The sequence below is a fragment of the Giraffa tippelskirchi genome, chromosome 12, assembly GCF_054371585.1.
Source record: "Giraffa tippelskirchi isolate mGirTip1 chromosome 12, T2T-mGirTip1v1.2.pri, whole genome shotgun sequence".
Taxonomy (NCBI): Eukaryota; Metazoa; Chordata; class Mammalia; order Artiodactyla; family Giraffidae; genus Giraffa; species Giraffa tippelskirchi.
Genome location: NC_137286.1, coordinates 97,932,384 through 98,076,562, shown reverse-complemented (window position 1 = coordinate 98,076,562; position 144,179 = coordinate 97,932,384). Strand labels below are relative to the sequence as shown.

At 41.4% G+C, this 144,179-nt stretch overlaps 2 long non-coding RNA genes across 2 annotated transcripts; both read right to left on the bottom strand.

Annotated features, from left to right (window-relative positions):
- Positions 1-7,228: 7,228 nt before the first annotated feature.
- LOC145530442 (uncharacterized) lies at positions 7,229-20,717 on the bottom strand. Its single transcript, XR_014071773.1, has 4 exons — positions 20,613-20,717; positions 14,169-14,328; positions 11,606-11,658; positions 7,229-7,745 (listed from the first exon to the last, which is right to left on the bottom strand). It is a non-coding gene; the product is annotated as an uncharacterized LOC145530442 (long non-coding RNA).
- A 52,739-nt stretch (positions 20,718-73,456) lies between these two features.
- Positions 73,457-142,022, bottom strand: LOC145530435 (uncharacterized). Its single transcript, XR_014071765.1, has 8 exons — positions 141,693-142,022; positions 141,146-141,280; positions 139,308-139,548; positions 92,682-92,783; positions 75,389-75,594; positions 75,079-75,200; positions 73,760-73,836; positions 73,457-73,610 (listed from the first exon to the last, which is right to left on the bottom strand). It is a non-coding gene; the product is annotated as an uncharacterized LOC145530435 (long non-coding RNA).
- Between the last annotated feature and the right edge of the window lie 2,157 nt (positions 142,023-144,179).

Genomic DNA, 144,179 nt, shown 5'->3' with positions numbered 1-144,179 from the left:
CCAGCCCACATGCAGTCATTAAACGTTTGACAAAGTTCCACCTGGCTTCCCCACATCTCCTTCTATGAGGAATCCTTCCTTTTCTCATCTCGCTGCCAACAAGGAAAGCAACTACAGATCTCTGCTTCTTTAGGAAGAGTTTGTCACCTCCTGGAATGTAGTTCATTTAGGTTTTTTTCTTTATTCTTTTTCACATTCAGCCATCTGGTGATTTTTAAAAAGCTCTGATTTTGTAAGTTAACTGGCTTGTTCTAGCTGTTAGCCTAATATTTTTTTATACTCACAATCTCCTGGTAGATATATGAGACTATTTCTCATATAAAACACAAAGGCTTGCAATACGTTTTTAAATGAATAATGAGTGAATGAATGGATGAATACACAAATTGAATGAATGAACAGATAAATTAAGAAAAGACCACATTATTTCCCCAAACCAGGGGTTTTAGAATAGAAAGAATATTTCCACTGTAAGTTTTTCCCCTAAAATACAACAGAGTGTCATGAAGAGTGCAAAGGTCAACTGCCACCTTCTTACCATGCATGGCCACCCTTGCAATCAGACTTGTCAGGCCTATTCCAGAGTCGTTGCCTGAGAATTTGGTCTCCCCACAGGGCAAGCACTGAGCAGGTGATTATGTGTTGGAAGGAATACCTCAAACACAACAGAAAAAGAGTGTGTGGTCAATCTTAGAATATTTATACACTTTTTGGGCAGATGTGTGCTTGTAAACTAGGATTGTCTCTATATTTCTAATATTCAACAATAGTTCATGTGTCAGTTATAAAATTCTCACTCTATGACGAGGAAGGCAAGATTCAGAGGGGCCACACAGCCAGTAAGATGCATAGCTAGGACTTAAATCTTTGCTTTTCTTGCTAAGTCATGAATGCAAGTTATCCTGTTTAATTCCTGATGTGTAGCTAACACCACAAGCATCTAAAAAAACACTGTCCAACGGATTTGCAGAGACAATCCATTGAGACAATGGGACAAGCGTTATTATTTTCTTTTAGAGAAAAAGAGGCCACATTGATACTAAATAACTTGTTTAGTCCAGAACCCAGGGAGCTCTGATCCAAAGTCGTGTTTCTTCTTACGCATCTCACTGCTTCTCATAGTATCTAGCTTAAAGGCTCAAATAATAGGACTTCCCTGGAGATCCAGTGGTTAAGCCTTCTCCCTCCAACGCAGGGACTAGGGGTTCAATCCCTGGTTGGGGGGCTTAGATCCCATAAGTTTTGTGGTCAAAAAACAAAACAGAAACAGAAACAATATTGTAACAAGTTCAATAAAGACTTTAAAAGTGATCCATATCAGAGAAAAAAGATCTAAAAAAAAAAGATTTGAATGATGACAAAGAGCTGATAAATTAACTTACCACAAGTTAATTGATCTGATCTCCTCAACAAAGCAATAGCAATGAATGCCCTTTTAATAAACCATTTTTCATAGTGTGGAACCATTCACCAATTAACTATCTACACCACGGTAAAAGTCAAGTAGCCAAAACACAGTCTTTGTTGTTATATTAATACTATTCAGCTAGAGTGAATCTGGTTTTGTTGGGGAGAAGCTTGTTAACCTCAACATTTTTTCTTAAAATTTGTTATTTTATCATGTGCAAGGTTAAAAAACTTCAAATGTCATATTCAGATAGCTGCAAGCAATTAGAATGCAAAGGTCACCATCTTACTCAGATTTAGAGCGTCGTTTCAGGATCTTCCTCTTCTGTTTCACTGGGACTTTTATCCAGCACTGAAAAAGCCATTCATTTTGTAAAGGTTAATTTGCAACTCTGGACTTGATGAAGAGCTTCGCCAGTATCATCCGCATTTTAACACCACACTGGTGTCCATCAAACCCTCTTCCTTGCTCAGAGCTGGCCGCCCTCTGTCAGAGTGAAAACGTACCTTTGCTCTCCTGGATCTGTCCTCCCACAAAGTTCCACCTGCAGTTATAGCCCATAGATTACATTCCCTCCTTTCCTAGTCAGTGGTAGACACAATTGTTGCTTTTCATTTTAAGAATTCATTTTCTTTGGGGCAGTTAACTTTCATATTCTCACAAGCAGTTCAATTTTTTTTCTTTTCTTTTCTCTCTTTTACTATTTATTTGGCTGCTCCAGGTCTTAGTTCTTGTCACAGGAGAGCTTCAGTCTTCACTGCAGCATGTGGGATCTAGTTCCCTGACCAGGGATGGAACCTGGGGCCCCCTGCATTGGGAACATGGGATTTTAGCCACTGGGCCACCAGGGAAGTCCCTCATTGCTCCTTCTCTTTTTTTAACTAAACCAGTTTTGTTGTGTATTTTGGTGCCCTAGTCCAATACGGAGCAGAAACGTATCACTCATTCTAGGGTCTCTCTCTTTTACCTAGTGTTGCTTCTAGGTACCCAGGAAGGGACTGGTCTATGGTCCATATCATTACTGGCTTGTCAAGTGTTGTCTGCATTCTTATCCATTCCTTACAGGCCATCTGTGCAGACACTGGCTCCAGATGACCACCGGCTCCCTGGCATATCCACGCTGTTCTTGGTTATACTGATTGTGATGCTGCTCACATCACATAAGGGTTTGTATAGGGTCTTCAAGGCCATCTCGGGATTATGACCCAAGCTCAGCAGACAGATATTTCTTCTGCTGTCCTTACGTCAAGACTGAGAACCCAGAGCTCAGGGTTTAACACCTGAGTGGCATCATTTGAGCCCCTGAACTTTTCCACCCCTAACATGGTCTATTGAATGGATATTCGTTATTTATTGAATTTACCATATCTTACTTGACCAGCATCTAAACCCTCTTCTGACACTAGGGAACTCCTCCACTGTGTGTGCATTCATTTACGGAAGATGAAAGTGAGTACTACAGCCAATAAAAGGACACATGACCCAGCCTTGGCCAGTCAGGCCCTTCCGCAGGGGAGTATCCATCACTGTGGTCCTTGCTGCCTTGCCTTGGCTGGTTTTGGCTGATTTTCCTGCGTGTAATTCTCTGTTTCCTGTGAATCGTGTGGGCCACCTGTTAAACTTCTGATACTTTCCTTTTTCTGTTTAAATTGCCGGAATTGGTTTATATTATTTTATCCATAACACAAACTCTTTTGGGAAGGCTGAAAGATGCCTGCAGTATGAGATGTCGAGACAGATGGTCCTGAAATAGCCTCAGAGATTCCTTGCATGGGTGTGCGGGGAGCAGTAGAATGTTTATGAAGCCAGACATTCACAGCACAGATCATCGGCACACCTGAGGGGCCTCACCACTAACAAGGACCCACATGGGGAGATACCCGAAGACTAGACAAGAATGAAGACCCCTCAGAAGTTGGTGGGGTGGAGTGGTGACCACACCCGACAGACAGACACTTCCTCCCCGTGTCTCACTTTTACAGGCACTGTATCCTCTAGATGCCAATTGAGAGGAAAAGGTTAGTGAGGGATCTTGAAAGAATGTGGGCTCGAAATACAAATTAAGTTCAGTTATAAGTAGATTAGGTTAGTTTCCTGTACACTTGAACTAGGTATTAAATCACATATACCAGAAAGAGCAAAGCCAAGACAATCCAGAGAAAGGAGACGTGTTCCTTTACATACGCTAAATTTTGGCTGTTGTGTTTATTTATAATTTCAACCTGCCTCCTTGGCACAAGGGATCTGAGGCGGCTGAACCTTGCTTGACATTCTAATGAGGCAGGAGCCCGATGAGTCACTGCCTGCCTGCAGCACTGTTCATTAGAGACCCAGGGAGAGTCGGGGAACGCTCCAGGCAGGCCCAGCCTGACGTGGCCATTAAGCTACTCCACAGCTGTTCTCCCATCATTAGGGCCAGGCTGCCGCCACAGCCGCAGAAACTGCTCAGAACCTGTCCAGGTTCCAGAGAGTTTCATCTCCCAGGACCTTCTCTTCGAGGCTTTCTGTAAGTGGAGTGCAGTCATTACATTTCAAAAACACCAGCTTGGTATGTTAGTGATAACAGGGCTTTCAATCATCTAAGGAGGGTGTGGAGGTCCCTCAGATGGGCTTTACATAAACAGATGGGTTTTACATAGGACTCCTTCCTGTTAAGGTGACTTCAGAGCTCCCTGGGAAATGGGGTCTCATGGATGTGATGCTGAGGAGAGGACTGGAAATAGTGTCTGGTCAGTTCAGTTCAGTTCAGTCGCTCAGTCATGTCAAACTCTTTGCGACCCCATGGACTGCAACACGCCAGGCTTCCCTGTCCATCATCAACTCTGGGAGCTTGCTCAAACTCATGTCCACTGCGTCGGCGATAGTGTCTGGTACAGAGATACATATGCAAACAGACTGCATTGTAACAGTGAGCCACTAACCGCGAGCATTTGCGGCTTACACTGTACTAAGAACTTGACGAGCTTCACTCAGATGTTGGCTGGGCCCTTAGCCTTCTCCCTGGTCTAGGTGAAATTTCTCTGGCACCCCATCATGCACTGTAAGCCAGTGACCTCAGCCTAGTCAATGTTCTCCCAAGATTTGGGGGAACTCCTGTGGCCCTGCAGTCTCATGATGCCCACAGCCCCACACCCCTGCAGATGTGTCTGCTATCTTTGGTTCATTAACAACCCCCACCCCCACCCCCCACTCCCCCACCCCTTCCAAATCAACCAAGACACACACAGATATCCACCCATTTATAACTTTCCATGAGACAGGTGAGTAAGGGATGGGGGTATTATTCTACCTATCTTTTATCCCAAATTTCTTAGCACTATTAGGTTAAAAATGTAAAAGTATTTTGGGGAGCCAGTAAGAAGCATAAATCTTAGGAATTTCTTATAAATATCTCATAGGAGATGTCAGAGAAGTGAAAGCCAATAGGAAGCGATCCATGAGCTCTAACTGAAATTCTGTTGTCAGTGTTTCTCAAAGGTAGTTCACTGTGCAGTATTCCTCATGCCTCGTTTGTGGTGGAGCAAGTCTAGAGGGAGGAGATTCCCAAGATAAGTTTGGGAAACAGGAAATGATTTCTTTCCCTCAGAGACTCACAGATCACATTAGCAAATCCAGGCTTTACGAGGCTCCCCTTCAAGCAACTGTTTAGCCCAAAAGATTTATTTCCCAAGTCTGTTTGAGTGTTGTTTTTTAAATGAAATACCTATAAACATCCCAGTTCCCTACATTAAGTAGGAGAATAAAAAGTTTAAAACAGAGAACACCACATCCTTGAAACAATGGAAAGATGTCTCCAGTGAAAGAGGGGCATGAGATAAGCCATGTCTAAAATAATTTTTTTTCTAGTATGTTAAGAAATTTATTAACCAGAAATTAAAAAATTGCTGTAGTAATCCATGGCACCATTGACTAGAGAATCAAAGCCACGTCTTGATACTTGCTGTTAAGGAAGTAAACTCCATTTAGGCACCTTCTCTTGGTAGATTAAAATTATATAGGCAAAACTCATAGTTTCTTGTCTGACTGTGGCCTGATTATCTTGGAGCTTTTCTGTACCAACCCGGTAATTATGAAAGGTTCTAGTATTTTCCTTATATAAGTTAAGTTAGCCAGTTCTTTAAAATAAAAAAATAAGTTTGAAACATCAAACAAAGAATTAAACTCCATGGGGAAAAGTGAGGAAGGAGGTTAATGTATTATTTACTCTTTACTCAGGAAGTTTGGAGAGATTCCTGCTACAAAGCTGTCTTTTAAAACAGAGAAGTTAGATGTAATCAGATCAAAAAATCAAAACCGGGGTACTCTAGACCTTGTTGACACACTAGGTATAAATACATCACCAGGGCAACTAGCTGCCTCTCATGAACTGGAAGGCACCCAGAGCAAAGTGTGTGTACACCTCTGTCTGCATTGCAGGGCGGGGGATTAGCTAGTATGAGTTCCATTATAAGATATGTTCAACAGGACCTTCTGGCTGTGTACCGGTGAGACAATAACCCATCTAAACACAGGAAAAAAGACAAAATGATTTAAGTAGAAATGATGACTGGTCAACCCCTTAAAGTGTTATGGAGGTAGTTCAGTTCAGTTCAGTCTCTCAGTCGTGTCCAGCTCTTTGCGACCCCATGAACCGCAGCACGCCAGGCCTCCCTGTCCATCACCAACTCCCGGAGTCTAACCAAACCAATGCCCATCGAGTCGGTGATGCCATCCAACCATCTCATCCTCTCTCGTCCCCTTCTTCTCCTGCCCCCAATCCTTCCCAGCATTAGGGTCTTTTCCAATGAGTCAACTCTTCACATGAGGTGGCCAAAATGTTGGAGTTTCAGCTGCAACATCAGTCCTTCCGATGGACACCCAGGACTGATCTCCTTTAGGATGGACTGGTTGGATCTCCTTGCAGTCGAAGGGACTCTCAAGAGTCTTCTCCAACACCACAGTTCAAAAGCATCAATTCTTCGGCACTCAGCTTTCTTCACCGTCCAACTCTCATATCCATACATGACTACTGGAAAAACCATAGCCTTGACTAGATGGACCTTTGTTGGCAAAGTAATGTCTCTGCTTTTAAATATGGAAGTAGAGGGGTTGATTAATATGTGAACAAAAGGATATGACAGAAGTTTTAAAATTTTCATTATGATTCTTTTACAAGGTTGTATTAAAGAAGCTCCTTAAATTCCCTCTTTAAAAATTTTAGGAAGAGCTGGTTTAGAAATGAGACAAACATGAGAGATAAACATATATTTTAGGAGGCAAATTCATTGATTGAGGGGCACCCCAGGGATTCATACAAGACAGATGACATTTTCTACGGTTCTCAATGATATGAAAAAAAGCTCACAACTAAATACTCAAACTTGCATTTGATACTAATAATTCAGGCTGACATGCTGAGTTCAAGGTAATGTACAGCAAAATCTCTCAAGGCACTGAGTAGGCAAAGAGGAAACTTAAATTTAAGTTTTTTAGCAAAAATTTATTTTTAAGCATGTATTGTGTGCAAAGTATTGTGATTGATGATTTGGGGGGCTTTGGAGCTGAATGAGATATGGTCTCTGACCTCACAAGAGGTTCACAGTTTAGAAGTGGAGAAAAATCTATGCACAGGAAATTCTGGGAGTGAAGGAAGGGGTGGGTGATGCTGGAAGTTTGGTTTGAGGGTAGGTTGCATTTAGAAATGAAATTTTAGTGATGGAACCTGGAGGGGCTGATTTAAAATCACATCCTAGGTGATAATTTCCTGAAAGGGAAGACCCAGTGATAATCCATTTCTTTGGCCAACTTTCTAAGAAGTCCCTCTAGATATTAGGAACCACAGAACTTTAAAAATTTTATTATGGTAATTCACAACCTTGATCCATATTAGACATACCTTGGAGCTTAGAAAGAAAAGTGGAATTCAGATACTGGGAGTCTTCAGGAATTTTTGTTTAAGTAGCCTGAGGTGGAGCTTGGCCATTAGTGTGTTTTAAAATCTTTGGGTGAGTCTATTGAACAGTCGGCATAGTGGATTAAAGAGTCAGAAAAGCTAGATGCCTGACCTTGGGTGAGTTATGCAATTGCTCTGGATCTTAATCTCCTTTTTTTTTTGTAAATACAGTGGATAATACCTTTCCTGTGAAGTTGTCTTCAGGTTAGATAATGCACCCAATGTGAAAGCCACTAAAAGAGCTTCTGGCACATAATTACACAATGAAATCCGATGTCTTTCCCAAGTGAGATGCTATGGAGAAAGGGTCAAGACCCAGATTCTGGCACTGATACCCTGGTGTGAATCTTGGTTCTGCCTCTTACAAGCTGTGTGATCTTAAGCAAACTGCCTCAGTTTCCTCATCTGAAAAGTGAGAACAATCGTTATTATGAGGGATACATAAAATGAGGATTGAATGTATCTGGCACAAAAGCACATAGCCTGAATCTAATCATGAGAAAATATCAGACAAATCCTGCAAAATACCAGGTGTGGACTCTTCATAAAGGTCAATGGCATGGAATAAAAAAAGGAAGATTTGGAAACTATTCTAGCTTAAAGAGAACTAAAGCAACATAACAATTGAATGCAATAGATGTTCTTGGATTTTCTTTTGCTATTAAAGGCATTTTTGTGATAATTGGTGATAATCTAAATAAGATCTGTATACTGGATAACAGTATTATAATAATATTCATTTCCTGATTTTTATAATTGTACTGTGATTATGTAAATGAAGATTTTGTTTTTAGGAAATATGCATGAAAATAGTTAGGGATAAAGAAGCATTCTGTCTGCTGAGAGGGCGAGACAAAGAAAATAAACCAAATATGATCAAATAGTAATATTTGGGAAATCTAGATGTGAGATATCTAGAAACTCTTTGTTCTATTCTTGCAACTTTCGGGTAAGTCTGAAATTTTAAAAAAATTCCTGTCCCTGAAACATATTAGACATCACATGAGAGTTGGATAAAATACAGGTGTCAGTGAAAACTGGGGGAAGCAAATTCATCAGGGAGAGGCCAGCTCAGGTGACACAAGCTCGGGTGACACACAGTGTTTTCTGATTAATTGGGCATCTCCCTGCAGACCGGATTCCAGGCACTTCCCAGAGGTTCTGTATTTTCACCAGTTCACCTGTTTTTAAGGAAACAGCTAATCCTTCAGCCCTCTCCTCAGCTCACACTTATCAGGTGACTGGTACATGTCTTATTGGTTCTTGGGAAGTAAAGCTGGGGGTCTCACTGGGGTCCTAGGCCTGAGGAGGAAGCTGGGCCTGGGGGGACCAGAGATTGTCTCAGGGAACTGGGGTACCGCAACCACAAAGTTAGCAAGCTATTCATGATGTTCTGAGGAGTGGGGCTGAGGGAAGATCAGCCCGTATGGATCTGATAGCCATGAGGAGGGCAGTGGGCCAGTTCCAGTGACCAGAGCAGATATCAGCCAACCCAGTCCTTGAGGACTCACTACTGATTTCTCTTTCTCTTCCTTCCTTTCTTCCTTCCTTCTGTTCTTTCATACTTCCTGTTGTGATTTTATTCTTGAAAGCAGTATTGTAGAATACTACCTTTCATTTTAATTTTATTATATATATATATATATATATTTAATTTTAAAAGATTTTGCTCATTTTGCTTTCATTATTTGGCCTGAGTTACACATTAAATTCATGAGTGACTTTGATTTATTAGCAATCATGATGCATACCCAAGTTAAGTGAGAAAAAAATCTAACCTACAAATCGTTTTCAATACCTTTCATTTAAAAACACTCAAATGCAATAGAAAAAACTTTTAGGGTTAAACCACTCAAAATCCCATTCCTCAGAAATCTCTTTTCTTCCCCTATCAGTGGACAGCCTTATAGCTATAGTTCTTTGCATACTCTTTTTTTTTTTAAAAAAAAGAGTGGGTTTTGTTTATTTATTTATTTTGGTTGTGTCAGCTCTTAGCTGTGGCACATGTAATCTTTGTTGTGTCATTTGAGATCTTCAAGTTGAGTTGTGTGAGAAGGAGGAGGAGAAGGGGATGACAGAGGATGAGATGGTTGGATGGCATCACCGACTCAATGGACATGAGTTTGAGTAAGCTCTGGGAGTTGTGATGGGCAGGGAGGCCTGGCATGCTGCAGTCCATGGGTTCGCAAAGAGTCAGACTTGAATGAGCAACTGAACTGAACTGAGCTGTGTGGGCTCAGTGGTTGTGGCATCGGCTTTCCAGTTGTGTTGCTCTGGCTTAGCTGCTCCACGGCATGTGGGGTCTCAGTTCCCCAAGCAGGGATCAGACCTGCATCCCCTACACTGCCAGGTGAACCTGTAACCACTGGACCACCAGGGAAGTCCCTGTGCATATTCCTAATGTAGACACCTGAGTGTGTACCAAATTACATAAATTGGTTCATCATACAGACTATATGTCATGTTTCACTCTACTGTATTACTGTATGTCATGGACATGTTTCCTCAGCATAAACACAGATCAGTCTCATAATCTGTGCCAGCTGTGTGGTTCCAATTTGGGAATACGTTATCGTTTATTCAACTAATTCCAAACTGATGGATATTTAGGTTGCTTTTAGGTGTTTTATAACATCTAAAATCCCAGGCATTAATAGGCTTGAGCATATGTCTTTTGGATCTCATGTGATAATCTAATTTGGAAAGTTTCTATAATTGGGACTAAAAGGAGTGGGCGTTTTTAAAGCTCTCTTGATTCACTCTGCCCTCTATAATTCCATCTCCACCAACCATAAGAATACTTGTGTCTTCAAGCCTCTGACAAAACAGTTTTCCCAAATCTTTTGATTCCTTGCCAACATAATAAGAAAGAAAAAAAAGTCACAGCTTTAATGTGCATTTCTCTTCTTACATTGAGGATAATAATTCAGTTCAGTTCAGTTCAGTCACTCAGTCATGTCTAACTCTTTGTGACCCCATGGACTGCAGCACACCAGGCCTCCTTGTCCATCACCAACTCCTGGAGTTTTCTCAAACTCATGTCCATTGAGTTGGTGATGCCATCCAACCATCTCATTTCTCATCCCCATCTCCTCCCGCCTTCAATCATTCCCAGCATCAGGGTCTTTTCAAATGAGTCAACTCTTCGCATGAGGTGGCCAAAGTATTGGAGTTTCAGCTTCAACATCAGTCCTTCCAATGAACACTCAGGACTGATTTCCTTTAGGATGGACTGGTTGGATCTCCTTGCAGTCCAAGGGATTCTCAAGAGTCTTCTCCAACACCACAGTTCAAAAGCATCAACTCTTTGGCGCTCAGCTTTCTTTGTAGTCCAACTCTCACATCCATACGTGACCACTGGAAAAACCATAGCTTTGACTAGATGGACCTTTGTTGGCAAAGTAATGTCTCTGCTTTTTAATATGCTGTCTAGGTTGGTCATAACTTTTCTTCCAAGGAGCAAGCATCTTTTAATTTCATGGCTGCAGCCACAATCTGCAGTGATTTTTCAGCCCCCCCAAATAAAGTCTGTCACTGTTTCTACTGTTTCCCCATCTATTTGCCATGAAGTGATGGGACCAGATGCCATGATCTTAGCTTTCTGAATGTTGAGTTTTAAGCCAACTTTTTCACTCTCCTCTTTCACTTTCATCAAGAGGCTCTTTAGTTCTTCTTTGCTTTCTGCCATAAGTGTGATGTCATCTGCATATCTGAAGTTATTGATATTTCTCCTGGCAATCTTGATTCCAGCTTGTGCTTTATCCAGCCCAGTATTTCACATGATGTACTCTGCATATAAGTTAAATAAGCAGGGTGACAATAAACAGCCTTGTTGTACTCCTTGCCCAATTTGGAACCAGTCTGTTTTTCCATGTCCAGTTATAACTGTTGCTTCTTGACCTGCATGTAAATTTTTCCGGAGGCAGGTAAGGTGTTGTGGTATTCCCATCTCTTGAAGAATTTTCCGGTTTTTTGTGATCCACACAATCAAAGGCTTTGGCATAGTCAATAAAGAGAAGTAGATGTTTTTCTGGAACTCTCTTGCTTTTTCTATAATCCAATGGATGATGGCAATTTGTTCTCTGGTTCCTCCACCTTTTGGAAATCCAGCTTGAACATCTGGAAGTTCACAGTTCACGTACTGTTGAAGCCTGGCTTGGAGAATTTTGAGCATTACTTTGCTAGTGTGTGAGATGAGTGTAACTGTGCAGTAGTTTGAACATTCTTTGGCATTGCCTTTCTTTGGGATTGGAATGAAAACTGACCTTTTCCAGTCCTGTGGCCACTTCACATTTCCAAATTTGCTGGCATATTCTTTCTAATAAGAAAGAACAAAAAGTCACAGCTTTAATTTGCATTTCTCTTCTTACATTGAGGATAAAAATTACCTTATAGCATTTAATAGCTGCAGTTCTTTGAGTAGTTACTGCTTTTGAAGGCAGAAGACTCAGTCAAAACAATGTCCCTTTTAAGCTTAAAAAATTGAATCAAACTTTTCATGCTTCAGAATTCCTCCTTCTTTTTTATGTATAAGTGTGAATATATGTGTGCGTGTGTGTGTTTGTGTTTGGGGAAATTTTGTAAACCACTATTTGAAAACACAGATTTTGGAGCTGCTGCTGCTTCTAAGTCGCTTCAGTCGTGTCCAACTCTGTGCGACCCCATAGACGGCAGCCCACCAGGCTCCCCCGTCCCTGGGATTCTCCAGGCAAGAATACTGGAGTGGGTTGCCATTTCCTTCTCCAATCTACCCAAGTTTTGAATCCTGGCTCTGGAACTCAACTAGCTGTGTAATTTTGCCTCCATTTCCTCTTTGATAACGTAGGCATAATAATACTTACCTTATGAGACTACTGTGAGGATTAGAGGTAATTTATGTAAAGTACTCGGAACAATGTTTCACACCCACTAAGTTCCTTAGAAATGTTATTCTAATACTTTCCACAGTGGTTTAAGAGGTAAGAGCGTTCTTGATTCTCAGGATAGTAGAGAATATGCTAATACAATATTGAGTTTTGTTTCTTTATAAATTTTCATCCCAGCATAATAAAACATAATGACCCCCCTTTTTTTTTAAGTCAGAGAAATTAGTGACAAAGTCTAAGAGAACTCTGTGCAAAGAAACACCATCCTAGTAAGTCTGGGAGGGGTGGGAGCACACAAAGCTACTAGAAACAGAAGAGAAGACTTATGAGATCAAGATTCTGTGCTTAGAAATATGTAACCCACTTTGGTCTCATGAAAGACCTCTCTGTCCCTGGTGAAATCATAGGGCTTACTCTTGTAAATAGACTTCTTTTTAAACTTAAGTAAAATGTTTAAAGTGAGCTTTTTACTTTCCAAACTAACATAAAAAACACCTATTGAAATAAAATGCAAATTTTATATGATAAAAATACCTTTGATGGAATATTTTAATTAAGGAGCCTTGGAAATTAGCTCTTTGTATGTATCAGTTGTGCATCTAAGTCTAAAATGTATTTGCCAGGAAATGAGTTTAGTGAGCAGTTGTCAGATATTAAATTTCTTTCAGGATCAATAGTTCTTTCTATAGATTTTTTCCAAGTTTTATTCACCTTAAGGTAATTTAGACATCAAAAATTTAAACAATGCACACAGATTAAGCTTTAAGGAAAAACCTACAATATTTTCTTACAGAGGTTATAGGAAATATTTTATAATTTCAAAGTCAAGACTTTGAAACATGATGAAATCTCTCTTATCACTGTGGTTTATTTTTATCCTTATCTAGCCTTGTCCACGAAAATTTAGAAGACAGAATTTTATTTTTATTTAGCCAAGTACTGAGCTAAGTACTATAACTTTGTGTTAAGGACTAATCTGTGTTTCCCTGTCCCATTATCACCCCCATCATCCCACATCAATTCATATATTGAAGCCCTAACCCCACTGTGACTGTATTTGGAAATAGGGCCTTTAGAGAGGCTATTAAGGTTAATTGAGACCATATCATAGGGCCCTGATCCAATAGGACTGGTGTCTTTGTAAGAAAGAGATGCCAGGAGTGTGCTTACACAGAGAAAAGACCATATGAGGACACAGCAAGAAGATAGCTGTCTACACAACAAGGAGAGAGGTCTTATAGAAACCAACCCTACCATCACCTTGACCTTGGATTTCCCAATCTTCAAAATTGTGGAAAAATAAATTCCTATTGCATGTTACCCAGTTGACGGCATCTTGTTATGGCAACCTGAGCTGACTAGTACACTTTGGTCTGGTATAAGCAAGTCAGAACCTTATTTCTGTTTCATGGAATAGTTGGATTTAGGCTACTCAGAGTTGAAATGACAGTTCTATCCCATGAACCATCTAGGGAACCAGGATCCCTCTATGTTGACATTCCAGCATCACTTGGAAATTAAATTATGTCTGCATTTTAAGCAGCAGGATGAAGGAAGACAGAGAGGACACAGTTTTTCCATTTAAGTCCTTGTGCTCACATCTTGCTGATCATAATTTAATCCTGTGGACATATTCAAACTGCAAGTGAGGCTGAAAAATATAGACACCATGCTCCCAACTAAAGAGCAAGGCTTCTACTGTTGAACAAAAGAGGAGCAAGCAGCAGTCTCTACAACAAGGAGTTGATGGTGGTGTGAATCTGGCCTCGACTCTTCCCACCCCTTCCCTTACATATCTCCACAACCCACCAGCACACCGTGTTCTGCTAGACTTCCCTGAAGTTTTAGAAAAAAATATAGTGTAGGATAGAGGGTAGATAAAGCCGCCTGCTAAATCTGACTTTCCCTAAAGCCCAACATAAAAAAAAACACAAACACCCTTTCCAGTCCTCTAGCTGCTCACCTCATTCTGCTGTCCCTGGGGTCCTCCTCACTCCATGGCAGCATCTCCCTTACTAGCCTTTACCAAGCAAATCTCCTCCGGACTTTCAGGGAAGCTTCACTTTTTCTCCATAGGAGTTGATCTGGTCATCTCGTTGTCCTCTGGGCTCGTCATTCTCGCCCTGCAGAAAATGCAAAAGATTAACTCAGGAATCATATTGTCCCATGTGTGAGCAATGGAGGGTGTACATAAGGCTTTCAAGAGTAGGAACTATAGTGGCCTTTAACACATCTCGGGAGTGTCCATGACACACTGAATCCCATGAGGTTCATCAGTTCATTCTCTGCTTCCCCACCCCACCTCACACCCAGAGATCTCTTCCAAGAGAAAAACTGAATTCTCACAAACTAAACAGCCTAAAACAGAGCTCAGAACTCAAGTGCTTCTTGCAAGAAGCACACAGATGAGTGAAGCAGGTTAGATGGGGAGTGGGAAAGCATGCTGTCCTAACAGGACAGCCAACACTCACTCCAGTGGATTTTGGTCACATGGGACCAATGTTCCTTCTCCTGATTTTGTATATATAAAGGAAGCTGGAAATTAGTCATTTTTTAGAGGACAAGTCAAGATTTTCAAAATGTTGGCACAGAATTTAAAAATGTAAACATTGTACAACAGACCTACTGGGTTGGATCCAACTTATATGCAACCCAGGAGCCTCCACTCTGAAACTCTTTAGTGAGCACTGAAGGAAGGAAACCTTCCCTAGCTGGCCTTGACAGCTCCACATAAAGTCACAGAGCATTAGTGATGCATCAGACTTCTGTCACTGAACTCGGGAGAGCTAGTAGCAGTCTCTTCAACAGGGAGCTGCTGGTGGTGTGAACCTGGCTTCCAGCATTATCTTCCAGAGCCATATGCTTCTTCCTTTAATTCTTTTTTTTTTTAAGTATACCCACTTGGGTGCACAGTAATAGGGCAGGGACTCATTTCTAGCTGTACACCTCTTGTAGGTGCCCCTTGAGCTTCCAAGACCCTAGCAGAAGCAGTGGGCTTAGCACCTGCTGGTGCCTAATTCAATTATTAGGCAGGATGCTGCTGTCCTCCTGTCTCTGTCTAGGGAGGGGCTGGTCTCTCCTCAGAAGCTCAGATCGTCGCAGGAAGTGGAAAGTCACCCTGGGCAGCACGGAGCCCACAGCGTGCTGTCTGTCCCAGGAGCAACTTCTGCCTCTTGCTATGGTTTTCACCTTCCCCTAGGCTTTGCATTGGTACTCCTATTTCTGGATGTGCCCCAGAAGGCACGAGAAGTTCTGTGTTCGGCTTTATTCTAAAGCAATGGGAAGCAATGGATGGTGTTTAAGCAGGAGAGTGACATAAACAAAAATGAGTCTGGAAACTGTTGATCTGGGAAGGCCAGACACTGGAGTCAGGGAGACCAGTTAAGGATGCTGGCAGCAGAATAGGCGTGGAGACACTGCAGTGGGCAAGTGGCAGTGATAAAGGAGAGAAAAAAGCAGAGGCAAAGACAATGTGGAGACAGAATCTAAAATTTTTGCAATTGTTATTAAAAATGAGACTCAGATTTCAAGCCCAGGTGACTGGAAGGATGGTTGTCACAGAAACAAACCAAATTATTAGCACTATGTATTTGTTTGCTTATTAAATTTATATATATATATTTTTCTTTCTTTAAAAATAACTTTCGGGGCTGTCAATTGATACTAACAACATGTATGATTTTTTGTCCTGCTGGAATCCAAGGACTTTTTGTAAGCACTATCTCATTAATCTTCCTGAAAGCTTTGTGAGGTGAGTGGCAGTGGTTTGAAAAGCCAAATATACAGACGTTTGTTTTTTTTTAAAAATATTCTTGACTGTCTGTCATATTCTCACTAAGATTTTTAGACTCTCAAAGCAATTAGTAGAGATCAGGCTTGGCGTGTACTGTGTTCCCAATTATTATCAATAGATTCTAATTGAGAACATGTGTTTGTTTCAGCTGGGGTTATTGTCTGGCTGATCACAATGGAGAGTCTGAAAGACAGCATCTGGCAGAGTTATTTTCTGACATCACCTCTCAGTCCCGACTTCCTTCATAGCTGCTTTCCTTTAGTATGTGACCCACCAAGACAGAGGGAGGTCTGCCCCAGAAACTGCATCAGCTCCAATGTCCCCATGAGCTCATCTATGCAATCTTCACAGTGTGCACCAGGCATCAGGAATCATTCCTTAAAGTAGGCGCCAGTTTCAGTTATCTATTACTGTGTCACAAATCATCCCAAACCTAGTGGCTTAAATCATTCATCTGCAATTTGGGAAGGGCTTGGAAGGCATGCTTGTATCCACTCCATGCAGTGTTAGCTGGGTTGGTTGGCTGGCGATGGATGATCCACTTCCAGAATGACTCTCTCACATGACTGGCGGTTCTGGCTGTCAGATGGGAGCTCAGCTGGGGCTCCTGGCTGCGGGCCTCAGTTTGTCCTCCTGTTGATCTCTTTATGGGTGTTTGGCTTGGGCTTCCTCACAGTAAGAACACTTGATTTCAAAAGTAAGAGTTTAAGAGATAGAAAGTGGAAGCTACCAGTCTCTCAAGACTGACACCTGGAAGTTGTCATAGAGTCACTACCCATTGTATTTTATTGGCCAAAAATGTCACAGAGCCTGCTCAGACTCAGGAGGGGATATACACTACACTTTCGCGTGGAAGAATGACAGAGACTGCGTGGCCAAATTTAGTCTCTCACAGTGCAGATTATATTTAAAATTTTGGAGGAAGAATGGTTTAGTTTGGCACCTCCAATTCAAGAATGATATGTTAAATTGCACCAATGGCCAATAATTATGGATTCCAAATATATATTTTTCTTAGTCTCCATAAAACTTTTCCACATACTGACTCTAACATTTGTCTCTGACCCTTATTTCTCCTCAAGTTCCAGGCTCTTTTAAGGGCTTCCCTCATAGCTCAGTTGGTAAAGAATCTGCCTGCAATGCAGGAGACCCTGGTTCAATTTCTGGGTCAGGAAGATCCCCTGGAGAAGGGACAGGCTACCCACTCCAGTATTCTTGGGCTTCCCTGGTAGCTCAGACAGTAAAGAATCCACCTGCAAAGGGGAAGACCTGGGTTCGATCCCTGGGTTGGGAAGATACACTGGAGAAGGGAAAGGCTACCCACTGCAATATTCTGGCCTGAAGAATTCCATGGACTGTACAGTCCATGGGGTTGCAAAGAATCCAATGTGACTTTCACTTTCTTTTCCAGACTCTTTTACTTCTGGTTTACTATATACACTGTGCCAACTCCTGCAACCTATCTACTAACTCTTCTGGAAAATTCTCTTGAGCTTCCAAATGGAAGTGCCTCTCCTGTGTGCCTTCACAGGTTTTGGTTGCATCTTAGGATAAGAGTTATCATAGCACATTGGATCTTGGCTGCTGATCTGACTTCCCCTCTATGGCAGGCAATCTGTCTTGTTCATTTTAATCTCCCCAGCACAGAAGATTGTTTCTGGACAGTTGATACTCAATACATATTTGTTGAATGGTTGACCCACCTTTTGCCCTAAATGTTTACATCCTAGGAAAGCTCTGACATTATCAATGACTTTCACACGCCATTTGGCACTGTTAGAACTTACCCTAAGCTTCTTCATCTCTTAACTGAAGGGACTGGATTTTCTGTGATGTCAAACATGAGAAAATGAAAGGAAATGTCATTCGAGTCCTAGGAGAGGGGGCGATGAAAGAAGCTAGACGAACGAAAGCCTGATCGTTTGTGCTAAAGATGATTCTTTCCATGATGGGAGACCTGGGTTTGATCCCTGGGTTGGGAAGATCCCCTGAAGAAGGGATATGCTACCTACTCCAGTATTCTGACCTGGAGAATTCCATGGATGGTATAGTCCATGGGGTCGCAAAGAGTTGGACACAACTGAGCAACTTTCACTTTCCATGACAATGATGTTGACTATATTGAGTAGGATATTTCTCCATGGTTTTCTATGTAGAGAGAAGCTGGGCAAAGCAGCGGGGACATTAATCTCCATTGGTCCCCTGGACATTTCGAAGCGGGATGTATAAGCCACTCTCCAAATTGATAACAAGTGTCTGATTCCAAACGCGTGTCACCAATCTTGCCCTTGATGCACTGGAGCAGAACATGATGGGACGTTAGCAGAGCAGCGGGGCATACCAGAAAGAGGCATGGACGTGGGGTTTGCTAACACCGTCTTATCAATTGAATTTAAAGTGTGTATTAATCTTGCTTATTGAACACAGGGACAGATGAACCAGTGAAATCTTGTATTAGAAGCTGTGGGTAAGGCATATTGTCTTCTCTGTCAGGCAGTTAGGAGACATTGATCACTCTGCGAGAGGCCCTTACTCAGCATGACAAGAGGCTGACTGGGAGACTTCACTCTTTAGCACTGATGTCAGGAGGGCTTTCACTTCTATTTCATTTAATCTCAAAAATGTATTGAGCTTTAAAGATGCTACTCACGGTGCTGAGTGGTATAGGAGCTAGAGAGAAAAATACAACACCATCCCTCCCCTCAAGGAGCAGTGGCTGATGCATGAGCATGAGGGTGAGGGGTTAGAAACAAATGGAGTAGTTGGCCCCGGGGCTGGACCAGGAGGGAGGCGGAAGCAGCACTTCTTATCTCTGAGTCCTTGCTTGGGTTACTTAAGTGCTCTAAGCCTCAATTTACTCATCTTTAAAATGATGTTGACTGCAGCAATACCTACCCGCAGGCGATGATGGCAAGAATTAAAATAGAGAAGGTGTGAAGCTATAAGCTCTGTTTCATTGTACCTTCAACATGTGCTGAGCACATGGCAGATGGTCAGTGACTGTCTGGTGACTGCACGTTGAATGAGAGAGCTTAAGCACAGTGCTGGGCCCACCGTTGAGAGAAACTGTAGTCTTAACGACAGTCATGGTGACATCAGAGATAAGTAATAGCAACTGTGGTTGCTGGTGGTGTGAGTAATGCTAATAGAGGCGTTAGTCATGCTTAACTAGGAGCACAGGAAAGGAACAGATAAATTATAAGAGATAAACCTAAAATGATGTTAGCTATGTTCCAAGGGGTCTAGAATAGCACAGGGAAGAGTCCATACTTCATTGAGAAGGTGAGACTGCTTTTGAAATCCTCTGAGTAAGCAGGCACACTCTGCAGCTATCGGAAGATGGACTAGGGGGTAGAAATTTCTTAAGAACATCTTGATTTGAGTCTATGACAGAGGTTCCAGTAGGACGTGGTGCTGAGCTAGACTCGAAGCAGGGGGAAAGGAGAGGAGGGGAGAAGTGAGAGAGAGGATTCGGAATTGACAGAAGTGGGTGGTTGACACGTGATGCGGGAGAAGCAAGGGCCAGAGGACTGGAACACTGAGAGCCCAGCGTCTATCCTGACATTATCAGAAATGGAGATGTCAGGATTTACAGGGTAGATGATTGTTTTGGTTCAACACGTGTTTGTGTTGCTAGTGGAACACCCAGAAAGGAATGGGCTGTAGGCAATTGAAACTTCTAGTCTGGAGAACAAAGGAAAGGTAGAGTCCAAGATGAAGAGTTGTTTTTTAAAGATGAGAGAGTTAATGTTCGACCTGCACATGGCATTGCTAAGGAAGGGGGATGGAGAGAAGAAGATCAGGGCAAGGGCCTCTGAGAGGAGCCATCCTGTGAGTCAGGGAGGAAAGCAGTGTTTGTGATGTAGTAGAAGGGGAAGTCAGAAAGGCAGAAGAAAATCTTGAAGCGAGACCCTGAAACCCATCATAAGACAAAGCCCTGCCATTTTGAAAAACAGACCCGAAAATTGTATCCTGCACTTGCAAAAACAAATGCCATCCAAACTTTGCTACAACTTTGGTGGCCTTTATTTTAAACTCCCTTATCAGTTCACAGCTTTCCCCGGGTTCTCACTTGAAAGCTCAGTGGAAATATCCTTTAGAGTGCGTTGAATTACAGGTGAAAGAATGTCTAAATAAGAAGGAATTAAACCATAAAATTAAACCATTTTTCTAACTAAGCAAGAAGCCCAGAGTTTATGGCTCAATAGTGCTATATCAACTTCCCAGGTGGCTCAGTGGGCAGAGAATCTGCCTGCAAGGCAGGAGGTGCAGGAGACACAGATTCGATCCCTGGGTCAGGAAAATTCCCTGGAGAAGGGGCATGGCAACTCACTCCAGTATTGTCTGGAGAATCCCATGGACAGAGAGGAGTCTGATGCGGGCTACAGTCCATAGGGTTGCAAAGAGTTGGACATGACAAGCGACTGAGTGCGCCCAGTGCTATCAATGGCATTTTATATTTCTGCTCTTCCATCCTCAGAGTGTCAAATACGCTTCTTCTCAGGTTCAAACACACACACAAACACACAGGGAGAGGGGGCTCCTGAACCTCCAAGATTCACATCCTTAAGCAGCAAAGAATGGAGGAAAAGGTTTTTCTTATGTCACTCATACCACTTGCCAGAGAGAAGAATCTTTCCTAGATGCCCCAGCAGGTTTTCCTTGTCATTTCATTGCCCAGGTCTGAGTCAGATGACAACCCCTGGACCATGCTCTACTGAGGGGAAAAAGGATGACCATGATTGGTTAAGAGTTAGACCAATCACAATTGCTTCTGGACCTGGCACAATGCTGTCCAAACAGGAAGAGGCTTCAATTTGTGAAGGAAAAGTGGTCAGTGTTGGACAGATCCCCAACAGTATCTATCATGTACCAGAGAGAGTGTAAAGCTAGAACTCTCTCTAGTGTGTTGAGGGGAAAAAAAAAAAGACAAAGGCCAGGCATGTGGAATGTGGACAAATATCCCAATTCAAGCTGAGGATATTATGAACATAAAGCTATATATTAGGGCCTTTCCAAGGTAACAGATGTACTCGCCAAGGTTGCCAGGGCAACCTGGACATCTGAGAGGAAAATAATTTGTTTATCTTTTATTAGCGTTCTTTTTTCTGCTTAACTAATAAGAATGATTTCCATATGTTCCTGAAACCATGTCTCACTCTTCTCTGCTGCACTTAGGGTTATATTACCTTAATTTTGCCTGGGCTGACTCCATGGTGGGCATAGAGAATCCTAACACTGAGACCAAGCCAGTCCCACCCCCATTACCCTCATTAGCTCCTCCCATACAAAGGACAAGATTTCTAAGGCCATGGCACTCGTATACGGCTCTTTCCTCACAGAATCACAGAAGCATCAACCCTGTGCTCTATGTCACCTCAGATCCATCTGCCCCTCCCAGATTTCATCCCTCAATTACATTTTTCTTTTGCTAACAACATCAATTCTTGATATTGACCCACGGTTTTAAAATAATAGTAGACATCAAAGTTATCTCCTTGGTTTCACTTAAAAGATGCCAACCCACAGGTTGACTGAAGTTCACCCCTGGACATAGTCCGAGGATCTGATTCTAATCTAGATCCTGGCTTTACTCTAAGGAAGCAGCTCTGACAAGTAAGGGGCTATCTAGGCTGCCCTGCCCTAGATTACAAATAAAAGGGTGATGAGGAGGCAAAATGGAAACAGAGAAATGCATGTCCACATATTTCAGCCCAGGTTACATCTGAATAGCCATTTATACAAGGAATGGCTGTTTCACAGTAATAAGAAGTAAAGTATGTTAAAACATAAAGAAAACTGAATGCCAAATAATTGATGCTTTTGAACTGTGGTGTTAGAGAAGACTCTTGAGAGTCCCTTGGACAGCAAGTCTCCAAACAGTCCATCCTAAAGGAAATCAGTCCTGAATATTCACTGAAAGGACTGATGCTGAAGCTGAAACTCCAATACTTTGGCCACCTGATGTGAAGACCTGATTCATTGGAAAAGACCCTGATGCTGGGAGAGATTGAAGGCGGGAGGAGAAGGGGACGACAGAAGAGGAGATGGTTGGATGGCATCACTGACTCAATGGACATGAGTTTGAGTAAACTCCAGGAATTGGTGATGGACAGGGAAGCCTGGCGTGCTGCAGTCCATGGGATCGCAAAGAGTCAGACACAACTGAGTGACTGAACTGAACTGAAAAGATAAGTAGCTGGGAAAAGTAGAATTTCACCCTTATTAGCCATTAATGCTTTAGCAAGAGTTAGTTTGTCAGATCAAGTCACCCTATTTAGTTAGGAGAGAGAAAGAGAAGTTTGAAAAAAGCACACAAAGCTAATTTCATCTGTTTTACAGTAATGCCCGAGGCTGACCTTAGGTGGTACAGTGTTGAGCAGAAGCCCACTGAATTTTGTCATCTTACGTTCTTGCCTGGAGATGTCCAAAGGCCATCTGTCCCTCAGGGCCCAGAAGAAAGCCCTCTATGATCATCTCCCCCTTGCTCAGTAAAGACAGTCTTTCTCCTGAAAATTCTAGGAGGCATTATTTATGTCTCTGTCACAGCATTTATAATGGTCTACTTTGCATGATGCTTTTTAAATACTGTTTCTTTATATGCATTATTTTTTCATAGGAGAGATCATTTGTTTAAAGCAGCATCGTGTGCCCCACAAGAACAAATGCCACCAACGGAATCCGACTGTGATTCATGTTTATCATCTGCATAGTGTCTTGCAAAGCCCCTTCAAGAATATGTGCTCAAAATATAACTATTGATTGGCTATATAAATTATATTTGAGAACTCAGCCCACATGTTAATTTCAATTTCATTTGCTTTACTTGTTTTAATATTTTTTAGCAGTTAACTTTAAGTCATATATTTTCTAAAGGTGGTTTAGATTGTGAGGCATAGCAAGTAGAGCATACATTTTCTTTCCATTTATTTCAAAGCATGATGTGTCAACATAGACACACATTTATGCACAAGCACACACTGTTTGAAGTTAGAAAATTTGAAAATGATCTTGGCTTCCTTTTCTTCATTCCCAAACATCTGTGTTAATATTTATTTGTGAAATAGAGGCAGCAGGTAGAAATTCACATTGCACATCCACACAAACACACACACACACTAAACCCACAGTGTGTGGACACAAGGTATTCCAAACTCCACGTCAGTCCTGCCCTTCAGGAAAAGCATCAGTTGCTCACCCAGGTCATCAGAGAAGTTACACTTTCTGTATAAGTATATACTTATCTGTGTAAGTTATACTTTTCCTTTCTTCCCATGCTGGTGTCTGAGGCTGCTGCAGGGTGGTTATGTAAACTTCAGGAGGGGGCTCTCCTGTTGCGTGATAAGAATATTTTCCCAGATTAACTCTGAGACAGAAATCTGCCAATGCTTTATATGATCAAGGTTCTCATTTCAGTATGACTTGGAGGTTCTCAAGAATGGTTCACCCTGGGTAGCATTCATTTTGTGATCCCAGCTCACAGACAGGCCTCCGATTTTAATACAGCCTATGACTCTCAGCTCTGCACTTGGAGGTGAACTGCAAGACCATTTAGAAAGTATAAATGTTCCTCCCAGCCCTAATCCCTTCTGTGTAATGGGGTATTTGTTTCTCTTCAGTGAACAGTAAAACTGTGATTCCCTTTAATCCTGAGCCAGGTTGAGAGGGTGGGGATTTCAAATCTCCCACCTACCTTCCCCAGGCTTTTCACTGTCAGCAAAAACCTTCAGAATTTTTACAAATCCCAGAATATTGGTCTAGTTAGTCCCTAAAAAAATACTACAAATGGAGCTCAGAATCTAGGTCGATTCCATCATCTAGGAAATTCTGAACAGAGGTTGAATTTGGTCTGGAATCTGTGGCTGGCTGCTGCCTGACCCCCTTAGGCCAATTCCAAAGTATTTAGGGAGAGTACACTACAATATATAGATGAAGATATGAATGTAATAAATATATGCAGAGAAAAAGCTTTTCTGGTAAAAGGCCCTCCCCAACTCCAAGGTGACATACAGATTCTAAATGATGAAACATGAAAACCTACTAGAGATGAGAGCACATTTTTTAGAGTGTGAAGCAGCAAGGAAAGGAGAAGAAAAAGAAAATAAAAAGTCCTTAAAAAGGTCCTTTGACCTTGGCAAACTTTATAAGCAAAATGTCCTCTGTTTTGAAATAGCATTTCCAGACCAAACACATGTTTAGAAGTGTATTCGAAGCAGATTTTAACTCAGTGCTAAGGATTGTTAAACCCTGAGGTTTAGCAATTTTCCATTCCTTGGGGGCCAAGAGATTTAGATATTTGGGAACCACGTGGTTTCTATATCTAGTCAATCAAATGACCCTTTGTGTGACTTTTGATTTGATCCCTGCACGGGTTTGCCCTTCTGATTGGGATACTTGAGGGGCTGAATCTTGTGTAAAATTCCCTCCACAATGACTTCATGTCAGGGATAGCAAATAATTTTTCCACTGAGGTCTTTAGTGTAGCAAGTGCTCCATTCTACTCTGAAGGTGATTCTTTGAAAGGAATTAAAAAAAAAATAAAATTAGTCCAACAAAATTCATTAGCAATGCCAGAGAAGGATTAAGAGGAAAATACATTTTATTGATAATAAATTGCTCTCTTTTGCTTTAATAGATATGGATTAAACACATTGCTTGTAGCTACTAAAATTTAACTTTAGCAAAGCACAACCTCAGATTGAGACAAGAAGTTATTATAACTGGAGAAGATGACAGAGTTTGGTGTCAGACTGATCTTTTTAATTTCCTGCTCTAACCCTTGATTGATTTCTCTTGGCACAGAACTAGACATGTAAGAGATTTCTACTTGGGTGTTAATTAGGATCTTTACCTTGACTATGTTTCTGACAGTGTTTGCATATAACCCTGTATCTTTCCTAATAGAAAAGGTATGAAAAATTTTAAGCACCGTGAAAATGTGTTAGGGAAACCTAACTCAAGATTAGAGTTGCCACGTACATTTTTCCCCAACGAACTTTTGCTCAAAACAACCCCTCCTAACTTCCTCCTTCCCTCCATAAAACATTGTTCTCCTCTTTATTCTCTGGACTTGTCTACAGTTCACCAGAATATGACCCATTTGTCCCAAATTGCAGTTATCTTGAATAAACTCATTTATTTTTGCTTAAATAAAATTGCTCTTTGCTCTGGTTAAGGTTGACAGCACCCTTACTTGAAGGGTACATGAAGGGGAGAAAGGGGTAAAGAGGATCCACAGAGAAATGCAGAAGTGTAGGAGAAGATACTACAGATAATTAGGAAGGACAGATCAGAACAGTAGTTAGGATGTAAAAAGAGAAGAGAGGTCTTTTCTGATCCAGGATGAGATTCTGAATCTATGATTTAATAACCTTGCTCTTACAAATGCTGACTGAAGTGACCGAAATAAGAGAAGAGGGGAGAGTTGCCCGTGGAGCCTGGCAACAGTGGAGGAGTGCAGCCCACACACGGAGATGCTGAGGAGTTCATTTAAGATGTGGTGCGAGAAAGATGCACGTGGGAAAGGGAGCAACAAGCTGGGGACTGCGTGTGCACAAGGGAAATGACTGCCTGAGCAAAGTGAAGGGAATCTTAGTCAGATTGTCCTAACAATTTCTGATGGGAAAAGAATGAATATGAAGGGGCACATTTTGATCCTAAAAAAAAAAAAAGACTGAGAAGAGTGCTGGATGCTGAAACCCACCAAGAAATATAATAGCAACAATATTAACAACCACCACCACAACGAGCATCTGTGGTGTTTTCTATGTGCTGGGCACAGGGGTAAGAGCTTTATAGATATTGACTCCCTCAATCAACACAGCACAGCTGTCAGGTGGGCACTTTAATCCATCTTTAAAGATTAGGAGAAACTGAGTCATAGAGATGTTAAATTATGATAGACAGTCAGGAAGTGATATGATTATCTTCCTGAACAAGTAGATTCAACCAAACATAATCAGAAGTTAAAAGAGCTCTAATTATGCATGAATAGATTTTCTATAATAAGCAACTTGTTAGAAAACATTGTGGCAAAAAGAGACCCTTAACAATAACAATAGAGATAAAAGATGTTAAGAATAAACTTAAAGATAATATTCAAGATTTATAATGATTTTACACAGAAAAGTATACAGTTTAACTGGAAGACATAAAGAAATCCATGAATAAATGGAGAGAAATAAAACATTTCTAACAGTCTCCAAATACTATAACAATATCTGTTCTTCTTATCTGGTTAGCCTATAAAATAAATCACTATAAATCAACATCTGCTCAAGATTTTGAGAAGGAGGGCAGGATATAATGAACATATTTGTTTTAATTTTATTTTTAATTAATAATACACAAATATATAATCTCATGGATTAAATGAAACTACTAGGGGCAAATGTGGCCAAACATTGGCACGGTTTGGGGATAAAAAAGCTCTTATGTTTATCACTATATGAAGCAACTCAAAAGAAATAAAATCAACATTAAAAACTAAATAATAAACTGAGAAAATGTGGAAAGGTAAATGATATTTATTGGTTACAATTATTGTAAATCAACAGGAAACACGTGAAAACTCAATTAAAATGAGTAAAGCACGTGAACAGGCAATTTTTAGAGGGAGAAAGAGATAACTGATCATATATTCAAGTGTTCTGTCTCACTAGGACTTGAAGATATACCCATTGAGAGCACTATAAGCTATAATTTTCATCTTTGATTTTCAAAATGTTTTCAAATATTTTTCAGTGTCCAGGAAAATGAACACTGTGATATATTTCTGGTGATAGCTATAGACACAAGAAGAGGGAAATGGGCAATAACTACTATTTTCTATATTCTTGTTCATTGGATGAATGAATTAATAGAAGTACTTTTAAGGAATGTCTAAAAGGATACAAAAATTAATTTGAGTTTTATAAAAAATAATTTATAACAAGCTCATTGTATAAACTGGTATATAACACTGGGATATATTTTGTGTAATTATTATCATGAGGGTGAAAGGATTTTTTAATTTCTCTTGTTCAGTAGCAAAGTTGTGTTCGACTCCTTGTGACCCCATGAAATACAGCACACCAGGCTTCGCTGTCCTTCTCTATCTCCCGCTTGCTCAAACTCATGTCCATCAAGTCAGTGATGCCATCCAACTATCACATCCTCTGTTGTCCCCTTCTGCTCCTGCCTTCAATTCTTTCCAGCATCAGGGTCTTTTCAAATGAGTCAGTTCTTTGCATCAGGTGACCAAAGTATTGGAGCTTCAGCATGAATCCTTCCAATGAATATTCAGGGTTGATTTCCTTTAGGATTGACTGGTTTGACCTCCTTGAGACTCCAAGGGACTCTTAAGGAAATTCCTCTTAAGGAAAGCATAGTTATTTTATATTTATATTCTATTTTATCTTATTTAAATACTCACGATAACTTGTTATAAAGAATGATTACTAAACTCATCTCATGAGGCATTTTCTCATTTTTAATCCTAAAGGACCAGCAAGAATAGAGAAAGTGAGACTGAAAGGGGACTTGGAAACGTAATTGGAGTCTAAGAAAAGCTAGATATTAGCTGTACTAATATCAACCAAACTCATGAAGTCATTAATATGAGAATGTTTTTGTGTGTGTGAAACCAGCCAAAGAACTGCGTGAGATAACATCGCATGAGATGACACAACAACACAATGTGTGTGCATGGGATCTGGAGGTGGAAAGACTGGGAGGACATGAGCTCTCGGAATTCCCAAAAATGATGGGAAAGGTTTTGGACATCAGAGGTCCAGCCAGAGAATTATCCAGCCTTTCCAGTGTCATCATAACTCAGATTGAGTTTTATAATCTTCACATTTTTATTACTCTCATGTTTCAAATTGTGTGCATTTGTTCTTTGTATTAAGATAATATCATTTACCTTGAAAAGTCAGCAAGGAAAGAAAATACAGAGGAGCCATTTCCCATAGGGCATTTTAGAAGCTACTCATATCATTAGATGTATTTTCCATTTTTCTATGTAAAAATCTTATTTAGTACCCTATTCTTACTTCCATTTCTTAATATTTCTAAATGCTTCACTATATTTAATACTCAGCCTCTTGGTTCATGAGTGGTGATGGGTTATTTTTGTTCTGCTTTGTCTTAACAAATCGAAGTCTGAGTCCTATCTCTTAGTACTTGCAGTTTGATGCCAGTAAGTGGCCTCATGGTGGGGAAGGGATGGGAGCTTTATTTGCCTTTGACAGGTTATTGCTCACCCACCCATCCACCAAACTTATACACTCTAATTAGATGCTTTATGTAAACTCTGCAGTTAGACACCATTCACTTGGGAATAATTAACCATATAGGTGATCAATTATTCATAACGCTCATTCACTGATGGGATTTGAGAAGCACCATTTGGTTTCCCACAGGTTAATTTAGGTCCTTGATTTTTTTAAATACTTCATGGTGAGTTTGGAAATTAATCAAACTTCAAGGTCAGTTTCCACTCATCTTTCCTGGTAGGATAAATCATTTGATTACTCGGAGCTGCTCAAAGAACTAAAAAGACTAAGTGAATTGAAGAGAATAATGGTAGCAAAGGAACAATTCTTGCAGAAAAAAGGGCAGAGTGGTACACATTTGGTAAAAGAAAGCAAAATCCTTTTTTTAATTTTTTAATTAAAGGAAAAAAAAAAAAAACACTATCAGAGTAAAGTACTTTAAAGGAGCCCAGGCTGAACTGGCAGGGTTGTCTCTCAGGTAGCAATGTCACTTGTAAGTTCATAAACCAGCATCTGTTTACCTCCATTTGTTTCTGTCAAGCTCACTGTCAGAGCCTGTAAAATAAGGATCATAAGATTCCACCCAGAATCAGAAGGACCCAGAGACGTCTGGAGGTATGTTACCTTTCTGAGTCTGTGTGCTCATTGGAGGCAGCAGGAGGGGTCTGGGAGCCCGGGGAGAAGACTCTCGCTCCCTTTGTCTCACCTTGGCCTGTTTCAACATGAAGCCAGAGCTGCTACTCCAGCTGGCAGACAGCCAAGTTCATTGGTTGCTAACAAATATGTTTTCCCAGTCTCTAGCATTTGTTCTCCTTATTCCTTATTTGATAATACTTTAATCTCAGGCTGTACTGTCACTGAATAAAATACTTTGGTTTGGCTGTCTCAAAAGTTTAGAGACACATGTGGCACATGTGTGTGCACACATCTGAGATCTTATAGAAAGAAGACCTAGAAGCTGAGGAGCAAGTATGTGAATGAGCAGAAACGGAACCAAACCTCAGTACTTTAACTTGGTTTTCTCTGTACACTGGGTCTTACCTAGGATGCTCTCTCATCTCTGTGTGCAGATAGATCCGTGGGGAGAAGAGAATCCCCCATTCTGTTCTTCCAGACATAATCAAGCAGGCCTGAGTCCTGTGTGGCGCACAGTTATTATTGCTTTTCATCATACACTTAGTGCTTCATTCAGTTCTTCATGGGATATTTGTTGAGCATTTACTGTGTGTCAGGCACTGCAGAAAGTACAAGGATATAGCTAATATCAAGGAGGTGAAGAAATGCCTGCACTAAGAGCTGCCATTCTGCACAGGAGATAGACAATTAAACAGTGTGCAAAAAAACCCAGCCCCCAATAATTAATCTTGTAGTAAAGTGTGTGTGCTGTGCTTAGTGGCTCAGTCGTGTCTGACTCTGCAACCCCATGGACTGTAGCCCACCAGGCTCCTCTGTCCATGGGATTCTCCAGGCAAGAATACGGGAGTGGGTTGCCATGCCCTTCTCCAGGGGATCTTCCCAACACAGTGATTGAACTCAGGTCTCCCACATTGCAAGCAGATTCTTTACCATCTAAACCACCAGGGAAACCCCTGTAGTAAAGTATAGGAAAGGAATAAAGAGAATTCTAAGGTAAAGACATCTTGGGTGGTAGAGGGTCAGAAACCATCTCTCTGAACAGAGGATAATAAAGCTGAGACCTGAAAGATATTTTTAAAAGAGCCAGACACACTATTCTTATAAATATTAGTATTAGAATTTTTAAAAATGAAACTACTAATGGAATATCATTCAAAAACAAGTGAAATGGACTGCTCTGATAGAAGCTAGTTAGCACCATGGCTCTGATAACTCATCTCTCTTGAGCATCTCGGTTCCCAAGGAGACCTCAGATAGTCTTAGGGACCTACTCTGAGTCCCAGGGTGGGTTATTGACTCATGTCAATAAACAGTCCTCAGAACATGATCCAGGGCTCTGGGCAACACCGTCTGCAAAGCACGGGCCTGAGTGTGGCCTGGGGGCAGTTGCTTCATGCAGTTCTGCCGTGTCAGTCAGACATGAAGATGGGTATCTCCGATGTAACAGAGTAAACAGCTGTGTCACCTCTGACACAGATTTCAAACTTTCCCCTTCATGTCCTAAAATTTCAGATACACGAAGCACCACAAACTGCGTGTCGCCTCTGTTCTTTGTCTAAAGCTTCAGTGATCTCTATCCTCCCCGGAAGGCCGGCACACTTGAATTAACATTAGATCATTAATGAGAATAACGAATGCCTCTTAGGTGTGTTTAATGAGAGTGAGAGCTTTGATTAACTGCTGAGAGGCTAAGTGTTCCACTTGGACATCTCATCTTGAGAGGGCTTCTTTTACTTCTGCCTTTTACCCGTTCATTCCTGTTTTGTACTATGTGGGGCAAACGTAGGCAGTTTATACTGTTTGAGTAGTCAACGTGTTTTTTTTTCTTGTTATTTTAATTCCACTGAAATAATTCAAAGAATTAACTACTTCAAAAAGTAAAGTACTTAAGTTAGGCTGCTTGTTACTCTTGTTAGTTATGTTGGGGTATCCGAGCATAATTGAAAAAATAATCAAATCACTCCCACTATGGTATGGAAAGAGCATTTGCTTATAAAATATCTAGCCAGTTACTGTACAGTTCAGTTCAGTCACTGCATCGTGTCCGACTCTTTCTGACCCCACGGACTGCTGTATGCCAGGCTTCCCTGTCCATCACCAACTCCTGGAGCTTGCTCTAACTCATGTCTATAGAGTCAGAGATGTTACTGTACATGGCCATTTAAATAGTGACCTATAGGACAGACTTCCAGATTTTTCTTATATACTTGAGCTATATTTCATTTGTAATGAAAAAAAATTTAAGCCATGAATGATTCAAGTCCATCAGCTGGAGGATAACTAAGGATGCATGAATCAAATTTTCTCTTTAGGATCACTGGAATTTAAATAAGACAGAGTCCTTTGGTAAACCTATTATATAAAGATCATAAAAGCATCATCTTTCAAATGTCATAAAGAGCTAATGTTCCCCTGGTGAAATCCAAATAAATGTAAGCTATTTCCAGCTTTGATCTCTGCTTTCATTTTATTAGAACTCCATTTTAACAGCCTGTGCCCAGCATGTTAAGGACCAAGTTGCAAGTCACTATATCAAATGTGCAACATAAAAGAGAACGCGATCAACTGAACACTATCCTACTTGATAAAATACTCAAGGTCAGGTAGACTTGGGACGGGAAAGTGGTATAGAGCAGGCTGGTGGAGAGCAATGGCAGGGGGAGCAGACCTTCAAGAAGTAGGAGACACCAGGAATATAGATTCATCCCTGCTCATCTCTTGATTTATATCATGTCTATCCTAGTCAATTACATTCAGCAATTAGAGAGAAGTCAGAGTGCATGCATTCCCATCCTGACTTTTTCAGTATTTAGAAGTTCTATGACCTTGGGGAAATTTTCTTAATTTATTTGAGCCTATTTTTTTAATATCTGTAAATGGGATCTAGACAATCTATTTCACAACATTTTGTTGAGACTTAAACTACATTCTTTAACATAAAGCATGTAACTCCACATAATAAACTATCTTAATAAATGCCTGCTGTTATTATAAAACAATTGTTAAGGAATCTCCCATTGCCACCACCTAGAGAGGGTCTAGAGACAAAAATACGGGCAAAAGAGTCTGCGTTTTCAAAGGTTTAATGATTTCAAAGCATCTTGTCCAGTTTATCATGGGGTGGGCTAACAGAGGTACCAGAATCTGTGCCAAAACCCTCTTGGGGATGCATACCCTTTCTCCACCATGACATGTCTTGGTTTTGTTCAGGGAGACAAAACCCCCCTGGATTTACTGTCACTGATGGGTGCATGCCACCTTGTCCTGGGCTTCATTTGATCAGAAATGACCAAGCAGCCAGATAGCATCCTGACTGACAATATTCTCTTCCTTGTCAGGTAGACTGACTGCTGTTTCTTTCACCTAGAGTTTACTCTTCTCTAGACATTTAGAAATTTTCCTTTGACACCTGATGCAAAGAGCTGGCTCATTGGGAAAGACTCTGATGCTGGGGAAGATTGAAGGCAGGAGAAGGGGATGGTAGAGGAATAGCTGGTTGGATGGCATCACCAACTCAATGGACATGAGTTTGAGCAAACTTCTGGAGATAATGAAGGACAGGAAAACCTGGCATGCTGTAATCCATGGCGTGACAAAGAGTCAGACATGACTGAGCAAATGAACAGCAACAACTAGGGGTGGAGGCTCACAGGGAAATGAATTGAGCACTTTTTATGGCCTGGGTGGGTGAGCGGATGTAGAAGACGCATGATGTGATGGCATCTTTTCTATTCTCCTTCTCATTTTTTTTCTCTCCCATTTCCTTCTAAGGAGGGTATTTTGTACACTGAAAAAACCTTAGTCACTCTGGCCATTGTTACAAAGATGGTTTCCTGCAGCTGGGAGTCGTAGAACTTGGCTTAGAACTTGGCTCACACATCAGTGTAGTTAAAATTTCATGGAATACTCTATTACAATATTCAATAAATTTATATTACATATAACCAGTGACTTGAATAGGTCCTAAACTTAATTTAATTTTTTTAAGTTAAAGAATACAATAAAAGAAGAAAAAAAAAGACTGTGCTTTAGGTTTTATTTCAACTTTCTGAAAAAAATGAGCCCACCCATCAGAATAAAAAAATTCCTCCTTATTATATGTACAGACCTACCTCAGTTCTAAAAAATGTTTTACTAAACTTGATTAAGCAAATGGGAGGGGACTGAGTGGCACCCCAAACTCTGGCATCCTTTCCCTGTCCCGTGATGCTGCCCTGTGAACCCAGGAAGACCTGCAGCCCCTCCCGAGGGCGTCCACTCTCTGTGACCTCCTGTCCTTGGGGCCGCTGGGACTCACTCACGCCTGGCACCCTGCGGCTTTCCCCTTTCTCCTCTATGCCAGCGCAGCCGGGGAGATCAGCCCTTTCCTTGTTTCCACCAAAAAAGTACTCACCCAAGATACTTCGAGTGTAGCAGATTTTACTAGAGATTTAGGATGCAAATGTGGTTTGTGCTACAGAAATGCAAGAAATTGGAATTGATTATTAGTCTTCCCATTTAAAAAATATTTCTTGGCCCTTTACGCAAAATGAGCTCCACCTCAAAAGGCTGAGGACATATAAGTCAGGTCTCTCCTCTCCCCACTTCCTCTTCCCCTCCCTCTCCTTCTTCCTCTTTTTCTTCCTCCAATTCTCTCCCCTTATATCCTAAATCTAAAAAGATAAGAGACTACTCTGCCACATACTAATCTGACAATATGAGTTTCTCACATCCTACCAAGAAAGTAGTCTTTTGTCCTTCAGATATTTAAGCCTCACAATGTGCTCTGCTAACAATAGACCATCAACACTAAGGTGGAAGAGAGCAATATAATGATTTATTTCTCTTCTGATACAAAATATGCTATCCTTCCCTACGAAAGTGGAAACATCTCTAGTCACTGTGGGTTTTTAATAATGTTTCCAACCCTCCTTTTTAACACTAAGTGCTGGATTGTTGTTATTTTAATCTAATCTTGAGTCTCAAGAAACAGTTAATTCATTTCTGGATTTCACAACTGGTTATCTTTGGTGTGGGGTAGTTTAAAAACAACTATGGTTACTCCCAAGTAAACACAATCCCAGATCAGTTTTCTTTTTCAGTAGACGTGCTAGAGTCATATTCTAGATCCCCTATACTCTGGACATCTGATCTTGGATACAGAATTTATGCTCCAGGGTGATCATAACCCATAGGGTTGTCCTGAGGATTACAGGAAATAACACAGCTGGGTGGTATAGGTGCTCAACACATGAACAGAGGAGTTACACACAGCTCTTTAGAGCTGTGGTGTAAATTTTGCTGTGAGGTGGCCTGGCTGCTAGCCCTCAGTGTCCGTCAGCCTCCAGAGCACCAAGAGCTCAAACAGCCTCCATTCTAGCAGAAGAGCCTTAGGAATCTTCAGGAAAACTAATCCCACTCATTCAGCAGCACCACAATTTCTCTGGACTAAAAAAGAGATACAATTAAGTGGGGGCATTCAGTTCACTTAGAAGCACAGTCCTTATAGAAGTTTCCACTCTTTTGTACTTCGGTATAATTATTATTAATTAATTGCCTGAGAATCTTTCACACTGACTCATTTCCTCAGAAGCAAATAAACAAAAACAGGACTTCCAGCCCCTGTTACCACACCTACCTCATCCTCATCGCAAAGTGTAGGGACACTTTCAAAGGCACAATTCCCCATCAGACCATTGTTCCCTAACTCCCATTTGCTCAATGAGAAACTTATCAACCCCTCCCCAGCCCCAACTCACATTTAGGAGGCCAGTTATACCGAGAAGCTCCCAAAGGAAAACAGAGGCTGGTCTTCAGCATATGCCAGGTGCGGAGAGATGTCCTGTTAGGTTGGAGCTCAGAATCCTTGACCTAGCTAAACAGAATTACATAATTTTTCACTAATTTACTAGGAAAATGTATCAGCAAAGCTCATTAATTTCTAAAATTAAATTCACAGGGGAACAAATTTAAGGCATAGGTTTTCCATGAATTTCTAATGGCCTCTGTTAGTTATTTCAGCAGAGATATAAGAGGAGATTGCAAGTAAGCCACTTTGTAGAATAGGATGGGGCTATGACTCCCTAGGAAATCCAACTAGAAATTCCCAAGGGCTAATACCCTTTATTCCTCTTTGTAGGAGCCTGACAAACATTTAACTTAAAACCTGCAAACATGACCTTCCCCTTTTCGTTTAAACATTTCAGAGATTTAAAGAAGAAAATATAAATCACACTAGGTATAGGAAATCCAAATGCCCTACGAATGTCTTTTCCAATATTCTATGATTGGAAATGCAAATGATTCAGATTTGAAACAAAGTTGATGGCAAAGTTGTCACTCATAAAGAGATGAATGGTCAGTGTGCTGAATTTCATCTCCAGTAAATATGAGAAAAAAGTATATGTACTGGCATTGCTTTGCGGGAATAGGCTAAATAAATTAAATAGTTGGGACCATGAAGGTTGAAATGGGAGGCATATGGGAGTTTACAGAACTCCTAAACTTGGTTTCTTAATATAATATTAAAATCATGATCAACATCATTTATTGAACATGACTGTGTGGTACGTGATTGTGAAAACTACCTTTAATCTTCACAAGAGCCCTACAGGATAGAAATAACTTTTGAGCTCTGAATACCCCACCAGAGTTAAAAGCCCAATTTTTGGAAGCCAGGGCTGATTTCAAAGCCCGAGATTGTATTAAGTGGGGCACTTGGATTCTTAAAGCATATTTACTGCTCTGACCTGTCACCTATTTATGGTTGAGATCTCTGACTTCAGTTTTTATTTTGAATAGTTGCAAAGACAAGCATATATCAAATCTTCCCACTCCTCTATTTATTTAGACAAATTGATATTTTTGTCTTTGAAATTCTAAATTGTTTAAATGAAAACAGGACAGTCATATATGTGGCTGTTACGTTAAACTCATGTGTGAAGATGCACTCAGACCTTCAGACACATTTTTCTTTAAGCCTTGACCTATTCTGTTACTATCCCTGCATATGAACAGAAAAAAAAAACCAACACATACACATTCCTACGTTCTCTTTCTCCTCATTCCTTCTGAATTAATGCCCCTATTTTCAGTTCTGAGATGGGCTCGCCTGTTAGTCCTGGCTTCTTGGATAAATTGGTTCAAAGAACATCCCCCCAAACAACACTTTCTGCACTGTATCTCCAAGGGACACAACAGTGCAAAGAATGGGGCTCAGAATGGCTATAAAGTGCTGAGTCCTAAAGATATCAGTGATGGGTACAACTATGGCAGCCAACTCCATTTAGGGTTCTTGACCATTGCCCTGAGAAGTGAAAGCTGAGTCAGATTCACCTGTCTCTTTGATGGATGACATTTGAGGACAAGAACTACATAGGCTTCATGCGTGCATCCTCTGTGCCTAGCACAGTGCCCATGTCATGTTAGATGCTCCATATGTATGCTTGCATATAGGGCTTCCCTGGTGGCTCAGGCTGTAAAGGGTCAGCCTTCAATGCGAGAGACCCAGGTTCAACCCCGGGGTTGGGGAGATCCGCTGGAGAAGGAAATGGCAACCCACTCCAGTATTCTTGCCTGGGATAGCCATTGGACAGAGGAGCCTGGTCCATGAGGTCACAAAGAGTCGGACATGACTGAGTGACTAACACTTTCACTTCATATGCTTATAAAAAAGATGAAAAAAATCTAATCTCATGTTTGAGCTTCTAGGCCTATATTGTAACATGTTTGATCCTTTTCACTAAACTAAGAAGTCTACAAGTAATTGTGGAAAAATCTATGATTGCTTCATGCAGTGCAGACACAGGCTAAAATTATACACACACACATACTTTGTAATATCCTTTATACCTAATATGTGGGCTTCCTTGGTAGAGCAGTGGTAAAGAATCCACCTGCCAATAGAGGAGACGCAAGAGACACCAGTTAGATCCCTGGATTGGGAAGATCCCCTGGAGAAGGAAATGGCTACCCACTCCAATATTCTTGGCTGGGAAATCCCATGGACAGAGGAGCCTGGCAGATGATAGTCCATGGGATCCCAAGGAGTCAGACAAGACATAGTGACTAAACAACAACGATCAGTGTATCAGAGTTGACTTTGAAACTCTGAATTTCATTCTGCAACTCTCCATCCTATGATCTTGGACAAATTACTTAATCTTGCTCAGTTTCATTTTCCTAATTTGTGACGTGAAATAATAATTATATCTAATTAATTGAGTTTTATGATAATTAAATGAAATGCCTTGAAGTTTTCTTTGTGGGTATGATTTTGTTAGGAAAAAGTCAAATAAGTCCCTGACTTTTACATCAGGTTCAGGATGGGTTCCATGTGCAATATTGAGTGAGGCAGAGGAGAGAGGGTGGGGAGAGAGGAGAGAGGCCAGACCAAGCAGGCAGGGGAACAGGAAGGAGGCCTGTTTGCATCCTCCCTTCCTCAATCTCTACATAAATTTGTTCATCAGCTTTTATAGAAGTACTGCTGTTATGTGGGCTTCCCAGGTGGCTCAGTGGTAAAGAATCCACCCGCCAATGCAGGAGATACAGGAGACGTGGGTTGGATCCATGAGTTGGGAAGATCCCCTAGAGGAGGAAATGGCAACCCACTCCAGTATTCTTGCCTGGAAAATTCCATGGATAGAAGAACCTGGCAGGCTACAGTCCATGGGGTTGCAAAAAGTCAGACATGACTGAGCAACTGAGAACACACGCACACTGTTGTAATATATTCTAAAGCTGGTCTCACCATTCCACTTACTCCACCAAAGTCAGGAGCAACATAAGCAGTGGAAACTAAAAATAAAAGTTGCAGCATCTCCAGGTGGCTCTAGAAAAAAGCAACAAAACTCCCTTCTGAGGAAACAACTATAGGAACTGCAGTGGGGACACAGAAAGACCATTTAACCTCTTGAGTCCCAGTTATATCCTGGATGATGATAAGCAGTGTTCCCGTTCTCTGGGCTGCCTGGCTGGGCAACTTCTGAGGGTGCATCCTTTCCTCTTTTAATTCATGATGTCTCCACTCACTGAGAGGTAACCCAATGGTGCCTTGCCTACATTCTTTGCAACATTAAAGAACTACCAAGAACATGGGTACTGTGCTGCTCTCCCAGGCTCTGTTACAATATAAATTGTATTCAGATTCCCTAATAGGATTTTGACAAAACATGACATAACACAAGTCACCCTTTAGTTATTCCCATAATGTCTTGAAAGTGAAAGTCTTAATCGCTCAATCGTGTCGACACTTTGCAATCCAATGGCCTTGTAGCCTGCCAGGCTCTTTGAGCACGGGATTCTCCCAGTAAGAATACTGGAGTGGGTCGCCATTCCCTTCTCCAGGGGATCTTCCAGACCTGGGTATTGAACCTGGGTCTCCCGTGTTGCAGGCAGACTCTTTACTGTTTGAGCCAGCAGGGAAGTCCATAATGTCTTGAAACCATGCAAATACCCTCCTTTACTGAAAGGAAATCCTCAAGGATATATAGGAAGTACAGAAGGAGGGGTAAAATTATCTCGTGGGTGGTTGCTTTGTTTTATTGTTGGTCTTGGGTGGAGTCACCTGGAAGCCCACACAGTCACCCCAGGAGGCCCTGAGGGCGTCTTCTCTGCTCTTCTTTCTTCTCCATTGGCAGTGCTCTCGGTCGTTTAAGCTGTTCTCCTGCTTTCAGGGCCCTAATTATCTGCTAACCGGTTCTTCCCAGTTACCTACAGGGATCTGTTGGGTTGGCCTCCTCAGGGCCCAGGACTTGCTGGCAGGGGCAACCTTTAGTTTTTTTTCCCAAGAAAACATAGCAAGAGGATTTTTCCCCATTGACATTGACCAACTTCCTCAGTATCATCATGCTGGCAGGTTCGCTTTTGCTCTGTTTTACCAGACAGACAGGGGTGGGATTAGAAAAGAAGAGGGTGGGGAAAAAAAATCCCATTCTGTCACACACATGTGAGAAGACACTGCCACAGTTGCATTTTTCTAGGTCGCAGTTAATAAACACTGACAAATTGCCTATGAGCATTTTATTCCTGTTATGCTGAGATATGAATATTGGATTTCAGTTTCTCTGTTTTTAACGTTCACAGCAGTCTGCGTTCATCACAGGAGGCAGAGGAGATGGAGACAGCAGGTTAGAGGCACAGTGCCTGTAACAGCTTATCCCATAGGTTTAATAATATATTCTTTTCCAAGCAACCTTTGCTTCGTGCGCCTTATACTGGGTACCCACCGAGTGACTGTCTAATTTGCAAAACCTGTAATGAGGGTGAATGGCAGCTAGCAGCAGGCAGGGGAGTCTAGACTCCAGAATCACAATTAAAGTAAAAGGGCTTCACCAATATTTGTCATCACACATTGAGCCTGCACATTGGGAAAAAAGCAAAATACCCAACACATTGCAATAATCACCAGCAGCAATTAACATTCGATGAGCCTGTTATTCTCAACACCTAAGTTCTAGTTCACAACAAACTCATTTGCTGTCCTCTCAAAACCCATGAATTCCTTTTCAGGCCAGAGAATACAATTGGTACCTTTGTGCATTGCCCTAAAAAAATCAGGGAGCAGTGACCTACAGCCCCTGGGTTGGAGCCAGAGCTCTGTAAACTGCAGACAAGTCATAATGGTTAGAGAGCTGAGGAAAGAGAGGACTGAACTTTAACTGGGATTCTCCCTGTGTGTATTTGCAAAAGCTCTCAAGGGTCACCATGTGAGGGTCTTATAACAGCTGGAATTCACTGGCATAGGAAGATAAATCCTTGGAGCTTTCTGTATTACACTGATGAAGCCACACGAAATACATGCTATTTACACTGCCCCTTTCTGAGACGTTCCAGGCCCCCTGATGAAGTATCCTTACTCATGAGCCACCTTCTCATAAAAGTCCTTGTAGGTTATTGTGTTTGATGATGTGAGACTCTCCAAAGAAATGGGTTGGACTAGGTTGGGTCCTTGACTGTAAAACAAAATGTCTATACTTGCAATTAGTTTGAATTCTGGAATATCATGTCTTATCTGCCCACCTGAATCTTCCTTGGATGATCCTAGTATGGTGGCTGGCCAGCTCAGTCATATCCTGCCTCTTAAGGAGTTTGCATGCAGAACCATAAAGAAAATGACACAGAACATTGTACAAAGTAATATGCATACATAGCTTTAATTAAAAAAAAATAACTGAATCTCCCAAGCAAAAAGGGTTTATTGGAAGGATCCTGGGCCTCCAGGATTGACTGGGGACTAGTGACCATGCAAGACCCAAAAATCTCTGGCAGACAGCTGGAGCCCCAGAAGAGTCAAGCAGCAGGAAGCGAGTGTCTCTGAGATGTTGTGCTGTAGCAGCCATGAAGTGACTTCCAGTCATCTCTTACATCATTGAGTGGGTTGCTCCAAAATTCAAGAACCTCAGGCTCATGGACTGACTCTATATCAAATGCTCACTCCCTGGCTGCCCGGGTATGGAACTGCATAGGCTGGCCCCCGGAGCCTTTGCAGCAGGAGTTGGCTGCTGCCTCTCTCAATGATCACACACAAGGAAGATTACTTCAAAAGGCAGGTCAAGGTTCCATTTGGAAGAGAGGATTGGAACACCAGTTATGTCAAATGATGACTGCTGTCACTACTTTCTGCTGCTTAACAAATGTCCATGGCAGCATTGATCATAATAGCCAAAAGGTGAACACAAACTATATGCCATCAACTGATGATGGCTAACCAAATATGCTATATGCATACAGTGGAAAAGTGTTTGGACATAAAAAGGGGTGAAGTACTAGTATATGCTACAACATGACCCTTGAGGTCACAAAGTCCATGCTCAGGGGCACCCAGCCTCCAATTCAGTTTAAAGATTGAATTTGTACATTGAGAGGTTGTTAATCTCTGTTAGGGTGGCTTATTTCAAGAATGTACCTTTGTTACTTTCATTTGACAAGTCAGGGAAAGCCTTAGAGGGCTAGCCTTCTCTCTATGCCCCAGGAATCCCATGAACAAGTAACTACCACCAAAATTCTTAGGAGGTCAGAAGACTCAAATTGCCCCCTTAGCTCTGCTGCCAGTCATGGAGAAAGTAAGGGCCAATTGCATAACCTCTGCCCCTGCAAATCCTTCCACTGTCTTCCTTCTCTCCACTGCAATTAGGAGTCATATGTCACTCAGCCAACAGAGAACACTTCTCAAATTCAAGCTTTTGGAAAAAGAAGCTCGTCTTGAACTTCTTGGGGATATAGTTAGGCATTTACTACAGATTCATTCCAGCATTCCTATCCTTTTATGGCCTTACTTTTAATCAGGTCTCCTGAGATACAACTTATATAGAATAATCGTTGAGTCCTGCCCCAAGGCCACAGGTGTGAGACTTTGTACCAAGGCCACAGAAGCAGAGTCCAGAACCAAGGTCACCTCCGAAGCTGACTGAACCACTTCTCAATCATTGCCAATCCCCAATTCCCCCCTAACCCTGATCATCACTAACAGCCTTCCTGACTTCAAATTAGGCAAAGATGCCCTTATAGCACCCTAAGCAATCACCTAATGCCAGCCTTTCAGGAGGAATTTTCTTTGTCTTGAGGCTATAGAAATTGGCTACTAACCCATGAAAGCGTCGACTCTCTCTGTATCTGTCAAGAGGGTGACCCACTGCACTTGCAGTGTCCATATTATCTCTGCTCTTTGTCATTAATAAACTCACCCCCTTCTGAAATGCTGTCTGGAAATTCTTTTCCAACCTGCACTTGGACTGCCTCAACAATAATCATCCCCTATTTTAAGTGTAGTTTCTCAAGTTTTGACAAACACAGAGTCTTCTGTATTAGTTTCTTGGGCTGCCATAATAAAATACCACCATATATTATGTTCATGTATATAATTATGTTGAGTGAAAGAATTAGGCATTAAACAGTCTTGTGTTTGATTTCTTTTCCTCAACATAATAATTTTAATATTCATTTGTGTATTTTGGCATAGCTATAGACTGTTCCTTTTTTTATTGCTGAAAGGATACACCACAAATTATTTATTCATTCACTTATTGATGGACATTTAGGTGGTTTCCAATTTTTTTTTAATTAATTTTTAATTATTTATTATTGACTGCACTGGGTCTTCATTGCTGTGTGTGTGGCTTTTTTAGTTGTGAAGAGAAGGAGCCACTCTCTAGATGTGATATGCGGGCTTCTCATTGTGGTGGCTTCTCTCGCTGTGGAGCAAGGCTCTATGCACATGGGCTTCAGTAGTTGCCGCACGTGGGCTCAGTAGTTGAGGCTCTAGAGCACAGGCTCAGTAGTTGTGGCCCATGGGCCTAGTTTCCCTGCACCATGTGGGATCTTACAGGACCAGATATTGAACTGGTATCCCTTGCACTGCATTGCAAGGCAGATTCTTAACCACTGGACTGCCAGGGAAGCCCTGGTTTCCAATTTTGAATTGTTACAAATAAAGCACCTATGAACATTAGTGTACAAATCTTGTGTGGACGTAAATCTTCATTTCTCTCAGGTAAATATCTGGACTGAAATTGCGGGGTCATAGAGTAAGGATATGGTTAACTTTATAAGAAATTGTTAAACCTGATTTCCAGAGTGGTTGTGCCATTTTGAATTTCCATTAACAATGTATGGGAGTTCTAATTGTGCTTCATCAGCACTTGACATTGCCATTTAAAATAAAAATTCTACCTATTCTAATGAATATGTAGTTTTACCATGTTGTGGTTTTAATTTGCATTGCCTTAATGAGTAATGGTTTTTCCAGTAGTCATGTATGGATGTGAGAGTTGGACTATAAAGAAAGCTGAGCGCCAAAGAATTGATGGTTTTGAACTGTGGTATTGGAGAAGCCTCTTAAGAGTCCCTGGGACTGCAAGAAGATCCAACCAGTCCATCCTAAAGGAAATCAGTCCTGAATGTTCATTGGAAGGACTGATGTTGAAGCTGAAACTCCAATAGTTTGGCCACCTGATGCGAAGAACTGACTCATTTGAAAAGACCCTGATGCTGGGAAAGATTGAGGGCAGGAGGAGAAGGGGACGACAGAGGATGAGATGGTTGAATGGCATCACTGACTCGATGGACATGAGATTTAGTAAACTCTGGGAGTTGGTGATGGACAAGGGAGGCCTGGCGTGCTGCAATTCATGGGGTCTCAAAGAGTCGGACACGACTGAGCGACTGAACTGAACTGAACTCAGTGAGTAATGGTGTTGAATATCTTTTCATGTGCTCTTTTATTGGTGCTCAAATGGGTTTGCCCATTTTTGTTCAGTTGCTTTTTTAAATTATTATTGAATTTTAAGATATATTTGTGTCTTTAGGATAAAAGTCCTTTATCAGATATAAAGTTTGCAAATATTTTCTCTCACATCTGCCTTTTAACAGTTACTTTAAAAGAGCAAAGGTTTCAATTTTGATGAAGGCCAATTTATCAATTATTTGTTTTACAGTTTATACTTTTAATATTCTAAGAAAGGTAACAAAAATCTATGATTTCTTCTAGATGTTTGATATTTGTAATTGTTATATTTAGGACTATGATCCATTTTGAGTTAATATTTGTATATGGTGTGAGGTAAACATCAGAGTTTAGTTTTTATTTCTGATGCTCTTCCTTTTATCAGGTTGATTTAGATTTCTACCTAGTAACAATTTGTTTCAGCCTTAAGAACTTTGCTTAACATTTTTGCTTTACATTTCTTACAAAGCAAGACTTCTGGCAATAAATTATCTCATCTTTTGTTTGTCTAGAATGGACTTGATTTAGTACTTATATGTCAAAATCATCTTTATTAGATGTAGAACTGTCAGTTTAATAATGTATTTCAACTCAAAAGACATTACTCTATAGTCAGGATAACATAATTTCTGATGAGAAATCTGCTGTAAAACTTTTCTTTGTTTTACTGTATGTAGTATCATGTATTACTGGTTGCTTTAAATATTTTCTCTTTATCAGTGCTTTTTAAAACTTTGATAATGTGCTTTGGTGTGATTTTTCTTTATTGTGTTTAATTTATAAAGCTCTTCATAATATGGGTTTATAATTTACACTAAATTTTGCAAGTTTTTACCTGTTTCTCTTCAAGTGTTTCTCCCTCTTTCTTTCTCTCTCATCCACTTGGACATTTGTCAGATTGACAATGAAATAAGTCTATTCATTTTTTCTACTGTGCTGCTTCATTTTGGATGAGTATTGCTTCATCTTCAGATCTACTGATCATTTCTTTGCAATATCTAATCTGCTCTTAATTGCTTCTAGTGCATTTTTCAGTTTATATACTTCAGTTAAATCTTTAAAAGTTTCATGTGGGTCTTTTGAAAATCTTCATTTTTTCTTATCATCATATTCACATTTTTCTTTACATTATTGAGCATATATTTGTAATTATATGCTTGGGCTTCCCTGGTGGCTCAGCTGGTAAAGAATCCGCCTGCAATACGGGAGACCTGGGTTCGATCCCTGGGTTGGGAAGATCCCCTGGAGAAGGGGAAAGGCTACCCACTCCAGTATTCTGGCCTGGAGAATTCCATGGACTATATAGTCCATGCAGTCTCAAAGAGTCGGACACGACCAAGCGACTTTCACTTTCACTTTTCATTTGTAATTAGTATTTTCAGTATTAAAACCATATTTGCTAATTGTACCATTCCCTTATTTTATTTTTTCCTACTGTTTCTAGGTCATATTTTCCTGCTTTCTTTCATGCCTGGTAATTTTTTAATGCTAGACATTGTGAAATTTATGTTGTTTCATAGTGAATTTTGTTGTATTCATTTAAACAATGTTTAATTTCTGGCAGAAAATAAAGTTAACTAACAAGTCAATGTAATGATTTTAAGGTTTTCTTTTGTTAGGATGGACTCAGAGCAGCCTTCATGTTAGGTATAAGTGAGTCCCCTGCTAAGGCAAGAACTTTCCAAGGATTCTACCAAATTCTCCATGTAGTATGAGGTCTCTCCAGTCTGGCTGCAGGGGGAAAAATATCTGTTAACTTGGGGTATTATTCAATCTATAGCTTTGGGGGCTTCTTTTTTCTACCTTATGGAGATTCATCTCATGCATACATGGATAAGCTTGTATTCAAAGCTTCAAGGACATCCCCTACAGATCTTAGTAGTCTTCCCTGTGTACAGCTTTCTTCCCTTCAACATTATATCCCATAAATTCTAAGAACATAAGTGTCCTTGAGTTCCACAGTCTGTCTTAATTCAGAAAGACCACTGGGCTCTGCTTGAGTTCCTCGTCCCATATTGCACTGTAGAAACTTGGTTGCAAGCAACAGTAATTGATATTCCATTCTTTCATTTATTTATTTAATACATAGCCATTGAACACTAACTCTGGGTCAGACAATGCTTGATGCACTAAATACTTATACTGAACAAGCAGAAAAATATCCCAGTGCTTACATTCTAATGTTTCACAAGAAAATGAAATTTACTGCAAAGAAATCTCTAAGAAACACGAAAAATACAGACATATCTCATTTTATTGCTTTTTATTGTACTTTGCAATAAAGTTTTTTTCTTTTTAAAATTGAAGGTGTGTGGCAACCCTGTATCAGTCATTTTCCCAACAGCACTAATTTTAAAATTAAAGTGTGTACATTGTTTTTATAGACATAATGCCATTGAACACCTAACAGACTGCACTACAGTATAAATATAACTTTTACATGCACTGGGAAACAAAATAAAAATTCATGTGACTTGCTTTGTTGCAATATTAACTTCATTGTGATGATCCAGACCCAAAACTGCAGTATCTGTGAGGGTCGCTTGTATGAGAGATGTACAGAAAATGCAGAAAGTCAGCAAAATAACAGGAGCCAAGGTCATGCACAGAATCACCATGTTCTGTACATGCTACTGGTGCTGAGATGAATAATCCCACTGTCATTTTCAAATTCTTGCATCATTCACTCAAGATTTGAAATTTTAAAAGAAATGATCATATTGGCAAAATCTAAGATAATTCTTTCTGAGAACTAGAAGAGTTCTAGAAGGAAGAGAGAAATTCAGCGCCCCTTAATTTTTGCAGTGGAAGTGAGGCCTTGTCTCCACCAAGACTGATAGAGATGGAGACCTCCATCTGATGGGATGATGGAGAATTCCTTCTGAGGAGAATTTGGTGTGATTAGGAAGGAGGGCAGTGGTGAGAGGCTGAACAGTCAGAAAGTGGTAACAATCCACTACAGCTGCATGGAGAAGGCAGCAGTAAAAAGCAAAACTAAAGTAGAAACTGAATTCAAGAATTAGAAAAAAGAAAAATAAAGGTTATGTATTCATTAGCAGAGATAAGATACCCATTAGGGAGAGGAGAGCTGAGTTCTGGGCAACTGGGGTGGCCATTCAGTCACCAGCGCTCCTGCAGGCTAACTAGAACTACTGCCGTGTTCCGGATGGCAAAGACTGTGTTCCAGTTGCTCAGAGGACTGGATTTATGGCAGACATGATAATTTTCCCTCCCTTTTTATTCCCATATGCATTTACAATGAACTCATAATTAAACAAAGAAACGGAGTGTGTCTGTTTCTGATATCTGAGAGAACCTTCCTCTCCTAAGTAGTGGTGAAGTTTTGCCAGGGCAGGAAATGCTGGAAGTCCTCCAAACCGTGTAAGTTCCTTTGTCCCCAGTGACTGGGGGAATCCTATCTCTACTCTCACGGAACCTCCAGATCTTCCCCACCTACACTGGGCTTTCTGTTCTGGGACTTAGATTCAATGGTTTGACCATTGTGTCCATCTATGACTCCCTGCAGGCACGATTCACTCAAAATTAGTCTCTGAGCACAGAAGGTTTTTGCTCTGCTATTTACAGAAATCATTTGTCCTACTTTGATTTTTCAAAATGCAGACTACTTTGGCTGTCTCACAGGGCCGGACACAGTGGAAGTTCTCTCCAGAGAACAAACTCTCCTTAAGCACAATCGGCTGTGAATCAGGAGTTGTAAAGTGGAGAGAACAATTAAAATCAATGACAATATTTAGCTTCCTGCCAAGAGTGGCTTGCCCAGTTAACAGACTGTCCTCAGATGCCTGCAGTGCGCGAGAACTCCCCTGGGCGAGTTGGCTGCTCAGCTGGGGCCACACTAATTGCTTTTATTAATGAGGAGAGCTCCCTTTTCTCCACTGATGTTTCTTGAACTTCTATGTCATGCTTGGTTGGTGAAGCATCACTACTACAAGCTAAACCACGGTTACAGTATTTTCCACCTAATCGAAATCAGCAGAGCATGTTTTAAAAGGGGAAACGGGAAAAAACAGTTATATTTAATTCCTAAGTGGTTCTTTACAATCATGAGCATTTTAGAGTGTAAGATCAAGTTTTTATCAAGTGAGTGTCAACCAACTACTGTGTGACACCCTCACGTACTGCATGTTAGCACCAGGGGTGAGGTGCTAGCTTCGAAGTAGAGCACTGAATTTGGAAAAGAAAATTGGGTTCCTATACCAGTTGCTCAGGGACATGCAAAGTATCACTTAATTTTACTGGACTTTAGCCTCTTTTTTGTGTATGAAAAAGGGATGAGGCAGGACCACACTGAATCACAGTCCTGGGGCTGGGGCTCAGTGAGATACTGAATATGAATGAGGTGTTAGGCAAATACACAAATACAACAGACCGTCATCTGAAACAGAGGGGCTCATGTACTTCACTCTGTTTATCCCACCAGAAGAGGCGCAACCACCCATCAGAGAGGACATACATACCAAATCCCAACCTTGTGCTGAATGAAAGTGTTAGTTTATGTCTGTGCTCTTACCTCTGTGAACTGCTTATGCTTCAGAGAAACACCAGTAGTTTTGTTAATAGAGCCATGGACAGAAAGAAAGACACTCACTTGTTCCAATATCTAGCATGACCCAGCATTAAAGGGATTATTTGAGGGGAATTATTGTCCTTCTGACAATATTTTCCCTTCAAAAGAAAATTGATTCTCCTACCAGTAGGATAATAATACAAAAAAAGAAAGCATTGTGGCTGGAGAAATATTGCAGATATGGGAGAAGGTGACAAGGAGAGAAGAGAACAATAGCATGGACAGGAAAATAGGTAAAAGACTATAGAAGGAGAGAGAGTACTGGAGGGGGCATGGAGAACAAATAATTAACAGCAAAAAATATATATATTTGCAGAGAGAAGTGCTAATTTAGTAAGAGAGACCAAAAGACATGAAATCAACTTAGAAAACTGTATTACAAAGAGATAACTTTGAAATAAAGATCACCCAATACACAGAGCTGTGCTGAAGTCTATGTGTGGAAAGAAGGATGGTCTAATGGAAACTATTTATGTAGCTTAAACTCTAGCTCCAGTGGTTTTATACCTCTGTGATTATGGATATAATTGACACTTCTTATAATGTTTTATTTATTCTTCTGGGTCATTTTTATTACAGCTTGTCTCTCCTTAAGAGTTATTTATGTCCCTGTCTGTCTCCTTTACCAGAGAGTAGATCCTTACGGGTGAGTCTTACTCAGTTCTCTGTTATCCACAACACCTAGCACAATACCTACCATGCACTAAAGGTTTAATAAAACTTTAAATTGAGTTGACTTATTTCAAGATTTTATTGTCTCCTCTGTGTGCGTGCGCATGTACATGCATGCATGCCACATGCTAAGTTCTGGAAATCGCATTTTAGTTTTAACTTCTCTAGTTAGAGATATGACAAAAGTGTGCTGAAGTACCAGGAGAACAAGTCTGAAAATCTCTTCACTAAACAATGCCCAGGGAGTAGTCATCTGTCTATTCTTGATGAGGTCTATCTGTCCTCACGTTTAGGGAGTAAGGAGAGGAAGTGGGGATAAGAGAATTCATATCTGTGCTGGCTGGTAGAGCAGGAAAAAGGGAGTAGCGTTGTGTTTAGAAAAGAAATACAACACAAGCTACAATCCTTGCTGTTTAGAAAATATCAAATCTATCTGGAGAAGAAAAATTGAAACAAGCAACTATTGATGGGAGCAAGCCACATGTATTTACATAATGGGACTATTTCAGCAATGAGTGACAGAAGGTGCTACAATTATTCTCCACCAGGAAACTAGCTGTGCTTCACTCTCCTCTGTTTTTTCCTTTAGTTATCCTGAGGGAAAATTTCTAGCCCGGTTCTTCCCATTAGGTACTCCTACCCTGTCAGTGTTTGCAAATGTCCTCCAGCACCAGCCCCTGACACTGGGGCCGGCTGGTAGGGTTGTTAGCCTGCACCAGTTAACACTGGAAGGGCAGCATTTGAAAGTAATTACTTTCTCTTTCAATTGACAGTAATGTGCAACTTCCTGATACAAACAGTAAAGCTGCTTCTTTTCTCTTTATCCCTATGTGACAGTCCACCCAAACTGTGAGTGTCTGCAAAGACCAGTGGGTGACTGTGATGACTGTGACTTTAGCTCAATAAGCTGAACATTGAAAGATCAAGCCTGTCTCGCGCACTTGGTGTTTCCACTCATGCTGGCTTTTCTCATGCCATATCCTTAGGTTGAAGAAGGCTGCCATCTCCTATTCACTATAGAAGTTTCACTTCTCATTTTCTCTATGATAATTTTTGGGTTTTTAGACCTAAAAATAATCAGGAATTGTTTTTTATTGGAGCAGGACAGTGATAAACATAAGAAAAAATATCCCTTTGTTATATGAAGAAGGAAAGTTCTTTTCAGGAGGCACTGACGACTCAGAGGATTTTAAACGTTTTCTTCACTTTTCTAAATCCAAAAGAGGATAGTGAAACCTAAGGGCAAAAGGAGAGAGTGTCATTCTTAAAGTAAAAATTACCTTAGTGATTACTTTAATAAATTGGCTGTGTTCATACCCAAAGTTGCTGACGGATTGTGCTTATGGTTCTAGACAATGGCCGTAATTGTCGAGTTTAATATTGCAAACTTGTGGGACATATTCAAGTGGTGTGAAGACTGTAAGAAAGAAGTGAGAGATGGGGTAGAAGGGAGGAAGAAAAGGAGAAAGAGAGATGATTTTGAAACAAAAAGACTTTGGCATTTACATGGCCTCTATTTCAATCTGGAAACATGAAATTTTGAAGAAAACTAAATTCACACTGTCAGCTACATACACACAGAAGCCTTTGACATCCAGCTGTCTTTCTCTCTGTCCCAAATCTTTCCATATAATAGTAAACACGAGAGAGTATACTGATAGAAACTAAGAGCACAGACTTTGGAACTAGGTTAATGGGATCAAATTATGATCAACCTCTTATTTACCTACTGGATGAATTGGGGAAAATACCTGGTCTTTCTGTGCCCTTACTTCATTGCTCTACACCTCAGTCTCCCCATCTGTAAATTGGAATGCAGTCAGAGTATGCATGCACACATGTTCAGTCACTCAGTCATGTCAGACTCTTTGTGACCCCATGGACTATGGCACACCAGGCTTCCCTGTCTCTCACTATCTCCCGGAGTTGGTTACATTGAGTCAGTGAGGCCATCCAACCACCTCATCCTCTTCTTCTCCTGCCTTCAGTCTTTCCCAGCATCAGGGTCTTTTCCAGTGAGTCGGCTCTTTGTATCAAGTGGCCAAAGTATTGGCATCAGTCCTTCCAATGAATATTCAGGAACCAGGATTGACTGGTTTGATTTTCTTGCTGTCCAAGGGACTCTCAAGAGTCTTCTCCAGCACCACAGTTTGAAAGCGTCAATTCTTCGACACTCAGCTTTCTTTAGAGTCCAACTCTCACACCCGTACATGACTACTGGAAAAATCACAGCTTTGACTATGTGGACCTTTGCTGGCAAAGTGATGTCTCTGCTTTTTAATATGCTGTCTAGGTTGGTCATAGCTTTTCTTCCAAGGAGCAAGCGTCTTCTAATTTTGTGGCTGCAGTCACTGTCCAAAGTGATTTTGGAGCCCAAGAAAATAAAATGTGTCACTGTTTCCATTTTTCCCCCTTCTATTTGCCACGAAGTGATAGGACCAGATGCCCTGATCTTAGTTTTTTGAATGTTGAATTTTAAGCCAGCTTTTTCACTCTCCTCTTTCACCCTCCAGAGGCTCTTTAGTTCCTCTTCGCTTTCTGCCATTAGAGTGGTATCATCTGCATATCTATGGTTGCTGCTGATATCTCTCCTGGAAATCTTGATTCCAGCTTAGGAATGAATTTTGAATGTAAGGCTGACAAGAACATCTGATGGTTTGAATACAGGATATGAGGGAAAAGAGAGAAAAGGTAATTTATAGGGTGTTTGGCTTAAACATTAGGTAAGTGGTGGAGCCCTTTGCTGAGATAGAGAAGACTGGAGGGAAAAGAAAGGAATTTCTCTTGTATACATTACATTTGAAAAGCCTATTCAATATCTCACTGCTGCCTGGGCCCTGGCTGGAGGAGTCTGGAGTTCAAGCGGGGAAGGAGGTGACATGAGTCTATGAGTCAGCAGTGTACAGATGGTATTAAAAGGTGTGGAGTTCTGTGGATTCCGTGTGGGCAGGAGAAGGAAGCTGCCCAAGACCAAGTCTTAAGGCGCTCCAGTATCCACGGGCTAAAAAGAACAGGGGAGGATCCATTATGGAGCCTGAGAAGAAGTGACCAGTGGGGTGAGACAAAAACCAGAAGAATGTGGGGCCCCAGGAGCCAAGGGAAATGCTTAGAATGGTGCCTAGTGCACAGTAAATGCTCATAAAATTAGCTATTATTAATTCTTGTTTGAAGCTCTATGATTCCCAAGTAGTCTCTCATGTTCTGACCTCAAATAGGGTTGAATTCCATGACAGCTTTGACTAATAGAATATGGCAGGAACTGCAGTAGATTCCAAGATCAGATCTTAAGTGACAGACAAATAGATCAAGCTGAGAATTTAGAAGAAACATCATATTTGGCCTTCCCTGGTGGCTCAGTGGTAAAGAATCCGCCTGCAATGCAGGTGTCACAGGAGATGCAGGTTCAATCCTTGGGTCTGAAAGATCCCATGGAGGAAGGCATGGCAACCCACTCCAGTATTCTTGTCTAGAGAATCCCATGGACAGAGGAGCCTGGCGGGCTACAGTCCATAGAATTGCAAACAGTCAGACACAACTGAAGCAACTTAGCACGCACGCACCATATTTGGCAATGTGAGGGTCATTAGTGACTTTGAAAAGAGAGGTTTTAGTGAAGGGAGACAAAATTCTAAATGGATTGCTCTCCAGAGAGAACAGTAAGAGGAGACGGGTACAGTCCAAGTGAGGAATTTTGTTTTAAAGAGGAACAGAAAAATAAGGTAGTAGCCAGAGGAAGATGTAAAACAAAGGAAGATTTTATTTTGTAAGGGTTTTTTTCTTCTTTTTTTTCTAGGATGATTTCTGGTGGTGGAAATGAGCCAACAGAGAGTCTAAATTAATGAATGACATGGAAGAAAGAGTGGACCCTGACTAGGTAAGAAAATATCTGATCCAGAGCCAAGGTGGAGACTCTGACCGCAGAGAGGAGCACAGGTCATTTTTCCATTGTTTAAAAAACAACAACAACAACAAAAAAGCAGCAAAGCAAATCTCCAGGTGCAGAGCAGGTAAGCTGTTAGATGTTTTAGTGGGAGGACAAGAAAGTTCAATTCTGACCAATTTCATATTCTCAGTGAAAAAGGGTCATCAGTTGAGGATGTGGAGGAAGGAGAGGGTATTGGAGGTTTGTAAAGAGAGGAAAATGTGTGAACGGATTGGACTGATTGGATGTGGACAGTGTGGTAGCCCCAAGGGGTTCTTGGAGACATATGATCAAGTTAAAATCTGGGTGGTGATTTTTTATTCAGTCATTGTTATGCATTTTTGTTCTCAAGTTGTTTGTGTTGTTTGTGTTGTCATTAATGATATGTAAGAATGCTTTTCTCCTTAATGTAGGCAGTTCAAACTTGCCAATTTTTCCTCTGTAAATTCTTGGATTTATATATTCTCAAGAAGTCTCTACTTCCATTCTAAATTATTTCTTAACTATTCTAATGTTTTCATAATAAAAATTCACAATTTTTTTCTATATGGATTTTTGGATGTGTGCATAAGTGTCTAACTTCATTTTTATCAAAATGGATAATAACCTGTCCCAACATCATTTTTCAAAAATCCACCATTACTCTTTTAAATGCTCCATTGTTCATATGTGCACACTGATTTTGGACTTTTCATGGTTATTTACTTTATCATTTCTCTGCACCAGCATTACTAAAGCTTCACTGCTTTCATCACTATAGTATTTTTCAATATCTGATAGTAAAAGTCACCATTCAAATTTCTTTCAAAATTCTCATGGCAGAACTTGAGAATTTTATCTTCTAGATGAAAATTATCTTCCAGATAAATCCAATTCAATACAATAATTGCCTTGTAAAATATCATTTAAAACCCTGAAGGAGTTTTGATTGGAATTAAATTGAATTTATGGGTTAATTTAGGGAGAATTAACATTTACACTCTGAGGACTTTTCACTGAGAGACATGTTATTGTCATTATTTATTTGGGTCTTCTTTTATGTGCTTTAGAACAATTTTATAGATTTTCTTCAATGAGGAAACTCTGTGGCATCTTAAAGGCACTTTCTGGCTCTGACACCATAAAACAAAACTCATCTATTATCTCCTACATGGTACCATGAGGAAATTAATCTTCTTGTGCCATAGTTTCCTTACCTGTTGAAAGGGGACTGTTATTTGGAATAAATGAGTTTGTACCTGTTGAAGCACTTAAAATAGTGCCTGGTGCTGCCATTATTATACCTCCTTTCAAAGCTCCATAATCCTGAGACATTCTTTGTATTCTGACAACATCAAACTGCTGCTATTCCAAAAAGGAAAATGTGCCTGACCCTTGCACATATTATTCCAATGTGTTTGAAAAATCTAATTTCCAGACTTTCAGCGTCTATAATACATGAGAGAACCTGTTAGGGTAGGTTCAGTTCAGTCAGTTCAGTCACTCAGTCTTGTCTGAATCTTTGTGACCCCATGGACTGCAGCACAACAGGCTTCCCTGTCCATCACCAACTCCTGGAGCTTACTCAAACTCATGTCCATTGAGTCGGTGATGCCATCCAACCATCTCATCCTCTGTCATCCCCTTCTCCTCCCACCTTCAATCTTTTCCAGTATCAGGGTCTTTTCAAATGAGTCAGTTCTTCCCATCAGGTGGCCAAAGTATGGGAGTTTCAGCTTCAGCATCAGTCCTTCCAATGAACATTCAACTGATTTCTTTAGGATGGACTGGTTGGATCTCCAAGGGACTCTCAAGAGTCTTCTCCAACACCACAGTTCAAAAGCATTAATTTTTCGGCCCTCAGCTTTCTTTACAGTCCAACTCTCACATCCATACAAGATTACTGGAAAAACCAAAGCTTTGGCTAGACGGACTTTTGTTGGCAAAGTAATGTCTCTGCTTTTTAATATACTGTCTAGATTGGTCATAACTTTTTTTCTAAGGAGCAAGAGTCTTTTAATTCCGTGGCTGCAGTCACCATCTGCAGTGATTTTGGAGCCCCCAAAAATAAAGTCTCTCACTTTTTCCATTGTTCCCCCATCTATTTGCCTTGTAGTGATGGGACCAGATGCCATGATATTAGTCTTCTGAATGTTGAGTTTTAAGCCAACTTTTTCACTCTCCTCTTTCACTTTTATCAAGAGGCTCTTTAGTTCTTCTTCACTTTCTGCCATAAGAGTGGTGTCATCTGCATACCTGAGGTTATTGATATTTCTGCTGGCAATCTTGATTCCAGTCTGTGCCGCATCCAGTCCAGCATTTCTCATGATGCTCTCTGCATATAAGTTAAATAAGCAGGGTGACAATATACAGCCTTGACATACTCCTTTCCCGATTTGGAAGCAGTCTGTTGTTCCATGTCCAGTTCTAACTGTTGCTTCCTGACCTGCATACAGATTTCTCAGGAGGCAGGTCAAGTGGTGTGGTATTCCCATCTCTAGAAGAATTTTCACAGTTTGTTGTGATCCACACAGTCAAAGGCTGTTGGCATAATCAATAAAGCAGAAGTAGATGTTTTTCTGTAACTCTTTCTTTTTCGATAATTCAACAGATGTTGGCAATTTGATCTCTGGTTCCTCTGCCTTTTCTAAAACCAGCTTGAACATCTGGAAGTTCACGGTTCACATCCTGTTGAAGCCTGGCTTGGAGAATTTTGAGTATTACTTTGCTAGCATGTGAGATGAGGGTAATTGTGTGGTAGTTTGAACATTCTTTGGCATTGCTTTTCTTTGGGATTGGAATGAAAACTGACCTTTTCCGGTCCTGTGGCTACTGCTGAGTTTGCCAGATTTGCTGGCATGTTGAGTGCAGCACTTTCACAGCATCAGCTTTTAGGATTTGAAATAGCTTAACTGGAATCCCATCACCTCCACTACCTTTGTTTATAGTGATGCTTCCTAAGGCCCACTTGACTTTGCATTCCAGGATGTCTGGCTCTTGGTGAGTGATCACACCATTGTGGTTAACTGGGTCATGAAGATCATTTTTGTATAGTTCTTCTGTGTATTCTTGCCACCTCTTCTTAATATCTTCTGGTTCTGTTAGGTCCATAGAATTTCTGTTCTTTATTGTGCCCATCTTTGCATGAAATGTTCCCTTGGTATCTCTAATTTTCTTGAAGATATCTCTAGTCTTTCCCATTCTATTGTTTTTGTCTATTTCTTTGCATTGATCACCGAGGAAGGCTTTCTTATCTCTCCTTGCTACTCTTTGGAACTCTGCATTCAAATGTGTATCTTTCTTTTTTTCCTTTGCCTTTCGATTCTCTTCTTTTCACAGCTATTTGTAAGGCCTCCTCAGACAACCATTTTGCCGTTTTGCATTTCTTTTTCTTGGGGATGGTCTTGATCACTCCTCCTGTACAATGTCACGAACCTCTGTCCATAATTCTTCAGACAGTCTATCAGATCTAATCCCTTGAATCTATTTGTCACTTCCACTAAACAATTTTAAGGGATTTGATTTAGGTCATACCTGAATGGTCTAGTGGTTTTCCCTACTTTCTTCAATTTCAGTCTGAATTTGGCAACAAGGAGTTCATGATCTGAGCCACAGTCATGTCCTAGTCTTGTTTTTGCTGACTGTATAGAGCTTCTTCATCTGGCTGCAAAGAATATAATCAATCTGATTTCGATATTGACCATCTGGTGATGTACATGTGTAGAGTTCTCTTGTGTTGTTGGAAAAGGGTATTTGCTATGACCAGTGTGTTTTCTTGGCAAAACTCTATTAGCCTTTGCCCTGCTTCATTCTGTACTCCAAGGCCAAATTTGCCTGTTACTCCGGGTATTTCTTGACTTCCTACTTTTGCATTCCAGTCCACTATAATGAAAAGGACATCTTTTTTGGGTGTTAGCTCTAGAAGGTCTTGTAATCTTCATAGAACCGTTCAACTTCAACTTCTTCAGCATAACTGGGCAGGGCATAGACTTGGATTACTGTGATATTGAATGGTTTGCCTTGGAAACAAACAGAGATCATTCTGTCTTTTTTGAGATTGCATCCAAGTACTGCATTTCGGACTCTTTTGTTGACTATGACAGCTACTCCATTTCTTCTAAGAGATTCTTGCCCACAGTAGTAGATATAATGGTCATCTGAGTTCAGTTCACCCATTCTAGTCCATTTTAGTCCACTGATTCCTAAAATGTCGATGTTCACTCTTGCTATCTCCTATTTGACCACTTTCAATTTGCCTTGATTAATGGACCTAACATTCCAGGTTCCTATGCAATACTGCTGTTTATAGCATCAGACTTTACTTACATCACAAGTCACATCCACAACTGGGTGTTTTGTTTTTGCTTTGGCTCTGTCTCTTCATTCTTTCTGGAGTTATTTCTCCACTGATCTCCAGTAGCATATTGGGCACCTACCGACCTGAGGAGTTCATCTTTCAGTGTCCTATCTTTTTGCCTTTTCATACTGTTCATGGGGTTCTAAAGGCAAGAATGCTGAAGTGGTTTGTTAGGGTAGGTTACTACAGACAATTTTAAGAAAAGAACATCATTCTCAAGCAATCATAAAACATGTAAAAACATTATCTGGGAACTATTCTGTTGTTGATTATTTGTGTTTGGTACCATTTTTTTCCCCTTTAGATGTCTGCTGCTGCTGCTAAGTCGCTTCATTAGTGTCCGACTCTGTGCGACCCCATAGACAGCAGCCCACCAGGCTCCTCCATCCATGGGATTCTCCAGGCAATAATACTGGAGTGGGTTGCCATTTCCTTCTCCAATGCATGAAAGTGAAAAGTGAAAGTGAAGTCGCTCAGTCGTGTCCGACTCTTAGCGACCCGACCCCATGGACTATAGCCTACCAGGCTCCTCCGTCGATGGGATTTTCCAGGCAAGAGTACTGGAGTGGGGTGCCATTAGATGTCTACATAATATAAAAACCTAACAAGGTAAGTTTAAAATATGTTAAAGGCAGAGGAAGACTTTACCATAAATAAGTTCTCTGAATATCGGTGTATTTATATATAAACCAATATAGTACATCCTTTGAACCAGCCATGAAAACACATGACATTCATTTCATATTTAGCAACTTAAATCATACCACATTATGTTATTTTTCATGTGTTTTAACTCTGCTGCTTTTGCACATATAACAGCTGCCATTGACTGGGTAGAGAGTGTAAATAAGACAGCAAAAAAAGAAAACCTGTAACTACTACTTCCCTACATCATTTCTCTCTTTCTGTCTCCCTCATCTCTCTCTCTCTCTGCTGAAATAAGGGAAAATATCTAATTATAGAATACAGTGGGTTTGCCTTCATCTAAGTAGCAGTATAGTACCTTAAGAGAAGAACTATCAGTGTGTTTTGAACCACTGTCTCTGAGAGCCCTGGGATCATTTTTGGAGGCATGTCCTAAGTTCCAAGAGTTCAACTAACCGAGAAAGCAGTTAAAAGAGGCAGCCCAGGTCTCTGGAGAATGTCTTCAGCAGAACATAGAAACTAGGGTACTAGGTCACAGCAAAGGTACTTTGAAAAGTAAGTGAAAAGTAGCACATGCAATATTGATGCAGATTGCATTCAAGGAAGAGATACGCTGCAATAGCACTGCCTCTATAACCCATTGCCCTATTTTTGGTCCTTAAACTTATGACCTCCTGAACCAGCTATTTATGGTTTCTACTCCTCAGAGAAGTGTTCATTTCCAAAACTGTTGAGTTCATCATTTTTCAAAGAGCAAAATAAGCAAGGTATATTAAAAACAGATGTCTCTGACAGAAAGAGCGGCATTTCTGAGAGAATTCTAATGGAAGGATGGACGTTTCTGACAGAAAGATGGATGTTTCTGAGAGAATTCTGACAGACAGATATTTCTGACAGAAAGACAGATGTTTCTGAGAGATTTCTGACAAAGACAGATATTTCTGACAGAAAGACAGGTGTTTCTGACAAAAAGAGGGACGTTTGTGACAGAAAGATGGACGTTTGGATGTTTCTGAGAGAATCCTGACAGAAACACGACGTTTCTGAGTGAAAGCAGGACGTCTTGATAGAAAGACAGACGTTTCTGGGAGAATTCTACAGAAAGATGACGTTTCTGACTCAAAGATGGACGTTTCTGACAGGAAGTCAGACTTTTCTGAGAGAATTCTGACAGAAAGACAGACATTACTGACGAAAGACGGACGTTGCTGAGAGAATTCTGACAGAAAGATGGGTGTTTCTGACAGAAAAACAGATGTTTCTGAGAGAATTCTGACAGAAAGACGTTACTGACAGAAAGACGGACGTTGCTGAGAGAATTCTGACAGAAAGATGGATGTTTCTGACAGAAAGACGGGTGTTTCTGACAAAATGAAAGGACGTTTGTGACAGAAAGTCGGACGTTTCTGAGAGAATTCTGACAGAAAAACGACGTTTCTGAGGGAAAGACGAATATTTTGATAGAAAGACAGATGTTTCTGGGAGAACTCTGACAGAAAGACGGACATTTCTGAGAGAATTTTGACAGAAAGATGGACGTTTCTGAGTGAATTCTGAGAACCATGGGGAGCCTGAAGGAATTCTTAGAAAAACAGAATGTTCAAGAGAATTCTGAGAGATGTAGTGTATATGCAGTTTACGATATAACAAAATGGGAGGCATTTCTGATTGAAAATGGGTTATAGGTAATTCTGAAAGCACTAAGGTGAGTGAGATCTCTGAGGGAAGAATGATATGAATGATCTGAGAGAAGGATATTGTAAGGGAATTCTGAGACAAGGAGGGTGAGATGGAATTCTGAGAGAAAAAGGATTAGAGATTTCTCACATCAGGAGAGTCAGAGGGAATTCTGAAAGAAAGAGATTCAGATGGAATTCTGACAGTCAAAGAGTATGAGGAAATTCTTAGAATGCGGGGGAATATGAGGGAATTCTGAGAGGAGTGTCAGAGGGAATTATGAGAGAATGGGAAGTTTGTTGGAATTTTGAGACTAGGAAGGTGAGATGGATTTCTGAGAGAAGGAGGTTGGAAGGCAACTTTGAGCCTGAGATGGTGTGAGGGATTTATGAGTGAGGGAATTCTGAGATAAGGAGGATGAGAGGTATTTTGAGTGAGGGAGTCCAAGAGGGAATTCTGAATGAGTAGCGGTGTGAAGGATTTTTGACTGAAGTAGTGGTTTTTGTTATTGGTTAGTAGCTAACTGGTTTCTGACTCTTTTAGGACCCCTCCATGTACTATGTATAGCCTGCCAGTCTCCTCTGTCCATAGGATTTCTCAGGCAGGAATACTGGAGTGTGTTGCCATTTCCTTCTCCAGGGATCTTGAGGACCCAGGGATTGAACCAGAGTTTCCTGCATTGGCAGGTATATTCTTTACCACTGAGCCACCTGGAAAGCCATGAAAGAAAGTGGTGACAGGGAATTCTGAGAGAGGGAATGTGAGAGGGAATTCTGAGAGGAGAGTCAGAGGGAACTGTTCTGTACCTTTACCTTTATGGAAAATTAAACGTGTTTGTCAAAATGAAAAGCCATTATGAATTTAGCCATTGTAACCAGCTACAAGCAAAATATTAATAATTTAAGGAAAAAGTATAGCAGAAGAGGTCCCAGAACATCTTATACCCATCACACAATAATGTAATAGCTACCAAACACTCAAACCAGGAAATATTTCTCCAGAAAACTGGCAAAGCTATGGAAAAAAATATGATTTGCCCCCCTCCCACCTTGCAAAAAAAAGTGCCTTTGAAATGGTTATTCAACTTATCATAGCTTATGCCTTTTAGCCCCAGTGATTTCTTTGTCATTTGTTTTCTGAGAGAGTATTGCTCTGCTGATTTTTACAACAGTTTTATATAGCTAGAAAAGTCAGTTTTCACTGCTGACTCTCTGCAATTACAACTAGGTCCTAAAGGATTCTCCTCCTGTAGGGACAGGGCTAGAGCTGGGGAACCATAGTCTGTGTGAGAGAGAAAGCATATTCTAAGATATAACTCACCTTTATGGAAATCAACCTGGTTTGGGTTTTATGTTTTCATGCAAATCTATTTATAAAACATAATCCACACAACGTTAGATAAAGTCTACCTTCTAGTTTGCAAAAGACTAAAAAGTAAGATATATAATTGGCCACCTCCCTTGCTCAAAAATATCATCTTTTAATACTCCATGCCTTTTCTTTTTAATTAAGCTGATCAATCTGAACTTAAATGCAATAGAATAACAAGAACAAGGCATTCAATAAGTAGCTGATTGATTGAGAGAAGTAAGAGGATATTCACAGAGTAACTATGGGCATGATGAGAAACACTGATTAAAATAATGCAGTTGGTCTGGTGTTTTTAGTTTCCTAACAGGAAAATGGATGCCCTCTCCCTAGAAATCAAGTTCATCATATGGAAAATGCAGGTAAATATAATGCAGTTAAAAATAAGAATCTATATGATTACAGATAAACAATTAGTGAGAAATTGAAAGATTATAAGGAAAGTGGGAAAAGATACAGAGACATGGGCAAAATTTGACCTGGGAAACTCTACAGAGAGGAGCATGAGAAGGAGGGGGTCTGAACTACACGGTGGTTTTCCAGTCAGTCACTTGCTGTCTGTAAGAGACCATTTTCATTCTGGAAAGGTCTCTTGGATGAGGTGAGTTTTTAAATGAAGGATTTGGACAAAATGGTGAGACTGGCTGTCAGAGCAGAATACCACTCTGGAGCAGCAGGGGAGAGTGCCTGCCTGCTAAAAAGAAATGGGAGATGGAGCAAGGAGCCAGTACCTAAGGCTGAAGGAAGAGGAAAGAGATGGGGAGGGTGCGCTGAGCCGTTAATATGCAGCTGCCTCTGGGGACAGTGGGCCTAACAATAACTACATCAAAACTCAATTCACTACCGAGAGGGAAAGATGTTGTGAGGAATTGAAATCAAATGAAAATAAAGATCATCAAAGCATAGAGAGAATAAGGATGTTAAAACAATAAGGGTCCCCTCTCTCTACCGGCGGCATTACATCATCAGCAAACTTCCCTCCCCCAGATTCTAAAGGCATTGTAACCTGGGGGACCACTTGCAACCTTGCTGTTTCCAGAAACAGCAATAGATGATGCAAAGCTTCCCATCAGGAACCAGACATTTTTATCTTTCTGTCATCCTTAAGGAAAAAATAAAAATAACCATAGCGTGTTTTACTGAGTGCTTCTTGTTTGGCAGGCACTGTTCTAAGCTATCTTCGGAACAACTCTTCTATTATTATCCCCATTTTTCATTTGAGGAAAATGAGGTACAGAAATGTTAAGTAACTCTCCTAGAGTTACACAGTGAGTAAGCAAGGAAGATTGGATGCAAATTCAGGTAACCTGGCCCCAGAGTCCAAGTTCATGACCAATGCATGTTGCTGTCTCCCCAAGATACCAGCAGCAGGCACTGCAGATGACCTTGGAAACTTTTGCACCGCCTTCCAAAGGCCTCATTGTCACATGCAGGCAGGACACATAGGCGCAAATCAAGCTGTTTCTATTTCAGTGACATACACAGTGTGAAGACAGGAATGCTCGTACTTGTAACGAGGGAAATCTGGTTCATTTACCCTTCCTATTTGGTCCCTTTCTGAGGACAATAACCTGGTCCTAGACTGCTGAGAAATGTTTAATGTCATCTCATGCCTTTTCCCAAATCTGAACACTTAGTAGGCTCTTTATAAATCCCGGTTTGCTATCAGATTTAGTTTTTAAAATGAAAAGACCATCTCTTACAGATGCCTAAGATAGCTTGACAAATACCCAGTGTTTACACACTCTTGTCTGTATAGGTTTGAACTTAAACTTAACTGGATTTTCTAATTATTGCCATTTTTGTTTTCCTGATATTGAGCTTCTAGATTTGCAAATTTGTAGAATGTGTTCCTTTGTGTTTGTCTTTTTGTGAGCAGTACAATCCATTGCTGATTTACAAGGTCAGGTTCACCTCACAGTAATGGCAGTTTGGGACCAGTGTTAGAAAGGTGGGAGAAAGGAAGAATAATAGGAGTTGTGCTAACTGAAAAAACATAGATAAATACATATTCTAATCAGAGAAAGGTATCTGAGCAAATCAGTTATAAAAGACTCTATTCCTTCGTGAGGAGAAAAATGCTGATGGGAATGTGTTTTCTTTTAATATTTTGATAGAGGTCTTCTCCTTGAAGACAGTATTCATTGCTAACAGCTTTTGCAATTCTCCAGGCCCTCAGTCCATCCTTGTCTTGGTAATTTTAGAACACAATGTGGCATTTTTTTTCTTGATTCCAATAAATTGCGGTGTTTGCTGCTCATCTTCTTTAACAAGAGTACTTATCCTTTTATAAAAATAGATATCTGAGTGTAAGACAGTCGAAGCCCCTAAAGATAACTTGTTTTGAAGAGAGACTTTCAAATGAGGCGATAAAAAAATAAACTACACAACATTAAATTTTCTAAGTAAGCAAGATAATAGAGTCTGAAAACCAAAGGTGCTGAGTGAGCAAGCTTCCACCTCATTCAAAACTGAGCCCTGATGTGACCTGAATGTTAGTCTTGCCATGTGTAAGATGCATTATTGAGATGGCATCATCTGTTATTGGCATTAGTTATTCAGTTTGTATGACATTTTTCATTACTAACCTTCTCTTTTCTAAAGCCTATAACTCAGTGGTAAAAATTTATATCTTCCATTATTTTTAAAGGGCCAAATTTGGCATACAAATTCTAGAGCTTAAAATGGAATTTTATTTCAGAAGAAAATTGGGCTGCATTCAAGTAAGATTCTGTGAAATATTACAGAAGCTTACTAGCTTAACTTTTACATCGAAGGATGAGAGACACAGTTGATATTGTGGGAAATTATATTTTTATTTCTGCATGCACAACACAAACAGACTTGCAACCCTATGAAAATATTGATCTGGAAAGCTGGGAGCCCCCAGAAGATTCAAATCCTTTTCTGGGTGCTCATTGAAGGTATTTCTTGGAATGAAGGTTCTAGAATATAGCCTTCAGTATAGCCTTTATGTTTTAAGGAAAGCCAGGGGACTTGTAAATGTGAACAGACCACAAGTGAAAACAGAGATGGGATAGATCCCACCACTCAGGTGGCTCTAAAGATCCAGGGCCAGAGGCAGGTGTGCACAGGAACTTCCAGTGGACTTCCAGTGGTGTGGTCTCTCCCCAGAGAGCTGTTCATGATGTCATTAGCGGACATCAGGTCATTGACCCAAGACAGCATTTGTTAACATTTTAAAGTCATATCCCCCTATAACTCACTTGATAATCTTGCCATTTCCCCAAGACTCTAGTCTTGTCCATAGTGCTCAAGGTCAAGTCTTATTAAAATGGAAATATAATAGTCACCCTAACACATGACTTCTCATTTGTTTACTTATTATTAATTAGTAACAGACTAATTAAATACATTAGATCCTCCTCTAAAACAAGTTTTAACTGGAAGGAAAAGAGTATGAGGAAAAAATGCCTTTCACCATGCCTGGTATGTAGTAAATAGCAAGATCGCAAAAATGTTAGTTCTCTAGCTGGGTTACTGGTGGTAAAGATGGAGAAAGGAAACCAGAGTCTCCATCCATAGTGGGTTCTGTACCTACTTGACAATTTATACTCAGGCTTGGCTTGACTGTAGGTCTCTGACAGTGATTGGGGAAAATGTTACTGAGCTGATTGTCCAAGAGAAGCTGAGTTGTTTCTAGCTAAGAGAAGAAAGGTTATAAGAGTTAAGGAATTCATAGAGTTATCGACTCTAATACATTGCATGAGGTAATTTTTTTCTTCAAGGTGTTAGTATCCTGAATCTTCGTATTTCTTATGGTTTTATTTTACATGTCATCTATTCCACTGTCCATTCAAAGGCAAGCTCTTTGCAGAAAATACAGTCTTCTTTAAGCCTCCAAGAGCCCCCAGCCTAGAGCTCTAAGCCCCTGGGCTGGATTATCAGACTGAAGGTTAGTCTTTGTTCCATATTGTGACACCACTTTACTCCCTTTCTGTGGTTTCAAGCAATGCCAAGTACACAGTTATCTCTCTTAGGTTGCTTTAGCATTGTTTGTATACAAGAAATTGATTCAAGTTGTACTTCATGTTGGGTAGAAAAGAAATATATACTATCTCTGTTCCATCTCCCCAGCAGTAGATACTCTTTGGATCGAGTGAATAACTAATAATACAAATTCTAAGTAGAACACAAAATGCTCTATTCAGAGCAATGTGTGTTGACCATATCCCTAAATATTAAATATCTTTAATATAGCAGTATAATATCAGTATATTAGGAACTGGAGTTATAGGAAATCAACTTCCTGTGAATTATAAGGTAAATTTTGCTTTGTTAGATATTAATCCAAAAAATTTTTTTGGCTTATTTGGAGAGATTTCAATTGAAGGCAGGCAGGGCTTTTGGGCCATTTTCTTCATTTCTGCATATGGTCTTACTTAGATCTCAGGCACTTAAGAGTACATCTGTTAATGAACAATTTCCATTCTTAACAGACTTTTACAACTAAAAGCTTAAACTTTCCATGTGCCTACTTCCTATGAACACCATTCCTATTCATTTTATTCATTTATAGTTCTTTGAGAACTATAAACTCCCAGCCAATGAAATCATTTGATTTGATTCCTCAGAAGAATTCTGAGTGAGGAGAAAATTGGTTCCATTTAAATCATGTGTGTGACTGGTACTCACATTGTGCTAGGCTCCACTCATTCAGCAGAGCTCTGATATATATAAAACGAAGCTGAAAAAAGTTAACCTGCCCTAGATGCGGAAAAAGTGTGGCTCAAATACTACATGATACACCAGGTCTCACTGAAGGTCCCCCAAAAAAGATCATGTGTCCACCCCTCCATACACTGTCACACTGGCCCTGTGTCCAAAGCCACTTCAGTCTTCATCAAGAGTAACCAGGAAGCTGGGCTTCCCTGGTGGCTCAGTGGTAAAGAATCTGCCTGCCAATGCAGGAGACACAGGTTCCACCCCTGGTCCAGGAAGAGCCCTCATTCCACAGAGCAGCTAAGCCCATGCACCACAACTACTCAAGCCTGAGCTCCTAACAAGAGAAGCCATGGCAATGAGAAGCCCTTGTACCACAACTAGAGAGTAGACCCCATTCTCCACTACTAGAGAAAGCCCTCAGACCATAAGGAAGACCAAGTACAGTCAAAAATAAATAAATTAATTTTTTTTTTTTTGAAGAGTAACCAGGAAACAGTGATGACATCAAACAAGACTAGGGCACTAAGAGTGCCATGCACCACCAGCATCCCACGTGCTCTGGGGTGATGCTGATAGCACGCCCAAGAGCTGCCAGGCCCATCCTTCACCCTCACTTTATCCTTCATCGTCTCTCTAGACTTCATCCCCTTTTCCTCTTCCACTCTTCATGCTCTCCCACCACAGAGGACCTTCTTGTTTCACAGGAAGCCAAATCGCCTCACTCATTTATTCAACAATATTTACTGAGTACCTCATGTGTTCCAGGTTCAGTGAAAGGCTCAAAGTTTGTTCCCTGCTGCAAACGGCTCTTTACTGCAGGGGAAGCTGACAGGGAACCACTGACAAGCACTGATTTTAGTGCTATATTTGAGGTTTTTTCAGTATTGATGACACTCAGAAAGGAGTGCTTTGGAGAGAGATGAGGGACCAGAGAAAAATACAAATAAAGAGGTGTCAGAGCAGACTTGAGAGGAATTCTCATTTTATCTAGGATTGCAAGAAAGCATATAACTTTACTAATAAATTAATTCACACTCTGCATGATAGAATCCTTTTTCTGGATGTCTCATAAAAATCTCAAACTGAGGTGACCACCCCGAAACGCACACTGACCCACATCTGACCTGCTCTCCTAACTGATTTCCCGATACTAGTTTTTGGTATCATTAATCAATAGCATCAGATCTTGAAACTGAGAGGCAGCTCTGATTTCTGTGTCTCCTTTACGCCTCACATCCTAAGATCCCCAGGATGAATTCATTGTACTCAAGAAATGTCAACTTGACCCATCTCCTCATCTTCCCCATGAGAAGTCCACATCAACCTTCTCTTGGACTAGTTATTGTAGACTCTTTATGACCAGTCACTTCTTAACAAGGAACAGGTATCACATATACATTTTGTCAGCCTCCAACTGTATTGAATGCCCCCGCCCCCGTGTACACCCTGGGTAACACATGCTGCACCGCCAGGTCTCTGCACTGACCATGGCCCTCCCTTAGGTCCTGTGTTCTCCTGTGGAGTGTGTGTGTTTGTGTGTGCATGTTTGCATGTGTGCACATAGGGTTGCACCCTGGAAACTCCCCTTTTTTGCTTTAATGCAGCCCCCCTGAGTGGCCTTTTCATGTGGAAAACTCTTTTCATCACTCTAATCCACTGCTCTCTCTATAATTTTTCTACTCCTCTTACCTGTATGTCTTCAACAAAACACAGCACAATGAATTGTAGAGAATTATTTGAACAATCTGAACACATTAGGTTACAAGCAGAAAGTAACTTGAGTATTTTTGGCCATTACTGCCTTTCAAACTTGCACTTTTGAATAGCTTTATTTTTTTCTCCCCCTCTATTCCTTTGGGTAATCTTGGAGTGACGCTATAGTCTTTACAGCATTCTGGGTACTAACTGATGATGTAGGCTTGTAGAAACATAAAGTGTTGACAGATCTAATATTGATCATTGATTCTGTCAGTCATAGAAAGCACAGGGAACCGGGGGTGACAGTAGTGAGATCAGTGGAAAGTTCCCATATCACATGGCTAATGTGGTGGTATGCTGGGTCAAGGCCAGCTATGCAGGCCCAGTGACCACAGGTTGTCTCTTTCTTTTGCAGGGATTGGCAGGGGGGTGGTCTTCAGAAAACTTCTCTGCTTGTCCTCTGACACCTGGGCCATTTTACTGTCATTCCTTGAACAAGTTAGCTTCTCCCAACTGGCTGTGAATGACCCCTTCACCCCAGCTTCTGGCCATCCACCCAGTGGGGGTCCTTCTCTGATGGTCACCTTGCCTCAGAGATATTCAATTCCACAGGAGTTTTTTTTCAAAACAAACATAATTTAATTTTACTTTAAAAATTTTTAATTCTTTTGACCATGCCATGTGGCATGTGGAATCTTACTTCCCTAACTAGGGGTCAAACCTGTCCCCCCTGCTTTGGGAGCATGGAGTCTTCACTACTGAACCTACAGGGAAGTCCCCAACTTTTTTTTTTTATAGGTTGCAAAATATGTTTTTTAAATTAATTTATTTATTTTAATTGGAGGCTAATTATAATATTGTGGTGGTTTTTGCCATACACTGACATGAATCAGCCATGGGTGTAATGTGTTTCCCATCCTGAACCCCCCTCCCACACCCCTCCCCATCCTATCCTTCTGGGTGGTCCCAGTGCACCGGCTTGAGTGCCCTGTTTCATGCATCGAACTTGGACTGGTGATCTATTTCACATAAGGTAATATACATGTTTCAATGCTATTCTCTCAAATCATCCCACCCTCACCTTCTCCCACAGAGTCCAAAAGTCTGTTCTTTATATCTGTGACTCTTTTGCTGTCTCACATATAGGGTTGTCGTTACCATCTTTCTAAATTCCATATATATGTGTTAATATACTGCATTGGCATTTTTATTTCTTACTTCACTCTGTATACTAGGTTCCAGTTTCATCCACCTCATTAGAACTGATTCAAATGCATTCTTTTCAATAGCTGAGTAATATTCCATTGCGTATATGCACCACGACTTTATTATCCATTCATCTGCCAATGGACATCTAGGTTGCTTCCACGTCCTAGCTATTGTAAACAGTGCTGTGACGAACATTGGGGTACACATACTCTTTCAATTCTGGTTTCCTCAGTGTGTATGCCCAGCAGTGGGATTGCTGGGTCATATGATTTTAGAATATTTTTAGATTTACAGAAAAGTTGTCAAGATAATAAGAGAGTTCCCATGTACCTCACACCTAATTGCCCTTATTGTTAACCTCTTTTATCAGCATGGTGCATTTGACACAACTAACTAATGACCTAATATTTATCCTTTATTATTAACTGATGTCTATACTTTATTCATTTCATTATTTGGTGGCAGGGGTTGCTTCCCAAGTGGCGCAGAATCCATCTGCCAATGTCTGGCCTTGTGTCACCTCAGGCCTCCCTTAGCTGTGAAAGGTTCTCAGCCTTGGTTTTGATGAGCTTGCTAGTTTTGAGGTGTGCTGATCAGGTTATCTGGTAGAATGTCCCTAACTGAGAACATTTCATATTACACTAGAGTTATGGGTTTTAAGGAAGAAGACCACACATGTAAACTGCCATTCTCATTGCATTGTATCAAGAGTACATACTGTCTGCATTAACTTTACTGTTGATATTGACCTTGACCAACTGGCTGAGGTAGTGTTTGTTCAATTTCTCCACTGGAAAGTTACTCTTCATATTTCCCTCTTTCAACACTGTACCCTTTGGAAGGAAGTCACTATGTTCAGCTCACATAGTGGGAAGTTTTGCTGTACCACTTTGAAGACAGAGTAGCTACAGAAATTATTTTTCACACACTTAGCTTCTTCTGCATAGGTGGCCTGCCACTTACTGTTCTCTGAATTTGAGGCATTTGCCCCCCTCCCCTGCCGAAACTCTAGGGAGAGTTGTATTTATTTTCCTGTTACACCATCATAGTTCCATGATTCTGAAAGCATTGGCCTGGACCAGCAGCATCAGCATCACTTGAGAATTTGTTGTAAATGCAAGTTCTCAGCCTCACCCCAGACCCACTGAATCAGAGATTCTGGGGCTGGGTCCCGGAAGTCTGCATTTTGTCAAGTCCAACACCTGTTTCTGATGCAAGCTGATGTTCAAGCACCACTGTGGTTAACAATTTGTGTGTACTCGACCCTGAACTTGACTCTAAGCTCTTGTGGACCCATCAGCCAGCCTAGCACACAACTTAACACAGGGTAGGAGCTCAAAAATGAGCTGCAATTTTATTCTAGATTATTTCCTACCACTGAAATTGCACTGTCTTATTTTTCCTACTGTTGGCCCTGAGTATTTCCTTGTCTTTTATGAGTTCCTTCAATTCTGCCCATATCTTTTATTAAAATCTGTTTGGTTAAAAATTTTTGAGTTTGCCATCTATTTCCTATAAAACCCTGATAGATACAATGACCTCAGAGTTTATTCATTTCTGTCAAGGACTGCAAATGGAACACTTTTTCCAAAGAAGAAATCGCTAATGATGTGCTTTTAGGTTTTCATTATTTGAGAGTGAAGAACCCCCCTACACTGTTCTGAAGAAATAGCTGGATTGAGCTTCTATGTTCTATGTGCCAGAATTATGCCCAGTCCATTGTACATTATCCATTTAATTCTCACAATAATAATCATGAGGTGTTATTATTTCAACTTTTCTGGACATCAAAGGTCAAACCAGTTGTGACTTGCATCATATTATAAAGCTAGAAAAAGTGAGAGCATCAGTATTGTAACATCTGTCTGATGACAAAACCAATGTCCTTAAGGCCCCTGTAGGCCCCGAACATTGTCCTTTTGCACAGGTGACACTGCCACTACTACACCAGAAAGGGGTTGCTGATGAGGCCAGTCAGGGGCAGAGGAAGGAACGCTGGAGACTCCTGCACTTCAGTTTCTGCTTCCCAGACAAGGACAGAGAACTTCAGCAGGGGCCTGACAGCACTACAGTGAAGAACCAGGTCAGGAGATTAGACGTCAAAGTTAAGGGCATGAGTATCACAAAAATATGTGTTTAGGATTAGGCTGGAAAGTCAGAAGAAAGCTGCATAGTATTTACAGATGAAGAAAGACAAAAACAGACAATATTGCAAATCAATTTCAACAAAAGAGGCAATTAAGAGAGACAAATTATAAGGGTGGTGCTGTGCTGTGCTTAGTCCTATCCAACTATTTGTGACCCCACGGACTGTAGCCCACTAGGCTCCTCTGTCCATAGGGATTTGCCAGGGAAGAATAGTGGAGTGGGTTGCCATGCCCTCCTCCAGGGGATCTTCTCAACCCAGGGATCGAACCCACATCTCTCCCACTGCAGGTGTATTCTTTACCATCTGAGCTACCACAGAAGCCTGAAAATACTGGAGCGGGTAGCCTATCCCTTCTCCAGGGGATCTTCCTGATACAGGAATCGAACCAGGCTCTCCTGCATTGCAGCTGGATTCTTTACCAGCTGAGCTACCAGGGAAGATCCATAAGGATGGTACCAGTTAGTATTTGGAGAGAGAATGAGATTAAGCTATTTTGTCAACTCTCTCTCTCTTTTTTTTTAGCTGCACCTCACAGCCTGTGGGATCTTACTTCCCTGACCAGGGACTGAACCCATGTCCCCTGCATTGGAAATGCAGAGTCTTAACCACCAGACCACCAGGGAAGTTCCCTGTCAATGCTCATCGCTGGGGCTTATTTCCCTGGCCTAGTTGCCCCTGGGCAGGGGCTGGCAGTCACTAGAACATGCCAAGACAGCACGTACAGGGAAGCAATGCCAGATGGGGGAGGGAGGGCTTTACCCTTTATCACACTAACTAATGGCACTTCTCCTCCTGAGTACAAACAGCACCCCTCCCCCCAAAAGGGAACAGTGGATCTTAACTCAGTCTCCACTGAGCATGGCAAGGCTTTGCCTTCCATAAATAGTCTTCTTAAGAACCTGCCTTGAAAATCACCTTTTAGTGAGTGGTTCATATAGCCATAAATAAATAAATGCCTGTTGAATAGGAGGGAATGGGATCATAGCTAGATTGGAATGTCACCTTCTTGATTACAGGGCTCTGAATTGTGACACTTCATCCAGACTCTGTGATTTGTGCTGGGGAGGCCGTGGTGAAAAAGCCCTTGTGGAGCTTATCGCACTGCAGCAGGAGGGTCAGACAAGACAGAAGTAAACTTTCGTATCACGGGAGATGCCATAAAGGAAATAAACAAGATAGGATGGGGAATAGTGTAGTAGTCAAAGGCCTCAGGGGAAGAAATACTCAGGCAGAAACTTGGAGGGTTAAACACACATACACACACACACACACACACACACACACACACACACACACACAAAGACTCCCCATTCAAAATACAGAGGGAAAGTTTTTCAGGTGGAGACAGCAGTGAGGGCTAAACTCTGGATTTGGGAAGGCTCTTGGTGTGTGTGCCCCGGGCACAGAGCGCAAGGTGGGAGAGGGCAGGAGATGAAGCTGGAAAAGAAGGGTCAATTTGAGACCACGTGTGAGTCCTGAGGATTAGGAGAATATGTTGCCTCACCAATTTAGGGACAATGCCCCTTATCAGCTCAGAAGAATGAAAACGATGCCCCTTTCCCTAGGCAACAGAATTCTCCTAAAAGAAAAGGGGGGAAGGAGAGGGCAACAGGCAGGAAGGCTAGGGGTCTCCAAATGGAGGAAATAGGCTGCAAGTGTCAGACATTTTTTGTCTCTCTCTTAAGCGGCAAGAGAAAACAAACTAACAAACTATAAGTGTCAGATTTTTGGCTTCCCTGATAGCTCAGTTGGTGAAGAATCCACCTGCAATGCGGGAAACCTGGGTTTGATCCCTGGGTTGGGAAGATCCCCTGAAGAAGGGAAAGGCTACCCACTCCAGTGTTCTGGCCAGAAGAATTCCATGGACTTTATAGTCCATGGGGTCACAAAGAGTCAGACACGATTGAGCAACTTTAAATGTAAATGTCATGTGAGCCCTGGAAGAGCCTGAGGCCTCCCAGCCATGATTCTAAGGTGCCATCTGGCCCTGGGTCTCGGAAGGTGGATGCACTCTCCTTTCTTTGCTGCGGATCAGGTCCCGCTCCTGGCAGGCTGTCAGGAGAGCTCTCACTTGGCAGGTACAGGCTCCCTTGATTTCATAAATGCACAGCCTGTAGTCAAGAATTTCCAAATGTGATTAAAATGAAACTGCCATGGAAATCAGGTCTGGCACCCCATCTCTCCAGTACTCAGAAGGAAGAGCACCTCCCAGACCTGGCAGGCGACTTCAGTGACATGGTTTGGAATAGATTTAGGAAGGGCTGCCAGGTAGACAAGAGATTTCAATAACTAGGCAGCCAAATTAGTCATGAGAAGGACTGGGTACCAGGGATGGACCAGGGAAAACCTCCTGACCTCTCAATAGTCGAAGTCATTGAGATAAATGAGCTCTGAAAACAGTGCTTCATCTGAGAAGGAGGACGTACTTTATGATTAACTCCAGATGACCACAGTCTCTGGAGGCTGACCAAACCCTGTTCCTGGAAATCAGAAAATGATAACTTTGCAATAGCTTCTTTGGCCAGTTCAGTCCTTGAACAGTTCAAAAGAGGGAAGAATTGGCCCAAAATGTCCTATATCAGCAGAGAAGCAGAGATAAAATTCATTTTCCTGGACAGATTCAGTTTGGATCCAAGGCCAGCAGACCAAATTGCTACAGTTTCCTCTCTCAGTGGTTAGTCGTGCCATGGAAGAGATGGTTCCAGAAGGATAAACAAAGGTAATGCTTTAAGCAAACGGACCGTACCTGCTTGTGAGCATGATGGTCTGTAGCCAACACGACCACAGCCCACTTCCTCTGTGGCTGGTCTTAATTGAAACTGATGGAGCTGTGGAGCTAGCTGGGTTTTGCATAAATCATCATCGGTAATACACTTTCAAGGGTAATCACAACATTAATATACCAAGCAGGAAGTGAAATAATTAAAATTTAGCACAGTGCGGTATTGAAGTTTCCAAAATTAATCTGAAGCACCTTTCCTCAGTACAAATGAGCAATTGCTTCAGTCCATAGAAAGGGACATTCAAAGAAGTACTACACAGGCCATCAGCAACAAAAGAAATTCCACTCTTCTTCCTACATTGTGATTGTCTGCTTATATTTTCATTCCTTTCCTTTCTTCTCTAGTGGTGCAAGTTTTTTTTTTTTTTTTAATTTGTTTTACCTGCCTTTAAGCTAAATACATGTCATAAAGCCATGTAGAATTAAAATCTTGCAAATCTGGGAGCATTAAGAGAGAAAAATTGTTCCCTCATGACCCTTAGGAAGACAATTTCAACCCAGAGAGTGAAAAAGGATATGTACCTAGGGTGATAAGCATCTCATTTCAATATATCTGCATAGAACGTAATAAAGTACCCAGGCTGGGTCCCCTAGTGAGCCACAGGGGTAAGACAGTGGCACTAAATGGCTCACTGCTTCTGATGGAGTGTCTTTAATGCTGGATGCTTTGAAAGATGATAAGCAAAAAGCTCCCTGTTGTCCTATGTAATCTCACAGGCAGACAGCTTGACAACAGCAATATTTTGCAGAGAACCACACCCCAGTGTTTGAAGACTGGGAACATCTTGACCTAGAAGCACAAAAATATCAATCGGACTTTGAGTAGGGGCTCCCTCCAATGGGCAAGACCCCTGGTACCCAGACAGCGTCCCAGCTAAAAGTCAACACTCCCTGAACTGTACAGCAGGTAAAGCCTGTACTCTGTCAGGAGTAACTTACCTCTTAACTCACATTGGTATTACTTCTTTTCTCCTCAATATCACACCTTCTGTAAGGAGTTAGAGGTCTCTGAGTGCCTGGAGAAAAAAGTGGTAATGACTTCGCATCACCCTTGTAAGAATTACTTGAAGAGGCAATTTCATCTAGACATAAGTGATGCAAGCAGACACAAAAAAGAATGTCCAGTGGTGGAATTTCAGACCCTGGGGAAGGTGAATTAGCAGCAAGATATGGGGTAGGGTCCCCATGCCTCTTACAATGCATTGTTCAAATCATACTCCCCACTCCCCACTCTGTGATTAGAGTCAATTCTTAGGATTTATCATTTGAAATGGACACTGCCATTTCCTACATTAAAAAAATCCTCTAGTGGGTTTGGTCACCCTCAAGTGATGGGATACGGGAGAATAAATGTCGAGTAAGCAGAGTTGTCAGTTAATGTCAGGTTTCTTCACTATTCACCTGAAACTATCTCAGCATTGTTAATCAGATATACTCCAGCACAAAATGTTCTTTGGTGTTAAAAAACAAAATTTTATAAATTAAATAAATTTTAAAAAAAAGGTTTCTGAGGGTCAGCCAGCCAATGAGAACTCCCAGCGGACCATGACCAGAAAAATGACTTCCTTTGGAAAATAGTAAAAGCCCTTCACCATATTATCTTGTGCCCTTTTGAAGGAAATTTTACTCTTGTATGTTCTCAGTACAACTCTTCCTGTTAATACCAGAGAGCTCAGATGCAAACAAGTCCCACTAAAATTCTATAGGCAGAACCTAAGCACAAATGGGTATTCATGTCCTTGATCAAAACTTCAGGGTCTTCAAATGTTTCTCATCCGGCAGATATCCAAAAGCTTGTGCTACTGTTAAATCTCCTGTCTCAACTTCCTTGATGCTCAACTTGCTTGATAACAAAGTTATCAAAATTCAACTTGATCAAACATCAAGCAACTTTCTCTCAATTTGAAGGGACAGAAAAATTTAGTTGATACAGATGCCTTCAATTCACATCAAGTCAAGATGTGTTGAATGAATGCCTATTATGGGAGGAAAGGCAAAGTGGGGAGCAGAGGAAAGAGGAGGAGGAGGAGAAGCAGCAGAAACACAAGCTGAAGAAGGAGGATAGAGAGGAGGGGCAGGAGCAGATGGAAGCAGAGCAGAAGCAGAGGGGGGTGGGGAGAAGGAGGTGATGTCAAGTGGAAACTGCCCTCAGCTTCACTGAGCATCATTGCTGTGAACATCTTCCCCGTCATCTTCAGATGCTGGCCTGTCACTGCCCACCCTCCAATCATGTGGTGATGACCCCTAGTTACACTTACTCATACATAGGAGGAGCTCCCGTATTTCCAAGACATTCACTGTTTGGTTCCAATGTAGCCAACTGTCAGCGTCATTTTGAAGAAGAGTCTAGTTTCTTCCCCTCCAGGAAGTGCAAAGTGTCCTATAATATGGATAAACGGCTGTGATGGTACAGCAAGAGACATTTGCTTCCAGATTTTATTTTGGTTTTGATCAAGTTGAATTTCGATAACTTTGTCATCAGGCATAATTAACAAAAATAATGTAATTATGGAGTACATAGCACAGGTGAAACTTAATTATCTGGACTCCTAGGAAATGAGCTCTTACCAGCAAAGGAGCAACTTGAAGGCGGACCAGGAAACCGAGCGTCATCCTCTCTGATTCAGCAGTAATGCCATCTGTACTGGGCTGAGTCCAAGCAAGCAAGCAGTCAGCCAGAAGGCTAAATGCAGGAGCAGTGGGTCACAACCCCAGGGAACAGCTGGTCCCTTGAGTAGCCAAGGCAATTCCAGAAATGGTGAGAGCCAGTGGCCCTTCAGAGAAAACATAAAAAATGAAAAGGTTAACAATTTTCTCCTGCCAGCTAACCTGCTCTACTTTGGCTTTCTTTCACAAGAAAATACAAAGCAGAGCATATAATAAAATAGTTGACATAGACTGTGTCCCCCCAAATTCATGTGTTCAAACCTTATCCCCAGTGTAATGATACTTGGAGGTGGGCTTTGGGGTGATTAGGTCGTAAGAACAGAGCCTCCAGAAATGGGGTCAGTGCTCTTATACAAGAGACCCTAGAAAGCACCTTTGCCTCTTCCTCCGGGTGAAAATAGTCATGTGAGAACCAGGAAGCTGGTGCTCACCAGACACTATACCTGCCAGCACCTTGAATTTGGACCTTCTTGCCTCCATAACTGTGAGAAATAATACCACAGTCACACAGTCTGTGTTATTTTGTTACAGCAACCCAAACAGACTTAGACAGTGGTAATTAGGGGAATAAAGTTTTCCGGTAACCATTGTACAATTTGAGAACAGAACCAGCACAATGCACAGCACCAAGTTACTATTCAATTTAATAAGTGCATTTACCCATTAATTCTGCACCAACTTGGGTCTGGACTTGGGACACATTCCTACCGAGACCAGACCCAGATTTTACAAAGAGTTCTGGGTTTTCCCACCCTTCAAACAAGGGGATTTTAGAAGCTGATTCAGAGACCGAGTCCTCAGAGGATAGTCCCAAAGTTGGCAGCTGGACAGAGATGGGAAGTGGGAGATCCGGCATATGTCTGCCATCAGATAAAATTAACATTTGTTCACTATGGAAAGCAGTACAGAGGTCCTTTAAAAAACCAGAAACAGAGTTACCTACATGATCTTCCAATCCCACTCCTGGGCATATATCCAAAGAAAACTCTAGTTTGTAAAGATACATGCACCCCAGTGTTTGCAGCGGCACTATTTACAATAGCCAGGGCATGGAAGCCACCTAAACTGTCCATTGACCCATTGACAGATGAATAAAGAAGGTGTGGTATGTGTGTGTGTGTGTGTGTGTGTATACATAACACACACATAGTACACACGTACATTACAGAATGGAATGTTACTCAGCCATAAAAAAAGAATGAAATAATACCATTTACAGCAACAAGGATGGACCTAGAGATTATCATGCTAAGTGAAGTAAGTCAAACAGAGAAAGACAAATATCATATGATATTACTTATATGTGGAGTCTAAAAAATGGTATAAGTGAACTTATTTACAAAACAGATATAGACTCACAGACATAGAAATCAAACTTAGAGTTACCAAAGGGGAATGGGAGAGGGATAAGTTAGGATTTGGGGAATAACATATACATGCCACTATATATAAGAAGATAATGAACAGAGCCAACTGTATAGCACAGAGAACTATATTCAATATCATCTAATAACCTGTAGTGGAAAATAATTTGAAAAAGAACATATATACGCATGTATAACTGAATCACTTTGTTGCATACCTGAAATAGAGCATTTAAAATTATATCCCAATTAAAAAGTTAAAAAATAGGTTTTTTAATTTATTTTTTAAATTTAAATTTATTTATTTATCTATTTTTTACTTTACAATATTGTATTGGTTTTGCCATACATTGACATGAATCCGCCATTTAAAAAATAACATTTGTGCCAAAATTTCAAGTAGTAACGCACTTCAGTTTGTGCATTCAGCAGAGGCACAAGGGATATGGAGAAAGAACAAGCAAAGTGCCAGGTATCTTTGGAGCATTCATCGAAGTCTCCCCGTGTAGGATGCAAATGAGTTTTTCTTTGGGTTTTGATCTTAGTTTCTCCTCGAAAGGAAAATGCCTTTTTATTTGGCTTGTTTGCAATTTTTAAAACTTATTTTGTAAATATTTCATAATATTTAAAACAGTATATAATGAGGACTGCAAGCTCTTGCAGCAGAAAATAATTAATAATACTTGGCACTTAATGGCACTTTTCATCATTAAATCTCTTTGTAGACATTAATTAAGGAAAAGATATTTCATCTTTTTAAAGTTGCTGTTAGGCTCCTGTCAGTGAATTTCGTGAATGTTGGTTGCAACGGGAAGTGAAATATGTAGAATCCAAAATACAAATCTGCCAATGTTTTTAGGTAAAAATAAGCCTTTGTATGTTTTCCATTATAGCTTGTCCCTTTGAATAAGTTTGCAAATAACTTTTATTCATGGCTGAATATTAAAATTAGGTTTTCTTTCGTTATAACTACTGTGATGTCATATTAAATTCTTCATATTTTATGAAGTATTTTCAATTATTCAAATGTAAAAGCTTCATAAATAAAGGCACCAGAACTACTCATGTTCCAGGAGAAACATTTGTTCATTTGGCAAATGAAGAGTAAGTCCCTTCTTTTCCTTCCTGGAAAGCAGAAGTTGGTTTAGCAAGAGAGATGATCCTTCTAGTCATTCTCCCTCCCTCCCTCTACAGGGACATACACGCTAATCTCCAGGGTGAAACTCATGGCTTGTTTCAATTATCCTTCCAGAACTCTTTCTCTCCATCTGTTTCCAATGTCTAGAATTTTTAAGATAATCCTTTTATCATATAGGGCTTCCCTGGTGGCTCAGAGGGTAAAGCGTCTGCCTGCAACGCGGGAGACCCAGGTTCAATCCCTAGGTAGGGAAGATCCCCTGGAGAAGGAAATGGCAACCCACTCCAGTACTCTTGCCTGGAAAATCCCATGGGCGGAGGAGCCAGGTAGGCTACGGTCCACGGGGTCGCAAAGAGTCGGACACGACTGAGCGACTTCACTTCACTTTATCATATAATTTGGTGCAATAAACATTTTCTCCTACTTCTCATACAAAATAGTTGCCTGCAGGTCAGGATCCTCAGCATTTTTCTTCATTTCCGTCCTCACCTGCGTTTACCTCTTTCACTTCTGTCTTGGAGACTAGCTCCTATCTCAGTCAAGCTCATTCCTCCATCAACACTTAGCATTTCCCTTTGATTCCTCCAGCAGTCAACTCCTTCTTTATAGAGGTTTGTCATTAACATCTATCTTCCTTCTGATTCCTTGCAGGGATTCTTTAAATGCAAACCATATCCATTGAATACATGCCCTCTAGGTACTATCTTGTCCTTTCTTCCTGTTGGGCTTCCCATAAGAGAAGCCTTCCATATGAGCAGCCTATATCATCATCTCCATTTCCTCGCTCCCAATTATTCTTAGAATATAACCAACTGCTTTCTGTTCTCGCAACTCCATGTTGGCACCCCATGAGGCACACCAGCCACCTACCAGCCAACTCCAGGAGGTACCTTCCACCCGTTATCTCCTGTCTGGGCTCCTTCAATGTCATTCTCTCCCGGTTCACCACATACAAGCTCAGCGCTCCTTTTCAGTCTTTTTCAGGTTCCATTTTCCTGGAATGTTAGTGTTTCCAAGAACTCTGCCCTGTGAATTCTAATCACTGTCTTCATTCCCTCTGAGGGACTCTATCAATCCTAGGCAACGCCTGCATCCACATGCTTTGCCCCGTTCTGCTCTGTTTTCCCATTTCTTGTTTCCTCTGCCTGGGGTGTCATTCATTCTTGAGGAACTGCTTACCAAGACCCAGTTCAAACAGAATTCTCAAATGTCTGTTCTTTCTTCTCTCCAACCCCCACCTCCCTCAACCCTGACAGAACTAGTTGTCTCTCCCCAGCACTCCCATGGCATCTTACATGTATTTGTGTATATGTGAATGGATGTATGTTTATATACGTCTGTGTGTGTGTGTTGCTTAAGTTATGTCTGACTCTTTGTGACCCTATGGACTGTAGCCCACCAGGCTCCTCTGTCCATGGGATTCTCCAGAGAAGAATACTGGAGTGGGTTGCCAAGCCCTCCTCCAGGGGATCTTCCTGACCCAAGGATCGAACCTACACCTCTTACGTCTCTTGCATTGGCAGGCAGGTCGTTTACCACTAGCCCCATCTAGGAAGCCCAGTGTGTGTGTGTGTGTGTGTGTGTGTGTACTACATATAATACCACTAGATTTGTCAAGGAAAGGGATTCCTGCTTAACTATCTTTGAATTATCAGCACACAGAATAGTTGCAATAAGTCATATTAAGATAACTGTTTCATATTAGAGGACAGGAGAGAATAATAATGTGGATTTGGTTCAAGGTTACTTTTTCTTTGTTTTACTCCCAAAGCAGCTAATAAATATGGCAACAGTTATAAATCAGACAAAGACAGTGGGGCTGAATGCAGCTCTGATTGTTTCTCTTTGTATCTCACAGAGATGTGCCCAGTTTTTAACTTTGCAACTCAGTTAAGTACATACAGCTTAATAGCCAGGGTCCTAGCAGCAGACTGCTTATTGTGCCAAAACTGGGTCAAACTTTGTCTGTACTTGTACTTTAGGGCCTAGGAATTTTCATGTATGTCTTTTTATCTGTTTTTCATGGTCAAGTCTACATAATTTTCATAAATATTGAATTATTAGTTAGCAAATGAATAAATGACCACTTGGCTAAAGTAACATACTGACTTGTAATCCACTGCCCAGACACCCATTGAGAGAGTTACCCAAGTCAGACACACTGGGTATGATTGGTAAGAAGCTTTTCATCATGCATTACTTGAGATACGCAGTTATCTGTGACAACCCAGGGACCCACCGAGTCCAAGAAGACTGATTGAGTTTGAGAAATGGCATTTGCTTTTTCTTTCTCTCATTGTATATTTTGATATTTCATTTTATTTTCAGACTGGTACTGTGAATGATGACTGATCATGATTCCATTAAGAAACCGCCTTGTAAAGGAATTGGTAACAGAGTGGATGAATGCATATGCGTATGTATGCGTGTAAGTTCATTCAGAGAAACTCAATATTCATTCTGTTTCAACTGAACTTGGTGACCTAATACTTCTATTTTATATAGCATCACTTTCATACACAAAATAGCAGCACAGCTGCTGATAACTTCAGTAAGGATTTAATAACATGGCCAAATATCTCTAGAGATACAAAAGAAATACAGTTAGCTAAATAATAAATGCTTATGAAGAGACTGCTATGTGCCAAGGACTATGAAAGGCTGGCCTACAGAGTCCAGGAACTTACAGCTATGCCGATAAGGCAAAATACATAACACATGAAATAGGGAAGAGTATATTTTATCTTGTGTTAAATTATATGATTCAGATGAAATGTTACATAGTAAGAAGGTTGTGTGAGCACACCATGGACCAGCACATTACTGGAGGAGAAGCAGACAGTTCTGGGTTTAAGTTCTGCCTCTGTGAGTTAACTTTAATCTTAGGCAGGGCATATCTGATCTTTAAGTCCAAATTTCCTTAACCGTAGGAGTAATTCACCGATTCTATTAACTTGCCAGTTCTGTATCCTCCAGAGTTTTCTTCCATGCAGTGCTGGCATCACTCAAGAGTAGGTGAGGTAATATGAATGCAAACATATTTAATTTGTTCATGATGTGTGTGAAAGTGTTAGTCACTCAGTCGTGTCTGACTCTTTGCAAGCCCATGGACTACAAGCACGTCAGGCTCCTCTGTTCATGGGTTTCTCCAGGCTAGAATACTGGAGTGGGTAGCCATTTCCTTCTCCAGGGGATCTTCCCCAACCCTGGGATCGAACCCAAGTCTCCCACGTTGCAGGCAGATTTTTTACCATCTGAGCCACCAGGGAAGCCCCTTGTCTGTGATGGTTATGATCAAATCAGAGGAAGATGCAAATCATCTCTTCCCAAGAGGTACCTGTACACTCAGTCTCAGCCCGACTCTTGTCCACAAAGCCCAAAGTCTCCCTCTTTAGGATCTGCTGCTCTGTCATCCAAACTCCTCCCAAACCTGTTCCTTAACCTTCACCCAATTTAGGAGCAAGTATGGCTACATACTATTCCCCTTTGATTACTATTTCTTGTTCACTTGCAGGTATAAAATTATGACCACGATGTGGAGCCAACCATGTGAAGATAGGGGGAGTGTTTCTTGGAGGAAAAGCAGTAATTTCAAAGCTCTGAGGCAGAAACAAGTGGGACGTGTTTAAGAGAGACAAAACTGGCCAGTATACGTGGGGCAGGAGAGTGAGGGAGCAGTGACGGAACGTGGGGGAGGGAGCTGATGCTAAGTCGTTTCAGTCGTGTCCGACTCTGTGCGACCCCATAGACGGCAGCTCACCAGGCTCTGCCGTCCCTGGGATTCTCCAGGCAAGAATACTGGAGTGGTTTGCCATTTCCTTCTCCAGTGCATGAAAGGGAAAAGTGAAAGTGAAGTCGCTCAGTCGTGTCCGACTCTTCGCGACCCCATGGACTGTAGCCTACCAGGCTCCTCCGTCCATGGGATTTTCCAGGCAAGAGTACTGGAGTGGGGTGCCATTGCCTTCTCCAGGGGGAGGGAGCAGCAGGCAGCAATCAGATTCAGCAGGAAACGGATTTCTTCTAAGAGCAACACAAAGTCATGGGAGGTTTAGACAGTGGGGTGACTTGATTAGTTTCATGATTCATTTGTACTGTCGGGTCTTTTTGAGGGAGCAAGAGGGAAATCATGAAATGGGTTAGAAAACTATTTCCCTGCTCTCAGCTGGAGATGATGATGTTTAGCCTGAGGTTATGGCAATAGACTTTGAACAAAAGGAAGGACTCGACATATATTAAACAGATACTGAAAATATGTTGCCAACAAGTGTGATGCATTTAAGCGATGGAAATACCAGTGTCCCTGGGAACTGAGCCAGAAGAGGGACGGAAGTCTGGGGAGTAAGCAGGGATCCCATCAAAGACACCAAGTTAAGAAACTTACTGTCATGTTTGGCAGAATCTGCTGTCAAATTAGATGTGGGAGGCAAAGGGAAAGAGATGAAGCAAAGGGAGCCCATTTCCAGGCCTGTAGCCAGAGCAGCTCAAGATCTAGTTGTACCATTTATTGAGAAGTCCTGGCGAAGAGTGTATTTGGGGAGGTGGAATCCAGAGTTCTGTTTTAGAGGTGATAAGACAAGGATCTGTAACAACAGTATGGTTGCTGGAGCAACCAAATGGCCAAAGGCGCATAAAGCACTTTATCAGTGAGACTTGTACATGGTAAGAACTTCAAATGCTTTAACTGTCACTTTCATTGTCAACATTACTATACATGTAACTACCTTCATCAACTGAAAAGCTTACTAAAAGGCAGCCCCAATCTTCTATGACCTCACTTTCCATCCGTTACTGACACTAACAGTGTAGGATGCATTTTGTAGAAAATGTCAGCTGGCTTCTCTCCCTTTTGCACACACAGTCAATTGTTTTGTGAATGGAGATGAAGTGGAGCAGAGATAACCGACTTGTACAAAGGCCCTCTGCATCAGGTTTCTTTTTTTTTTTCTTTTCCCCATGAAGATTAACGGTTTTTCACAGATGGATTACATTCTTCTCATCATTAGTTAAGCCCATCTTAGTGGAAATTCTACTTAGGAAAGTATCTGAGAAAGGCAGATCAATTTGACTATGCAGAAAGCTTCACTTCATATAAAATTAGAGTATCTGTTTGACAGGAAACAGAGGTGGAAGATCCACGTCTGCTCCTACACCCGCCCCTCCCCGCTCCAGTTGATAAGCAGTCGCCCTCTTGACACGTCCATATGCCCAGAAAGGAGCAGCAACACAGAAAATAATTGCAACACGCAACACATAATTTTCACTTGCCCTCAGGACATAAAATGCACCAGGACACCTTCTGTGAGTTGGATGAGGGGGAGCAATGATTTAGATCCTCACTCTCTATTTATCAACATCCCTGGAGCAGAAAGCAAAATGAATAATCCGTGAATGGACATCACTTCCAGACAATGTGCCTCTAAAAATAAAAGCTGAAAAAGACAAACATCTGTGTTGAATGTAGTCCTGGATTCGTCTGGGCGGTGGGTCGACAAATATGGATGTACTTGGCCATTCTTCCAAGCACCAGGAAGGATGCATAGGCTGAGGCGGTCGGTCGCTGCAATGTTCTGAATGCCAGTGGCCCATCAGCATGCCTGGGTGCCACGTGGGACATCTCAGATGCTCCTCTGGATAGCGGTCAGGGCCTGGGAGTTGCCAGATGAATTTCTCAGGCTGAGTCTGATTCATCCAAAATCTTAGGTCTTCATATGGTTCACACTGGCTGATTGTTTGTCTGCCCTGCAAGAAGCTTAATTTATCATTTTTAATTGACAAGGAAATGCTGAGTTCAATCAAAGGCAGATGTAAGAAAGGCTGGGAGTCATTGAAAATGCTACTGGGGAAAGGTCTGCACCCCGAAATGGTATTTGGCTCTTAAGGAAGCACAGATGAGGCAGGCGTATTTGGGAATGTTTGTTGCTTTTTGTGACTATGCCTCATTTCCCGCATCACCTGTACATCATGTTGGTGACATTTTCTCTGGTAATTACACATGTTCTTCCAGCAGCAGAGGGAATGTTCTGTGGGAGGCACAGGACTGTCAGCCTACGAGCTAGTGCTTTTCAGGAAGCTTAAACAAGGAACCCCAGGGTCCAGATGTGTTCTTCTTCAGAGAATAATGCATAGCCCAAGCAGAAGAGTCCATAAGTGGAATCTTGAAAAATCTAAAGCAGAAGTACTGAGTGTTTAAGACTGAGATGTCAAAGCAGCCGCCCCCAAAAGAAAACAGGTTGCAATCCATCCACAATGCTCTGCACATTGCAACAACAATAGGGTCATAAGGCAGCAGGGATTCTCCTATTTAATATGTATGATCTGAATATGCACTTGAGAACAGACTCCAAGATGTAGGGTTGGGTACAGTGAGACAAGGTGGAGTGTAATCACAGAAAGCACATTGAGAAATCATTGTTCCTCTCTTTTCTTTTCTTTTTTAATTAGAAAAAAAGTTATTCATATTAAATAAGTGTCAACCTGGGTCAAGTCTTTTTTCAGGGAGCTAACTACGCCAAACCTCTTAATTATAATCACAGCAGTCTTGTGTGATGAAATCTCCAGAGGGCCTGCTTGTGCACTGTTTGGTTGAGAGGACTGCATTATGTTTGTCCCAGCGTCCTGATCTCAAGGCTTATTTAAGGCTATAAATAGTTTCATGCTCCTATCATTTGTAGGAAAGGTAAAAAAAAAGACCAAATAGGCCTCCATCCTCCTGGTGTGGCCCCTCCCTAAGACTGGTAAACAAGAGTCTCCTTTGGAGTTCCAAAACTTTGTGTGTGTGTGTGTGTGTGTGTGTGTGGCCACACTCCACAGCTTTCAGGATCTTAGTTCCCCGACCAGGTATCGAACCCGGGCCCCTACCAGTGAAAGCGTGGAGTCTTAACCACTGGACCACCAGGGAATTCTTATGTTCCAAAACTTGACCTCCGGATCCTTCTTTTCAGCAACATGCAATCTGTGACAGCAAATGGCACCAGGAATAAAACAAGAGATCTCCCTGGCCAATGATGGTCCCTCCTCATTCAGGACCTGGGTCCATGGAATGAAATCACACAATTTCATAATCTCCCAGGGATTGAATACTGCAAATTCCTCAAAGATCTTTTAATGCTTGGAACCAGTGCCAAGGTAAACAGAGGCAAAGGGGTTGCCCTCTATGGGAGCATATATTAATCTATCCCTGTGGGCTCTGCTCAAGTAAACGTCAGCCCAGTGAGAGTCCTGTATTAACTCTACATGAGGGGAACAGGGAGGTGGGCACCACCAACGGGGATGCAGGGAGACAGGGTGTTGTCTTGTAACCAGAGGCATGTGTTGTCTGCCATGTCTTTGCCCTGTCCTTTTTATTAACCCCAAAGATCCTGTCAAATGCTCTTGGTAGAAGAGGGATTACCAAACTAGAGCTGACACGCTCAGCTCCAGAACCCAGGGGACTTCGACAGATTTCTCCAGTCCATCTGTCTGGTTTTAGGGAGGGCTTGGCATGTCACCTGCCTTGCTTCCTTAAAGCAAGTTAAGTAGTTCCAGATATGGCTGGTGGATTTTAACCCCTGCACTAACTGTTTTCAGTCGGAAGAACCCACAAATCCCACTCTGAGACACTAAAGGTGACCAGTATCAATGCCAGTTTCAACTGGGTGATCCCTGTGAAATGTCCTTTCAGGGTTGGATTTGTATCATGCCCTCAAGATGCTGAGAAACCAGTCACAGAAGATAACGTACATACTGATTCAGTTTCTGGACATTTTTCAGGGGTGTTGTAAGAGAAACTTACAGAATTGTGTACTGAACTGAGTGGCTTTGACTTTCTCCAACTTCCTAGAATTGATGGAATGTCTCCATTTAAATCAGCTGGCATCAGCAAAGTGCAGAGTCTTAATGAAACTGCTTGAGATACTGACTTTAAATGACTGAACTACAGTGTCACTTTCAAAAGTGAATGTTTCAAACCCATATGGCATTTGTGGCTGTTCATGGCTCTGCTGAAAATTGGAGTTAAAACAGGATCACATTTGCAGACCAATAGGGGGCAGATGGGAGCCAGATGCCGGGGGAGAGACTCAACCTGCCTGCCAGCTGGAGTGGCCACAGGAGGCAAACAGCCCTGATGGAGATTCTATTCTAGGCGAGCTGACAGACCACGCCAGCGAGGGGCCCCCACGCCTCACTGCATTTGCACAGACCATCAGGATAAACCCGCAGCTCTCTCAGGAAAGGGACCACACTCTCCGTGATGGCCTGAGGGAACACACAGCATCTTGCTTACCTGGGTCTCTACTGCAACAGCTAAGGAGAAATGGGGAGACATGGTGACACGGAGAGGTTATTCCAGGAGCTACGTCTGAAATGGTATCATGGGCATTGCTGCGAAGCATTATTGAGGCTGTCGAATACACAATTTTAGTCTTAGAAGGATACGGTCAGGGAGACCTTTATGCACAGACCAAGCTGCCTGGCTTGGAACCCTTCTGTGAGGAGGACCCTGAGCTTCACAGAATACATCAGCAGGCCACTGGTCTCCTTGAGCTAAATCTCTGCTTTCCTATTCTCAACTATACGGCCATGCAAAGACCTAGAAGTCACTACCAAACCATAACAAAAAGGTCCAAGAACACTCAATTCTCATTCCTCTCCAGCCCTGATCCTAGCCTAAAGGTTATTTTTCTATTCCTTGAAGGAGTGAAAAACATTTAAACCAGGAAGCATCTACCTGCCATGTCTTACACGTTTCACTCTTGCACAGGTCAAAACCTTTCAGGAGCTAGTGAGGTATATCTGGGGCCCTGGACTTTTATTAAAAGATCAGGCTTACGGGTGTGTGTGACAAGCCACATAGCAATTCTGAAAAACCTGGGTATGTAAAGAATCCCTGAGAAACGAGAGCAGAACAACTTGATCCCTGTGTCCACAGGTACTCACTGAGACCTTTAGACACCCGTGTGCCTCCTTGGGCCAGCTGGCCAGAGAGCAGCCGGTGGCCAGGACTGAGGGATGTGAGGAAGTGGCCCAGAGGGCACATGTGTCCTAGAGCAGTGTGGACTCCGGGCAGTGAGGCACCTGCCTGCTTGGATGGTTTTAACCAAGCGGAACAGGCTGTGCCCTAGGAGGCCTGGGAAAGTTCTTCCTTGAACTGGGTCAGGAAACATGGAACACAGGTGAGCTGTTCTCTACAAAGTCAAATGTGATTTTATTGCACTTACTGATTATCAGTGTGATTCATTGGTCTCAGCCATTGGACATCTGTGTCCACAAAATGCAGGGCACTCAGCCAAATGTAGGAATGTTCTGATGAAGTTTGGAATTTGGGTGCAACATTTTCCATGCTCGGCCAAATTGCTAGTAGAAAGTAAGATGCTGCCTCATGAAAAGCACCCCAGAATGACTCACAGGATACATTTTCCTGGAATTGCTAGTGACTAAGCACTCTACCTTGCCTATTATCATGACTGAAAAAATAAAGAGATGACACTGCACAAGTAGTATTAGCACCTTCCTTTTGAATTGCTTTTTTTTTTTTTATGTTAACCCTTCCTGAGCCTCTTTTTCTACTGTCTCATTTCACTTTTACAACTTCCTGGTAAGAGGACAACACTAGTATTACATAACTTCCAAGAGAGGCAAATCATACATAAACAGGTTAAAGGACTTGCTTTAGGATTCCATTACTCCAGGTTATGTATGTATGTATCCCGGCCAGACACTGGGCTGATTTTAAATAAAGGGAATTATTACAAAGGCATAGGCAAGGACGAGGGAAACCCCTGGGGACGGCACATGAGGCTGGGGCTGGGAAAGGCTGCTCTTACCACCCCTTCGCCTGAGGGGCCAGAAGAAGTGGAAATCACCTAAGAGGACCGGGGAAGGAGGGTGAACTCAGCCAAGGGATGCAGACCGCCCAGAGCCAGTGTGGCTTGGAGGAACCCAGGGGAACCCAGGAACCCAACCCAGTTCTCCCTGACACTCCCCCCTGGCCTCTGCTTATCTCCTCACCTCTCCCCCCCAGACACTGACCAAACCCATCTGAAAGACTGAAGGCAAGGAAGCCTACTAGTGGAATCCAAAGAGTGGAGCCTCCAGGGGGCACTTCTGGGAAGAGAGGCTCTACAAAAGATGGTCTGTAGAGTGAGCCTCGGAGAAAGCCAAGCTTCTGGTTGCTAGTTCCAAGGACCCTCAATGCCTCATCTTTCACTGTCATTTCCCAGATAAGTAAGGACAGGCATATTATCACCAGGGTTATAACCACCCTTGCTGGTGACTGACTATATTCCCAGGTGTCAGCCTAACAAGGGGGGGGTTCTGCTTTCAATTAAGTGCAACTCAGAAATAGCACTTCATCCCATAGCGAACTATGCACTGGGTGCATTCTCATGAGAGACGTATCAACTAACACCATGCTGCCCTTTCTAACTGTTCTCCAGAGCACTTTTTTATGTGTCACCTCATCCCTCACACACACACACACACACACACACACACACACACACACACACACACACACACACAGGCACATGCACTCAATAGTTCACATCAGAAGATGAGAACAAAGCACAGCTTGTGTTTCTGGCTCAGATGCCACAAAGTTAATTTTAGTTGGAAAACTCCTTGACACACTTCCAGGAAAATACCACCCTAAACAGCAGAGCTCCTGTTAACATCTGCCCATCAGCCTGCTGTTTGCTCAGTGACACCCAATGCCAATCTCTTAAGTCCAGATTCTCAAACTTTCTTTGAAATTAGTCACCTCAATAAGGCTCATGATGACATAAAAGCAGCTGTTACTGAGAGGAACTGTGGCATGGTGATGGTAGATGGGGAGCAAGTCAATGGAAGCATGGATGGATGGATGGGTGGGCGGGTGGTGGACGAATGGTGTCAGCTGTAAGATGGAAGAATTAATGAGGGGGGTGATTTACCTAACTCTCCCCTCACTATTCTTTTTTTTTTTTAACATAATTTTATTTATTTATTTTTGGCTGTGGTTGGTCTTTGTTGCTGCGGGGGCTACTCTCAGCTGCAGTGTGTGGGCTTCTCTTGTTGTGAAGCACAGGCTCTAGGGCACACAGGCTTCAGTAATCGCAGCACGTGGGCTCAGTAGTTGTGGCTCCTTGGCTCTGGAGCACAGGCTCAGTAGTTGTGATGTATCAGCTTAGTTGCTCCATGGCATGTGGGATCTTCCCAGATCAAGGATTGAACCTGTGTCTCCTGCATTGGCATTCTTTACCACTGAGCCACCAGGGAAGCCCTCCCCTCACTATTCTTGGTGACAGTAAACCTGAGGTACCTCTAAATCCTGAGACAAAGGGGTCTCTGCCTGAAACCATTGCATTCAGACACAAAATATTATAGAATATATTCTAGACAGAGAGATAGACAGATCATGATAGATGACAGACAGATAGATAGATAGGTTGTTGTTTAGTTGGTAAACTGTGTCTGACTCTTTGGGACCCAATGGACTGTAGCCTGCCAGGCTCCACTGTCCAGGGGATTTCCCAGGCAAGAATACTGGAGTTGGTTGCTATTTCCTTCTTCAGGGGATCTTCCCAACCCAGGGGTCAAACTCACATCTCCTGCATTGCAGGTGGATGTTTTACCACTGAGTCACCTGGGAAGTCCTATTAGATAGGTTATAGATTAATAAGCCTGCATTAAGTAGACAGATGTATAAATAGGTAGGTAGATGGATAAGCCTGCATCAGATCCCTGATGGCTCAGTGGGTAAAGATTGGGACACGACTGAGAGACTAACCACACACGCACACATTAAGAACTCTGTTTTGAATTGTGAGCAAGCCAACCTCACTTAACTAGCTATGGAATGTCTCAGTGCTTCTGCAAGGAACTTTACCTCCCTCTGCTCCTCTGCCTAAGGTACAGGGATGCAGTGGCAGTGATAACTGCCTTCAGGCATCACAGGGATGAAGATCACCCTGTAACCCCCAAGTTGTAACCATCTACAAAAATCAACCTTTTCACTGAAAATTGAAACCACGTCTGGGTACAGCTTTCTCAGGAAAAAAAAAAAAAAAATACTGAGGTAAGAATTGAACTCAAATATCTATGACCAGGTTGGTTATAAAATAAAGTAATGCTTCAGAGACATTTATCATTTATGATAGAAAGATTATGACGCAACCCTGAAGGAGAAGAAAGAAGCTGTGTGCCCTGGAATCTGGAGAAGACAGAACACAGGGCAGAGGAGGGGAAGACATGGGAAGGAGAGAGGCCAGAAATTGAAACAGCTCTTCTTGGTGAGGATCACAGATTTCAGCAGCATTTTAGGTCAAGAGCACTATCCACTGATAAAAATAGGGCAGGGTCATCTTTGCCAGGCGATTTGAGGAATTTCTAAGAATATTCACCTGCTCGTGCCACCCTGCCCCAAAGATTTTTGAGCCTGGAGCCACATTCCAGGAGCCCTGAGGTTAGAGATGTTATGGTCACGGCTCCTATGCCCACCACCCTCCCTGCCCTGGGCCTGTCCTGCCTCTCCCGGCCCGTAGAGAGCTCCTTCCATTTGTTTGGGTGACTGTGCATATTAGGCAGAGGTTCTCTGGGCTGCTTGGATCGGGGCTGGAGGTAGACCCTCTTAAGCCCGGCTTCCCCAGCCTCTGGCCCTTCCATGGGGAACATCAACACGAGATGATGACCTCAGAAGCATATCTGAGGACACGTGGGCTGCCCTTCTCACTAAAACCTGGTTTGAAATTCCCTTTCCAGATTTGCTTCAGGAAATGGATGTGGATGGCAGGGTGGTGAGAATCAAGAGAAGCTGAAGAGAGGTACCCTCTGCATGGGGAGACACAGTAAGGAAAGTCAGGGGGCAGCAGGCTGGCCAGGGCCCTGGGGACACCTCTGCCCTCTAGTCCAAGAAGAAGATGGTCTCCCCCACCCCAGGCAGGGTCTCGCTTAAGCACTGGAACCCCCTCTGCCAATATCTGCTGAATTGATTTGGCGTGAACTGACCTGCATCATAATTTCAGGCACTGCACCAGAAATGACTTCAGTTGAGTTATGCCTTGTTTTGTTCTGTTTTAGGAAACAAGCTATATGCAGCCTGAGAACATATTGCTCTCATTGCTGTCTGTTCTGAAGCTCAGAGATGTCACCCCAGATCTGGAAGTCTGACCTCACAGGTCCGGCTGGCTCTGTCTGGCGTCGGGGCAAGTTTCTCTAAAGCAGGGCCGTTCTCTGCTGGCTTGGGGTCTGGGCTTGGACACCAGGACTCGGGAACGTGATAAATAATCAGCAGACAGTCTGTCTGTCAGGTGATCCTCCGCTCATCTTGGGATGGAGCCTAGGAGGGATGTGTGAGAGCCGCCAAGGGAAGCGGCCAGGGGGTTGTGAGCAGGCCTGGGGCTCCTCCATGTGACACTGCCTGCCTGCCCGCTGCTCTGAGAGCCACCGAGTGCTGGGACCCTGCACTGGTTCACAGAAGCAGCAGCGTTGTCTGGGTCATTCCCAGCCCTTCTCCCACCACAACCATTTATCCTGACCTGCTTTTCTGGACTCATCTGGGAAGGGTGCAGAGTGTCACAGTAAGCTCCGGGCTCACACCCTCACTGGAACTTCTGGGCCAGGCGAAGCCTGCAGAATATGCTGTCTGAGAGCCAGGCAGCCCCAGAACGCCCTGCCTCGCTCCTTCGCCTCAAGCCTTCTTTAGTCAAGTTTTCTAAATCAGTGATGCTCAAACCCTCCTCAGTGGACCAACAGCCTCAGCATCACCTGAGAGCTTGAAAGAAATACAGATGCTCAGACCCCACCCAGATTCTCTAATCAGAATGGGCCTCTTACAGGATCTCCAGTGACTCACATGCCTATTACACTGGAGACATGCCAGCTGCAGAGGATCTGATATAAACAGGATAGGTCCTGGTCACAGGAGCTGAAGGACACCAGAAACACAAACCCACCCCCACCCAGCCCTGAATTATCTTTCTCACCTGTGTTGAAATGCTAGTGTTCATCCTTTTAGACCTTCATCTTCTGTCTAAACTGTGCCGTTTTCATTAAAATACAAACATTGCTTAACATTGCCTGGGAGGGAAAGCACATGTGTCCCTTACTTCTTAGTTAGAAAATTAAGAAATTTTTAATGTGCCTGCATTATGTGCCCCGCATAGTACAAGATGCTAGAGGTGAGTGAGTTTACTGCTAAATAATTACTTTTCCCCAGAGACAAGAGGTCTGGAAGATCCCCTGGAGAAGGGAATGGCTACCCACTCTAGTATTCTTGCCTGTAGAATCCCATGGACAGAGGAGCCTGGCAGGCTACAATCCATGGGGTCACAAAGAGTCAGACAGAACTGAGAGACTTTTGCTTTTCAGAGACAAGAGAGCTGGGCATTCAGAGAACAGCAGGCTTCTCTCAGGCAGGAGGGATTATTCAAGGCAGAAAAAAGGACTCTCCTAAAACAAGTGTGACCTTCTGCTGTATCTTGATTTGACCCAGCTTGCCTCTAGGAGCCCATCAAGTCCTTGAGTTGATGCTTCCATTTCCATTCAAAGGCATCCTTTGTCATTTCAACTTAATGGAAAAACCCAATGGCATTTTGAAGACAAAATGTCCAGGTGCATATTTATTTTTAGAAGGAAATGGACCACAGCACACCCATCCTGCAAAAAATGAAGCAAGCCACGGCTCTGTGTGCTGAAGCAGAGAGTGGTGCCTCAAGGGTGGAGAGACAGAACTCACCAGTGAATGGGCAGTGCCTCCTCTTACAGATGCTCTGTCAGAACCCACACAGCATCCATTGAGCGGCCAGGAAGTGCAGAGTTAGTGACAACACCGAAGGCACTGGAAGGAAAAGTAAAACCTCTGCTCAAGCATTCTGTCTTGGCTTAGGTACCTATGAACAATTAGTATCTATTTCCATTTCTAAAATCCGTGGGATATGGAATGATTTGTTTGCATATTCTTTTTATTTCATCCGTCACTGAACAAGGTCATCTTTTAATGAGGTGGAATTGTCTTTGTGACCTAATAGGAGCAGTAACAGCAGTCACCGAGTGCTTGCCGTGTGCCAGGTGCTGATATAAGTGCTTTACGAGTCGCGAGTCGTCTTCCACGGGTCCTCCCCATTGCTGTGTGTCCTGCAAGCAGAGACACTGCCTTTGTCCTTGATGATGTTTTCCCAGCTTTGGAAGATAAAGAAGGTAGAGTGTCTCCCTCCAGAGACAAGAAACAGACTTACTGTCCAAAATGATAAACATTATGTCCCCCTTGTGAAACAAAGGACAAGCGTGCTGCTGCCGGTTCTGAAGGATTCCCTCAGCCTAAGCTTAGAGTTCTAGAATGCAGTCACTGTGTGTATGCAACTGTCACCCGGCCCTCCTTGTGTCATCCTGTGGGAACTGAGGCACCAGAAAATGTGCTACTCTGGCTACTGCTTGTCTGCTTGTCTCTGACACAGGGGTCTCATGTCTCCTGCCAGCATCAAGGAAACTGTGGCAGGATAACTCATTAGACTGTGAGCAGAGGAAAATCTCAGACTCTACCCCATTTTTGGCAGAAGTTCATTCAGTTCAGTCTCTCAGTCGTGTCCAACTCTGTGATGCCATGGACTGCAGCACGCCAGGCTTCTCTGTCCATCACCAACTCCCAGAGCTTGTTCAAACTCATGTCCATCTAGTCAGTGATGCCATCCAACCATCTCACCCTCTGTCATCTCCTTCTCCTCCAGCCTTCAATCTTTCCCAGCATCAGGGTCTTTCCCAGAAGCTATATCTTGGCAGAAGTAATATCTCATTTAATCATCTGGACAACCTTGGGAAGATACTCTTATTTACACCATTTTACAAATTAAAAAAAAACAACAACGAACAGTCTATGTTTTCTTAGGTTTTAAGTAATCACAGTTGTTATCACTCAACTAAACTGACACATCCACTGGAGGTCCCAAGAATGAAATTCCAGCCTGAGAGAGACTTTCCTTTCAGGAAGTGTCATCTTTCTAGGCCTTCTTTTTAAATACTGCTGAGAATTACACTCAATTAATTTCTACCCCTAATACTGTATATAAATAAGATGTAGCCTAAGAAGTAGAACGCTAAAAGTGGGCAGAGGGGTACAGACAAGAGACATGGGAGACATATTTTTGCTGCCCTCCTTATTTTTGACCCGGGCTGGCCCAGTAAATGCCCAGTTTTTGCATCACAGTGAGGCTAAAGTACGTCAAAATTCATAGACGTGGTTCCCCTTCAGGTTTACCGGGGTCAGAGTGTGTCTGAGGAGGGACAACAGCTACTTGGGCTGCTCTTCGTTGTTTCACTGGCACATTTCATGGTTCAAATGATGATCTGTCACTCCATCCGTGACACCTGGAGGCCACAATCCCCTGAGGTACTGACACCTGGAGGCCACAATCCCCTGAGGTGTTGGCGTAACTGGGGAATATGCCAGGAAGACAAATTCGGCCACTACTGCTTGTTGTCTGAAATAGACTTGATAGTTCAATGCTCACATAAGACTCAGTACAGGAGCACTTCTGCATGGATGCAGGTAGACGAGGCATAATGGAGGGCTTAAATATATACCATGTCTCTCATTTTTATAAACACGCGGCTGAAGGAAAAGGGGGAGTGAGGCTTACATTCACTTAGTCATCCGATGAGCATTTACCAAGTACCTTGGTAAGGAGTTCAACAGGGCATCCAGAGATGAATGAAATATAGGCATTTATCCTATCTAAAAGTTACAATTTAATTCAAACTAACACAAGTACACAAGCAATAAAATATTGCAGACTAAGGAATAGAAGCAGAAGATATTAAGAAGAGGTGGCAAGAATACACAGAAGAACTGTACAAAAAAAATCTTCACGACCCAGATAAGCACAATGGTGTGATCACTCACCTAGAGCCAGACATCCTGGAATGTGAAGTCAAGTGGGCCTTAGAAAGCATCACTACGAACAAAGCTAGTGGAGGTGATGGAATTCCGGTTGAGCTATTTCAAATCCTCAAAGGTGATGCTGTGAAAGTGCTACACTCGATATGCCAGCAAATTTGGAAAACTCAGCAGTGGCCACAGGACTGGAAGAGGTCAGTCTTCGTTCCAATCCCAAAGAAAGGCAATGCCAAAGAATGCTCAAACTACCACACAATTGCACTCATCTCACACGCTAGCAAAGTAATACTCAAAATTCTCCAAGCCAGGCTTTAGCAATACGTGAACTGTGAACTTCCAGATGTTCAAGCTGGTTTTAGAAAAGGCAGAGGAACCAGAGATCAAATTGCCAATATCTGCTGGATCATCGAAAAAGCAAGAGAATTCCAGAAAAACATCTATTTCTGCTTTATTGACTATGCCAAAGCCTTTGACTGTGTGGATCACAATAAACTGTGGAAAATTCTGAAAGAGATGGGAATACCAGACCATCTGACCTGTCTCTTGAGAAACCTGTATGCAGGTCAGGAAGCAACAGTTAGAACTCGACATGGAACAACAGACTGGTTCCAAATAGGAAAAGGAGTACGTCAAGGCTGTATATCGTCACCCTGCTTATTTAACTTCTATGCAGAGTACATCATGAGAAACGCTGGGCTGGAAGAAACACAAGCTGGAATCAAGATTGCCGGGAGAAATATCAATAACCTCAGATATGCGGATGACACCACCCTTATGGAAGAAAGTGAAGAAGAACTAAAGAGCCTCTTGATGAAGGTGAAAGAGGAGAGTGAAAAAGTTGGCTTAAAGCTCAACGTTCAGAAAACTAAGATCATGGCATCTGGTCTCATCACTTCATGGGAAATAGATGGGGAAACAGTGTCAGACTTTATTTTTTTGGGCTCCAGAATCACTGCTGATGGTGATTGCAGCCATGAAATTAGAAGACGCTTACTCCTTGGAAGGAAGGTTATGGCCAACCTAGATAGCATATTTAAAAGCAGAGACATTACTTTGCCAACAAAAGTCCGTCTAGTCAAGGCTATGGTTTTTCCAGTGGTCATGTATGGATGTGAGAGTTGGACGGTGAAGAAAGCTGAGCGCCACAGAATTGATGCTTTTGAACTGTGGTGTTGGAGAAGACTCTTGAGAGTCCCTTGGACTGCAAGGAGATCCAATCAATCCATCCTAAAAGAGATCAATCCTGGGTGTTCATTGGAAGGTCTGATGTTGAAGCTGAAACTCCAATACTTTGGCCACCTCATGGGAAGGGTTGACTCATTGGAAAAGACCCTAATGCTGGGTAGGATTGGGGGCAGGAGGAGAAGGGGACAACAGAAGATGAGAGGGTTGGATGGCATAACCAACTCTATGGACATGGGTTTGGGTAGACTCCGGGAGTTGGTGATGGACAGAGAGGCCTGGCGTGCTGCAATTCATGGGGTCGCCAAGAGTCGGACATGACTGAGTGACTGAACTGAACTGAACTGAAGGAATAGATAGAATAAAAGCAGACAGATCAAGCCTTGTCAGGACTCAGACCAAGGAGTAGTTGTATCAGGCTGGGGAGGAAGATCAGGCCCTTCTCAGAGATGGACAAAGTTTCCATTGACAAGGGTGAGGAGGCAGAGAATTCTATGCTGATGAGACAATTTAGGCAACGATGGGGACTTGTTCAGGGTGGACAAGGAGCAGCCCAAATTGACCAGAGCTTAAAGGGCAGAAAGGTAATTAGGGAAAGGTGAGGCTGGTAGGAGGGCTGTGTCAGATGGAGAATGGTGAATGCCAGCTGAAGGGTTCAAGGCTTTATTCCAGGGGGATCCAGGACCACTGACCATAGGTTGTCCAGGAATGGAACATACAGATGTTATAGATATTTATGGCATATAAGTAGCAAAGGTTATTGACTATACAGCCAAACCTCAGGGAGGAGTGTCAAGTCAGAAATCCACAAAGCAAAGAATTATTATTCTCTATACAGAAAGAGAGGAGTTACTCTTTCGGGGGAAGGGTGATTTTAGTTTAGGGAGTCATTCACTTGGAGTTTATCCATTCTTGCAGTGTTCAGTTTCAAACAACATTAACTATAATCTGTTATATTCTTATGTGGTTGTTTGGCTCCTTCACAGAAAAATTAATAGCTCTTCAGTTAACAACCACATAACACAGTGCCAGGCACAAAGTAGGTGTTAGTAAATATTTTAATACAATACATTGTGCTGCATGCATGCTAAGTTGCCTCATTCATGTCTGACTCTTTGCAACCCAATGGACTGTAGCCTGCCAAACTTCTCTGTTCATGGGATTCTTCATATAAGAACACTGGAGTGGATTGCCATGCCTTCCTCCAGTGGATCTTCCCAGCCCAGGGATCGAAACTGTGTCTCTTAAGTCTCCTGCATTAGCAGGTGGGTTCTTTATCACTAGTGCCACCTGGGAAGCCCATATATTACACTACATGAAACATTAAAATACATTATATCTGCAATAAGTCAAGACTAGATGCATCTAATGTTTGCAATAGGTATAAAAATTTCATACAAACATTTACTATTTCTGTTTGAATGTCTTTATCCAGAGCTAATTATTTTAATAGTCTGGTGATAAACACAAATATATTTTTCTGGCTAATATGTGGCTTTTTAAATTACTACCTTTAATACCAGAAAACCAAGTGTATTTAACACTTCCATTTGCCTGAAACATCAATGCTAGACATATGACCTATTTAAACAAACAATAATTAACCTAGTCACACAAATTGTAGTAAATAGAACTAAATTTGATCATTTTCTCTCCCTGCTGTTACATATTTTAGTTTGCATTTTTTCTTTATCAAGAGTACAAATCTATATGTTCGTATACAAACCTCCAGAAATAGATATGCAATATGGTTGTTAAAAAAAAAAAAAAAAGGAAGTTGTTAAGTCATAAAAGAGACTGTGAATCCATAGAATTCATCCTGTTGATTAATTCAGAAACATCAACAGCTGCATGCCTTTGAATGCTTTAACTTGTGTCAATAAAATAGTGAAACTGTTAAATCTTTGCAGACAGGAAGAAAATGTGATTCTTAAAGCAGTGTCTGTTCAAATTTTAAATAGCTTAATGAACTTAAAAGAAAGCAAAGATTCATTCTCAAGAGCACTTAAGTTATTCTATCTACTTGTGGGGATTTAATTAATGACCTATCTGATTGCCCCAAACTTTTAAAATTGGTCACCTCCAGCAAGAAGGCTTCTGGGGGTCCACGGCTCAACAGCCTGCCCCTGTCCCTCACCCAAGGGCTCACAGCAAGGCTGGTAAAGACCGGGAAAAGACAGACATCTCTGAGTATCATGTAGTGTAGTTTGGAGGGTGGGAAAATCTCCAAATAGGCTATACTTTACTTTGTGGGTGAATATTCCCTACCAGGGCACAGAGGAAGAGGAAGTCAGGCCCCCTAAATAATAATTGGCCAGAATCTTGTACCAGCAGGAGGAGAATCAAGATGGTCAGTAGGATGGGCTTTTGGGCCAGAAAAATCTGAGGTTGCTTACTAGTGGTGGGTCTGTGAATAAGGAACCCCACCTCCCTGCATCTCAGTTTTGCCACTGTGAAAGGGGTAGAATACAGAGGCATAAAGGAAGGGTCTTGTTCTGGGGTACAAACACCTTCAGATCTCAGTGTTAAAGCATTGCAGAGAACAGAGCTTGGATCTGGATATTTATAGTGGCCACAAGCCATTGCAAGCCATGCATTACAATGGAGGGATTTCACCTGATTAATGCAGAAGCTCTGGAACTTCATTTTCAATTTTATTTGATTAGCACCACTCCTCTGTTTGTTGTCTTCTGAAAACATTTAACAAGAGACAAAGGGAAGATCAGGAAAGGAGAGAAGGTTGTGGGAAGGAAAGGTACAAAGTGTAAAATCCTGCTTGTCTGCCTGCATAGGCTTCACTTTCTCTCTTTGAAAGTATTTTTATTTCAGGTATATGTGGATTAGAAATGTCTTAAACAGGAATGTACAGTAATTCATGTTTTATATTAACACTTATCCATGTAGTTCTTTACAGATGAATTGACAAGTCCTTTAAAATCTAGATGAGTAAAGCTTAATGCTTTTTATTGAAGCAACTATAATTTGGAGAGATCTATGCTTAAATGAAAAATGACTTTACCAATAATGTTCTTTTCCTCATTTCAACATTTTAATGATATATTTCTTTAATATTTCCCAGAAAAAATTAATTTATCACCAAAATATATTAAAGCAAAGGGTATTTTTCACCTGAGCACAATGTAAGAATTCTAATAAACCACAATATATTGGGGGTATTTTAAATGAAGGGATGTACAAGAGAACTTTTAGAAGTCTAATCTCCTCTGTAATTGGACTTGATTGAACTGCTTTCCTTGAGAAACTCAATAAACAGTACCACTCCCTGCTGGTGTTCTGTGGCTCCCTACAAACACAGCATGTGTGCGTGCGTGCGTGTGTGTGTGTGCATGTGTGTGCATGTGTGCATGTGCATGCATGTGCGTGTGTGTGTGTGTGTGTGTGTGTTTTAGAGGAGGGCTTCTCCAGACAAAGAAATGAAAAGACATTGCTTTATCAGTCAGCAAAACAACAAAAGCCCCATGCAGCCAGCCACTGATCCCTGGAAATCAGAAGCTGGGCGAAGACCAACTTTAAAGACCACTTTTAATACCACTGAACTGTACCCTTAAAAATGGTTGACACTGTAAATTTTATGTTATGTATCTTTAATCACAATAAAAAATTGACAAGAAAAAGAAAATGCTGCCTCACATAGTTATTGATTGGAAAAGGGAGGAGCGTTTTAACAGCTTTTTCAGGCAACGGTGGATATCCTTCTGTCCACTGAACTTAAAACCCAGCAAGTGGTTTCTTAAAAGTTAGCTGCAAATGTAGAATCTGAAACCTTATCAGTAAAGCTTTTGTATCCTGTCACATTTTTAAAACCTCTTAAACTGCTTACAAAGGACAGGATAAAACTACATTGTCCACGATGGTACCACTAACCACATATGTATGGTTTCCAGCGCTTGAAACATGGCCTAGGGAGACCAAAGAATTGAATTTTAAAGTTTAATTTATTTAAATTTGATTTTAAAAACTTAAACCTGATTCAGTTATTGGAAAAATTTTCAGTATGTTTGGGCCAACTTATATATGATCACTTATTGTTTCAACTTAACTGTAGTGAAATCTAAACACAGATCAAGACATTCAGAGTGAAAATGTAGGGCTTGAAATGAGATGTGCTGTAAATACACAATGCACACTGAATTTTAAAGACTTAGTAAAAATAAAAGAATATAAAATATCTCATTAATATTTTTTAAAATTGAGTATATTTCATACTGAATATATGTTAAAATGACACTATTTGGGATATATTGGTTTAAATAAAATATAAAATTCAATTTGAAAAAAAGAGTTTCTGTAAAGGAAAAGTGAAGGATACCTGACTCAGGTTATTATTAACTGAAGTAAGGAATCACCCCAGAAGTCTCTAGTTTGTATTCTGCCCAGAAAAAAAAGAAGTGAGAATTATTCCCGTTGAAAAAATGAATCATCATCGGATGTGCAGGTAGTTTGGTGTCAGTATCTGTATCTCCAAAAATACATTAGCTTTGATCACTCCACAAAATGGTGAAGGGTAGTAATGATAGCACCGAAAGGAGTGAGTTCATTTTGAAAGTGCTCTCCAATGTTAACGCATTTTACATTGTCACAGTATTATAACACAGACCACAGTCTGCATTTATACATGAGAAATACTAAAGTAGTAAGAGCCTTGTCATATATACACACACACATATATATCCTATATAATGTACATATATATGTGTATGTATTAACTATATATTTCTAAAGTTATCTCTGTATGTATTTAGATATATATACTGTCAGAGGGCTTCCCCAGTGGCTGAGTAGTAAAGAATCTGCCTGCAGTGCAAGACACAGGAGATGCAGGTTCAGTCCTTGGGTTGGGAAGATGCCCTGGAGGAGGGCATGGCAACCCACTCCAGTATTCTTGCCTGGAAAATCCCATGGACAGAGGAGCCAGGCAGTCTACAGTCCATAGCATCACAAAGAGTCGCACACAACTGAAGTGACCGAGCATGCACATACTGTCAGAGCCTCAGTGAAAGCTCAGGAGTTTCTCCTGGTTTCTTCTTCGTTTGTGTTAAATCTATTTAAGTATGGTTTTGCTAATAATTTGGCAGTTATCAGGAAAATTTGAACAATCTGGATGGTCAAATTGATTATTTATGTTACAACAAACATTCTAAAGCCTTAGTGATCAACATTTCTGCCCACATTTATTTTTTTTAAAAACCAGTGTTTCTAGACAATTTACTTAATCCAATGTGGAAAGAAATCTTTGTGGATCTTTGTAATGCTGTTTTCATCAAAGCTGCTGTTTCCAACTGAGCCACACACCACCAATGCCAAATGATCAAATTACTCACACAGAAATCATAAATGAAATCCATAGATAATTTGCAGACCTCATTTCAGCCAATGGTTTTAGCTCTTTTCCTCAGCAGATCTCTCCTGAAAGCTGCTAACAGGCTAATTGGAATTTTATATCCTCTCCACTCTCTGGTGGAAATGCTAATAAGTAATGAAATGGCTAAAGCCCAGTGCACAGAGGAGGAGGAGGAGAAGCAAGGAGCTGAAAACCCTCCAGCTTCAAAATCGCATCCTGAATAATCAGCAATTGACAGAAGCTCCTCACACGGTGCTTCTCTACACTCACGAGCAAACTGGGTGGACTGTGAAACCTCGATGTTACGCATACACTTGTTCCAAAATTGCTCGACAGACTGCATTAGGAGGTTAGATGAAAGCCTGATTTGTCATCACAGCCAGTCAGATTCTCTGGTAGTATTAGCTATCTTTAAAACATATTTCCATGGCAACTACTTTAAAAACATATTTGACTGTGGAGGCGCTTCCGTTATGAGAGCGAGAAAAACCCCAGCGGCCTCTTCTTGTCAGAGCTCTTTTCCACCAGGGGAGCAACTCTGAGGCCAACGAGGATAAGAGGAAGGGTCTCTTCAGGCTCAGGACTGTGGAGCATCCAGTCGCCTGGGTCCCACCCTTCCAGGTTGCTGGAGGAGTCACTGCTTCCCTCCATGAAGCAAACCTCCTCCTGAGCTTAACCTCCTGACCTTTTTTGAACCCATTTCTGCTGATGGGCATTTTTCCCCCAGGTTTCCTTTGATTTTTCCATCTCTGCACTAGTTTCAAAGGCCAGTCAGAATACGACTGTTTCAGAAGTGAGAGACAAAACTCCGTTTGCTTTATGAGAAAAAAGAAGTACTCAGGGCTCTATATACAAACTGGCCTTTTTGTCACTGCCATGTCTGCTTGGACTGAGGCTTAATCCAGGGACCCTGGCAACCCTGAGTTCTTGACCTTTTGTTAGGAGAAATCATGAATTTTCTGCCCTGTTGGCTGTGAGGAGCAGACCCACAGTGAACCTCAGGGCCAAGATGAAATGTTAATAATAGTTCTTGGCTAGTTCTTCACCTCCAAGAAACTCACTGTTTTCCCAGGCATTCTCTGTAATCTCTCCTAGATGTAGATCTAAGTATTACTAATTCTTATTTTCTCATCTTGTGGGGAAGAAACAGCCTGTAACCTTTAGCCTAGAGATAGACTCTGTGTCGACTGCATTGAGAGACAGGGCCTACAATGTGATGGTTTGGCTGTAGCAATAGGGATCACACATCCAAAGGTCTCCCCTCTTGTACCCCCAAAATGTTGCAAATCCCCACTTCTTCAGTTTGAGACTTTATCTTCTAAATGAGATATATTTCTGCAAGCATCAAATTCTTTAAGGCAAGATAGGTATGAAACAATCAATGGGAACAATACTCATGAGGGTCCAAAAATCAGATTTGGGCCCTAACATTCTGGATCAAGAATATTTCACTGAAAGGGAAGTAGGAGACAGAAAGATCTAGAATTAAAAAGAACAGGGCCAGGTTGAGTCCTTGCATCGCAGGATATCTCAGAAGGGACTCTGTTCTGGAAGGTTCTCTCTGTTTTCTCAGCCTCTTCAGGGCCCAGCTTGCATTGGGTTCTCAGTGCATTCATCTCTGAGGCCATATCGATACGTGGCTGGTGTCCATTTCAGCTATCTTCATGGTGCATATTGATCACCGTCACAGATCACTCATTCACCAATCTTCATTGATCACTAAATGGCTGGAATTAATAGACTATCCAACAGAAGGGCTATTCATTTAATGTGCATAGGCAGAGACAGTGAGTCTTTGGGGAACTTTTATTTCCCACTGTGCAGTGAGTGCCTCATCACTCCCAGTGAGTATCTTTATGTTAGAATGTACACACTTCCATGTTCATATAGATAACAACTGAAATGTAGGGTACCCAGGACACTTGCATTAATTTGAACATCAATCTGGAAATTGATGGAGCCACAGTAAAACCTACTTTTGGATTACCTATAAAGAGTTTATTAATTGTATATGCAACATTTCAGGGTGAAGGTGTAAATGGTTATGAGAGGAAACTAGTTTTAAGTAACTTCAAGATTCTAATTTCAAAGCTTTTCTTTCTTTTTTTCCCAAGCAAGCTATTCCTATTTGTTTATCAAAACAAGTCTCCTAAGAAAATTAACTAAACCCATTTGGTTATCTGTATTCTGGCACTATGTGTCCTTGGGTAGTGGGAAACTAAGAGGGTTCTGCATCCAATTCCAACATCCAACATCTTTTTCCCTATTATCTGTAGGAGCATTGTGCATGCTCAGTAGTGTCCAAATCTTTGCAACCACATGCACTGTAGCCTGCTAGGCTCCTCTGTCCATGGAATTTTCCAGGAAGGAATACTAGAATAGGTTGCCATTTCCTCCTCCAGGGAATCTTCCCAACCCAGGGATTGAAATCAGGTCTTCTGCACTGGCAGGCAGATTTTTTTACCACTGAGCCATCTGGGAATCCCCTTTCCCCCATTCCACCACATAATTCTATGTCAGTCACAAATACACATTGTCACCTGTGCTTAAGATTCACTGACTATAGATGGGAGGTTCCAACAACCCCCTCCTTGACTCTGAGTTCTGCTCAAATGACTCAACATGGTTCAATGATTACTGGTTTACTACAAAAGGATGTAGGAAGGAAAGCTGTGACAAACCTAGACAGCATATTTAAAAGCAAAGACATCGCTTTGTTGACAAAGGTCCATATGGTCAAAGCTATGATTTTTCTGTAGTCATGTATGAATCTGAGAGTTGGACCTTCAAGAAGGCTGAGCACTGAAAAGTTGATGCTTTTGAACTGTGGGGCTGGAGAAGACCTTGAGAGTCCCAAGGACTGCAAGGAGACAAAACCAGTCAATCCTAAAGGAAATCAACATGATATATTCGTTGGAAGGACTGATGCTGAAGCTGAAGCTCCAATACTTTGGCCACCTGATGCAAAGAGATGACTCACTGCCAAAAACCCTGATGCTGGGAAAGTCTAAAGGCAAAAAGAGAAGAGTGCGGCAGAGGATGAGATGGTTGGATAGCATCACTGACTCAATGGACATGAATTTGAGCAAACTCCAGGAGATGGTGAAGGACAAGGAAGCCTGGCCTGCTGCAGTTCACAGGGTTGCAAAGAGTTGGACACGACTTAGTGACTGAACAACAAGAAGTCAGGAATAGCTAGATGGAAGAGATACAAAGTGCAAGGTGTGGGGAAGCTTCGTGCCCTCTCCAAGCATCCACTCTGCCCAAGTTTCCACATGTTCACCAATCCTCCCCCATCCTTTGGGTTTTATGGAGGTTTCAATACATATTCATGATTGATTAACTCATTGACTATCCATGACTGATTCAACCCTCCAGCACTTCTCCCCTCCCAGGAGGTAGAGAGGAGAGTGGGACCGGGACAAGAAATTCTAACCCTCTAATCCTGAGATTGGGTTTTCTGGCAACCCGCTCTATCCTTGGGTTAGCTTCAGAGACTTCCAAAAGTCACCTCATTAGTAAAAGAACTTTATCACTCTTATCATAGGAAATTTCAAGAGTTTTAGGAACTCAGTATCAGAAATAGGATGAAGACCAAAAAAATATTTATTATAAATTGCAATATCACAGAAACCCAGCTTAAGGGTAATCAAAGTCCACTGTGTGGACTGGGAACTGTGGGTACGTGAACTGGCTGATGGGGAGGGCCTACCAGGAGTTCATGTACCTGTGTTGTCTCTTGTTGGAAGGGATCCACACTAGGGCAGCGGGTGATGGGAACGGCAGGGACTCATGTCTTTTAGCTTTGCTTCCCTGGCAGCCTCTTGGATGTTATCTGAAGGGTAAGGAGAGAGGGATGATAGACACTGAAGAAGTTGCTATTTGATTATTGATATTTCCAGTAATGACTCTATCAGGCATCAGGCTTTTGTCTCATCAGATAACTTGTCAGGTGAGAAAATGGGGGCAAGGGTAAAGAGAAAAAGCTTCCTTGATGAGGCATCTGTGATTTCACTTCACTGGTGGCTCTGAAGGAAAGAACAAGTGGGCTGCCACTTGGCGGTGGTCAGGACGTGTTCCCAGAGCATGGGACTCATATATCTGAGTGTCCCAGATACAATCATGGACAAGGGGCAATGTGGGGGCTAGAAAAGGGGCCTGGGGGAACAGAGGAATGAAGATTAAGGATTTAGTCAAATTCAAATATGGCTTATTAGAATTCAAAAACAAAGTCTGTTATTTAAAAAAAAAAACTTAAAAAATATAAGATAAAAACTCCCACATTGAACTATAAAAAAGGGATTAAAGTGGCATTATTTATATCCACAATTGATATTGCCACAGAAAATTTGACCTATCCCTGAAAATAATAAAACTAAATTTATTTTTAAAAATATTTGGAAGTGGTATAATACAGTGACAGGAGCATATCAGAACCTAATGCCAGTTATTATCTGAATGACTTTGGGCAAGTCGCTCAGTGTGGCAGATGAAACCCGTTTTCCCTCCCATCTGAGCACACACGTTGATTATGTCATCCAGTCTCTCCACCAGCCCAGAAGGAACATGTGATGGAGCTCTGACAAATGCACCATGGACAAAAGTAATACATGCTGCTTCTAGATCCCATCCATTAGAACTCCTTGTGCCTGGGAAGTTGGCATAAATTTGAACATCAATTTGAAACTGATATAACTCAGAAGGAGCTAGAATAGAACTAATGTGGGGTTACCAATAAAGCCTTAACTGTGTGAACAGTATTTCTGACAGGACCATGCAGAGTATCCAGCAGAAGACTGCCATTCCCTAGCAGGTGGTAGAGGACAGACCCTGACTGACCACACAGAAGGCCATTCACCAGCCAGGAACATCTGTACTGGATGCTGCAGGAGCCAGAAATTCACTCTTGCTGTCTTAAACACTAAGACTGGGATTTATGTGCTATACCAGTTAGCATCATTTACATTAATTAATCTACCTGAACTTCAATTTCTTATTAATAAAAAAGGAAAGACTATTATGTAATTTATAGAGTGCTGCACTGTGCTTAGTTGCTCAGTTGTGTCCAATTCTTTGCGACCCCATGACTGTAGCCTGGCAGGCACCTCTGTCCATGGGGATTCTCCACGCAAGAATACTGGAGTGGGTTGCCATGCCCTCCTCCAGGGGATCTTCCCAACCCAGGGATGGAACCCAGGTCTCCCACATTGCAGGCAGATTCTTCACCATCTGAGCCACCAGGAAAGCCCATGAACACTGTAGTGGGTAGTCTATCCCTTCTCCAGGGGATCTTCCTGACCCAGGAATCAAACCGGAGTTCTCCTGAATTGCAGGTGGATTCTTTACCAACTAAGCTACCAAGGAAGCCAATTTATAGAGTAATTAAAATTAATTATAGAATTAACTATAGAGGCACACAGAAAGTGCTAAATAAATAGTAGAATATAGTATATAGGCTCTTATTCAGGTTTTCCCTTCATTTAGATCCTTTTCTCATAACTGGTAAGTTAAGTTTATTTTCCATTAGTGGGACATGAATCATATGATGAAAGTGAAACGCAGCTTCAAGTTTAGACGGAAAGGAAGAACAATTTAATGACCGAGTATGGACATCAGCTGTAAGATCTGGGACCTTGGGTACCATTCTTAAGTTTTCTGAGCCTTAGCATCCTCATTTGTAAAACAGGTATAAGAATTCACACCTCACAGGAGATATGTGAAAATAAAATGAGGCAGCAAATATAAAAGTAGCCCTTACTCTTTGGAGTTCCATAAAAATGCATGGTTTACTATTATAGATTAGCCATTTTAAACTCACAGAGCCCAGCAGGTTTTGTGCAAACATTCTCTTCCCAAACAGTATATGATTTTCCACTGGATTAGCAAAGTTGTTGCTTTATATTGTAATGCTTTTCAATTCTGGTGGATACATGTGATTAATATCACCTTTCCATTTTCTCATATGTTTAAGTTGATGAACCAACAGCAGTAATGTATTTGAAATGTTACATTTTCTTTTTGTTTTAAAGATGGAAAGAAGACATTGCTAGCAGTAAATCATGTATGCCCAAATTGAACCTGACGGGTCAGGAAAAAGTAAGATCTCCACTTCTCTGCTGTCACTGAAATCTCCTTTGGAGAGAGATGCATTGGGAGCTGGGGCTTCATTAGAATCAAACACGATCTTGGCAGGTGTCAGTTAAGCAAGCTCTGCGGTGAATCTATGATCTACTCTAAACTTCTCGATAAATTCTCTTAATTTTACGATATATAATCTCTGAAAACACCTCATATGAATTTTATTACTGTGAATTGAAGGCTATCAAAAAGTCAAGTCTTCCTGGAAGAGCATTTGGTATGTTCCTCACATCGACACACCATGTCAGCCATGGAGATGCCTATTTTTCTCTAGATAGAGAGTTAAAATTCTGAATATTTAAAATTTGTATGCCTGGACCCTGAAGAAGAAAGCTGCAGTACCTGACATCTTAAAGGAGATCAAGGACACTATTGAGTGGATGCAGTTTGCAGCCATGTGAAGGTGGTTGGGAGGAAAATACTTTCAGTCCATAGTTCAGCAAAAATATATGGAACTTCAACCAAGTAATTAAAGTGAACACTCTGTTAAGGTCATGTTGATATCATGTGCTTCCAGATATGATGTCATGAGACAGGCACTTCACCTCTGTGTTATTTTAAAAATCCTCAAAACAAAAACAAACAAAAATATCTAATGATGAGAAAATTGAGGAATATTCTATGAAAATGAGAAACACGCTGCAAAATATCTAACTAGTACTCACAAAACTATAAACGACATGAAAAATAAGGAAAGCCTGAGAAACTGTCACAGACCTGAGGAGACCAAGAAAACATGAAAACTTACTGCAATATGGTATGAGGACCCTTGTCTGGATCTTGGAATAGAAAAACATCATTAGTGGGAAAATTAGTGAAATCCAAATAAAGTCTAGAATTTGGTTAAAAGTAATGTGCAATGGTGGTTTCTTAATTTTGGCAAATATGCCATGGGAATATAGATTATAACATTAGGGTAAACTAAAACTGGGTGAGAAGTATACAGGAGCTCTCTGTACTACTGTTGAATTTTTTCCTGTAAATCTGAATCTATTTAAAATAAAATGTTTATTAAATTATATATGTATATAATTTTAATACGGCAATGAAAATCAAAATGTCACTTATAATGAATAAAATTTTATTTTTAAAAGCATTAAAACAAAACTTTAATAAATTGGTGTACCTATATCATTTTAATGAATAGATTATCTATGAGAAATCATCTTTCTAGCATTCTAGAAAGATGATGGTGACAGTATAATTTTCAATCTCTTGAAACAACTGCATAAAAACAGATGAAGCAAAATAGTAAATACGATAGATTTATAGCAAAATTAAAAAAAACGACAAAATTTATAACAAATCTGATTGACATGGTATCTTCTATGAATGTCGAAATGCCAAGCAGATGGGGATGAACCACCGAAAGCCACCAGAACTGTGTGAAACCAGAATCTATGCAGGAAGAAGCAGAGGGAGCATGAGATGGATGTGAGGAGAGAATCCCCAGACAGTCAACCAGTGTTCACTGGAAGGTGTAACCAGCTAATGTGAGAAATGCAGCTGAAGCTGGGAGAGATTGTGCCCAATCTACTAGCGGGTGAGTGTAAGGACCCTCAGCAAGGCATAAAGGGTCAGCAGTCAGCATCCTTAAGAACCCAGGCCCCCTGGACAGAACTACCACAGCTACCACAGCTACCAGAACTACCACAGCTCCTCCACGACCAGGCCACTAAATGAAGAAAAAATGCTAGAACTGAAATTATAATTGAGCAAAATAAGGACACAAAGATGAAGAAAAAGAATTTCCAAATAAAAGTCAGAAGGGAGAACAGAGCCAGGAAATCTCAGAAACAAAACTGCCCTACTTTTTAAAACTATGTGACAAAAAAGCAAACAGAAGAAAACAATAGAAGAGGGTAGTCCATGAAGTGAACGTTTGTTCCACAAACCTTTCAAAATTTCAAAAAATTAATTTCTTGAAAGTGGTCAACAGAAAACAATTAAGCAAAATAAAACAGGCAAAGCCATGTTGAGATCAACAATAAGGAACAAAATATCATATAGATATACGGACATTTCAAAAAGTCAGGCTGACCAAACAAAATCTGTACCTACTATTTCAAAACAAGGTAATAAACCTTGAATAACTGACATCAAAGAACAACTTACACCAAAATTATATAAATTATGAAATGAAGTGACAGAACCCAGTAAGGAATTAGAAATTTTTTAAAAAAAGATTATTTCAGATTATTAGACTAAAAGTCATACCAGACTACTGGAAGTGACACAGAGAAAATAATGTCCTAAGAGAACCAGAAGATGAAAAGAAGGAAACATTCAAAAATCATAAAAGAAATGAAAAGACAAAAAGATTCAAGAGGCAGTGACAAGTATTGGTGATAAACAAACAAATCCAAACAATAGAAATCCCTGAAGAAGAAGATGAAACAAGAAAATATAACAGGATTAAAGAACATAAACTATCTTTATTCTTGATTGTGAGTGTTGTGGAGGAGGGAGAGGTGGCTTTCAAGGATTCCTTGATTTCAAGAAGGTCTCAATCAGATATGGTCTTAGATCTAGTGTCACTAACCTATGTGATTAACTAAACTTTGGAGGCTCACACACCTTTTTGAGAATCTTATGAAGTGACAGATTTTCTCCTCAAAAAAAAAATTCAGATAAACTCACAATGGTGAAAATAGTTTTAAGATAGAGTTTTCAGAGCTAAATATACCCACATGTCTGTCTCAGCCACTCCCATCTTGGATCCATGAATTCAAGATGAGAAGATATGATTTAGATTGTTTTTTTTTTTCTGTGACAACATGATTAAATGACATATGCTAAATTTAAAGAGGACTAATTTTTTATCCTTCCTGGGAAGTTTATTTGCATTTGAACACAGACAAGCTGAAGAGGAAACTTAATCCAGAGGCACTATTTTGGGACAGGAAGAGAGCTAGACTGACAGATAAAGAGGGGCCATTAAAATCCACCATCATTCACACCAAGGCATAGATAGCATCATCACTTAAGAAAACCCCACCTGTGTGTATGATGGTGGGGGAGTGCTTTAAAGGAACTGTACAAAGCAGCAGAGACAAATACAGGTCCTGACCTCAAAAAAATGGAAAACTTAAGATTCTAGTTTCAGTCTGAATATGTGCCTTTTCATCTCACCTCTGCTTCCAACTCTCCATTAGGATTGTGGATCAATCATTTAAATTCTCTGTATTTTAGTTTCAGCACCTGTAAAGTAGGAATCATACCATCTGGCTACAGAGAATTCAAGCTCCCCTGGTGGGTCAGATGGTAGAGTCTGCCTGCAATGCAAGAGACCCGTGTTCGATCCCTGGGTCGGGAAGATCCCCTGGAGAAGGAAATGGCAACCCACTCCAGTACTCTTGCCTGGGATATCCCATGGACAGAGGAGCCTGGTGAGCTACAGTCCATGGGGTCACAAAGAGTCGGACAGAACTGAGAGACTAACACTAACCTTGGAGATGTTGCTATTAATTCCAATCACAGTGGTCTGTACACCTGTCTTCTTTTCTTTCCCAAAGTCCTCAGCCAAGAACAAGAGCAGAGAGAGCAAAGCAAAGACGTGTGATGGAAAAGGAGTCATAGGAAGTCACTGGCCCTCCAACCCACCGTCATCTCAGTAGAGGAGATGAGGAATGAGCTCCTTTCCCCTGGGACTTGCTTTATCTGGACCTGAGACTTCAGACGATCTACTCTTCTTGGCAGCTAAAAGCCAGGAAAACCAGTTCTCGTATTTTAAAGCCCAGTGTTCATGAAGCAATTTGTGAAATGAAATGATACATAAAAATAAGAAATGAGGTAGTTTCTGGAAAGGGAGGAAGCTAGAGTCAGATATCTTGGAAAATACTGGCTTCTATTTCATCAAAGTAACACACACACATACACAATGTTAGCCCCTCTGTCATGTCCGACTCATGTGGACTGTAGCTCACCAGGTTCCTCTGTCCATGGAATTTTCCAGGCAAGAATACTGGAGTGGGTAGCCATTCCCTTCTTCAGGGGATCTTCCCTACCCAGGGATTGAACCCATGCCTCCAACATTACTGCAGGCAGATTCTTTACCATCTGAGCCACCAGAGTAGCCCTAATCAAAGTAAACTGGAGTTCTGTATTTTAAGAGTTACTTGCACCCTTCAGAAATCACAAAAAAAGTTTCCAAATGGTTTTCCTAAAGTGGAATCTGTGGTTTATTCAGGCCTTCAATTAATATTTGGGTTATTTGAATTAACAATTAAAATATCTGCTCTTACTAATTTTCCTCTTTTAATATTAAATCAAGTCATATTTTCATATCATAGATTCCAAACAGCTAAAGATTTCAAACTTCATTGGAAATCTCACCTAATTTTTAAATGACATGATTGATAGTTGTTTTCTAATATGGAGAAATATAATTTGCATTTCTTCTTTGGTGTCAAGGTTGGAGAGCCCTTTTATTTGTCAGAATGATAAACTTTGCATGCAAAAGGTTACCAAGGAAGAAGCAAAGTGGTAGATTGACATTTTCATCTAATTTAACACAAACATAATTACAGGTATAAAAATCTGAAATGGAAATAAATTAGAATTATGCTCCTGCCATTTTGGATTGTGTTTCTTTTCAGCTAAAAAGAAGAGAGTCCATTGACTTGAAAGGGGGGTGATACAACTGGGTGTGAAGACCAATAAATGAAGAAAAAAGCTTTCAGACTTAACTGTACGTATTTTTACTCACCTACCTAGTTACAAACTTTCTGACTTTTGCATTCTAGTTGAGCTGGCATAATAAACACAACAAACCAAACCATTTGTCTTCCTCCTTCTGAGTTCTCTTCTTTAATTGGATTTATTTGTTTTTCAAAAGACCCATACTTCACATAGATGGAGCTCATTGGCTTTTAGCACCAACAATCTGTCATGTAGATTCCAGATCAACCTAAGAAATTTGTCATAGAAGGCCCAAAGGGATTGTTGCTGAAAAGTTACCTCTTCTGTTGACATCCGGGCCTCTCCCTAGGAGGGCAGCGTTTTATTTCAAGGTCAGAGACCCTTAATTTCCTCAACTCATATTTTCTAAAAGCAGGAAACTCAATATTCAGGAAAGAAAAAATTCTAGATTATAAATGGAATACGCTCATGAACTAGGTATATTATCCTCATTTTAGAGCTTGAAGTTTTTCAAAAAGTTAACAGTGAGCTAGTAAATGTTAGAGCTGAGATTCTAACCTTGGTGCACTGCACTTGAATAGTCAGTTAAGACAGTCTATCTATCTGATATCTATTATCCAGGCTTGGTGTCAATCATATATTCATACATCACTATACAAACCATCTATATTATATACACATACCATGTGGGGTTTTTTTTTACATCATATATATTTTTGTATTATGCAGTCATATGCATAACCAAGTGAAAATGAAAGTCACTCAGCTGTGTCCGACTCTTTGTGACCCTACGGACTCTACAGTCCATGGATTCTCCAGGCCAGAATACTGGAGTGGGTAGCCTTTTCCTTCTCCAGGGGATCTGCCCAACCCAGGGATTGAACCCAGGTCTCCCGCATTGCAGGTGGATTCTTTACCAGCTGAGCCACAAGGGAAGCAGGCATAACCAAAGTGAACCTTAAAAATTAGCAATAACAACAAAAATGACATGAATTGCAATGTTTAAATTATTCAACATTAGCTAACCAGATTTGAAAACTGCAATACAATTTTACTTTACTGCGGCATTTTCCTGAGCACTATTTTGACTCTAGTTTGTACATGATTTGGGGCTGAACACAGCTGAAAGCCTGGCAGACTGGGGACAGAGTCAAGGCACTGGTGGGAATGGAAAGAGCAGATGAAGCAGAGCCGCTCTTGGGAGCACAGAGCCCTCTTCACCGTGCCCTCAGGTTCTGGCTCCCATGAACAGGGAGGCATCGTGGCTGGAGGGAGGAAGTGTGATTAATATCCTGGCTTACACCTTGACACCTCGTTTAGCTGAATCAACTCGAGTCAATTTGGGACTTCCCCTTGAAGATTGAATCGTTTTCCTATTAATGCCTGGGCTCTGTAGAAACTGCTTGGCTTCCCAGCAATAATTTGCATGTACCAGTCCCTACAGTCAGTGTGCAAGGAGGAGAGAGCTCTGTAGGCACACCACAGGGCCTCCTTGCTGCCTGACACCCCGCTGAGGTAGCTGATCTGGGGCAGCAATGACCTGTGTCTGTGGCTGGCCTTGGCCTCAAAGACAGAAGGAAAACATCCCTCCCTCCTGTAACGTCGGGATAATCTTCAGACCCTGGAGTCAGGCTGGCTGGACTTAGATCCCAGCTCTGCCAAGTGACTGTGTGACTTGGAGCCGATTATAAAACACTTTGTCTCAACTTCCTTAACTGTAAAACAATGAGAAAAATAATAGAGCCTGCTTCTGAACTTGTCACGGGGATTAAATAAAACAACACATGTAAAGCTCTTCTAAGAGTGCCTAACACACAATAAGCCCTCAAAATACACCAGCAATTAATAAATGCAAACTTTAGAGAATACCCCCTCTAAAAGTCATAATATTCTACACTTCAGTAGCATGGAGAATCTCATATTCTTTCAGCAAATTCCAGAAGCTATTTTCCAAAAAATAAAAAATCTTGGCAAAATCCTAGTAGCATTTGTCAAGTAAAATACTTGTTACCTCTTAAAATATTTATTTTCTGTTGGAATTACCAGAATGAAGAGAAGTAAAAGAAATGGCTCGCTATATTACCTATGCTGCCATGGCAGGAGTGACATAACTGTGATTATAAAAGTCACATACACAAGAGTTTGGGTACACAAGTCAGCTTTAAAAACGTTATCCTCCCATGTATCATTTCTCACTACATCACCCTCCTTTCAATCATCATATCGTTCTGTTGTTGTTGTTTTGTTTTTGCCATGCCACATAGCTTGTGGGATCTTAGTTCCCTGACCAGGGATTGAACCCAGGCCCTGGCAGTGACAGCTCCAAGTCCTAACCACTGGACCACCAAGGAATTCCCTGAATAATAGTACTTTCAAGCTTCTACAAAATAGGAGGGTTGTATTCAAAGGACATGAAATTCAGCTGGGTAGGGAAAGCATGGATGAGTGTCAAGCTAAATAATAAAACAAGACAATGGTCCAACAGATGTTAGATTCTGAGAAACACTGAGTGAGCATCTATCTGCAAGGCCCACATTATGGAACTCTGGGGACCCAATATAGAGAATACAAACATCAGAATCTATGGCCAAGAACTCAGTCTGGTAGAGGGTAAACACATAGTATATGAGTACTTCTAATTCAATAGATACTCTGGTGAGTGTGGAAATTAAAAAAAAAAAAAAAAGATTGTTAAATGTTAAGTCAGAGTAGAAAGACTCTTGTTTGAGGACATGAGAAGCATGTATGGATGAGAGAGAGGTTTGGGGAAAAGGAAAGAGTGTGAATAGGGATGTGCAAACAGGGTTGCCCAGGGCAGGTCTGGACTCCTCAGTGAAAGCAGGGTATGGGGGGAAATGACATTAAAGATGGATTGAGCCACTGTATAAACAGATTTATGTAGAAGGCTGAGAAGGAGTGACTTGACTCAATCATCGAAGGTTTTTAAAAATAATAACATAATGGGAATGTCTGTGGGAGAATAACAAACATGAGGTGTAGCAAAGATCAAAATGTGAGTGAGAGTATTTGAGACCTTTCAGCCTTAGTCTGAACCTTATGACCCGGGCTTCCTGCCCTGCCTTCATTTCAGGGCTCTTGTGAACATGCACTCAGAATGAAATAGGGTGTGGTGACTAGGGTCACTGGCTGGTGGTGGGAGAGACTGCAGACCTTAGGACCTCTATTTATCAAGTCCACAGAAGCAGTGAGAACCTGTGCTGAGCAAAGCAGAATCACACAGGACATTAAAAGATTGGACTATTTTTTTTCCCTCCAGTTCCCAGATAATTTATTCATTCATTGGGTTTTTTAAATTTACCCAGTCTTAGAGTTTTCTGTTGGAAGGTATTAACATTATCTCAAGAATAGCACTTTTGTAGGACTTCCCTGGTGGTCCCTGGTTAGGACTCTGTACTTCCACTGCAGGGAACATGGATTTCATCCCTGTTCAGGGAATTACGAAGAACCTGAAAGGCACACAACACAGACAAAAAAAAAAAAAAAAAAATGCATTTTTCTATCACTTTTCACCACTTTCTTATATTTTGGGAGTAACCATGGTATGACAAGCAAACACCATTTAAGTAGTTCTATGCTTCATTTCTTCCACCCTGCATTTCCAGGGTGGAAAATCAGATAAAGTGTTTTTTTAATCAAACTAAAAATGGGAATGAATATAATTAAATCTTATATTGTATAATACTATAGTATTTGAAATTTTAATTCTGAAACTCTCTGTAAAATATCTATCTATTTATCTTAATCTTTGATACATTCTACTCTTTTATAGTGCCTACATTGTGGACCCTATTTCTCTGGATTCCCTTTCTATCAATTGGCCATTGTCTTCTTCCTATTAGGATGCACGGAAGTCTTTCAACACCTCCATTCTTTTCTCTGTCCTCTTACAAATCCTAGCTGCTGCCACAGCCTTTATTAATGGTCCTTCAGAGGGGAATCCATCTCTGCTGGTGAGCTCTGGAGCTCACGCACAATGCTGGTTTGTGCTTCTCGCATATGCTAACAAACACACTCTTTCTTCCCAATGGCTGTCACAGAATAATACATCTCTTAAGCCGAAATAGGAAGCTGGCTTTACAAACTGAGGCTGTAGATTTCCAGGTATGTTTCCTTTGCTGCTGCTGCTGCTGCTGAGTCGCTTCAGTCGTGTCCAACTCTGTGCGACCCCATAGACGGCAGCCCACCAGGCTCCCCCATCCCTGGGATTCTCCAGGCAAGAACACTGGAGTGGGTTGCCATTTCCTTCTCCAATGCATGAAAGTGAAAAGTGAAAGTGAAGTCGCTCAGTCGTGTCCGACTCTTCGCGACCCCATGGACTGTAGCCTATCAGGCTCCTGTCCGTGGGATTTTCCAGGCAAGAGTACTGGAGGGGGTTGCCATTGCCTTCTCCATATGTTTCCTTTATAGTGATACTATTCCTGTTCCAAAAGACGGGCTTGCCCTGCATCACCTGACTGATTGTAGAACACTTCTACAAATTCTAGTCTCAGGCAGCCCATCTCAGCTTCTGAGTGTCCTATAAGGAACAGCTAAGGATTTCTTCCACATTTTGGCAGGAAAAGATAACTCAGGACTTATTTTCTCTTGAAAATATGTAAAACTAAAAGATTCTTCAGCCTTGTGACAACAGTCTCAACAAAGTCATTATGGTTTTTTAAATGAAGAGTTTGAAAATATTAATATATGTCATCAGCAGAGGCACAGTCCTCATTTTCCATCCGAATGTTACTTTATCACAAACCATGTAAATTGGCGGCTGACTATGACTACCTTATTACTTTGATCACTGTGCAAGTTGACAGCTGATGACTGTATGATCTCCTGAGGTGTGGGGAACAGGAAGTCCTGCATACAAACTTCCATGCAGTTTGTATCCCACCCTCGACACCACTCATTCCTGGGCCTTTCCTTTATCCAGCCACATTTCCTCTCACCTGTCTGCACAGCAAACCCTGTCACACAGAAGGATATAGGCCTGAGCATATACAGAAGCAAGTCAGCAGTGAAACCTTTCTGGAGGTTATGAAAAGTGCTCTGTGGAGTCTGCTCCCCACCCCAGGCCCTTCTATCTGCAGGAGATAAAAAAAATATTGAGCCAGAAGAGATAAAGTTTTCTGTTTCAGTCCAAATCTTATGTCGTCAAAGTTTTCTATATCTCTGTACTCTGTCACCCCCCTAACTGTTTGGTAAAGGGAGAAAGAAGTGTGTATGTATTTGGAACACATTATGCTACTGAGGACCAAACAATACTTCTTCATCGATATCAAATACAAAACTTCTCTTTCTTATTTTCCAAAACTGATCACGATATGTTCTCATGAAACTTCTGACAGTCTTTAGTAATTGCTCCTATTCTCTATTCTCATGATTCAAGTGCAGTATTAACATTCCTAGTCAGTACATATTAGTTTCCGACTGATGAAGAACAAGTGAAGTCTAGATATTCCCAGTTTTAGAGAACCTTCTACAGAAGATTCTATTTTCCAGCAGGAGTCTCCTGACCATACCCATCAGTACGTCCTTTCTACCTGATTAAAACTCTGCTTGTCCTCTCAGACTTATTTCAAGCCTCATTTACTCCAAAAAGACTTAAGTAAAAATGCTTCATCCAACAGAGATCATATCATTTTCTGAAAATGTGTTACATACCACTTGGATCACCATTTGGGGCCTAATTCAATACTGCATAATAGAGTAACTTAAGTTGGCAGATACTTGTCTTTGTACCAAGATGGTAACTTCCCCTGAGGAAGAATTGATTTATTTTTTTAATGTCCCAGTGAATCAAGAACACTTCTCTTCATAGACATAGGAGATGGAAGAGAAGAGACAACTAATTGTCCCCACGATATCCTTTCTACCCTTCTTTAGTAATAGAACCCTAGTGTGTTAGCTGGTAGTCTATACTTCCTAGCCGTCCTTTCTTCTAGCTACAAAATGTGACTAAATTCTGTCCAACAGACATAAATGATGTGTAGCTAATAACAGCTCCCAAAGATATGTCCTCATCTTTATCTCTAGAACCTGTGAATGATACCTTATTTGGAAAAAGGGCCTTTACAGCTGTAATTAAGACTCTTGTGATGGAGAGATTATCCAGGATTATCTGGGGGAGCCCTAAATCCAGTCATTAGTGTCTTAATAAGAGAGAAGCAGAGGAAGATTTAACACACATAAAAGGAAGGTAATATGACAACCTTTTGTTGGCAAACTTTTGCTGGTACTGAAGACAGCAGAAGACAGAAACAGAGATAGGATTACCCAGAGATAGAAGACCATTTAGCTTAATAATGTGATCCAGGTGACATATACAAGAGACCCACAAGGTTTTTGAAAATATTATACCACGAGAAGCACTGCCATCTTGAAAGGGAAAGAGAGAGAATAAAATGTAAGAATGGTTGGATAATTCCTCAAAATTCAACAGAGAGAAAAAACAGTGAGGGAAACTAGTCATCTTCAAGCATATACTATACTTCACGAAAATGAGAGAATGACTCATAACAGAGGCACAGGTGCAGACGTAGATCTTCTCACGAGAAATAACCTCTTCCCTCTCTAAATCCCCTTGCAGATTATATGTTACTTGCTATATTGTTGATGTGATGTCATTGCTGACCTTATCTATTCCAAAGAATATAAGCATATAAAGGGCAGAATCTACTGACTGTTTTCTGTATCTCTATTGTATTTACCACAGTGCTATAAACAATGTAGACAGTCAAAATTTGCATATATCAAATGGATAGTGTTTCTTACTTCTGGATTACAGAGACAATGTCTTGATAATTCCCCCAAAATACGTGTTACCTCATGTGTTTTTCCTAAAGAAAATAAGAAAGTTTCAACGTATTAATTCAAGATAGCACTGCAGGCAAAGGTCAAAATGGAAAGAGAGCCATGTCTTAAAAATGCTGATGCAGGGTTAGAGTTATCAAGTGCCCCATCTTCTTACTGAACCCTGAAAAAAATCTGAAGTTTCAAGTAGTTATAAAAATCCATCTCACTGAGAGAAAGGATTCTTTTTTGTAATGCCTTAAAAGGTTTATAGAGAAGAATAAAGTTAAATATAACCACAACTAAACCTAAGTGTGGTTTGGCAATGCACATGCAGAAATAGCACTAAATCAACAATGGAATAATATCACTGCTGACTCTTATGTAATGCTGACAAAGGCAGCAGCTGACAGTGAATATTACAACTGATGGCAGCAGAAGATGCTGAACTTTTAAGCCCGAAGACATCACAGGTGAGATGGTTGTATGCTGGAAGTATATACCTTTAGAGTAAACATTTTGTTCAGTGCTTCCAAATCTCAGTTCACCCAGGTCTTTCAAGGATAATCAAGGTCTCACTTGCCATGAAATTGAAAAGAAACACTGCCACATACAGAACAATGAGGAACAAATCATGAGGTGCTTCCTGGGTAACAGGAGAGCGTGTACTGAAGACCATGAGCTCAAGTAAAGCAGTTTGGGGAGGGTCTTAGAAATTGTGTATGTGCATGCTCAGTGGCTCAGTTGTGTCTGACTCTGCAAATCCATGGACTATAGCCCACAAGACTCTTCTATCCATAGGATTTTCCAGGCAAGAATACTGGAATGGGTTGCCATTTCCTACTCCAAGAGATCTTCCTGACCCAGGGATTGAACACTTGTTTTCTGCATCTCCTTTGTTGGCCAGGGGGATTCTTTATCACTAGCGCCACCTGGAAAGGAAATGCCAACCCACTCCAGTATTCTTGCCTGAAAAATCCCAAAGACAGAGGAGCCCCGCAGGCTACAGTCCATAGGCTTGCGAAGAATCAGACACAAGTGAACCACTGAGCGCGCAGGCACTTAGAAATTAGTTCAACACCCCCAAATTGTGGTTTATCTTCACAAGTAATCTTCAGGACAGTGACTCTTGTCCCCATCTTACAAATGAGAAATTCAAGGCTCAAAGAGATTAAGTAAGTTGCCTCAAGTAATTATTTAATTAGACACAGATAAGCCTTCAAATCATTGTCTATATGGTTCAGTCATGTTAGTAACATCCTGTTACAGCTTTTGTTCCTCACCCACTTTCAGCATGTTTTCCAGTTTGGGGCCTGTGATTCTAATGACAAAGAATAAAGAGAGCATCTTCATATTTAACTAAAATTTTCCATTTATAATGTAGTATTTAAGACCACTATTTTGATCTAATTATAACTTCTGATAATGAGTTAATCTTTATTCCCTCTTTGCTTTACGTATTTCTTTTCTTACATTCTTTCCTGCTTTCTTTCCTTCCTTCCCCTCTCTCTTTCTTTCTTTCTCCCCTCTTCTCTGTTTCTTGTAACTTTTTCATTAACAGATATTCCAAGAGACCTTAAAAATAACCGCTGTTAGAGATGAACGGTGAAGAAAGCTGAGCACCACAGAATTGATGCTCTTGAACTGTGGTGTTGGAGAAGACTCTTGAGAGTACCTTGGACTGCAAGGAGATCCAGTCAATCCATCCTAAAGGAGATCAATCCTGGGTGTTCATTGGAAGGACTGATGTTGAAGCTGAAACTCCGATACTTTGGCCACCTCATGCGAAGAGTTGGGTCATTGGAAAATACCCTAATGCTGGGTAGGATTGGGGGCAGGAGGAGAAGGGGACGACAGAGGATGAGATGACTGGATGGCATCACCGACTCGATGGACATGGGTTTGGGTAGACTCCGGGAGTTGGTGATGGACAGAGAGGCCGGGCGTGCTGCGATTCATGGGGTCACAAAGAGTCGGGCACGACTGAGCGACTGAACTGAACTGAAGTGAACTGATAGATGAAACAAGGAGCCGTTATTTATTCTCAATTAATAGTTAAATTGCACCAATAACAAGGTTTTGGCACTGTTCTCACAGAGAAGAGCTATGCTGAGTACAGTAACCCTTTACATCAGGCATACTGTTTCTTGAAATATCAGATCAGTCACCAAGAACTAGTTTTTCATTCTAAATATCATCTGTGACCAACATCTTCCTTGACTGACTTCTCCATTTCACCAAAAACTGTTGTCTGTTTCTTAAAATGCATTCTTCTCTTGACCTCTACCTGGTTCTTTGCTAAATCTACCATTGGGAGCACCCCTTGTTTATCTAAGCTCTAAATGTGAGAGTTCTCAGAACTTGGTCCTTGATACTTTTCTTTATATAAAATAGAGGAAGAGGATCTCATTTTACTCCTAAGACTTGAATTATTATATCATGTATAATATATATTCCTAAATTTTATTCCTAAGATAGTCTTTCTTTTAGACACATAAATGCAACTTCTCATTCTATGTTTCCTAATAGATGTCCCACATATAACCTAATTTAATCTATCTGGATCTAAATTTTTGAGATTTTTATCCCCAAATATGCTTCAATTCCACAGTTTCTTGCAAGTGTTCCTGACAGCAGTCTAGCTGTCACATGCACCTGACCCCTATATTTGAACAAGTACCAAGTTTCCAATTTATGGACACTTAGAAAACAGTCAGAGGTGATTTTTCTCACTTAAAATATCTGGAGGTAGGCACTGTTGGCATTGGATCAATGGCTTAATAATATCAGGGCCAGCATTTTTTCTTCTTTTTACCTCTTTGCTGAAAGATGGCTACTTCTGTTCCAGGCCTTATACACCCATCTAAGGCAGGAATAAGAGGGAAAGACATCACTACCCTCTCTGCAACTTTTATCAGGAACACAAATGCTTTCCTAGAACCTTCGCAGTATTCTTCTGCTAATGTTTTCCCATCCAGGAGTGACTGTGGCCCTTGTCTCTCTCACAGCTAAGAGGGAGCTACATGTAAGGAGCAAAGGAGAAGGTGATAAGGAAGTGATGGGGCAGATGCCAGGTTTGCACTGAAAGAAGGTCTGTTGGATTTTCTTTTGCAAAGGTCTGATCTTACGTATCTTTCAGGTGTGCAGGATATTCTCTGCTTGCCCTCTGAATCAATTCTCTGCCCTTGTCATCCTGCTCTCTGCCCTGGGAGTCTGACCATGGGGCATGCGGGGGTAGAGACAGGGGAAGCCACAGAGCTCCTGAGAGTGACCAGAGAGAGAGGTCAGCCTGAGCTCCCTCCACGCCAGACCCAGTATAACAGCAGTGCTTTTCTCTGCTCCAGTTTCTGCCAGATGGCCCAGTCCTACGGCTGAGCTCTCTTTTGGCTTTGATAACCACTCTCTCCCCTTGCCCCTCAGGCCATGGGATGAGGAGGGCACGCCCTGCCCTGACCCTGTTTCTCCTGCCCCTGCAGAGCCACTCTGCAGTGAGGACCGTCAGGAGTCTGTTTCTCTGACCAGTGCTGCTCCTTTGTAAACAGCCCCTTCACTCAACCTTCTCCAATCACCCCTTCTGAGTGAGCCATCTGTTTCCTGCTCAATATAGTAATCAACACTGTAACATCATATTATTTTTATTATTAATGACAACACTGCACCCTATACAGAATGAGATGAAAGCTGGCTGGATGTGGGTGTGGAAACGGGAGACTCATACAAGGCCCTGCTGTTCAGGACTGTGGTGCTAGCAAGGCCATGGATTGAAAAAAATGCCTTTGAAGTTCCCCTTCCTCCCACCAAACTCTTCGCGACCACTGAATGGGAAGAAAATACATCCTGCCAGTAACTTGTCTTCAACTTAAAACATAAACTATCAATTTTTCTTATGCACCACCCCAGACTTGTCAGAGGACTCATGCGCAGGAGAAGAAAAGCAAGGGATTTAGCACCGTGTGGGTGGTCAGAAGTGCAGCTTGACACTGGCTGAAGGACATTGACCTGAGGAACGGAGCAAATAAACCTCTCAAATGTGTGTACACAGAGGAAAAGGCTTTCCTTCCACTCCTCAGGAGTTAGAGAGTATTCCTTTTGGAAACTCGAGATTTTCAAAATTTTCTGAAGCCTTTATGACACTCCTTTCTACTCTTCTCTGCAAATTAGTTGACCCTGAAATTACTTGACCATATGTGTGGGGTTTTGTCTGGTGTCTCTATTCTGTTATGGGTCTGCCAGTGGGTTTATCTCCACATTATGGCTTCTTTCTTCTTCACATTCTTTAGTGGTCTCTTGGGTTAAAAGGAGGTTTGTTCCTTGTGTTTCAGATTTGAATGTGCTAGAAATAGAGGAGGTCAGGGATCCTGATGAATTTGCATATGACTCTTCCTACCCATCTATTACTGCTGGCTATTAATTAGATCCAGATTTTATGTTTTCTCCCCATCCTCATGTTTTGCATATTATTATTAATGCCCATATTTAAAAGTAAAATATAACAGGTACACATCTGGAACTCCAATGCCTCATCCTCTGGTTACTATGCACCAGCCCCTCCCTATTTGCTATATGCTCCCCCTTCCCAAGCCAAAGTTTTAAATTTTAATGTAAAAATCTATGTCTTTGTGATTACTCTAGATGTAACAGTATCTAGGGTTTTTTGGGTGGGAAACGGGAATAAAATAATTCATCGAGAATCATATAAATGCTGTAATAAGAATTTTTAAAGCATAATTATTATGAAAATATTTTCATAGGTTTCTCTGCCCATGAATAAAAAAGTTATATTTCCTTAAGGCATTTATTAATATGCTGATGAAAATTTCTGGATTCAGTCAGTCACAATAACAAAATCCATGAGACCAATTATACTGTTACCCTCCTGCAGTATCTTAGATTTAATTTAAATGACTCACAGCCACAAAAGAATAACCCTTAATGCACTGGTATGATAAAGTATAGTTTTTTAAAGTGGAAAGGAATTTATTAAGGAAGTCTGAGCATTATTTATGAATAAAGCAGGGTTATCCTTCAATATCTGTATTCTACTATCAGGGAAGATTTTGTTTTTTATAACTTTGCTCATGATTTATTAGCCATCAAGCATGACAGATAAAGGAATGCTAGAACTTTGTGGAGCTGGAAGAAATGGTCAAGTACATCTAATCAACTCTCTTATTTTACAGTGAGGAAGAGAAGACAGGGGTCAATTGTTTGACTCAGGTCATGCACTTTGCTGAGACCAAAGCCTAAGACAAGGACTTCTCTGGCCATACAGTGGTTATGACACCAAGCTTCAAATGCAGGGGGCATGGGTTCAATTCCTAGTCAGGGAACTAACATCCCACATGCCACATGGCATAGTAAAAAATAAGAAAAAAGCCTAATATAGTTTTGCTCAAAGTCTAATGCAATGATTATTAATATGAGGCATGCTTTTAAGTACTGGATAAAATGTAGATTCCTGAGACCCACTGCCATACTTATGAATAAGAATTTCTGGGCTAGCATCCACAAATCTATACTTGTGCAAAACTTCCCTAGGATAAGTCTTATCCACACTGATGTTTCAGAACCCCTTTCTGGAGGTGGGTTCTCCTCTTCCAGCTGTGTTTCCCATGTAGCCTAGGGACTGGGGAGGGGGGAACTGAAAAGATACCCATGGGGTTAAGTGGTACTATGGGGCAAGGGGACAAAAGCCATAGAATAAACTGGAGTATCAACCCACAGGGTCCATGTTACCTGAAGATTTGGGAAAAATTTTACTTTTATATTAAACCAAATATTACATATATTTGTAATACATGTACTGAAAGAAACATCTGTTAATAATGCAAATGTTAAGATTAAATTAGAAGTTGAGAGGAAGGGCAGAGGATGAGGCTGAAAATGCCAACCCTCTAATCACATAATTAGTTTTTCTGGTGACCAGTTTCCATTCTCAAGCTACCTAAAGCTTCCTATCATTAGCATAAACTTGCCTGTTACTGAAAGGACTTCTTTATGAATAAGAAAACTCTCCTATGACTAAGAATGAAAGTGAAAGAGGAGAGTGAAAAAGTTGGCTTAAAGCTCAACATTCAGAAAACTAAGATCATGGCATCTGGTCCCATCACTTCATGGCAAATAGATGGGGAAACAATGGAAATAGTGAGAGACTTTATTTTGGGGGGCTGCAAAATCACTGCAGATGGTGACTGCAGCCATGAAATTAAAACACACTTGCTCCTTGGAAGAAAAGCTGTGACCAACCTAGACAGCATATTAAAAAGCAGAGAAATTACTTTGCCAACAAAGATCCGTCTAGTCAAAGCTATGGTTTTTCCAGTAGTCATGTATGGATGTGAGAGTTGGACTATAAAGAAAGCTGAGCACCAAAGAATTGATGCTTTTGAACTATGGTGTTGGAGAAGAACCTTGAGAGTCCCTTGGACTTCAAGGAGATCAAACCAGTCCATATTAAAGGAAATCAGTCCTGAATATTCATTGGAAAGACTGATGCTGAAACTGAAGCTCCAATACTTTGACCACCTGAAGCAAAGAACTGACTCATTGGAAAAGACCCTGATGCTGGGAAAGATTGAAGAAGGCAGGAGGACAAGGGGACGACAGAGGATGAGATGGTTGGATGGCATCACCGACTCGGTGGACATGAGTTTGAGTGAGCTCCAGGAGTTGGTGATGGACAGGGATGCCTTTTGTGCTGCAGTCCATGAGGTCGCAGAGAGTCGGACACGACTGCGTGACTGAACTGAACTGAACGGATGACTAAGGAAATTTCAAGTTTCTTTTTTTTTTAACCAGGGATCAAACCTGAGACCACTGCAGTGAAAACAAGAAGTCTTAATCACTGCACCACAAGGGAAGAGCACAAGGGTTTTTGAAACTCTGTGCCAGGAACTAGAAACAAAAAACAAATATATATATATATATATATATATATATATATATATATGGACAGACAAATATCAGTTCAGTTCAGTTCAGTCACTCAGTTGTGTCTGACTCTTTGCGACCCCATGAATAGACATATATATAAATTATATGTTATTATTAATAACATGTTATTAATATAATTAATATTATATTTTAACATATAATCAATATATATATAATTATATATATAATATAAATTATGTATTATAATACAAAGTCATCTATATATAGTATATATAATATAGATATAATTTATATATTTATATCTACATAAATAATAAGCAACTTATAATAATTTATAAATATATAGATATAAATATCGGAGAACGCAAGGGCAATCCACTCCAGTACTCTTGCCTGGAAAATCCCATGGACGGAAGAGCCTGGTAGGCTGCAGTCCATAGGGTCGCTAAGAGTCAGACACGACTGAGCGACTTCACTTTCACTTTTCACTTTCATGCATTGGAGAAGGAAATGGCAACCCACTCTAGTGTTCTTGCTTGGAGAATCCCAGGGACGGGGGGCCTGGTGGGCTGCCATCTATGGGGTTGCACAGAGTCAGACACGACTGAAGCGACTTAGCAGCAGCAGCAGCAGATATAAATATATTTTATATATAGATATACTTGTATATATTTATTATATAAATTTATGTTTACATAACTTTATATTATATATTTATTTTATATATTTAATAATTTTAATATATAATAAAACATATAAATATATGATGTATAAGTATAATTATATAAGTATATAATTATAATTATATAATTCATATTATATTAATATTATAACATATTATTATATGTAATTATTACACATTATAATAATGCCACAATGTGATAGTATATTTTTTCCTAATGTACTTTAAATATTAAAATCTTAAAAATGCCAATATGTCTATATCCTCTTTGACTTAAATATATCCACCATATGCAGGCAAATCCATCTTCATCTCATTTCCATACCAGGGACCATAAATTCCCAAAAAGGAAAACCTGCACTTTAATGATTTTTTTTTTCATTTTAAGTTCTTATTAGTTAAACTCCTACGCTAACTGGTATCAGGCCCATCCTCAATTGAAATTTTGATTGTCTCAGATTGGGCTTAATTAGTCAGGGTTCTCCAGAGATACAGAACCGATATGATATATTGATTGAGAGAGACTGATTTGTAAGGTCTTGACTCACATGGTTATGGAGGCTGAGAAGTCCCATTATTTGCCCTCTCTAAGCCAAAGACCCAAGAAACCCAGTGGTGTAGGTTCAAAGACCCGAAAGAGAGAGTAAATGGTGCATGTTCCAGCCAAAGATTGAAGGCCTTAAACAAGGGCACTGAGGGCAGAAGATTGATAGCCATCCCAGGTAGTCAGATGGAAAGAGCAAGTTCTCCTTTGCACCACCCTTTTGTTCTATTTATTCAGGTCCCCAGTGAACCACATGGTGGCTATCCACATTAGGGAGGGCAATTCACTTTACTTAGCCCACCCATTCAAATGCTAATCTGTTCCAGAAACCCCCTCACAGAAAGACCCAGAAATCCTGTCAAATTGGCACATAAAGTTAACTCTCAGGAGAATCAAGGATTATTTTTGTGTTAGGACATCAATACTTTTTTGAGAAGGAATGTAGCTAATCACTAAGATTTACACTTTCATGGCTGCTCAATCACACAATTAGTTGTGTCTGACTCTTTGCAGCCTCATGGACTGTAACCTGTCAGGCTCCTCTGTCCATGGGATTCTCCAGGCAAGAATACTGGAGTGGGTTGCCATGCTCTTATCCAGGGGATCTTCCTGACCCAGGGATCCAACCTGCATCTCCTATGACTCCTGCACTGCAGGCAGATTCTTTACCCGAGCCACCTAGGAAGCATTTACACTTACTTACATGGTTGAAATTAAACCTCACTAGACTGAGATAAGAGGCTTCTGGAAGCTTCCTGATGGGAGAGACTGACTGTGGGGGAAACTGGGTCTTGTTCTGATGGGTTGGGCCATGCTCAGTAAAATTTTAATCCAATTTTCTCTTGATGGGCAGGGTTGTGTTCTCTCCCTGTTGTCTGACCTGAGGCTAAACTATGGTGGAGATAATGAAGATAGGTCCTTCAAAAGGTCCTGTGTTCGCACTGCCACACTCAGTGCCCCCGATCCTGCAGCAGGCCACCACTGACCCATCTGCCAGAGACTCCTGGACAATCACGGGCAAATCGCCTTTCTCCTGGGTCTTGGCGTGCATCATGTTTTCTTCGTGCCCTCCAAGAGTCTGTTTCCCCAGTCCTGTGTAAGTACTGGTGGCTCTATTGTGGGGTTAATAGTGACCTCCTCCAAGAGGGCTTATGCCATACCCAGAAAACTAGAAAATTAAGGTCAGAAAACTAAGATCATGACACCCAGTCTCATCACTTCATGGCAAATAGATGGGGAAACAACGGAAACAGTGACAGACTTTATTTTGGGGGGCTCCAAAATCACTACAGACGGTGATTGCAGCCATGAAATTAAAAGACGTTTGCTCCTTGGAAGAAAAGTTATGACCAACCTAGCATATTAAAAAGCAGAGACATTACTTTGCCAACAATGGTCTGTCTAGTCAAAGCTATGGTTTTTCTGGTAGTCTTGTATGGATGTGAGAGTTGGACTATAAAGAAAGCTGAGCGCTGAAGAATTGATGCTTTTGAACTGTGGTGTTGGAGAAGACTCTTGAGAGTCCCTTGGACTGCAAGGAGATCAAACCAGTCCATCCTAAAGGAAATCAGTCCTGAATGTTCATTGGAAGGACTGATGCTGAAGCTGAAACTTCGATACTTTGGTTGCCTGATGTGAAGAACTGACTCATTGGAAAAGACCCTGATGCTGGCAAAGATTGAAGCTAGGAGGAGAAGTGGACGACAGAGGATGAGATGGTTGGATGGTATCACCAACTCAATGGATGTGAGTTTGAGTGAGCTCTGGGAGTTGGTGATGGACAGGGAGGCCTGGCATGCTGCAATCCATGTGGATGCAAAGAGTCAGACATGACTGAGAGACTGAACTGACCTGAGACTGTGAGATCTTTGAGAAGAATATATCTCATTCTTCTGTCTCCAGAATCTGGTACAGTATCTGGACAAGTTGAATACATAATTACAATATTTTTTGAAATATATATTTCAGGCTATTAATTTATAAACTCAATACAAACAATGGCATGTAGCCAAAATCAAACTGCTAAAACAAAATGATAGTTTGTCCTCGCACTTATAGCACTTAGCTCTTCAAAGGTTAATTGAATTAAACTAGAATAACTAAATGTTGCACTTTAGATTCCAAATAATAATAACTATTATTATTACATCCACATTTGACATGAAATTAACAGGTGTTTTGACATCTTAAATGATAATCACATTTTTCAAATCAACCATGCAGTAACCCAAACTGCTACAAGTGACCTGAACTATCAGAATAAGTTTTCTCCACTTCAGATTCATTAGTTATATAATATTGTCTTGCTTTTGGTATGTAAAAGGATGGGCCACACAGTTCGAATATTTTATAACAAGTTTGAAACCATTTGTTGACCATGTAAATCTCAGGATTAAATTTAACCAATTCATTTTTCCAAGTATCTATCTCTTTTAGAATTATTTTTTCAATGAGCTATTTAACATAAACTGATTTGTTGCAAATTTAGATAGTCTCAAAATACATCTTAAACTGATTTAATGTTTGGGATGGAAGCTTGAAAGAAATACCAAGCAACATAATTTTAGACAGAAATAGTAACTGTCTTTTTTAGCTTGAGTAATATGAAATACATAAGCAAAAGGCATTAGTAAAATCTCACTGTGGATGGTGACTGCAGTCATGAAATTAAAAGACACTTGCTTTTTGGAAGAAAAGCTATGACAAACCTAGACAGCGTATTAAAAAGCAGAGACATCAAACATCACTTTGCAGACCTAGGCCCAAATAATAAAAGCTATGGTTTTTCCAGTAGTCATGTAAGAGTTGGACCATAGAGAAGGCTGAGCACCAAAGAACTGATGCTTTTGAACTGTGGTGCTGGAGAAAACTCTTGAGAATACCTTGGACAGCAAGATCATCAAACCAGTCAATTCTAAAGAAAATCAACCTTGAATACTTATTGGAAGTATTGATGCTAAAGCTGAAGCTCCAATACTTTGGCTACCTGATGCAAAGTGCCGATTCATTGGAAAAGACCCTGATGCTGGGAAAGATTAAGGACAGGAGGAGAAAGAGGTGACAGAGGATGAGATGGTTGGATGTTATCATCGACCAGTGGACATGAGTTTGAGCAAACTCGGGGAGATAGTGAGAGAAGCCTGACGTGCTGCAGTCCTTGGGGTTGCAAAGATTCCAATACAACTGAGCAACCGAACAACAACAGAAATAATAACAATAAAAATGAGGTCGACCACAATTTCAATTACTATTTACTGAATGGTTACTGTTAATTTCCTGAAGACTCTGCCAAATGGGGATAAACTGGTACCTAATTTACATAGTTGAGTGGTCAGAATGAGATAATAATGCAGGTACAGATCCTGGCCACTACCGGACTCACAGTAACCCTCTATTCGACCCATTCCTCATGACCTTAGAGAATGCTATGTCCTCTGAGTCTTTTCACAGAGACCATCCTCTGGAAAATTTCTGAGTCTCACACATCCCCTAAATGTATGTTCTAGTGTACCAAGATCCCTGAGTATTTTATGCCTTTTTCTGTCATCTGCCATGACACTTATTTCTCCTTTATCAGCAAAGGTCACCAATCTGTCCAGGATTCCTAGACCTATCCTAGCAGTGAGTCTTTCCTATCCCCTGGGCTCCTTGTCTGAGTGTTAAATCCTGTATTTCAAAATAATGCCTTCAGGTCAATGAATTCTTGCTTTTATAATCTTACTCTCCAGCCCCCTTGATCAAGATCCTCAAAATCCAGGCCCAGGGGTATACCTCTAGATGCTACTAGTCCATCCTAGCTGATCCTTGAAGTTCCTTCAGAGTGTAATACTCTTCTTCCCTTCCTTGTCTGCAGGTTCCACTGGGATTTAAGCCTACTTAATTGGCCTGGTGGGGCTTCCCTGGCGGCTCAGTGGTAAAGAATCCACCTGCCAATGTAGGAGACTCAGGTTCGATCCCTGGGTTGGGAAGATCCCTGAAGAAGGACATAGCTACTCACTCCAGTATGCTTCCCTGGGAAATCCCATGGACAGAGGAGCTTGGTGGACTGCAGTCCATGGGGTTGCAAAGAGTTGGACACAACTGAGTGACTAAACAAAAACAGTAACAATTTTTGGCCTGGCATCCAAGAAAGGCGGTGGCACAGTTCCCCTGGGGAGTGGTATGGGCACCTGCAGCCTTGTTGAGAAGCCTTCAGAGTATCTTTCTACACTGGGAAAGTGCCAGCTCTTAGAAGGGCAAGGGGCCATCTCTGTAAGTGTCACAGGTCCAGAGGAGTGTACAGAGACATAATCTTTGGGGGCATCTGTCCAGATGTCCCCAACCATGCTTCAGGGTCTCAAGTTTTTTCAGCCAGTGGCCTGGCCTTTGCATCACAGGCTCTAATTCTGCCCCATGCTTGCTGCTCAGCTGCACCTGCTCTCTACTGCAGGACATAGGGGCCTCTTTGTAAGCTACTGAAGAGTCCTTCATGTTCTCACACATCTTTTAACTTTTCATAAACCACCCTCAGCTCATCAACATCCCTGTGGAAGCCATCAATACAATAACCAGCCAACTCCACTGTCATTAGGCAGTGTCCTCAGAATGCTTTCAAATGTGGGACTCATCAAGGGAGTGAGGGTGTTCCCTTCTGTCAGTATGTTTCCCCAGGTATCCACCACCTTGTGCCAGAAACCACCTATGCTCCACATGTAAGTTACATTGGGGGTTCCACTGAACTTTTTTCTTACAAGCCAAAAAGGGAGTGATCTAATCCCCTAAATCCATCTTACTTTCTGCTTTCCTGGAACCATCTGTGTCAATTAGGGTCCTCTGGGAAGAAGATACCAGAGAGAAGTGTGAGAGGGTTATCAGGGAAATGCCTGTGGAGGATGAAGGGGAGAAGGAGTCAGCATAGGTGTGAGAGCCTCAAACCACAATAAGGTCTGGTTTCACAAAGAGAGAGGGGCACAGGATGAGAATTTGGTCAAAGAGCTTCACACCACAGTGCAGCTCTGAAGGGATCATGGCCAATCCTGTAGGGGTCAGAGAGCAAAGACTGGCCATCAGAGTAAGTCCTGCATGGGGCAAAAAGGACTAGTTCAAGGCTTTGGCCATGTGTGGTCCTTGGCTGAGAGCAGCCCAGGGAGATTGTTGCCTTGGTGTCAAGCCCATGGTGGATCTGAAATGTGTGAGTAGCTGGAGGCTCTCTGATAATTCCACTGCTTGAAACAGGTGCTTTTGAAGGGAATCTGAATGAATAGAGCATTTGAGCGCCTATAATGTTCCATTCTGACCTAGGGGGTGGTCATATAAGTGTGTGCACTTTATGACAATTAATCTAATCATGGACATAAGACTTGAGTTCTTTTTTATATGCCTTTTATATAAGTACATTTGTTATGCAAATATATTTACTTTAAAGATGTCAAGTAAAGAAATGAAGCCACCACTCTGAATAATTCTACCTAGACATTCCAGAAAAACTTACCCCCAGAAATAACCACACAGTGAATTATAAGTAGTTTCAATTTTATGTATATTATTCAGAGAATTGCTTCATTTCTCCCACCACACTCTGTACTATCTTAATATAATGAGTTATCTCTGCATGTTATAGAGTAACTGAAGGCAAAGACTCTTTTCTTTTTGAACCACAATAGTCTCAGAACTTCTAAAATTCTTAAATATATATTTTCTTTATGCATGATTTTAGTCTATATTAAAGTCCTGTGTGTAATGCATTCTTGCAGAGTTTCTGCCCAGACCTGAGGTCTGATCATTGCTGGGATGGAAAGTGAGTGCCTGAGATTTCAAGTTCTCTTGTACAAATCTGTAGCTGTTCAAGTGCCTTAGATAGAATTTGGATCAGGAGACTGGAGCAATGGCCAAGCACACCCCCAGTCCTGTTGGTATAGCCCATTGACTTCTTGCTCTGACAGCCACAACTTAAGTCTTTATCTCAAAAGTCACAGCAATAAATGGAAACAGAATAGTGTGAATTCAGTACCAGCCAGAAAGCAGTGACTAAATTTGGAAGTAGGCTGCTTTTGTTTTGCCAATTTAGCATTAGGATCTCCACTTTAGGTCTTAAAAGACACTCCATTATTCTGGTCATGGCTCTCTCTCCAAAAGCAACATCAAGACATTCTCACAAAAATGGGAACATTTTTCCTTTTCAAAAAAGAGGAAGAAATACTTTTGAAATTTTCCAACCATGAACTCCATGTGAAAGATTTAGAAAAATAAAATGTTGAAAACCTGTTGGAAACAGAATACTTGTCTTTTTTTAGTACTATTGGGCATTCTATCAGTATCTTTGTCAAATTTCACCAATGCCTTTTAATTAATGAGCATTTCATTAATAAGAAGTCAAAATTTTAAAAATAGAATTAAATTTGTTCTCTCTTGAAAAACGACCCCCAAATCCCATAAAATGAAGTTGTAAGAATTGCCCTTCTAAAGTGTGTTTTGATGGAACTACTTTTCAAAATGCAATTAGAAAGTATAGATAAATTCATCATTGTGACATAAATTCAACACAAGATTTTTAGAAGGATTTTTTTTTCCTTTGTAACAAAGTCACATTCTTTAAGATTAATGTGACAGAAAACATGCTCTACTTCTGCCCTGCTTCTGTCCTAGAGAAGTTTTCAAGCTGGCTACATCAGGTTTCCAGGACAGATGTCAGACCTGTGTTTGGGGGCTTTTGTTAAATAAAGCTTCACTTCGTGATCTGGCCCCAGCAGTTGACATAAGGGAGCTTTCTTCAGTCGACAGGGGAAGAAACATTTGGAAAAAAATCTGTAATATCTGAAAAGAAATTTCATACATCATTGAAAACAAAGGAAAGTAAAGCTAAATAGATTGGGATTGGAGCTCTTTTTAAATCATGTCAGCCCAAAGCATTCCAGTCAGTAGTCTGAACACACCACGGATGAGGACAGATTTACCACTTGACTTCCCTGACTAACAGTCTCAAAGCTTAAAGGAATCAGTGTAAAAGGGAAAGGTGAAGCTTAATGCATTCTGAGTTTTTCTAAAGGCGGTATGTTGCTTAAGCATGAATTCTCAGGATATAAAATGTAAAGATAAAGTAGACTATCTTGACTGCATAACAAATTTAGAAACGGGGGAAAGAAACTGAAATAGTGCCCGGAAAAAGCCATGGAGTCTTTCTAGAAGAAGAATGTGGAATAAAATAAAAGCCTAGGGTTTTGGCTTGGAGCTATGTCTATATAACAAGATTGATTCAATTATTGTGTGGCTGTTTCCTTTTTCGTTTAAAATAATCCAATAGCTGCAAAAGCAATCTGGGAACTTTATGGTTTATAGGATCCAGTTTTCAAGACAGGAAAAGAAATGATAACCAAACTGCATTTGCGGATAAACCATTTTTGTAATCAAAATGTCTATGATGAAGGTAAGTGGGGAAATATTTATTACTGTCCTTGTTTAATCTAAACTCCTCTTTTTTATAAAATTAACCTAGAGTGCATGCAACTCAAGTTAATAAATAAGTGATGCCCATTTCTGTTTTAAAGCGCTGGGCTAGAGAAACTGTCCCCTTAGACGGAGTTGTAAAGCTGACTACCACTTGGAACTGGTACTTTGTTTTCCACAAACACTTGTAGCATAATGCATATATAAGTAGGATGAAATAAGGTGCGTACTTCTTTCTTTCCATGGAGCATATACATTTCATATAACCTGGGAGTGTGAAGGGGAAGAAAGGGTGTTTGTGGGATACAGAACCAACAATACATGAAACAGCTTCTGAAAAATAAAGTCGATATTTCCAACTAATTCATAACCTAGCTGCTCATCTTCTCTCAATCAAAGGTTGAGAAAAGGGAAGGCAAGAATTTTTCATGGCTCTTTCCCTGGCGGCCATGAACAATACTCACAGGTATGTGAGCTGAAAGCACCAGCCCAGCTGTTACGGTGAAGAAGAGCCACTCCTCAGTCTTCCTATCATGCAGTCAATATTGGAAATTTGCCATGAGAAACAAGAGAGATGCAAACATGATGTAGTTGATGAGATGTGCATGATGTATTGCAAGACAGAAAGATCTTATATGGAAGAAATCAGTTTAAGCCAGCACAGAAAAAACCCTTTGCATTATTATACGAGTTCCAAGCTTTGACGAAGGTCAACACAGCATGGATCATCATGGTATGTGGATTAACATGGAAGCAAAAAAAAAAAAGTCCAGCAGAATCCAGGTCCACAAGGGACAAAAGGATTCAGGGGGAAATGCTTGTCAAGCTGTTGGAAACACAGGGTTCTATCAATAACCGGTTGAGAGGAGGCTGCTAGCACTGCTGCTGTACCCCAGCCATATTTGTAATTGCTGTGAAGATGTATAAACTTGAATGTCCACCTGCCACTCTAGCTTCCTGACCATTACAGCCTCAGCAGCAACTGTACTACAGTTTAGCCAGTTCAAATTCCCCACCAGCATAATTCTGACATCACCTTCATCTCTCATCGTGTCCTCAGTAGTTTTTAGGAGTTCCCAGGATACTCACTCTCTTACTCTCTGGTCCCGTCATTTAAGCTGCTGCCCACAGATTTTGTGAGGCAGCCACCTCCCCTTCCTGCTGCTGCTCCATCTTATACAGAGGAACTCCAGTGGAATGGCCAGTGTCTCCACCTTCAAAACCTTCCAGAGGTCTGTGTTCTGCACAGAAAAGCAAGAATGTTTCTTCTCATGAATTCTGTGCAATATCATGTCACCTGGGCCTTTATGCAGTACTGTAGGTGCCAGGAGTGATTCTGGGTCCTTGTCAACCGGTCCTTACAGCTTCTCAGGAGACAGCGCCCATCTCTTGGGCCAGCAGAGGAACGAAAATGCTCTGCCCTCATCTCCTCACTCATCATCACTTTCTGTTCAACACCAAGCTCTCCCTCACTCCTCCCTGCTGCCCTCAATACTTCTTTTCAGCCAAAAGGAGCAAACTAGAAAAAGCTGCCAAGCATAGGAATGGCAATCTAGGAGGAGGAGGGATGAAGGGCCACCAGCCTGCCACACCCAGTCTCTATAGTGTTGCTTACGCTGCGCTGTCATATGAAGAAGTTGTTCTCAAAAAGTTCACTCCTATTGGGTATGAGTCTCAGAAGGCAAGGTATCCACTGTGACAAGGCACACAGCAGCATTTTCTGGTAGATGCTTCCATAGGCTCTTTCCCCAGGAATCAGGGCTTTCAAAGACCCAGAGGCCAACACTGCTGTTCATTTTCAAGGCCCTGAGTAGGCTTAGGATGGACCCAGATGGGTTCACATGCAATCATCTGATGCAATGTTACCTGGAAGACATCCAACTGGAGCTCTCCCAGAAGCTGGTTCCTTTATATTCACTGTTTTTATAAGACATGTGTCTGACAAAATCTTGAGATCTCGACATCAACTCAGCAGAGCAGGGAGGAGCAGATCTCGACATCAACTAAGCAGACTGGAGACAAACAGTCTTTGGTATGAGAAACTGCCATTCAGTGACTGTGAGAATGGGCGATTTTCTTAACTATCCTATCCAAGCCTCAGTTTTCTCATCTATAAAACGGAGAGGAAATAATAACTAGAGTTGTCAGTGAAGACTAAGTGAAATAACACTTATAAGGGAGTGGCCTCAGGTACAGTAGGTGGTCAGTAGCTGTTGGTGACCATTTACCAGCATCACAGACTTAAACACAGACAAGCCTGGAGCTGACTAATGCAAATGTTAATGTCTCCTTCAGAGAATATGTCCCCTAAAGTCGTCATTAAATGAAAGTAGGAGCAGACACTAAGCACTGTCACCTACAAAAAGGAAAGATAGATGCTGCAGGTATGGCAGTGAGTTGCCCAAAGGCTGAGGATTCTGATAGAAGAAGGCTGTAACAGCCAGACCAGGACTGCAGCTCAAGTCACTGATATGGAAGCAATTAAAGAATGTGATAAAGGCTCTCTTTCAGTCACATGTAGTTTGATTTAAAGCGAAAGCAATAGGAAGAGACCTGGTGACATCTGGAAGGTATAAGCAGGTCTGATTTTAAGTTCAGAAACATACAAGCGTTGTGTTAAACACAAGGGGAACTGCTGGGTGGTGGGTGGCTCTGTGCAGCTGAGAGCCTCAAGGGAACGCGAGTTACTAACACTACAAGGACCCTCGGAGGTAGAACTTACCAGCTTGGCTGGGCTCACTTCATCTCCTGCAGCTGAGTAGGGAGGTGTGAGCAGGAATGTGGAAGAGACCCAGACCAGGCTTCACAAACTCACTGAGTGTCCCTGATGACCCATTATGCTGTTCTCCCGAGGGCACCACATATATCCTGCAGGGGCTCCATGGCCCAAGAGCACACAGTCAGCCTCACTGCTCATCAGCTCAAGTGAACATGACAAACTGAGGCCCTGGTGCCTATGGAAAATGGGATGGCCTGTGTGTCTGGAGGGGGACAGAAGGAGGAGACTCACAGGCATTCTCCAAGGCAGTTAGAAGACAAGGGCAAGAGCATCAGATGAAAATCAAGCGTCCCTGTCTCCATTTTGCAGAATGTAATCTGTGAATGGGTAACTGATACTGAAAAATAATAAGAGACAGATATAACAAGGTAATATTTTTAAAATTATGAGTGTGAATTTTTCTCTCCCTTTCTGAGTTCATGATCTTCACCCACCTTGGCCTGAGACAACCACCTGCACGGGAAATCAAGATTTGTTCCAGAATGAATGGGGGAAGATTGAGGTTGTACTTGGCTTCTGACAACGTAGGAACTTTTAGCAACATAAAGCTTTACTAATACTCTAAATCACTTTATTCCTTACATTTCTTCTTCCATGGTATAAAGAAAATAATCCTCCTAGCTTTGTTGTGACTAGAGAAGCAAGTCAATAAAGCTTATGGTTCTACTGCAGATGAAAGACCTTACGCAGAAGAAGGCAGTGGGAATCCGAAGGAAAGAGGAGACCAGGGAAAGAGAAAGGGAGGAGGGGAAGACCATTACATTGTGTGACCATTTCATCGTGTGACAGACATTGTCTGTCTTATCTGGGCTTCAGCCTAGCCTGGTGTGGATATCACATATCAGACCATCAACATTCACGCTGAGGACAGATAGGGGCTCCTGGGACTATACCAGCCTGTACACAGTCACAACAAAATCAGCTTGGTTGTTTGGCAAAGTTAGGGGGAGACAGGCCTGAGTTTTGGCTTCCCTGGACCACTCTTGGTTCCAAACAGCACAGAAGGGACCCAGGTATACTGAGAATCTGGCTGGGGTCCATGCACAGAGCATCACCCTCCCTGGGGCCAGGTGGCTCTGGATTGAGGGCTTTGGCCTAGACAGGAGCCAAATGAGAGCCACTCTCAGATTCAGAAGGCTTCCTAGCACCCCTGGGAGAACAGTTGGAGGCTGAGTGTCCTGCAGAGTATGACAGGCTTTGACAAAGAGAGAGAAACAACAGCCAGAATGCAGCCACAGAGGTTCACAGGGCGTGAGACATCATTTCAGAAGCCAGGGAGCCAAAGGACACCATGTCTGAGGACCCTGATTTTGCTTCCATCATGAGACCTTGTAAGTCCCACCATTCTTACCACTTACCCAGATGACTTTTTGAAATGAAACTAGGTGCTAAGGAGATGACACAAATCTGAGAGATAAATAGTGTTGGGGTTCTTTTCCTAAAAGACTGAGCTGAAAGTGCCTTTTTAAGACTGCAAATCAGAATCCAAAGTATTAAAGTTAGTTGCGAATTGTATTGGTTTGCTTTTCCCCAGGTAATTAGTGGCAATAAAACCAGATTAGTTATAGGAAAAAAAAAGAGCTATATAGTCTCTGCATATTATAGCTAAAGTATGAATGAAATCTGCAGTCCTACTCTGTAGCTGAATAAAACAAGAAGTGGGAACGGACAGATGAACCAGTAGATATACCAGGTATTTTTTCCTCATCAAGGTGAAACCAGGAATGGGGTGATCCACAGCAATAACAAGGAATGACAGTGTTAAATGTTGACCTTGTCCCTATGTATATTTTTTTTAAAGATTACATGAACATGGGTGAATGTCACTAATGAGCTCACCCTAAGAAACGAGGCTGATATCATTAAAAAAAAAATAATGCTTATGGTCAGTGACTAAGCAGTAAACACATCTACTGCCTGAATTCAGGAAGTGACATTTCATAGTGTTTCTCAGTCATTAGTCATACACAAGCACCTACATCAGATATCTGCTACCACACAACCAATAGCTTAAAATAGCAAACACTTACAGTCTCTGAGGGTCAGGGATCCCAGAGCAGCACAGTTGGGCAGTTGGGCGGCTCCAATTCAGGGCCTCCCAGTTAAGCTGTTGCCATGCAGTCTGCAGTCCCCTGAAGGCTGGGTCTGGAGGATCAGCTCCAAGATGCTCCCTCTCATGGCTTTTGGCACGAGGCTTGTCAAGGGAGCTTCTTCATAGAATAGCTAGAGGGTCTTTGTGATGTGGCAGCTGGCTTCCTCAGAGCAAATGATCTGAGAGAGAGAGAGAGAAGAAGAAATGACATCCCATCACTTTGCAGTATTCTGTTAGTCCCGCTGACCAACTGTAATACAACATGGGATGTGATTACACAGGGCAAGAATACCCGGAGCTGGGATTGCTGGGGCCATCTTGGAGGCTGCCCATATGAGTCCTTGTAAAGGAGAAAAAATTCAACAGACCGCCCCTGCCCCCAATAACTTCTTTGTGACTTGAACTTGCAAAATAAGTACTTGAACTAGCAAAAACATGAAACTAAATTACACAGCCCTATGGCTTAAATAAGTTGCACAAAAATACACTATAACATTTTAAAGCTTTTTTTTGCTCATTCAGAATAATCAGGCCTCACAGAAATCCGAAATTTTCTCAATCCCGAGATACACATTTTAATAAGGTGTCCCTTGATAACTCCACAACCATCTAGCTTGCTCACTGGAAGATAAGTTTCACATTGCAGTGTTATTGAAAGCTGCATTAAATATATATCTAATCCACTTACTGCTAGAATCAACAGAAAATTCTGCATTGCTTTTTAACTGTTACACTTTTTGCTGATGAATGGCTGCAAGTCTGCCTGTGCAAAAATGGAATCTGCATAATACATCTGCTCCCAACATAAATATGGTACTGGCTGCCACAGCACAAATTCTTTGGATTTCGACATGCCTATATTCTGTAGGCCCCAAAATGATTCATTTCCCCTCTCCCCTTTTTGATATGAACTACTGTAAAATCTTCCTTTTCAGAATGCTATGATATCATTTGCCTTTGCTTGGCATAAAAAAGATCATAAATGAAACTGCAAAGCAGCCACTGAAATCACGTGGTGATGCTCAGTTTGAAGGCGAATCTCTAGATGGTACACAACATGCTTATATTAATTAATTCTAATCATGGAAATTAAAAAGTGACCTCAACTTGTGTCCTACTAGTACAAACGTTTTCTCAGCATGCAACTGTTTCCTGATGTTTCGATTTATGCTGAGAAGCCCAATCGAATGAAAAAGTGCCAGTTTTCATTTATAGACACATCAGGATGTTACCCCAAGAGAGAGGAGGGGAAAGGCATCCTCAGAGATCACAGCTGGGTCTCCACCAGTAGCGCTGGTTCCCTTAGTCCTGCCAGTGTGGGGGTCATGCACACTCAGGGGCCTTCTGTTCCGACTCCCTCTTTCTCATATCCTGTCTAGATTATGAGACTACCCCACCTTCATGCCAGGTCCAGCAAGATGTCAAGTCATCATTTTGAAGGATTAACTGAAGGGGCAGAATGACTGTGGGAATTAGGAAGCTGTTGCCACGGTAAAGTTGGTTCAGTATTGGAAAATAGTTTCCATATGTTTGAGGAGATCTTGAACCACTTGCCACTGAACTTCCTTTGACCATCCAGAAAAATACTCTCTGGGCCTGAGAGCTGCTTAACAAAGGATTTTGTAGCTTTGACATGAGCATGGCTTTCAAGGATGGGACATCGGGACCATCAGCCACAGTCCATTATGTTCTAACAGTGAGTGTATCAGGACCCCTTGTCTATCTGAGCAGGTAAAAAATAATCCTCAAAAAATGTTCCCTAGCCTTGGCCCTCACCTCACAGGAACCCAGGAGATGGAGCTCTGACACTAGCTGCTCAGCTCTGTCTGTAGGTTTACGGCAGATGACATCAATACCAGTCCTGGAGAGATATAGCTCATGGGTCTTCCTGCTCACCCTCTCTCTTGCCTGCTGTTAGGAGACGAATGGCCACTTACTCATTGAAAGAGACAAGAATTAATTCTCTCACACAGAGCTAAGAACACACCAACTTTAGGACTTTGTTAAAGCACAGCTACAGATGGAGCAAGGCCCCCCATCCCCACCCCCACCTCACCCCCACTTTCTTGCTAATCATTATGTGGCTTGGGGGTACTTTGTAGAAGGACTTGGAGGACTGTAAATCCACACATGCAAAATGATGCTGTCGACTCTGCTCCAGGCCTTTGCTTTTTAAAGACATGCTTTCAAAACCCTAAACATTTGGAGGCAGGCTAGCTGGAGACAGAGAGAGAAACTGCTTTGTTATGAAATCCCTTGGGATAATTCTCTGATGTACTCAGAATTCAGTTCTGGTGGGGAAGTTCCCAGAAATCCATTTTACCGACGGTCACGTTCACTCTTTGCTGCTGGACTGCTTCAGGGGATCCGAACTAAAGCATCACGAAGAGAAGGAGGAAAGGAGAACAAGGAAATCCTCACAGCAGCAGAGCAGGCTTGGGGCACCCACAGCCAAACCCGACCCGCCAGCAGTCATCTCAGGTCCCCGGCAACACTTCTGTGCTGCTGGGACACGGCTGGATTCCCCTTTCATTGACAATGAAAATGCATCCTGTAGAGACCATGAACAGGATCCCTGGAAGTGAGCTGCCTGTTCACACTTTAGCCACCTGGGCTGGGAGGAGACAGCAGGGGCTAGAATCTCATTAGACCTGCAGCCAGGACGTGGTTTAAAGCATTATTACGTCATGAGGTTGTCAAGGTCACTGGCCAGGCTGCCTCTCTAGAATCCTGTGGTTCCTGATGACAGGTTCTCTTGACCAGGTAAGGAACAGGGTGGTGGCTGGCGGCCTGAAGCACAAGAGCAAGCAGCCCAGCTTGGCTCAGGAAGGTGACTGCACGCTGGGCTGAATCGTGGGGGGTGGGGGGTGGGGTGGCAGCAGTAACAACCTGTACTGTCCACGGTACTAGGGGAAAGACTATCCCCGGTGTTACCACCACTCACAGTTCTGGAAGAGTGTCTGCCTGCCCTGTCATCACCCTGACATCTGAAAGAGACACCCATCACTCCCTGAGTGCTCAGGCTGAGTTACCTATCCCTTCATTTCCAAATGGGACCCTGTATTAGTTCCCTCAGGACATATAACAAAGTGCCACAAACTGTGTTGTCTCAAACGATGGAAATTTATTCTCTTACAGTTGTAGTGTCTAGAAGTCCAAGATTAAGGTGTTGGCAGGGCCAGTCTCTCTTCAGCGCCTCTGAGAAGGACTTTTCCCGGTTTCTTCACACATCTCATAACCCTAGGTGTTCCTTGATCTGCAGTGGCCTCATCTGTCTTCCTGCTATGGCTTTGTGTCTTTACATGGCATGGCTGTCTTTGTCTAAACTCCCCTCTTATAATGACACCAGTCATATTAAATTGATCTTAAACTGGTTACATCTTCAAGACCCTATTTCCAAATAAAGGTCATTTACAGAAAGTGCAGGGTGAGGATTTCAACATATCTTTTTGAGGAACACGATTCAATCAACAACAGGCCCACTCTTCACTCTATACCAAGATGGGAACACACGTAGCTTTCCCAGGTTCACAGCTGGACAAACCCTGCCACCTGACAAGCCCACTGAACACTGGGTGGATGGTCAACCAAAGTCGAGGTATTAAGATGGAACCTTTGAAGACGTGAAGGGCAGCCCTGTGCCCTTGAAAGTCGGGGTCAGCTTAGGATCCGGAGCCTGACTATGGCTTCCATGGTTGTTCCTGTCTTCTTTCCTGAAGTTCCAGAGGAGAAGGCATAGACTTTCACCAACAAAGTTATCTGGGAAGGGCTGTCCTTCCTGCGACCTCAGAAAGACGGATCCTGGCTGTCTGTTCAGTGGTCTTCTTGAAGACCTCTAGACCTACTGGGCAAAGCCTTTTCTGCTTGGGAATCACTCACTCTGCGGAACTCAGAGAAAATGTGCCTGGTGAGACGTGCCTGCCTTAGCTCTCCCAATAGAGGCTGCTCCTTAGGACTAGCACAGCCCTTTTGCATTGTCCTCATGTCAGGTGCCTGCCAGAAACTCTTCCAAAGGGTGGTATTCTTGTGCATCGAAGCCACAGGGTGGAGATCTCACTCTCAGAAACAGAAAAGACCCGAACACCACACCTCACCACTTGTGTGCTTTCTCTAGGATGTTCAGAGAGGGAGGCTCCAATGTTTTTCACCAGACGCTAATACTGTGTTGTCTACACCATCACCCTTCATAACTGGATTAAGGCTACTGACTTTGAAACAGCAATTTTCTTTTTGGAAGCAAGGATATGGGTTAATAACAAGTGCTGTTGTTGGTCAGTTGCTAAGTCATGTCCTACTCTTTTGCAACGCCACAGACTATAGCCTGCCAGGCTCCTCTGTCCATGGGATTTCCCAGGCAAGAATACTGGAGTAGGTTGCCATTTCTTTCCTGAGGAGATCTTCCCGACCCAGGGACTAAACCTGTTGGCAGGCAGATTCTTTACCCCTGATCCACCAGGGAGAGCCAGTATCAGGTGAGAAAAGGTTAATGGGCAAACAACAGAATTGGAAGAACATACTTCTCACAGCCAAGGGAGAGAAAAAAAACAACAACAACAAACACACAGAGAGATTTGGTGTTCATTCCAAAATTCTTTCCCATATTCAGGGATTATTTCTCTCTCACGTCTTGAAGCCAGCTTGGTCCTCAAAAATATGTGACTGTCATTTTGTCACTTGCTGAGGGGTTTACATACATGATCTGACAGACCCCTAAAGAGACGGTCTAGCATGGTGAGTAACTGGTCCCAGGGCCAGACAGTTGGGCTCAAGTCCACATCCTACCTTCTATCTCCTCACGTGACTCTAGGCA